This window comes from Juglans microcarpa x Juglans regia, chromosome 1S (assembly GCF_004785595.1).
Source record: "Juglans microcarpa x Juglans regia isolate MS1-56 chromosome 1S, Jm3101_v1.0, whole genome shotgun sequence".
Lineage (NCBI taxonomy): Eukaryota > Viridiplantae > Streptophyta > Magnoliopsida > Fagales > Juglandaceae > Juglans > Juglans microcarpa x Juglans regia.
Window position 1 is genome coordinate 9,066,529 of NC_054595.1, and position 144,179 is coordinate 9,210,707.

The 144,179-nt window shown below is 37.2% G+C and overlaps 2 protein-coding genes, 1 long non-coding RNA gene, 1 other non-coding gene and 1 pseudogene across 7 annotated transcripts; 3 read left to right on the top strand and 2 right to left on the bottom strand.

The window, feature by feature from the left end:
* Positions 1-36,930: 36,930 nt before the first annotated feature.
* On the top strand, positions 36,931-37,037 carry LOC121247950. The gene has a single exon (XR_005937351.1). It is a non-coding gene; the product is annotated as a small nucleolar RNA R71 (small nucleolar RNA).
* A 16,395-nt stretch (positions 37,038-53,432) lies between these two features.
* Positions 53,433-73,259, top strand: LOC121246571 (chromo domain protein LHP1). Of its 3 annotated transcripts, none has more exons than XM_041144744.1 (7): positions 53,433-53,600; positions 53,690-54,046; positions 56,492-56,517; positions 56,637-56,723; positions 57,015-57,779; positions 72,725-72,785; positions 72,916-73,259. In XM_041144744.1, exons 2-7 carry the CDS (start codon positions 53,693-53,695, stop codon positions 72,982-72,984), a joined length of 1,362 nt encoding a protein of 453 aa, XP_041000678.1. In that variant the 5' UTR covers positions 53,433-53,600; positions 53,690-53,692; the 3' UTR covers positions 72,985-73,259. The 3 variants fall into 3 exon arrangements, with proteins under 3 accessions (XP_041000678.1, XP_041000679.1, XP_041000680.1); XM_041144745.1 differs by having other exon boundaries at positions 53,453-53,600; positions 56,498-56,517; XM_041144746.1 differs by having other exon boundaries at positions 53,453-53,600; positions 53,706-54,046.
* Positions 69,564-70,565, top strand: LOC121246572. The gene is made up of 2 exons (XR_005937137.1): positions 69,564-69,980; positions 70,071-70,565. It is a non-coding gene; the product is annotated as an uncharacterized LOC121246572 (long non-coding RNA).
* Positions 73,260-83,714: 10,455 nt separating the features above from the next.
* Positions 83,715-109,945, bottom strand: LOC121246152 (MLO-like protein 1). 2 transcript variants are annotated; one of them, XM_041144173.1, is made up of 14 exons: positions 109,631-109,942; positions 109,242-109,495; positions 106,150-106,266; positions 105,996-106,056; positions 105,657-105,754; positions 104,697-104,771; positions 104,505-104,593; positions 102,937-102,986; positions 101,137-101,177; positions 94,569-94,778; positions 94,454-94,464; positions 84,473-84,529; positions 84,298-84,358; positions 83,715-84,209 (listed from the first exon to the last, which is right to left on the bottom strand). In XM_041144173.1, exons 1-14 carry the CDS (start codon positions 109,812-109,814, stop codon positions 83,979-83,981), a joined length of 1,539 nt encoding a protein of 512 aa, XP_041000107.1. In that variant the 5' UTR covers positions 109,815-109,942; the 3' UTR covers positions 83,715-83,978. The 2 variants fall into 2 exon arrangements, with proteins under 2 accessions (XP_041000107.1, XP_041000108.1); XM_041144174.1 differs by lacking the exon at positions 106,150-106,266 and having other exon boundaries at positions 109,631-109,945.
* A 10,500-nt stretch (positions 109,946-120,445) lies between these two features.
* LOC121247284 lies at positions 120,446-124,948 on the bottom strand (annotated as a pseudogene).
* Between the last annotated feature and the right edge of the window lie 19,231 nt (positions 124,949-144,179).

Here is a 144,179-nt window from a genome sequence, read left to right on the forward strand (position 1 = left end):
ATATATGTGAGATATACTCTCCTGGCGTATTGTGGATTGGGAAGAGTACACGTAAAGTGTACTCTGTATGGTGTGGTGTGTGAATGAGTACACGTGGAGTGTACTCCATATGGTGGAGTAATGCACCATGTGGCGGATATGCCATAATGGTGATGTGGCGTGATGGGTATGAAGGGAGTACTTGTGGAATGTACTCAATATGGTGGATTGATGCATCGTATGGCGGATATGCCATAATGGTGTTGTGGCGTAATGTGTGTAAATGGAGTACATGTGGAATGTACTCTATATGGTAGAGTGATGCATCGTATGGCGGGTATGCCATATTGATAATAGGTTGTAACGTGTGGAAAGGGAGTATACGTGGAGTGTACTCCACAAGGCAGCAACACTCCATGTGACGTGTCGCAGAGATAAGGATGGTTGTGCAGTTGATGGGTGTAGAACGTGGTGAATAGTGTCAGGAATTGTGGAACAATGTCCAGACGTAGTTATGGAGTAGCCTGTAGCTTGAGGTGACAAGTGTCACTGTCATGGACTTATGGCTAGGAATATGCGTGAAGTAGCAGAACAAGTATAAGAGTGCGCAGCGGAAGCATCACTGGGCAACGTCACGAAGTGACGTGGTTACTGACAGTCGTGCTTACAATGGATAAGGAGTTAGCTTTGGAATGGCGTAACGGGATCGTGACGAGATGTCACGAAGTGACAGGAGTACATGAGAAACCGTACTCGTGATGAGTGAGAAGTTGGCGTAGAAGTGACGTAACAGGATGTCAGGTGACGTGACAAGGTCACGGTGTAGCTCGAGAGTAGTCTCGAGCTATGTGACGTGACGCAAGGCGTAGTTGTGAACGGAGTCTTATCGCATTAAGTGTTGAGATGAACTGTAAGAAGGGACGGCTAGCTTGAAGAGTCATGCTGGCCAGGTCAAGAGAATGTTGGTATCGGAGTATGGTGCTTGTTTACACAAGCAGATGATCATCGTGTTATATGTTGATCTTAGGCGATAAGGGGTAAAGTACATGTGTAATCTGGTGAGACACGTGTACCAGACGGATTCGCCATACGTAATGGGTAATTTGTCCACAGTAGAGTTGCGCGGTGATTAAGCCTTAGAGTTGGCTTAGAGCCGTGTGGCATGTATGGATGGGAATGAGGATTTAGTATGGGCTAAGATGCATAGAGATAGTGACGAGTGTACTGTCTAAGGAAGGGATGCGTGACTTAGTTGGTTTGAGTCATGCGTCGGAACGTGGTTAATGAGAAGAATGAGACAGAGGTCTTAGTGTCTTAATCCTAAGGTGAATCATGGGTTCACTTTAGTGAATGAGCACTCGAGGCAAGACCTGAGTTGGAATATGCGGTGACCGCAATGGGTCCCCGAAGGTTTTAACGTAGTAAAGGGTATGTAAGTGCACGGAATAGAAGGAAAGTGTTTCAAGTATAGCGTAGTCCTATTTTTCATTTAAGTTGCTTATGCATTAGATAGAGAATGACGTTAAGGTTATGTATGCATGTAGGTTGCCAGCTGACACGCCCATGAATGGACTGCATGGTATGAAAGTAGCATGGAGTCCAAGTAAGTATTACGTTCATGCCCTTCTGGAGTTTTCTAGAAATTACGAAATGAAAATGAAACGCTTTTCTCTTTAAGAAGATGCTATGCTTTCAAATGTATATGTACGTACGGCACCTCCATGAAAGCCCCTTTTTACGCACCCAAAGTTATTAATTGTACGCATGCGAATGGATGACTATAAGATGTATCTATTGTATGTATTTTCAAAGAAAACGAACTGATGTAAATGCACGAAAGACGAGCTTGAGCCGACGCCTTCGTGGATCCTATGGACCGACGCTGTAGCGAGCGCCGCGAGGTGATGCTCGTGGATGTTGCGAAGGTCGACATTCAAGGTGATGCTTATGGATGCCGCGAAAGGCGAAGTTTGAGCCTGTACTTTATGTTTTATGGACGGTACGAACTGATACTTTTATGAATGCCACGAGGTGATGCTCGTGGATGTCATGAAAGAGGACGTTCAAGCCCATGCTCACGAAATGATGTTTTCTCATGAAAAGAAATGTTTTCTCATGTTAAATGAAAGAAAGAAGTGAATGAAAACTCCAGCTCTTTTAGAGCTGACATGAATGAACGAAAGAATGAAAGGAAAGCATGAAATGTATGAAAATACGTAACGGCCACATAAATGAATGAAAAGGGGTACCCAATGAATGAATGGGTAGATTACAATGCCGGGCAGTAGTACTGGTAGTGCACCCAGTGCTGCACTCTAACGGAATGGGATTCCAACCCGTGGCCACGGGCGAATCCATTGGCCATAGGGCCGCTAACCCTAACACACAGGGCGTAACAGTGTGTACTGGCTTATGAAAGTGAAAAGAAAGAATGTATGTATGTATGTACGCATGAGTGCAAGAATGCACTTTAAGAAACGAAGGCACTGACGGGGGACACATTTTACGAAAAGAAAGGAAAATCCCGTCCAGTGACATTTTCAAATGAACGCACGTATGCACGCATGCATGTAAGTATAGTATGTACGAATGATGAATGCATGAATGAAAACCTACGTTCTTATATTTTAACTACATGAAGTAATGCTTACGAGTCTTCGACTCATTTTAGTTTTTATGCATGTCTCTCCCCCCCACAGGGAAGGAAATGAAGCACACGTCGGGACGGATACGGCCCATGGGGAAGAGCACGGAAGTCTAGGCAAGAGCATTTAAATGTAAGAAAGGCCTTTTTATTATAAAAAATGATGTTTTCCGCTGTAAACCTCTTTTATTGTAAAATCACATTTTTATTTTATAAACATAGAGTCTTGCATCCTGGGAAGAAGTAAAAAGTTTTAAATCGGATGGTCATTCGCGTTGTCCTTTCTCAAAATATTTTATAAAAAGACCCACCACAAAGACGGGCGTTACATATGATAACATATATACATACACTACAGTTCCTTTACTTATCACTCATACACATTAAGCTGCTAGTAAGTTAAAAGCTAACTTACCTCGATTTTCACGTTTCTAGACAAAACTCAAGTGTGATCAAGAGAAACTGAAAGTAGTGATTTCTAAAATGTAGAACTTAATTACTAACAATTATAAATATAGAAAAATATCAACTTAGAGTAACATTACCATTTTACTCTCTACGTGTGGAAAAATGACCATTTTACCCCTAACTTAACGATTTTGCATTCCAACTCCAAAAATCACCAAAATTTACATATCTCATATAAATTTTGTCCTAAGCTCAAATATTAATTCAAACAAATTTTAAACTAAACACAACCATTAAAACTCTACAGGGGTTGAAACTTACATAAGCTATTTCCCTTGATTTTTGTTGCAATTCTTTCAAATTTCAAAACTCATGATTATATCAAAAAATTTCTTCTAATATACTCAAAACATATTCCTAAGAATAATCATGTTTTGAATCACGAACAAAAGTCATCAAAATCACTAAAACCATACTTGAACTTTTCGGTTTTTCTTCTAACTTCGAAATAGATTTTTGTTTCTAACTTGTTTTGATCAACCTCTTGATTCAAGACTTTAAAAGTTGTGATCTTCAAACCAAAACATCACATGGTTTTAAAAGGTGTCCTAAAACAGATCTAAGCTTTAAACTCAAAATCACATGGTTAAAAATCAACCAAAACATGAATTTAGCCAAGAATACCATCACTTTGGCCTAACCGTATATCTCCTTGCATAAAATTTCATATCTTTGAAAGTAACATCAAATATCTTTAAAAAAAACATTCTAAGATGTATATAAGAGGCTTAGAATCCTGAAATAAAAATATCAAAGCCATTGAAATAAGATTAAACCATAAAAGAATTAAACTTTCTCAAAACAGAAACTGTTTTTCTTCTTCCAGTTTCTAAGTTTCTAGATATAAAATCATCTTTCATAAAAACCTTTAATCATGCAAAAAATCCTCAGCCAATAATCATATACACAAGTTAAAAGTACTCCATAAAACTTTCGGACCATGATCTATCCATTAACGTGGTCAAAAACTCCAAAATATAATACACTCTCCAGTTTATCGCCCAAAATGACCTTTCTAGGGTTCAAACTATATTTGACCAATCAAACGATCTTAAAATGGAACAAATGAGATATCTACGTAAACTAAACTAAAAAAGGAACAACTTTCATGAAGTAAACCTTGTGCGAAAACACTTAAAAAAGCTTAGAATCAGGAGTGAAATGTAGTTTAGAAAAGCTGTCCGAGAGTGTCTTTTATGTTCTATCAAAGAAAAGTGTAAAGGAGGGTTGCTTTTCTTGGAAAGTGGATTGGGGAGCCTCTTAAACAAGTTATGGAAAGTGATAGGACTGAAATAAAGCTTGAGTGTTGGTCTTTTCTTCCCATTACATTATACAAAAATCAGCCCAAGATATTTCTCTTAGTGGAGTGTAGAAGTAAAAGAGTGAGGTGACCCTTTAGCTTTTTACTTCAAGAACCTTCTAGGCCCTCTTGAAAAAATCTGGTTAGGCATGTGGGGGTACAAAAACTTAGCCTAGAAGCAATACTAATGTGGCCAAATTCGTGGACTTTAATGGGCCTCAACCGAATGGGCCTCAATTTTGAATTTTAAGAGGGTTTGGGTTGATATTAAGCCCAAATCCAATTTCTCTTGATCCAATCAATTATCCAAGGATAACAAGGTTGGATAATAATGTTCTAACATAAATTTGAAGGATTAATAGTATGTGGAAGTAATTTATGGTTTGGAGGTCAACTTTATGGTTTGGATAAAACTGTTTAGGATTTCGGTTTTCACCATGCTTTTGGGTTCTTGGTTGGATTCCAACCATATAGGATTTTACTAGGGTGGAAATCATCTTTGGTTTGGCACAATTTGATTGGTCGAATGGAATAGGATTTTTGCTTAGGTGGCATTATCTCACACCTTGATTCTTTCAAATCCATCAAACATTCCTCATGGTGCCAAGTGTCTAATAATATTCATTATTAGTAGCTAAGATCTTGCAAAGTATCCAAATAAAACTTCTCTAATCTAATTTGGACGTTTCACATTGTGATTTTGAAAACACTTCACTTGGTGCGCTTACTGAGGTTACTATTCACTATATAAAAGTGAATAATAAACTTAGCACTAAAAAATTCTAAATATTAATATTAACCTATCATGAAAATTGTTTATCAAAATTCAACCCTGAAGTACCCTTAAAAGTAATTTCATAGTTTCGAACAAGCGTTTCGTTTGAAAATATGAAAATTGACTTATTGTGCCATAAAATCCTAAATAATCAACTGACTCTAATGGCGCAGACCATAATGCATTCTAACACTTATAATTACCTCAAATAATTAGAATCGCACTTCTAGCACCATAATGAGTGACAACACTGACTATGTTGATAGACTAAAACCTATGCGATTGATCGATTCGTGAAAACTTATGGGGATTTCACGAGGTTCCTAAAGCCAATAGAAATTCCACCACTGAAATTCTAGTGGGTTGTTATAGATGGTATGCACTACTAAACCTTAACTTGGTGCCCATCGCCACGTGCACACTTTTCTAGAAATGAGAAGTAAATTGTGGGTCCTAATCTGACACTATGGTTTTAGGCACACCGTGAAGCCTAACTATTCCTTAGCATACAATTGGGTCAACTTTCCTAGAGTGTCTATGGTAGTGACCAGAAGAAAATGGGCACTTTTGGTTAGTCTATCTATGATCACTCAAATCGCATTCTTATTGCTAGGAGTAGTAACCTGACCACAAAATCCATGGCTATATCATCCAGGGCTGTAAGAGGACCAAACCGGAAAAAATCGACCAAACCGGACCGGACTGAAAAAACCAACCGGACACAATCTTCTTGGTCAGTCTCAGGGTGTGGTAGTGTTCATTGACAACATCTTGATTTATTCCCGAAGCAATGAAGAGCATAAGGAGCACTTGAGGATAGTATTGAAGACCCTACAAGAACACCAGCTTTACGCTAAACTCAGTAAGTGTGAGTTTTGGCTTAAAGAGGTGAAATTTTTGGGACATGACCCTACAAAGATAGAAGCAGTGATGGAGTGATAGAAACCGACCAATACCCACGAGATACGGAGTTTTCTGGGTTTGGCAAGATATTATAGAAGAATCATAGAAGGAATTTCTAAATTGTCTGGTCCTTTAACGACATTGACAAAGAAGAATGCCAAGTTCATCTGGAGCAACAATTGTGAAAGGAGTTTCCATGAATTCAAGAGAAGATTAACCACGGCACTTGTGTTGGCTTTGCCTGAGCCTCATAAGCCGTATGTGGTTTATAGTGACGCCTCTAAGATGGGATTAGGGTGCATTCTGATGAAAGAAGAGCGAGTCATTACTTATGGTTCGCTACAACTTAAGGACCATGAGCGAAATTATCCTACTCATGATTTGGATCTTGTTGCGGTAGTTTTTGCGTTGAAGATATGGAGACATTATCTTTATGGAGAAAAGTGTAAGGTATACACTGACCATAAAAGTCTCAAGTATATGTTTAGTCAGAAGAACCTAAACATGAGACAAAGGAGATGGGTAGAAATGATCAGCGATTATCAATGTGAGATCAAGTATCACCCCAAAAAGGCTAACGTGGTAGCAGATGCCCTTAGTCGCAAGACCCAGGTCGACATGCAATCACTTCTGGCGGAAATGAGGGAACTACTAATAGGAAAGCCGCCAAGAGATGTCAGGTTAACAGTGGTGCAGGAGATCATGCTATTGACTTATGAGGAAATCATCGAAGGACAAAGTAAGGATGATAAGCTGGAGAAACTTCGGCAGAAAATTATGAAATCCGAAGGACTGCAATACTTTTTGATTGGCAAGGATGGGATGTTACGTTATAAGGAGAGGAAAGTGATTCCTAATGTTCCTGAATTAAAGGAAAGGATTCTAAAGGAAGCCCATTGTACACCATATACTGCTCATCCTGGTAGCACCAAAATGTACCAAGACTTGAAGGGACAATTTTGGTGGGATGGAATAAAAAGAGATGTGGCTAACTTTGTTACGAAATGTTCAATTTGCCAGTTGGTAAAGGTTGAGCATCAGATGCCAGCTGGAGAGTTACAACCATTACCGATCCCAAAATGGAAATGGGAGGATGTGTCTATGGATTTCATGGTAGGTTTGCCAGGGACATCGTCAAGAAAGAATTCAATTTGGGTCATAATGGATCGATTGACCAAAAGTGCACATTTCCTACCAATTGCTAACACCGATTCATTGGACAAGCTTTCGCGAGTCTATGTTAAGGAAATAGTCAGACTTCAGGGAGTGCCTAAGTCTATAGTATCTGATAGAGACAGATGGTTCACTTCTCGTTTTTGGCAAAGTTTACAGAAAATGTTGGGCACAAATCTAAAGTTTAGTAGTACCTATCATCTGTAGACAAACGGACAGATGGAGCGAACTATTCAGACATTGGAAGATATGCTACGTGCTTGCGTAATGGAGTTGAGTGGTGACTAGGAAAGCCATTTGCCATTGATAGAATTTGCGTACAATAATGGCTTTCAGGCTACAATACAAATGGCACCTTACGAAGCATTATATGGGAGAAAGTGCAGATCTCTATTGTATTGGATGAAGTAGGTGAAAGAAAGTTGCTTGGACCAGAATACTTGTAGGATGTATGGAAGCAAGTAGAATTGATTCGGGAAAGGATGAAAGCAGCTCAAAGTCGTGAAAAGAGTTATGCCGACAAGAGATGAAGAAACTTAGAGTTTGATGTGGGAGACTGGGTGTACATCAAGGTATCACCTATGAAAGGAGTCGTACGGTTCTGAAAGAAAGGAAAATTGAGTCCCAGGTATGTAGGACCATTCGAAGTTATGGAAAGAGTTGGTGCAGTTGCATATCGTTTGGATCGACCAGTTGAGAGCTTTGAACATCAATGTCTTTCATGTATCATCCTTAAAGAAGAGCTTTGGTGAAAGACAGCCTGTAGTGATGGAAGCCAATAGCATACGACTTCAGCAGAATTTGTCTTATGAGGAATGGCCCGTTCAGATCGTGGATAGCAAAGAACAAGAATTAAGAAACCGAAAGGTGTCATTAGTAAAAGTTCTTTGGAATAATCTAGTTTTTCAGGAAGCAACGTGGGAAAGAGAGGATTCGATGCGGACTAAATATCCTCATTTGTTTGTAACTTAGAACTTGTGTATTCATGAATCTTATGTATGAACAAGTGAATGATTGTATCTTATTTTCTTGTGTGACTATCTCTATATTATTTGTGAATTTTTGTAATGATATGTGTACCTACCATACCCGTGCACAGGGCATGGCTCGTAATAGGAATACCCCTTGCATGTCTATATCTTCGGTAGCACAGATTAGAACAAGATGTGAACGTAGTCATTGGAATTGACAAATAAGGAGAGATCAAATGATGAGAGCTCATTGGCAACAAATGGAAAGATTTGAACATCATCGCACTCATGTATTGGACGCAGACTTTCAAAACAATATCATTCTAAGGAAAGCTCTATCACATGAAGAGCGTCAACCCCCACATGATCCGTTGGTATGAAGAGATGCTAATAGGTTATGCCTTCTCAGACTTAACCCTGAAGCAGAATCCAGTCGTGATGCAGAAGCTCACGCTTTGAGATATGAGCCTTTTGAAACCTCATATACGTTGGTTGACCGTATCCGTTATCGTGAAGAGGGACAACCTATTGAAGACACTGAGCTTGAGATTGAGCATAGGTTGAATGAAATGTGAGTGAATATGTACTATGATTATGACTTGGACATGATATTCTATTTCTCAGAAGATTCGGTGACAATCAAAGAAGGCAAAGTGCCACAACCATCTTCATCTGAAGAATCTACAGCCGCCAGTGCAAGAGGTAATAAGGAAGATTGATTAATTTCCCCTAGCAAATTTTAGTGAGACTATGGTGCCGATTTAGAGGGCGAAATCTTTTTCTAAAGGGGGAGGATGTGACGACCAAGATTTTCTAGGATTTTGTGTAATTTTTTTATCATAAGCCAATGAGAGTTTCGTCCTTTATAAGAAATTAGGATTTTTAAGCCCAACGGAACTAGGGCTCACGCCCAACCTAAGATCGTGTATGCCACTTGTCATCCAATGGAGCTATGTATAGGACTTGATGAAACTAGATGTAAATAAGGGAAGGGAGGTGAGAAGGATCTAAGGTTTGGCTTACACGCCTACCATAGGAGATCAATCATTTTTCTTGCATTGTGTCATGCATGCATGCATGGAGGTTTTGCTTGTAGGAAGAAGCTTTGTGACACTTGTTACTATGGGAAAGAGATTCTAGAAGGAAATGATCAGGTTATGGAAAAGTGGAGTTTAGGGAAGGCCAAGAGGCCATGCATGACAACCATGGAGAAAAGAGGTCTTGGTTTTTGCCATGTGTCATACATGCAAAAAGATAGGTAAAAAGTTGTCTTGGGAAAAGACAAAATCAAGATTGGGAAGAAAGGCCTTACATGCCGAGGGTTTCTATAAGAACACCTTGAGGTGGACAGCTAGGGCAAGGTTTTTTGTGCAAAATTGGACCAATCATATGCTTGTCCAAAAGTATGGTGAAAGAAGATTTTCTTGGGAGAACAAAGGGGATTTCGGCAACCCATGCACACACACATACTCCTCACATGCCACTTGGCACTCATGCACACATGTGGGAGATTGAGGAAGATCTCTAGCTTGACAAAGACCATATAGCCACAATATACATTGAACCAAGACATGAAATGAAGGGCAAAAGAGGAAGGAGGTTTCGGTATTTTAGGATGGAGGCGCCACTTGTCCATAAGAAATTCCTTGTGTTTCCAACACAATCAAATGATGAGATAGGAAGAAGCCATAGGGTGAGACGCCACTTGGCAACCATGCAAGAAGCTTTTGTGTGTCTATAAAAAGGGAAGGAGCCAAAAACCCTAGGACCTTTAGTCACTTTGTGCATTGCTCTTGAGGTATTCGACCATCACCATTCTCTCCAACTTTCTATCACTTTCTCTCTATCCAAACACTCTCCACAATACTTTATTCTCACCCAAACATCATTTTGAGAAAAAGCAAAGTGAGAAGATACTTCCAAAAGGAGAGTCTAGAAGGTATGAAGCCAACTTTTCTTTTGTTATACAGAGACACACACACACGGCTTCAAGGGAGTGGAGTTTCGGTTTCTAACAAAGTTCATCAAGAACTCATTGCTCACACACACACATTTGAGCTAGAAAGAGTTAGCTCATGTTTTGAAGGGTTTTTCAAATGAACCTACATTTTCACACACACTGCTAGATTAGGGTTTTCTTCAAGAGAGGTGGATTTAATCCTACTTGCTTTAAAGGTCATAAGCATGATGTTTTGAGGGAAAAGGGCCATGACTCTAGTGTTTCCATGAGCTAGGGTTTTTGTTGAAGTTAAGTTTCGAACTCAAGGGAGGAGGGTCCGAATGTTTGGAGTCTTTTCTTGGGAAAAAGATGTCAAGAGCACAACATTTAATCACACGGGTTAGGTTTTTTCTTGAATGATGAACCTAACAAGTATTATATGTAATTTTTCAGCTTGTTTGCTATATATATTCGGATCTTTGTAAGTACACTTCTAACTTGTACTTGGATATTCTATGTATATGTCTTGTGAACTTGTTGGTTGCTTAGTTTATGTGGTTGTTCATGATATTGATGTTTCTTTCGTATGATATTATCTCTTGTTGGCATGATGATCTAATGTATAAATAGAATGGCCTATGGAATATGCATTCATGTTATGAAAATGGATTAGGAAGCTATCTAGGGTTTGGATTGCATAATGTGTATTAGTATGTGGATGATTGATGCTTGACCAAATCTTGTATAGGACTAAGCTCAAGAAAATGTTTATCTATAACCACTAGTATGTTTCGTCCACCCATGAATATTCTTGTTAAAGTTTGTATAATACATTAGAAGATTCTAAGTTCATGAAATTTTGATTGGAATGATTGTTTCAAGCTTAAAGGTCTCGGCTATTGCCATATATGAAGTATGATCTTTTTGTGGTGGAAGTTTAATGAGCTAAGAATGATTTTTAGATGTTCTAGGGTTTGTATGTTTCGGCCCTTATATGGAAAGTATTGAATGTTTGTCTTTTGGTTAATGTTCAATGCCTTCGATTTGTTATAAAATAACATGTTCGCATGTTCTAATATTTTCAAGTCGTAACACAAAATGTATTGGAATTGCATGTTTGAATGTCATATGATCATGATGGAGTATTCGGCATTGCATGTCTCTCATCAAAGTCTAAGTTTGCATTGTCATGTCACATGCATTGGGATTGTGAAAATCTTTTGAAAAGGAAAATAGTCTTTTTGTTAAAAGGTTTTTATCACAACCCCAAATGCTGGGAAGGGGGAATGTCCTAATGGAACTCCTCTATCCTCTCAGGAGTGTTGAAAATGGAGGGATAACCCTTGAGTCGACGATGTACAGTCGACGGATCTCAAATCATTCCTAAAAGAAAAGGATACTGGAGCGGAATCGCACCTAAAGCTAGTGGGTGCACTACGGTGAAGCCGAAGCGAGCTGCCGTGACATGAAAGTTATAAGTAAGACGAAGTCACCTTGGTCAAAGTGGCCAACAGTTGATGCGGTAACTAGTAGGGAACACACAGTACATAGGAGGGCTGTGAGGTATCCAATTATATGTTATAAGACAAGAAAGGCCTCAAGTTCAAAGTTATGCTATGAGCTCACAAGTATTAAAGAACGAGAATGAAATGAAGAAAGAATGTTTTATGAATGAAAAGGTTATGAAAGTCATGTTTTATACGATGTCTTTTTGAAAATTCAAATGCAAAAGTAAAGTCTCATGTCCATGCATTCATTGTTAAGTTTGCTTTTATATGCTTACGAAATCTGTTACATGTTATTTGTTTACTTACTGAGATTTTTCGAAATCTCACTGTTGTATTTTTCCCACTATCATTCTTCTACTTGGAATGATAGAAGTCATGACATGAACCCAAGAGGGCACTAATGAAAAAGCGCAAGAGAACTGCACCTCCTCCGGAAAGGATCATGCCTAAAATGGTCATAGGCCCGACTGAGCCTTCTATTTTGGACCATCTTGAGTCTATTGATTGAGCAATTACTGAAATACTCCAGGACGTTGAGAAGTTTAAAAGAAACCATAATCGGGACAAAGATCGGGCTTTAGAGAAATGAGTGAAGCCTGATTCTCACTCAGGATAAGGATCTATATTAGGGGACCACTTTTGGGAAATGACTCTTGATTTAACTTGGATGTTTTAGTCCCAAGTTTTGGGAGTCTCTTTTGGAAACTTAAATACTTTTGATGACTCTTATGAAACATGAAATTGGGATTTTTATGTTCTTCGATACCATGACTATTGTTCCATTAATTGACTTAAGTTGACTTTCCTCTATGATATACTGCATATTGCTAGTTATCATTAGGTGCATTACATCTTATCTGTCATAAACGAGGGGTAGGTAACCTTATGTTGCATATTCCGGCATTTCAGTTTCCGTCAAATCCCAAGTGGGGGTTGGGGCGCCATAGCGCTAGACCATACATCTTAGATCATACGATATGGCATGCAGGTCTATAGTCTATCTTCTCTAGGCTTACTCCATATATGACATCTCTGGTGGAATTTGGGCCTCTAAGTACTACACAGATCTCCCTCTGATCACCTCCGTGTTATTTCATATATGGAAATAAGCCTATATATGGAATTGAGCTAGTCCCCACCTTTATACAGTCAACACATCATTTGCTCGCCCGGTGTCAGGCGAACTATCCTTCGTCACCTTGTGTTGTCCCCCATCTGCCATGCTCTCTACAACATGCTGCTCACCTTACTCCTTGACCTGTTGCATGTTGTCCGCCCAACTACCTTCTTATTGCCAATATTTTTCCCCGCGAGAGGGGATGGATCTCTTCCCTTGGTTCAGCACGATCTTCACATTTGTGCCAACAAGAAAGGATGTTTCATGACTCAATATAGTGACCTTCATTAAATAATGTTGAACAAAAGGAAATATTTCATTAGCTAGGTAATCGTTAAGTAGATATCCTAAAATGTTCTTGCAATAGATGGTGAGCTATTAGCTTACATGAGGCAAATTATATGATGATGATTGAAAGGTAACTCTACCAAATCCCAATAGACAGGCTCATGTTTCTAAAACCATTGAGGCTGGCCTAAGTGAAATGGAGTTTAAAGGTTTAGAAAATGCCTTCTTAGGAAATAAGATGAGAAAATAGAGTTTTGTTACTTACAAGACGGTGGGTATATACATCATTTATTATAAGACCTATTATAGTTAGAAAAATACAAGTTCTTTTTTATGCTCACTTATATATCAAACTTGTACATCAATAGTGTATTGAGTTTGTTGATAAACAAGTTTATAATAGATTTTTCAAGGGAAGAATTGGCTGACTAGCCTTGGGAAGAATAGTGGTAATTTGTAATAGAACGTTATTTGGCAATATTCCAATTGAGGCAGAGGAAGCGAGTCATAATCTACCTCCGCAACAACAATAAGACCACTCATGACATGAATAAGATTGCTATGGGCTCTTGTAAGAAAATGCCTACCAAATTGTCTTCTTGCAACGCAGGGGGATTTCTTTATCATCTAGTTGTGATTGTTGCAAGAGAAAACAATGTGAAACTTTAGACCATGTGCTTTGTTCTAGGGATCTAGCCAAACAAGTTTGGGAGTTTGCTAGTGTGGCTTTCGGCGTTTCTTACATGCAAACTTTCACTTGGTGGGCTCGTGTTTCATCTTGGTTTGCTTGTCGTGGTAATCCGGGGAGTAGTGGTGGAGGTGGTGTGATTCGGGATGAGAAGGGGAGACTTAAGGGGGCTTTTTGGGTGTATTTTGGGCTTGGTACCAATAATGAAGCTGAAATTGGGCAGTTAGAGAAGGTATTGCTCTTTGTAAAAAGCTAAACTTTGTAAACATTATTATCGAGAGTGATTCCAAGTTGGCCTGGATTGGCTCCGCAGTGGTAAGTGTATTGTTTGGTATTTATGGGATTTTTGGAAGGATATGCTAAAAGATCTTGAGGGGCTTAATGTTTTTGTTTTATATCAATTTTGTGAGGGTAATCAAGTTGCAGATTTTTTGGCCCTTCAAGGTGAAAATGGGAATAATATTTGTTATGAGGAAGATCGGGATTTACCACGTCTATTGCAGGATATTATTCGGCTCAACAAATTGGGTTTACCACGTATTCGTTTTTAGCTTTTTACATTTTTGCTTCACTTTTGGTTTCAATTGTTTGTTTGTGTGTACTAACTTTGTTTTGTAGGTTGTTTATGTTTTTATTTCTTTGCAATGTTTTTTCTAGACTAGATTGTATTGAGGTTTAAAGATGTTTAGTTTTTTTACGCTTGGGTTTGGGTTTTCTTGTTATATTTGTAACCCCCAGGAGTTAGGTTTTGTAACCACGGTTTTCCTCCGCCACAAGTGAGGGCAATCAATAAACTTAGGGTAACGTCCTCTTCTTAAAAATAAAAAGAAATGATAGACATTAAAAGCCTTAGGCCCAACTTGGAAGATATAAGACTCTAGGCCTTACATGATGGACATAAGACTTTAGGCCCAACTTAGTGGATATTAGACTATTGGGCCCAACTTAATAAGATTCAAGGCTATTGGCCCAATTTAGAAAAGACCCAAAGCTAGGACCCAACCAAATGGGCTATTGAGGCCAAGGATAGGCCCATTAAATGTGGACGTAAGACCCATGGATAAGCCCACAACCAAGGCTTGTTCATATAACCCAATAAAAAGCCCAACGCAAGAAGCCCAAGTTTTTTATTTTATTTCACTCTTCCAAATGGGACCCACATACACCATACTATTCATTTCCATCTTACCCAAGCCCCAACCACACGCCCCTAGGGTTCCCAATTCAACATTGGTTAAGTTATTAGGTTGAGTTAAGATCACTATTCATGTAACACCCCACCTAAAAAACTCCTTAGGCCTTGACCTTAGTAGCCTTAATCCTAATTAATTAGGAGTTGAGCTATTTGAGAATAAGAACATTTTTTGATATTTGAGTTGGCAAGAGGACCGTTGTGACCAACCGCTCATTTTTCTCTTGATTGGTCACAAGTCTTGCCATTGCGTTTTAAATCCCGAATCATTGTTTTACATATTGCAGATGATTTTTAAATGGAGCCCAGTATTTTAAAGTCTTCGAAATATTTTAAATGTCCAAAATTATTTTAAATGGGGTATTTTTAGTGTTATTGGACCAAGCCTAATTTTCCAGTAAGCCTTTTTATATTGTGAAGCTGTGAGATCCCAATTTTTTTATGGGTTTTTAATTATTTATTTAAATATGTTAATGTGTTATTTTATTTATGTTATTTTTAAGTGTATTATTTTATTGTTAATTATTTTGGTATGTTGGATTTTTAATTTCCTTATTATTATTTTATATATATATATGTGTGTTAGTATTTTCTATGTAATTTTATTGTAGTGATTATTTATTGTGGGCTGTGTGTGAGTGTTTGTTTTTGGGCTTAGTGTTGTGTGAAGCCCGAAGCCCAACTCAGCCTTGTGTGTGTGTGTGATTGAGCCGAAGTCCAGCCCAGTAGGGCCCAGCCCGTGCGGCCCGTGAGAACCCAGCTCCCACTTATCAATACGGCGCCGTTTTGGTCATGAGCTAGGGCTCCATCTCTTTCCCCCTTGCGCCGTGCTCCTTCTTCTTCCTTTCTTCTAGTTTCTTCTGCAATCTTCTTCTTCTTCCTTCTTCCACACAACTGCTGTCGATGCCATTCGGGCCTTTATCACGCAATTCAGCCGCAAGCCGCCACCTCCATCTTGCCTCTTCCTCTCCGTGTCGTTCGATGGAGGCTCCGAAGCCTTGCTGTCAAGCCATGGCTTCACACGACCACCACCACCTTCCACCTCGAGCTTCTATGGTTTCTCCGTGTCCATCTTTCGTCTGCTGTCAACCCGCACTGCCACGCACGGCTTTCTGCCGTTTTTGTTCTTCTTCCACCCGTGCGACACGCTGCTCCTCCCACCGCCATACTTGGCCTATAAATAGGCCACGGGTTCTTCGATTAAAACCTTCCGAGTTCATCATCTTCCTCTCTTGTCTTAGCCATCTTCTATTCTTGTTGATTTGTGTCTTGTTCTATATTTTTTGGTGAAACCGTGAGCTTGTGAAGCATTGCCGAGCTCTGTTTTGTTCTAAAATTGTGTAATTTCAAACGGTTTTTGGTGAATTGTTGGTAATTGCCGTGTGCCGCCGTTGAGCCGCCACCTTGAGCAACGCCCTTTCGAGTGATCTTTCATAAATACCCATCTTCGTGTGTATGTAATTTTCCATCGTGAATCAAGTTATTTAAATTGGCATTATCACTGTTGTTCATTTGTAAATTGTTGATCTGTTAGTTTTGTTGGAATTGGGCCTTGGGCCGGATTGGAGGTTGGGATTACGCGTGTATTTGTGAAATTGTATAATTGTAAATGGAGGATTATTTTATTGTAAATGAGATATTTAATATTTATTCCAATAAACTGTTGTAATGCATATTTATCGTTTATAATAAATTGTGCTGTGATGTCACGTTATCTGTTGGAATTGAGACTGTTGTAATTAATGGTGTGGGTGCGTGTGTATCACGACCCCAAGCCGAGATGGGGCATTATCTCGGTGGAGCTCTTCTGGTCACTCAGGAGTGTAACAGACTGATGTGACGTCCCCTGAGTTGTGGCAGGGTGACGACGGGAACGGACGAGACGATAATGCTCTCGTACCGATTCCGTGACCTTTTGGCTGGCGAGGTTAGGGGATGCTTGGCCATGTACGCGCTGGGCACGGAACTGGGCATCGCTCGTTACAAAGTCTCATGCACGGACGTTACCCGTGATGTGACGAAAAGAGCCAAGGTGTGCGGACGGTCCATAGGGGAGACCGTGGTGCATGCGTAATTTCATAATAAATATGATTGGGACCAAAAAAGGGATTTTTGGTGTAAGTATAAAAATTGTATTTTTGGAAAATTGAATGTGGGTTGTTATTCTGTCCGTATGTAGACGCATGTTTATATAAATGTGTTTTAAATCTCTTGGATGTTGTTTTGGTTAATTACTTGCTGAGATGTCATAATCTCATAGTGGTGTTTTACCATACGGTTCCGTTTTATGGTGCCGTAGAGTTTGACGTAGTGCCCGAGTATGAACCTGAAGGACCGACTCCGCCAGAAGCTTAAGTTGCTAATATGTTGTTCAGCATTTTGGGATTTGTTTCCCTTATGTTATTTGTTTTCTTTAAATTATCTGTTGGAAGACTGTAAAATTCTTGTAAAGTTATTTTACTACTTTTTGTACAATTCTAGTACTTAATAAAGAAAGGCCTTTTATTTTCTCCCCTGCGAATATTATGTTGTACATTTATTGTATGTTGTACACACTTTGAGCACTGGTCGTTGGGGTGCCTGATCCATGTAGTCATCATCCCGGTGTCACGAACTCCACACAAATAACACGTGGGGGTCGAGGGCGCCACAGAAGCTCTGAAAATGATATAGTTTTAGAAAATCGTTTTATTTAATTGATTTTAGTTCTTTAGGAGTATTATGTAATATTCATTATTTTAGTTTATGTTAAAAATTATACTTATTTAGATGGTGTTATTTTCTTAAAACTATTTAGCAAACTTCATCATTTTATTTTATGATGAAAGATTATATTTTTAGAAATTAAGTTGGGTTTTAAATTATCCTATTGTATTTCTATTTTAATTCCTCTTATCTTTATCAGTTTATTTCAGTGTTTTATTTCTCGCCGTTGGATCTAGGTTAGGTACCCTAGATGAAGGGTTGGAATTAAATCCCAAAAAGCCCTAACTTTTTCCCCCATTTCCTTTTCTCCCTCTCTCTCCTCCCCCTCCTGCCGTAGCACCCCCTCCCCCGATTTCCTCTTCCTCTCGGCTTCCCAGCCACCGCCGCCGCCGTCGTCGCAGCCTATTATGATCCCAATTAAACAATTCTGGAAGCAAGTTATGTTAGAGGACTCTTGTGCATATGAGTGAGGTAGATGGTTAAGGGAGCTGAACAACTTGTCATCTACAGCTGGCCGTTTAGATCAATAATTGCGTCTTATGTTGCAATCTGTTATGACCATTCTGTTTTTACTTTCCTTATGTTGCATTTTCATTGGTTATGTGAGCCATGGGCTACGTCCATATGTAAGCCAGAAATTGCACAAGGGAGGGATTTGGAAAATTATTGCTGAAACTTGTATTCTCATTTGGGAGGAATTGGGGACCTCGAATACTCCAAAGTGTAGCCATTATCTTTATCTTTTTCGTTCTTGATCCTCTTTTATTGTCAATATTACTGTTTTTACCATTGGGTCCATCACAATTGGTATCTAGAGCCGACGATCCATGGAGGACGAACTATTTTTCGAGCAGCAACAAAAGGCCTTACAACGGTGGGTAGACGCTAATGAAAATGTCTTCAGGGGTTTAATAACAGCTTTAACAACTGGATAGATATGATGCTTCATTGGGTGTAAGGCAGAACAATATTACTAATCAGTACGATGTTATGAAAAAATTAGTGAGATTAAAGGTTAGGAAACGAAGGTCAATAGTTGTTGAATACCATGTGGACAAAGAAGAATCTAAGTCTATTGTTGAGTGTCTTGGAGGAAATGTCGCAAATAGTGAAGACTTTGACTCAAAAAAAATTAGTGGAAGAGAAGGAAGCAGTTACGGCTTCAATCGACGATTCACAACCATTGATAGTGCTGGAAGAAAATGGAATATCTTATTCTAGCCATCTCAGATGGATGGATGACGAAAAGGGCACAAAGGATGAAGAGCCCATCAATGATTCGGGAGATTCTATGGAGTTGTACCCAAAGAAGGAAACCCACCCATCCACCAAAACAACGCCCTCAAATCCGGCTTAGTCGAAGACCAATCCTCTTCAGCGACACCTTCCCTGGGTCCGAGATGTGGGCCAAGCTCACCGCTGACCTGCAACAGCCTGAAAATCTGAGGGGTAAGAATTTTTTGGCTCATTTTTTGCTTGATGTATTGCTGCTGAGGGGTGTGTTAGATCCTTTTCATAGAGGAAGGGACACATTTGATGTATCTCTTACTTTTACTTGTTCAAAGACTCGAAGTGGGTGTAGAACTGTGTTGGAGAAAATGGCCCATAGGTATGTGAAATCTTGGGGTGCTCTTCATGGTCTGATTAAACCAAAGGGTAGTGGTACTGGTGATACAAACCATAGGGGAGTGGGGCCATGGGCTCTCCGATTTTATGGATTGCTTGGATTCAACAGGGTTGAAGTTTTGGCTCAACGGGATGGTGGAATACATGTTAAAATTCATGTTAAAATTGTTGGTTGGCAAGATTTTTCCAAAGTCTTGTTGGAGCTGATGTGAGTAGGATGGGAATTTTGTATCAACCAAATATGCACTTATCATCAGTGGAAAGTCCTCTTTGAATTCGTGAAAATGAAGAAAGAGATTGACCTATCTTTCCAGATTCACCGTAATTGTGGAGGCATGCTTGAAGGCGAGGCTAGTGAGTCTGAAGATGATAATGAAACATTGGAGACTGCAGAGGAAGAAATAGATGAAGAAGACAATACATTTTTTTACACTCGAGACTTTCACCATATCACAGTGGAACCCTTGTTCCCTCTCTTCTCTTTTATAATCGTTGGTGGGAACGTGCACCTCATCACCATCAAAGAATCTTGGGTTCCAAAGTGGGCAGCGGCTTTGATGGCAGAAAAGTTAACTATAAGGGATGTGGCACATAAGGTGTTTGCGTGTGAGATGACAGTACAACCACAACAACCCAACAAACTCATTTCCCATGTTTTGGTTATATCTGCCGACTACAAGCCCTTGAAGGTCCATGACAACAGCGCAATTGATGAGAGCACTTTCCAATTTTCTAGGATCACTGATTCTTTTACCCTCCAGAAAGAACAACTCACTAAGTTAAGCGCCCTCTCCTCTCTAATATTCCGTTTTCCCTTTTGTGATTACCCTTTACTAGCATATGAGTCCATAACCAAGGTTGTGCACTTCCTACAAGTTGGGGTTATTCATGGTTCCTTGGACAACAGATTGAAGACAAATAATATTCTATTGAGTGTTGGGTGGCAAGGTGAGTGAATATGGGACGTCCATTATCTTGGAAGAAACTGACAAATTTGAGGCAATAGGAAAAGGTTATAAATCATGGCAAATAAAAAAATTAAAGGCTGATGTTTATATTTTCGAACTCAACTTATTGGAGGCAGTTGTTCGATCTTCAGTATGGGCTAGAAAAGTCATTTTTGCTAAATGAGATGGCATCTTTGAATATCCAGGGTGTCCAGAAACATATAATTGACCCAATTGTGCAAGCCACTTGCTCACAAGAATCTTTATCAGTGGTCATTTCCATAATGAACAGATGCGGTAAGCACAATTCCCTTGTCTACATTTTAATTCTCCATCAAGATTCAAGTGCGAAGTATATAATAGAAGGAATTTTTGAGGTAGTTGAAGCCCATGAGATTTTTCTTGGGATATGTGGTAGAGGGCAATGTAGAAATCTAATGATTTTGCAAGTTGTAGGAGATAAGAACTGTGCTCCTCAATTGCTTGATATATTGCCACTTAGGGGTATTTTTGGTTGGTACGGGATAAATTTGCTAAAACTTTGGGAGCTAATCTTGTGGCCTTTTGATAGAGGAAAGGAAAAAGAAATTGTGAAAATGTGGAATGGCATGTCCACCTTCGTCCTACTCAATAATGGAGACAAAAGGTTTGTTGCTCTTGTGGAGCCCACTACTGAAAATATGGAATGTCATGTTCATCTTCATCCTACTCAACAATGGAGACAAAAGTTTGTTGCTCTTGTGGAGCCCACTGCCGCATTCTTATTGTGTCAAGTTACCAAAGCAATGGGATTCACCTTCAACAAAAGGGCATTGCAGGCTTTCTCCTAAATTATTTTTTTGTCCAACACGCCTAGGGTTGTGACAAGAAGATCATCACCAACTGCACTTGTTCGCCAATAATATGGAATTGCATCAATACTGCAACCTTGAGGACAAGGTAGTTTAAAGGGAGGGAATTTGTTATGATCCCAATTAAACAACTCTGGAAGCAAGTTGTGTTAGAGGACTCTTGTGCATATGAGTGAGGTAGATGGTTAAGGGAGCTAAATGACTTGTCGTCTACAGCTGGCTGTTTAGATCAATAATTGTGTCCTATGTTGCAATCTGTTATGACCATTTTGTTTTTACTTTTCTCATGTTGCATTTTCATTAGTTATGTTAGTCATGGGCTACATCCATATGTAAGCTAGAAATGGCACAGGGGAGGGATCTGGAAAATTATTGTTGAAACTTGTATTTTCATTTGGGAGGAATTGGGGACCTCAAATACTCCAAGGTGTAGCCATTATCTTTATCTTCTTCATTATTGATTCTCTTTTATTGTCGATATTATTGTTTTTACCATTGGGTCCATTACACAACCCCTCGCCTGCCTCGACCCCCTTTTCTCTCCGGCCACCTCTTCCTCCAATCCCTCCCCCCCACCACTGATCTATCTCTCTCTCGTTCTCCTTTGTCACACCTAGCGCTACCGTCGTGCCTTCCCTGCACCAACACAGGCCACCATGGGCATCTTCCCAGGTCAAGCCACCTCCATCCACCAGACCACAGCCCCACGCCTCTCTCTCCCTCACGAATCTCACGCAATCTAGTGCGCTGCCTCCATGCGCCAACTCCACCCACGACCCTTAGTCCTACCCCCAGTCACCACCATCGTCCACCACTGCTCCACCCCAGCCCCATGTCTCTCCCTCTCCTTCTCTGTTTCTCAACCCACGGCTTCAGCTCGTTCGCCACCCATAGCCGCTTGTGGCACCTCCAACCACCTTAGACCACCGTGGAGCCCCCAGTCGTGAGCCTAGCCGCCTCCATTTCTCCCTCTGATTCACCCATCTCATGACCAACCACCAAATCGACAGCCATGGAACTACCAAGTGCCACCATAGCCCTCAACCCCAGTGCCACTGTCCATGGCCAGCCTCCATCGTAGACCTTCACTGCCCCTACACCGAAAACAGAACACCAAACCTTAGCTCAGCCCTCCTGTGGTTTCACCACCATGCACAACAAACCCCAGCCCAAAGCAGCAGCTTTTGACACCATGAGACCATGCCAGGCAGCAAGCGATGCGAGCTTTTAGCCTCTCGCTATGGTATAATTCATATTCCTTTCCCTCGATAGTTATTTAGTTGTGAAGTTTGATTGGTGTTGTGAATTGTGTTCTTTGTTGTGTTGTGATGTGTTGTGTGATAGGTTATGAAGTGTGAGATGGTTGCATAGTTGTGGAGTGTTTTGTGGATGGTGATGTGAAGTGTTGGGAACTGTGAACGATGCTCTGTGGATTAGTTGTATTGTGGCTATGCTAGTGTGAAGTGACGGGTGTTATTGTGTAATCGTGTTATGGCTGTAAGTAGTGTGAAGTGACGGAGTTGTGCAATTGTGACATAATGGAGGTATGGCGTGATGTTGTGAAGTGTTGGGATTAAACGTAGAGTTGTGCTATGAGAAGAATGTGGTGATTGGGTACTTGTGTAGTGGTCGGATGCCATGTGAAGTGATGGGATCGTTGTGCAGTTTGGTAGTGGTTGTGAATTGTGTAAAGTATTGGGATAACTACGTAATTTGTGAAGTGGCATGATGTCAAGTGAAGTGTTGGGATTGTGAAGGTTGGGGAAAACTGTGAAGTGTGATGATGGTATGTGTTTGAGTTGGACGTTAGTGTCGGGTGTATGAAGCTTGTTTACACAAGCAGACGTCCAGTACATTATATGGTGATTTTAGGTGATAAAAAGGATGAGATACATGTGTAAATTGGTTAGACGCATGTGCCGAATAGATTTACCATATGTAATGGATAGTCTGTCCTAAGCATGAGTACATGATGTTTAAGCCTCCAGGTTGCCTTAAAGTTGTATATTATGCATGGTTTATGATGAAGTGTTGGCTAAGGTTAGGTTGTATAACTTGGTCAGTCCAAGTTATGCATCAAAGTGGATGGTTTGGTAGGAAGAGTGTGATGAAGATGATAGTGTGTCTTAACTTTAAAGTAAATCATGGAGGCTCACTTTAAAGGATAAGAACATAGAGTAGAATGCTATGTTTGGAAAAGTGATCTCAAGTGGGTCCCAAACTATGGGTTGAGAATTTAGGAAACGTGATAAAGGAAAGCATATAAGATGAACTTGGATGATAGAATCTCTAGTAGGTATGTATATATAGTATATGTATGTTGCATGCTTTATTCATCCATATCCATACCCCGATTTCGAGAACAAAATCTTCTTTTAAGGGAGGAGGATGAAACACCCCGCCTAAAAAGTTCCTTAGGCCTTGACCTTAGTAGCCTTAATCTAAGTTAATTAAGAGTTGAGCTACTTGAGAATAAGAACATTTTTTAACATTTGAGTTGGCAAGAGGACCGTATACTTTGGGTTTAGTAGAATTTTTAGAAGATTCTAGTGCAATATTTATTTTGAGGAAAATGAAAATTTTTGGATCTTGCTAGGCTTAGTAGTATTATTTTGAAAAAATTTTAGTGCTTAATTAATTATGAGGAAAGGTGCTAAGAGGCCAATGTTAGAATTACAAGTCGCATATTGGAGATTTTGCCACCTTATTGGGTTAAGTAATTTGGGTTAAATTTTTTATAGACTTAGGAAGGCCCAAGATATTGGTTTATTAATGGCCCAAGCTTTTTGGGTATAAAGGCTTAGGAGAGACACTAATGTCTTAGGCCCAATTTGATGAACATAAGACTTTAGCCCCTACTTGATGGACATAAGACTTTAGGCCTCTTATTCACTAAGGATATGATAGGCTAAGAATAGGTACCATAAGCCCTAGACCAATTTGGGAGTTATAAGAATATAGGCCTTTTCTTGTAGAACCTTAGAAGTTAAGCCCAATGTGTAGAAGGCTTGAAGCCTTTGGGCCTAACTTGGTGAGAGTGAAGGCCTTTGGCCCAACCTTAGAAAGACTTGTCTTTTGGACCGCGAACTTGGTAGGCCTTTGAGGCCTTAGATGATCCCTCAGATCTGGACATAAGGTCCATTCAACCACCTCTAAACAATGTTTTAAGCATAATTTTTCTTCAAATTATTTCTCACATTTTTTTATTTGGAATTTATTGATTTTAACTATTCTTAGACTAATTTAGAAGTTTAATCTTGACCCAACACGTTAATAGAAGCAAAGCCATGTCAATGCCTAAATCACCACCAATCGGCACCTAGGTGCACCCTCATGTGCATTGCACCAAATCAGCCCCTAGCCCATGCCTTTTACACAATTTTCTCAAGGGAAATTTCATCATTTACACTCCACATTAACCCTCCTAGTTTAGTTCTAGCATTGGACAAATTGGCTCCAAGAAACCTAACTAGTTCCATTACAAGCCTAGTTGAAACCAAACCAAGTGGCCTTGGGTTTCAATTGAATTTTCTGCACCTATTTTGGTCACTACCCCATGCCACCTCCCTTGTCCTTTTGTCCATTGGAAGTGCTTCAAAGCACTCAAAAGAAAGCTTACCCAATTACCTCCCTAAGATTGCCCAATTGATTGGATCAAAGAGAGGCACTCACTTGAAATCACTTGATTGAACCATCACCCATTTCGCCCCTTTCTTTTTCTACCCAAGCATGATCACTTAGAAGCCGCTCATGCCTCTCTTCCTCACCTGAAAAATCCTTCAAATGATGGTCATAATTCCCCCAATATAGACCAAGAGGATGGGACAAAAGAGGGATCAAAATCTGGACAGCTTTGAAGGAAACCCAAAACCGTTGGCTATGGCTTGCTTGTCTTGTGGATATTTGTTTCAAAAATCTGAATCATGCAGCCCCTGCACCTATTCACGTCTTCTAGCTCTCTTCCATGATGAAATTATGACACTTTATACCACTATTGAACCAAACCAAGTGATGTCACCCTTGGCATTGTGCACTCAAGCACTCCACCTCCCACCTTCACCACTCACATTCACTTCCTTGGAGCCAAAACCAATGCCCCCCTTGCCTCTCACCCTCCATTGAGTCCTATAAATACCTCCCCTCATCCCTCACTTCTTCGCACAACTCTCTCTAGCTTTCCTTTGGTTTTCTTGAGAGCAAAGCATTCCATGTGTGAGAAAGGGTTGAAACCGAGTAGCTTGAGTGAGGTCTTGAAGTGAGTTAAGTTTTGAGAGCTCAAGGGCCACGACTTTTTAAGTAATCTTGCCCTATCTTTTTTTAAGTATTAAAATGAAATGTTAGACTTTAATTTATGACATGGGAATAAGGTTTTGATCGATTTTAATTAAAGTTTAGCATTCTAAACCTTAGGTTATAATGAATTTGAGTACACATGCATCCATAGAGGTTAAATAGAATAAAATCACACATAGGCCTTAAAGTGATGGATGCCACGGATTGCATGTAATTGGCATAGTTGTACTTTGATTCTTAAATTTCTAAGGTCATATATGGATTTAGAACATAGGAAATATGAGGTTTGCGAAATTTGGTGAATTCTAGGTTCAAAAATGCAAATAGTGAAAATTTAGAGCCTTATATAGGGGCAGTTTTGTAAATACTAAATTTTTGCACCCTCTTATTATGAACATATTTCTTAGAGGTTCAAATCCTAACTTAGCATAACTTTGATTGCAGACACTTCGATTCTCTAAACTTGGGAAGTTTGTAAGTTAGCTTCTAAATTACTCTTAGATAATTTATTTATGATTCTTGTATAAGCATCACATTCATATTGTAAATGTCATTTTGAGCATGAAATATCATATGATACATTATTGAGCGTTTGATTACTTGCATACCTGACATGTGAAATTTTTACCATTTTAGCATATTGTACATATAAATGTCATTTTCACATAAAGTTTACTACATATGCTCATGTCATGAAATACATTTTTCAAGCATATCAAAAAGATAAATTTTGTCGCCACTCCAAAGGCTAGGATGTGGAATTATCCTAGTGGAACTCTTCTATCCACTCTGAAGTGAGTACAAATTGAGTGGTAACCCCTAGGTTCACAAAGAACCGTCAAGGGATTTCGAATAGATTCTTTTTAAAGAATGTCAGAGCGAAGTCGTATATAGCACCTAATGCTGGTGGGTGCGTACATTATGATGAAATATTATGATACAAATGCATTGAGAATGACGTCTGCAGATAAAGATATAGTATCAACATAAGTTGTACTACGGTCACCAGTTGGTGCTCATGGTGCATATGGGAAACCGTGTTGCTACCATACGTTATGTTAATGATGGCTTTAATAAATATGAAATGTTATGTTTTTTAAAGCAATGAGGTATGAAATGTTCTCTTTCGAAATATCATATTTTTGAAATGAGAAAGTGAAAAATATTCTCTAAAACAAAATGTGCATCAAAGTTTTTCTGAAAAATGTTAAAGAATCTGGATGAGAGACAAAATATAGATTTTTTTGCATATCATTGCATGCATTTCATGTTTATCATTAATCATGCATATCTTATCTTTGTGCAAGTTGTTTGTTTAACTTACTGAAATTTTAAGAAATCTCACCCTGGTAGTCACACTACCATTCCCTCTGGAATGGTAAGAAGTTATGTCAGGATCGGCATACGATGAGCATGATGAACCACTGGCTTCAAATGGTTGAGGAAGAGCTCGATCTAGAAAGGAGGCTGGACTTGATTTGAACTTACGTAGCAATGGCTCTATATACTATAGAGTAGATGCGAGAGTTCGTCTGGCTATGTAGATTCAGTTTTATGGAGATTCTATCTCCCACATTATGTTGAACTCAAGTGGACCTCCTAAGTGAGGAAGTATCTATTTATGGTTTATAAATCATTGGGATGTTTAGTTCATTTTGGCATCAATTATTTTTATCACCCTTATTTTCGATGTAATTATTGCATATTGCTAGTTGCATATTAGGATGCATTGCATATTAACTGTAATGAATTTGGGTATGTAACCTTGTGTTTCATTTCTCAACATTCTAAGTCTTCGTTCCATCCCAAGCAAAGGTTGGGGGCATCACAATTCATCTCACTCATGAATAGTAACTCAAGCATCATGAATTTGCATAGTTTTCTTGAAACCTTATCTTCAAATTTTTAAATCCCAAATTCTTGTCTTTTGCACTTGTTTTGCATCACCCTTACACAACTCTTGAAGGTTAGGATTAATCCAACCCATGTCACATGAGCCAAAGGCATGTCAAATCCAACTAAACCACCAATCAGCACCCGTGATGCATCACCATGCAACACTTCAACAAACCAGCCCCAAACCCACGCCTCTTCTACAATTTCTCAAAGGGTTTTCTATACCTCTCAGCCATCATTACATCCTAAAAAATCAGACCTAAAAAGGAGCCAAAAACAATCCGAAAGATCAAGCCAAAAACCTAACAATTCACCTAGGAACTTGTGGAATGGACTCAACCCGATTGCACCTTCATCTTCAAGAAACTTTCTACACCAAAACAGCCACCTTTCCCATGCCACCACCTTTGTTATTTTTTCCCTAGGAAATGCTTCAAAGCACTCAAGTGCTTTCTTGTCAAATTACCTCTCTATGGCAGCAAAACCGATGGGCAAATGAAGAGGCATACACTTGAATAGCTCGACTAAACCACGACCCAAACCACCCTCTTTCATTTTCTACTCAAGTATGATCACTTGGCAGCCACTCATGCCTCTTTCCCTTACCTAAAAAGGCCATCAAATAGCAGTAATAATGCCCTCAAAATAGACCAAGAAAAAGGGACAAGAAAGGAAGCAAATTCTGGACAGTTTTGAAAATAAAAAATGTCAGCTTCCATTGTGTTGTTTCATTTGTATTTTTGTTTTATTTTTATGCACCAATGCAGCCCATTGCACCTAAAGTCTTCTTCTAACTCTCTTTCATGGGTTAATAGTGAAATATAGGGCACTATTTATCTTAACCATAGCATGAAAAATCTGGAAATTAACTCAACACCTCGACCGCCCACCTCCACCAATTGACTCCCTCCTTCCTCAAGCCATTGTCATGTACCCCTCACCCCTCACCCTCCATGGAGTCCTATAAACACCCCCCCCCCCCTTCACTCCTCACTTCTTCACACAACTCTCTCTAGCTTTCCTTTAGTGTTCTTGAGAGCAAAGCATTCAAAGAGTGAGGAAGGGGGTGAAACCGAGTAGCTTGAGTGAGGTTCTTGGAGTAAGTTGAGAAAGCTCAAGGGCCATGATTTTTGTAAGTGTTCTTGCCTTATCTCTTGTTGGATGTTAGATTAACATGTTAGGTTTTGATTTATGGCATGAGAATGAAGATTTGAAAAGGTTTTACTCAAGTGATGCAATTCGGCCAGATTTGAAGCTTTGCATGTATATATTATTTTGGTATGAAATTTTAGTCATGAAATGAGATGCCTCCAACCTCCGCTTAGGATGTAACAAAGACTTGGAGTGTCGGGACATGCAACATATGGTTACATGCCCCCATTCACGATAGTTAATATGCAATGCATCCTAGTATATAATTAGCAATATGCAATAATCGCAGTGGAATAAGGGTGACTAAATAAAAATCATGCCAGAATGAACTAAAACATTACAATAGCATTAATAATCATCATAAGTTCAACTTTAAAGGTAGCTTGTCCTCAATACAAAATACTTAATATAACAAGTCTCCATAGTTAGATCAACTCTTTCGTATGCTCTAAAGCATGAAGAGTTAGGACTATGAACATCAAAATCAAGTCTAATCTTCGCTCCAGGTCGGGCTCCTCCTCAATCAATCATATCCAACCATCCTGATTGGTCTCCTCCAATTCTAATACAACTTCTATCACTCCATGGGGAATGGTAGTGGGACTACCAGAGTGAGATTTGTTGAAATCTCAGCAAGTTAACAACCAACGTGCACATAGATAAATTATGCATGATAATGATAAACATGAGATGCATGTTATGCTGAAAAATCAATATTTATCGTCCATCCAAATTCCTCAACATTTTCAGAAAAACTTTTATGCACATTTTCTTACAGAGATAAAGCCATGTTGTCAATGATAAAAAAGTTACGTTTTTGAAAAGGTTTTATCATTGATAAAGCCATCATTAATATTAACATTAACATTAACATCAGAACATATGGTATCATCATTGTTCGTCATATGCACTATGAGTACTTACTGGTAACCGTAGTACGACTTATGTTGAAACTATGTTGTCTACAGACTCATTCTCAATGCATTCGTAACATAATATAACATTTCATCATATCATAGCATTCATCATAATGTATGCACCCACCAGCATTAAGTGCCATAAATGATTTCACTCCGGTATTCTTTAAAAAGAATCCATTCAAAACCCGTTGATGGTTCTTTGTCAATCCAGGAGTTTCCACTCCATTCTTATTCACTTTAGAGTAGATAGAGGAGTTACACTAGGATAATTCTTCATCCTAGCCTTTGCAGTCGAGACCAAAATTTCTTTTCATGCAATGCTTGGAAATATTTTTCCTAACATGTGCTCATAAAATATGCTTCATGTGAAAATGACACTTTCATATAGTATGCTAAAATGGTGAAAATTACACATGTCATGTACTCAAGTAATCAAGTACTTTAACTTGATTATCAACCTGTTTACCCGACTAGAGGGTGGTAATGGATTGAACATGCTCCTATCTCTGAGTAGAACTGGATGCATCATTGACGGCATACTGTCCTTTTGGATTGGGTATAGGTTGACTCGAGAATTTTTCTCTCTCCCTCTCACCAACATGGGTTTCTAACTAGCCAACTTGACTCTCTAAGTTTGATATTGCTTGAGTATTCAATTGAGTGGAATTCTTCATCTTCTGAATGGTCTAGTTAGTGGATTGCATGAATGCCTTAGGAGACTCCTCTAAGGATAATTGTTGTCGTGGTAGTGTCCCGAATGGAGGAGTACATTGAGGAAAATGAGGATAAATTGGGTTAGGTGGACCGAATTGACTTTGTTGTTGCATATGTAGTCTGCCTAAATTAATGGGAGGTTTGTTCGGCCTCCAGGAAAATTTAGGATGATTTCGCCAATTAGGATTGAATATCTCTAAAAAAACTTACTAGAAAACAGCTTCCCAAAATTATTTAGTGCATTTGCTTGCTCAGCATAGCACTCTAAATAAGCCTGTGTGGAAGGACATGTTTGTGTCATATGCATGGGATTAGCACAGAGAGAACATACTTCATCTTGAACTTGATTGATAGAATTGATGGTTCTATTTAGAATCAAAACTTCTACCTTACTAGTGAGATTGTCTAATCTGACCTTAATATCATGATTTTCACTCAATTCATACAAACCTTCTTTCTTGATTGTCTAGATGATCTCTCTCTACGATTAGAAAAGTCCCATTGCTGGGAGCTTTCGCAATGGGACTTTTCTGATAAATTTTCAAAAACCTTTTTGTGCCTTACAATCCATTAAACTCATAAATCCACCATCGTTCATTGACTCAATCATGTTACGATTTGTCTGAGTTAAACCGTTATAAAAATATTATACTCGTCTTGCAGCACCCCATTCCCGTAGGCTAGGAGTGTCACGTGTTTTTCATAAAATAAACCCGGCAAGATATCTCATATTTAATAAATGAACTTAGGATTTATTTTGTAGAAAAAAATGTCTTTAAAAAATATTAAATGAATAAATTGAATAAAATTTATGTCATAAAAGCAATTTTATTCTAGAAGGTCTGAAACTAAATCAACAGCTTCTTCTAATCCTGGCTTGCCTGCTCGTGTTCATCATCCTCACCTAGGTAGTTAAAAACATGAAATAAACTAAAATGAGTCGAAAACTCAGCAAGAAATCCATCAAACGTAAACATAATAAACATAAGGTTTTCATAAAAAAATTTCATGCTGAGAGCTTAAAATTATGATTGTTCATATTTATGCTTATGCTATGCATGACTTGCTTTATCTGAATTAACTGACTAATCTTACTTAACTGACTGATTTGACTGGCCAACACACTTAACCCTATGTGCGAGGTTGTTGTAACACCCCGTTTCTTTTTTACGTAAGCAAATTTGACTGCGAGTCTCATTATGCATGTCTAACCTTGATGGCGTGTTTTTAAAGATATTATGTGATTTCTCAAGTAAGCCCAGTGTTTTAAAGCCCTTGAATATTTTAAATGCCTTAGAAATATTTATATGAGGTATTTCTAGTGTTATTGAACCAAGCCTATTTTAAATAAGACAATTATAATATTTTTGAAGAACTCCAAAAATATTATAATTGTAGGAAATCATTTCAGTTATTTAAAATATTATTGGATTTAAATTATGTTGAAAACTCTAATTAATTAAATGATTTTATTCTCTTAAAGATATTAAATAAGATTTCATCATTTTATTAATGGTGAAGGAATATTATTTTATAAACTAAAGATTAGTTTAAATAATATTCTATCTTGATTCCTCTTAGTGCTTTTAAATTAAATCGGTGTTTAATCTATTACCGTTAGATCGTTTAGAAGATCCCAAGATGAAGGTCCGGAATTAAATATCCAACCCCTCTCTCTTTCTCCCTCACTTTCCATTTTCCCTCTCTCTCTTCCCTCTCCCTCAGCTCATGGGTACGCTGCAAGCTCTTCTCCCTCTCACTTGATTCTCCCTCTCTCAGCCCGACGCTGCCGTGCGCCGCTTAGTCTCACTGCCACCACCGGTGACTTCCCCTCACACTGATGACTTCTCTCCCCGTGCGCCACCATACGTGGCTACCCATGCCACCGCACTGCCACCGACGGCCTCACCTCTCACCGGTGACGCTTTCTTCCTCCAAGCCTCACCTCTCTCTCCCTCTCCATCACGCACACGCACACTACCCATAAACGGTTTCACTACCACCGACAGCCCTAGTGCCGTCGTGCATCAGTTCTAGCCCCACCAAGCACCTCTCCTAACCACCACGACTCCTCCTTGAGCTCCTTCATGCCAGCCAAGCTCTCCACCTCTCTCGAGCCCTCGCTCTCTCACACAGACTCTCTCTCATGCATGGCCCAGATCCACCGCCTCCAGCCACCATAGGGCCACCCCAATGTCTCCACAATCTCCACCGCACCTCCCTAAGCTTCTCCATGGCCAGCCAACGACCAACCAAGCTCTCCCTCTGATTTCCCATGTTGAAACCCACGGCCTAAACTCCTCCATGAGCCATCGTGTCTCCGACGTGTGCCACCTCAACACCACCACGAGACCACGACCCCAGGACCACGACCTAACCCTCCTATGCATAGATTCGCACCCATAGCCATCTTCAAGGACCCAAACAGCCACTGTACGTGGGTTAGCCGCCACGTACGACCCTTTCGACGTCATCAACCATAACAGTCAGCGAACAACGCATGGGTCAACCTCAACGATAGTATAACCCTCTATCCCTCGTTATTTATGTTAAATGTTAGTTGGTTGGTTAGGTTGTGGACTGTGCTGTCAGTAATTGTGGAGTTCGCTGTGTAGTGAAGTGTCGGGAGTATCTGTGTAGTGTGCTGTAAGTGTTGTGGACTATGCTATAAAGTGTGGGTGTGAAGTGTGTGCTGTAGTAGTGATGTGGCGTAGCGTGTGTGAAGGGAGTACACGTGGAGTGTACTCCATGAGGTGTGAAGTAATACACCGTGTGGCGTGTCGCAAAGATAAGGATGGTTGCATAGTTGATGAGCGTAGAGCGTGATGAGTAGTGTCAAAAACTATGGAACAGTGTTCCAAAGTAGTTGCGATGTGGCCTATAGTCTAAGATGACATGTGTCACCATGTAGTTGACTTATGGCTGGGAGTATGTGCGAAGTGACAGAACAAGTGTAAGAGTGCGCAACAGAAGCATGACGGGGCCATGTCACTTTGACTATAGGTGATGTGACATGTAGTCAACTGATGTTTTATGAAATGATGCTTTAAATGATGTCATGGAAGATTATATTTAAGCTCATGCTTTTAAATGACATTTTTCTTTGAATGAATTAATAAATGAAAAGGACTGAAAAGGAAAGAACTGAATTAAAAGAAAGGACTGAACGTTTAATGTATGAAAATACGTAACGGCCACATCAATGAATGAAAAGGGTACCAAAGGAATGGGAAAATTGCAATGCCAGGTAAGTAGTACTGGTAGTGCACCCAGTGCTACCCCTGACTGAAAGGGATTCCCAACCTGTGCCACTAGTGGAGTCCGGGTCCAAAGGAAGACCACTAACCCCAACACACGGGGCGTAACAGTGTGTATTGGCCAAAGAAAGTGATCAAAAAAATGTATGAATGCACAAACTCTTGAAGAAATGAAGGTACTGACGGGAGATACGTTTTACGAAAACAAAACTATTTTCAAAGAAAAATCCCGCCTAGTGATGTTTTCAAAAGAATGCATGTACGCATGTACGTATAATATGTATGGAATGATGAATGCATGAATGAAAACCTATGTTATTTTATTTTAATTGTATGAAATAATGCTTCCTGAGTATTCGACTCATTTTAGTTTTTATGTGTGCCCCTCCCCCACAGGAACTAAATGAGCAGTACGCGTCAGGACGAACACGGCCTAAGGGGAAGAGTACGGAAGTCTAGGCATGAGAGTTTTAATTGTATGATAGGCCTTTTTATCTTCAGATTAATGTTTTCCGTTGTAAACCTCTTTTATTCCCAAAACACATTTTATTTTATAATGTAATGTCTTGCACCCTGGGTATGGAAGTAAAAAGTTTTAAATCAAACGGTAATTTTCGTTGTCTTTTCTAAAATCATTCTATAAAAAGTCCCACCACAATAACAGGCGTTACATAGTGGTGGACCACGCTTGAGTCCATGGCTTGCACATCCACCTTGAAACTGAATTGCATTGGTACCATGCATCTGAATGGTCATCTGATTAACTGATCTGATCTTATATTGCACTTCAACTTAAGATAGCTTACGTATCTTATGCATATGAGACGCATGACATAATACATACATAATTATAGTTTCTGAATTTGAACATAATGCGGAATGACATGATCGTATGCTATGTTAGATGACATGTTTGCATATGACATGAGTGGTACTAAAAATGGCTGTCAAAGCACTATCACTAATAATAATCTATATAAGCTAAACTGTAATGATCCTAATTTGTGATCAAATTACTTACCTCGTTGTGCTTCTTCTTAAATCTCACTTTGTAGCTCGCCACCTATACGTAGTATTAACTATTACTGAATCTGTCTGGGAACAACATATACTAATATCCCACTTAATTAAATTCATATCATAGAAAATATTCTTTTTATCACCAAAATCAATGAATATTGATGTCTTTAGATTATTTAAAATATTAATAGCATATTTTTACTTCCAATATATAACTTAGTATAATACTTGGGATATAAGTCATAAAAACCTCAATTCTTAAAATAGGTTTCATTTCTTAACATAATTATTCAATCTTATAAGAAATCTAATAAATATTAATATCATTTAAATATTCTTAACATATTTCTTTATTTTCAATCTACAACTTCAATAGCATAATTATATCAAATCTATTATAATAAACAATAGAAATTCTTTTCATATGATAGGCATTGAATTTAAAAGCTTTTAAAATAAAGATTAAACACTTACTATTTACTATTGAACTTTAAATACTAATATGATATCTAATCTTTCAAATATAATTTAAATATATATATCTAAGTTTATCAAAATAATTGCTGAAACATTCGAGTAATAAAATAGGCTTAATCATATTTAATTACACTTAGATTAATACATAATAATATTATTCAAAACTCATAACATATTCTTTAATTTCTATTTAAAATCTAACTTAATAATTTTATTAAAATCTAGTTAAATAGTCAATTAGAATATTAATAAAAATAATAGGCTCAATAAAAAATATACTTCAATTCCTTTAAATGCTTTCTACAATAATTTAAGTCTAATTGCTCATATTTATTTAAGTGAAACTTTAGCTTGATTACAATCCCAGACCAATAAAAATCACTAAAACAGTTACTTAAATGTGATAAAATCAAGCCCAAATTAAAATACAAGTCCATTCCTTATAAATGAGACAACTTAACATATACTTCAGTGCAAGGTTATAAAAGTAATTATCTTTAAAACAAACCTCCAAGATATTACGGGAAGGGATTAAAGGGCATATATGTAATATTATTAACATCTATTCATAGTAAACCAACAACCTAAAAACATAACTTATAACATGAAGAGAACAGAGGCTCGGGAGAGAGGCGTGTAGTACAAGGCCGAAACTCACCAAGGGAGGGAGACTAAGGTGATGGCAGCTCCATGGTAGGGGTGTCAAATCGTATTAACGGGTCGTGTTCATATTGTCAAGACATGTATATTATACTATATAAGTCAACCCTAACCCAACCCGTTAAGCTTCTCGTGTCAAAATCTCAAACCCTAACACGACTTATTAACATAACGGGTCGTGTCGTGTCAACCCGTTTTGACCCGTTTATGTAAATGGATTGAAACATACCCAAAATTAACTCATTTTATCTAGTTAAGTTTAGTATAATTTTATATAAATATTAAAATCACAATATCTATAAAAAATATAAAACTAAGTACGAGTCCAAAATTACAATCCAAAAAATAAAAATATCGAAATTAAAATTCCAACATTTTTATTTTTTAGGTATAAGGGAATAATTATAATTTTAACTTTCTTAACGGGACATAACGGGTTATAACGGGTCATAACGGGTTGACCCGTTATCAACCCGTTAAGCTATCATGTCTTAATGGGTCAACCCGTTTTGACCCAAACCCGTTAAGGGTAAATCCTAACCCGCTTTTATCGTGTCGTATTCTTGTTGGGTTAACGGGTCGTGTCACATATTGTCACCCCTACTCCATGGTGGCTGGAAGTGGCCGGTGACACGACTGGGTTCCTAGGAAGGGTGGTGTGACGTCGAGAGAGAGAGAGAGAACTGTAAAATCGAAAAGTCTTAAGAAGAGAAAATGGTGACCGACACGATGGGCTTACCGGGAAGATGTGGGTTTGACGGGAAACAACTAGTCGGCGATTTTTGTGTTGTCCGAGAGGTGCTCTGACGTCCTCAAGGTGGCTAGCTGTGTCGAGGTGCTCGTCTACGGGTGCAAGAGGCCGCAGTGTGGTGTACGCATGACAGTGCATGGAGCTCTTCACGGTCATGCGTGGTCTAGGCAGTGGAGTCGTCGCGGTCGTTATGTTTCCGTCATTGAGTCATGGCCCTTTTGGTTGCTGCTGTCAGTGCTCTATTGAGGAGTGTAAAATAGGACTGAGATGTGGGGGAAGGTTTGTTGTGAGTGAGTTTTCCTCTTCTCTATGTTGTGTTATGTTGAATAGCGACTTCGTGGGATTTAAAAAGAGGAAAAATGGAGGATTGAGGATAGGATTTCTGAGTTGGTTGAGATAAGTATTGGATTATACAATCAGGAGATAAGGATGAGACTTACGGGTGGAGATAGAAGGAAACAAGGCTTAAAAACAAAAGAACTATTGGCAATTGCAAAATCTGAAGGTTCATACAAATAAAATACCAATAGTAACAATAACAATATCATACTTATCATATTAAATTTAACAATGTAAAATCTGATAAAATAATAATAATAATAATAATAATAATAATAATAATAATAGTAGAATATTTATAGTTATATGAAAAATATATAGAACTTATCTTATGGCCTAATCTTAGGATCGGGTTGTTACACGCCTCCATGTCTCAAAATCATGGTGGGGACACTTAAGAATCAAGTCCTTAAATCTCTCCCAACTCTCATAAAAACTTTCATTATCTTCTTGATAAAAATCAGCAATCTCTCTCCTCAAAGCATTGGTTTTTAACATTGGCAAAAAAATTATAGAGAAATTTTGTAACAAGAATATTCCAAGAAGTGATAGATCTAGAACATAGAGAATTAAGTCACGCATTTGCCTTATCCTTTTAAAAATGGAAACAAGCATAGGCAAACTAACTCATCAGTGAAATTTTGAAACTTAAAGTTAGTGCAAATTTCAAGAAAATCTTTTACATGCATGTAAGGATTTTCTCTCACAAAATCCTGAAAAGTGGGCAGCAATTAAATTATCTGTGACTTCAACTCAAAGTTTGCTACAGTAGTTGCAAACAACACTATACATGATGGAGGGTTGGTGGTAATAGGTGAAAACAACTTCCTAAGAGTTTTTGAATCTTCAAGATTTTACCCCACTACAGACAAAGAATCAGAATCTAGACTAGTAAGACAATGTGTATGATCATGTATCCACGTTTTCATACACAACACAATATTACAAAAAAAAAAATTGAATTTTTGAATTTCTTTTATATAAAAAAACTAACTACAACTAGTAGAAGAATAAATTTAGTCAATATTCAATGTATTTTCCTAAACAAGTCTCCGACAACAATGCCAAAACCTCTTGTAAAATTTTAATTATACTCACAACTGTACGAAAATATAGTTTAGCAAGAACGAGATCAAGCCCACAGGGACTTGTAAAAGTGTAGGAAACCAATCAAATACAAACTAAATAAATTCTAATCTAATTCAGCAAAATGAGTTCTAAAATAAAATAAGAAACTAGGAACTAAACAATCAATGAAGCAAAGAAAGAAATAATCAACTTAAAAAGCTAACAAAATAACTAAAATAAATTTTAAAGATGCAATTAATCTAAACACCAAATAAACTATTAATGGAGAATGAACTAAGGTCTTGGAATCCACCTCATTAATTCATAGTAATATATTTATAATAATTTATTCTTCCTGGACATCTATATGATAATCTAGAAATCAATCGTGTTATCATGGAAAATATTATTTTTTTTTTAAGAAAATATCTAAAGTATGTTATTCTACACTAAAAAATATAAAATCAAATCATCATTTGTACCTGTTAAAACAAATCACAAAAGATATTAGATTTTATTTTTACCAAAATTATGAATTAGGCTATCAACTTATTAGGATTATTTTATATCATGAGAAAAATATGATTGAACTCGTACCAAGAATTTTCTCTCTCAATTGATATGAAGCAAGAACAACATATTGTTGAACACAAAAATAATTGAGAAAAATCAATCTCATGAATAATATATATAGTAAACTGATAGTAAGTTAAGAACTAACTTACCTCGATCGTCGCGTTCTACGAGAATAAAGTACGAAACACGAGAAACTAAAAATAGTGATTCTAAAAGTTAGAAATTTAATCACTAACAATTAGAAGCATGAAAATAAGCTAACTTAGAGTAAAATTACCATTTAACCCTCTACATGTGAAAAAATTACCATTTTACCCCGAACTTAAAGATTTCACATCCTAACTCTAAAAATTTTCAAAATTTACATTCTTCATATAAATTTTGTCCTAAACTCAAATATTAACTCAAAAAAACTTAAAACAAATCACAACTATAGAAAACACACTATGGCCGAAACATCCATAGAATTTTCCCCTTGATTTTTGTCGCACTTCTTCTAATTTCAAAACTCATGATCAAATCAAATTTTTGCAACAAAGATCTTCCTATCCTAAGTTTAAAAACATACTTAAAACATCCAACAAGAACTTACTAATCATCAACCCAAAACTTTTTAGTAAAAAGATCCAAATTTTTTAACTAAAAACAAACATTTGAATCACAAGCTTTGATATAATTCAAAACATCTCCAAGAATTCCAAAAAATCAAATCTTACTTCTAACATATTCGTAACATCATCCTAAGATCAACCATATTTTAAATAATCAAACAAAAGTCACCAAAATCACGAAATAACACTTGGAGTTTTTGGTTTTACACATAGTCTAAAAACAGAAACTTTGCTCTCAACTAACTTTGATCAACCTCTTGATCCATGGCTTAAAGAAATGTGATCTTCAAACTAAAACATCACATGATTTAAAGATGTGTTCTAAAGAAGAACCAACCATCAAACTTATAATCACATGGCTAAAACTCAATAAAACATGGATCTAACCCAAAACATCAAATCTTAGGCCTAACCAAAATCCTCTTGCATAGAAAAATCACATATTTAAAAGTAATACTAAATATCTTCAAAATAACATCCTAACATGTATATAAGAGGCTTAGGATCATCACATAAAAATATCAAACCCTTTAAAGTAAGATTAAACCACGAATATTCAAACTTTCTCAAATCAAAAACTGTTTTTCCACTTTCAGTTTCAAGTTTCTAGATCTAGGGAAATCTATCATCAAAATTTTTAGTCATGCAATAAAACCTCAATAAACATTCATAATCACATGCTAACAACACTCCATTAAATTTTCAGACCAAGATATGTCCATTAGCTTGGTCAAAATGTCCAAAACATGACATACTATCCAGTTTCACGCCCAGAATGACCTTCACTCAAAGACTTTTGATCGATCAAATGAGTATGGAATGAGACTAATAAGATATCCTCGGAAATTTCACTCAAAGAAGAACAGCTTTTATGCAGGAGTCATCGTGCGAAAATACTTACAAAGGGTCAAAAATCTCCATGCACAAAGACCCATAATCTGCCCGAGAGAGCTCTTTTGAGTTTCTCTATAAGAACGGGGTGAAGAAGTGATTAAAGGGAGTGAAATGTGTCTTGCATGAATTTAGACTTCTGGAGGGGAAAGTTATGGGCTTGAATGACCCTTGATTGGAGGTAGCTATGTGACATAAAGGTATCGTTTGGATTCGAAGATGAGTTGAGATGAGTTAAGATGGGTTGTGAATAGTATTGAGATGAGTTGTGAATAGTAGTGAGATTTGTGAGTTAAAGTTGATGAATAATAATGAATAGTAGTGAGATGAGTTGAGATGAGTTGAAATGAGTTGAGATGACTTACGAATACAAACTGGGCCAAAGTGAAGAATAGTGAGGAGCAAAGACTGCCTGCAGCAACTGTGAGGTATGGACGTTGATGAGGTAAATTTCTCCTTCACATCAAGGCACTATTGGCTGCAGTCAAGGGCAGTGGATGGTCTGCCATGTGGGAAAGGAAACTTCTTCAAGAAACTTTGCCAAGGTGGCCAAATTTGTGGGTCTTGGTGGGCCCTCAACCAAGTGGGCTTCAATTTGGGGTTTAAATGGGGTTTGGTTAGGGTTTGGGATGCTATCAAGCCCAAATCCAATTTTTCTTGGCTCAATCAAAATTCCAAGGTTTAAAAGGTTGAATAATGATGTCATGACAAGGATTGGATTAATTAATAGCATGTGGAAGTGATTTAATCAAGTGATTAAACACAATACTGGAAATACAATTAAAAATGGTTTTGAGGCCAACTTTTAGGGTTTAGGAAACTGTTTAGAGTTTCAATTTCAACCTTGTTTTTGGGGTTTCAATTGAATTCCGACCATTTATGGTTTCGCTAGAATTGAAACCCTCTCTAGTCTGGCACAATTTGGTTAATCAGATGAAATAAAGTTTTGCTTAGATGACATAATCTCACACCTTGATTTCCTGCACAAATCCATCTAATGGCTCCTTATGGTGCCAAGTGTCTAATACTATTAACTATGTGCGGCTAAGATCTTGCCAAGTGTCAAAATGAAACTTCTCTAACCTAATTTGGACATTCCACACTGTGATTTTGAAAACACTATATTGGGTGTGCTTATCGAGATTACTATTTACTCCAAAAAAATGTATAATAAACTTAGTACTTAAAAATCTTAAATATTCATATTAACCTATAGTGAAAATCGTTTACCGAAATTCAACCCCGAAGTGCCCCTAAAATTAATTTCACAATTTCGAACAAGCGTTACGTCCAAAATTATGAAAATTGATTATTGCGTCATAATATCCTAAATAATCAACTGAGTCTAATGGCATAAACCATAACGCATTTTGACACTTCTAACTATCTCAAATAATTAAACTCATATTTCTAGCACCATAGTGAGTAATAACACTGACTATGTTAACAGACTAAAACTTGTACGATTAGTCGATTCATAAAAACTTATGGAGTTTTCACGAGATTCCTAAAATCAATAGAAATTCCACTAGGAAATTTCTAGCAAACTATTACAATATTACTAATCTTAAATAGGGTTTCATCCTCAACCTTAGTTGAATACTTAGCCAGACATGTTCATGAAAATAAACTTCAAAATCTGAACATAAATACACATCAAGACAATATTTAAAAGAAATTAAAGAGAAATAAAAATTACAGTACTTTGAAACTTAAACATAACTCTAAAAATAGAGGTACAACTCCAATTTATTTTTCTCTTCTTCTTCTTGCTGCTATTGCAGCTCTGGTTTCTTTTTCTTTTTCTTCTTTGATTTTGTTCATTCGTCCAGAATGAGCCCTTGTCTCTTGTGTCGTGTGTGTGTATAAATATATATATATATATATATATATGTTGTTGCATATGTATGCGGTCTATTTATAGACCTTAGACTTAAGGGATGTTTGGAAATATTTTTCATCCCATTTGATAAGTATGAATTTTATATGATTTTTATTACTCTTTTATTTATGAAAAGTGTAAGTTTTTCTTCAATTCTATTGATTTTATTTTTTTCTATACGTTTCTCTTTATTCTCTTGGATTTGAAGGAATGAGAAGATTTAGTATGAAGGGAGAGCATTTTGGTACAAAAGAGGAAACTACAGATCCAAATTGACGAGAGGTGATGAGATCTTAAGAGAGCCGAGGAGATTTAGGCGAAAAGACTTGGCGATAAGGCTCTAGGCGGATAGATTGGGCAACTAGTCTAAACAACCAACTTAAAAGACCAACCTAAACGACATCGTGGGCAACAACTAGCACCTATCATTATTCGATCTTGAAATTCAAAAGAAATTCATTTCAGCACCTATCATTGTATCACTGAATTGGAATTTACCTTTTGAATTAATGTGTGATGCTAGCGATTATGCTATAAGGGTTGTTTTGGGGTAGAGAAAAGATAAAAATTTTCATGTTATTTATTATGCAAGTCGAACCTTAACAGAAGCTTAACTTAATTATGGTACTACTGAAAAAGAATTGTTATCGGTTGTGTTTGCTTTTGACAAATTTCGTTCTTCTTTGATAGGTTCAAAGGTGGTCATCTACACTGATCACTCCGCTCTTAAATACTTGTTGTCAAAGAGGGTTGTCAAACAGAGACTATTAAGATGGATTTTGCTCTTACAAGAGTTCGATTTGGAAATAAAAGATAATAAAGATTATGTCTCTAAATTGGTGGAAGCGGTCGCCTTGCTAACCAATGATGCGAGGGTCATAGTGAATTTCCTGCGGTAGAACATCTTTTCATGATTTGGAACTCCGACAACCATAATCAGTGATGGTGAGAAGCATTTTTGCAATCGCCATTTTGAAGCACTACTGACTAAGTATGGAGTTACCCATCACGTGGCAACACCATACCATCCTCAAATGAGCAGCTAGGTCGAGGTGTCTAATCGGGAGCTGAAGCGCATACTAGAGAAGAATGTGAGTATCTCTCGGATAGACTGGGAGAGAAGCTTAGATGATGCATTATGGGCTTATAGGACAGTATTTAAATCACCGATTGGAATGTCACCTCATCAGCTCGTTTATGGAAAAGAATGTCATCTACCCGTGGAGCTAGAACACAGAACCTATTGGGCAATGAGAACACTAAACTTTGATTTACAAGCAGCTGGCAAGAAGAGAATATTGCAAATCAACGAGATTGATGAGTTTCGTAATGATACTTATGAGAATACTCGGATTTACAAAGATAAAACTAAAGATGGCATGATAAGAATATTTTGAGAAGTGAGTTCAAAGTGCAGCAGAAAGTTTTATTATTCAATTCAAGACTTCGATTTTTTCCAAGAAAGTTGCGATCTAGGTGGTTGGGACCATTTGTTGTGACTCGTATTTTTCTATATGGAGCGGTTGAAGTCCATTACGAGACAAAATGGACATTTAAAGTAAATGGATAGAGATTAAAACCCTATGTGGATGGACACTTTAACTCAAAAAAGTGTTATATCAATCTCACCAATGATAAATGATGAGAGGATAATGTCTAGCTATAGACTTTAAGTAAAGCGTTTTTTTTAGGCAACCCAAGTTTTTTTGTTTTTCTCTTTAATTTTTATTTTTGTTTAATCTTTTTATTTTATTTTTTTCATCTTGTAGGTTTGCATAAGTTTGGGGACTCTCCAATGTGTTACACGGTTGCACTTTCAAGGACAACATTCAATTGGAAATCGAAGGAGCACTTCTTACTTTTTCTCATTCTTTTTCATTTTTCTTCTTATTTCTCATTGAGGACAATGTGTTATTTAAGTTGGGGGAAGGGAGTTTATGTTTAAAACAAATTAATAATAATAAAAATAATAAAAATAGTATGGTTTGATGAATAAAAAGCCTATGATAAGAATATGGTTGAAATCTATTATAATTTTTAGGAAAACATCTTATTTCTTGAGTTTATTTGTTAATCCTTGACTTGATTTTGCTTAATTTGAGATTTTCTATATTCAATGAATGCTTATCATAATCATTAATTAGAGAAATGTATTATGAATTTTGTGAATTTGTAAGGTCTTAACTTACTCTAGAACTTGTTTGATTACCTTATTTGAGCTTAAACACTGATTTCCTTACATTTCAAGAGAACTAAGCTTACACAAAATCACAGACTCACAAGAGCATGAAATGAAAAAGAGGTAGAAAGATTACAAGTAAAGTTAATCATAAGTTTGGGGTTGTGAAAAGTCAACTCATCTGTTGTGTGGCCGACAAGATAAGGCCTACGAGAGTCATCCACAAAGGCAGTCGAAAAGATATGGTTTATTTCAAAATAAAAAAGAAAAAAAAAGGAAGAAGAAGTCTGACCTGTCGAATAGAGGGGTAAAGAGAGAGATCTTTGAAAGTACAATAAAGAGATGTATGTTGAGAAATTCACAAGATTGAGAGAAGATGTTGGTGTTAGAAGTAAGAATATTTTTTTGTTAAGTGTTCAAACTTAAGTTCTCTTGTTTTGTTTGAATCCTATCTTTTCTTTGTAGCCCTCAACCTAGCCTTACATTACAAGTTTAATGAAGACCTATTGATTCCTGGTGATAGTTTTTGTTATACATTAGTGGAGAATGATTTGAAAAGCAAGCCTATGGAGTTTTTAGAGATCTATTATTTATTTACTTGTTTGCATAAAACTATTTGGAGAGCTAATGATGAAGTGAGAATGATAGGTATGCATGAATGTGAGGATGGATAATGCAGTAGAATTGAGTTGTGAATTAACTTTTGGACTTGATTGATCTTAAATGATTTATTGGAATTATAAACTTTAGGCAATCTTTGCGGCATTAAATTTTATGAATCAAACCAATGCTTGTTTTAATTGTTTTTCTCTTTTTCTTTGCTTGAGAGCGAGCAAAGCTTAAGTCTAGAGTATTTGATAAGTATGATTTTTATTACTCTTTTATTTATGAAAAATGTCAGTTTTCCTTCAATTGTATTGATTTTATTTTATTTCTATCTATTTTTATTTATTTTCTTGGATTTGAAGGAATGAGAATATTTAGTGCGAATGGAGAGCATTTTAGTACAAAAGAGGAGACTATAGATCCAGACCGACGAGAGACGACGAAATCTAAAGAGAGCCGAGGAGATTTAGACAAGGAGATCCAATGGCAACCAAAATTGACGACAAAAGTTAGGCGATAAGCGAGATGTTTTACCTCCTGGGCAAGAAGACTTGGCGACAAGACTCCGGGCAGTTAGATTGGGCGACCAGTCTAAACGATCAACTTAAAAGACCAACCTAATCGACATCGTGGGCAACAACTAATCAAGGCGAGCAGGTTTACCACTCGGTAGGTTGGCGAGAGAAGTTTTTCATCATGGTCAGGAACCTTACATCTTGGCCATTGGGCGAGGAGACCAATTATATTCAGCGCAAATGACATCTACCCAGTGGGACCCTTCCGAGTTTCGCAATCAATCTGCTGACCACCAAATCCTCCCAAACTCCGCAAATCAAGCTGCTTATTACTAAATCTTCCATTTTAGATAATTTCGTTAGTCTTGGAATAATTTTCTTTTATCTTAACATTTATCTTGATAAACTATTTTCCAAATCTTTAGGCTAGATTGTAGCCGCATTTTTCTTGTTATCGAATTTGAATTTTGACATCTATTTAGTTCCGGCTTATGGGATGAATAGGGAGATTTTGAATTTTAGAATTCAATAGTCCATAATCCAGTTTCTTAGTTTTAGTTTTTATTCTTTAAGTTTCTTTCAAGAAGACGGATCTAAAGAGCAGAGGCAAGAGCCGCATGCTTCATCAACCGATTCCAACGAAAAACACTAGTTTTATTCTTTTAGTTTCATTATGAACTAGTTTTATTTTCTAGATTTTTGATGTAGTCTAGCCTTGAACGCACAATTTATATTCTAAGTTATTTTATTTTCAATATTTTCATGATTGAGTGTTTATTCCTTGTTTTTAATGCTTGCAATTTTCTAACTAATTATTGTTTGATCTATTGAATCCCAATGAGACCGAGAGTTGATTTGTGATTAAGAGTTTTAGGATTAAGCACCATTAGTTGAGTGAAAGTATAGATACTTTATTGCGATTAATGTGATTTTCAATAAAAATCCAAAGAACTTAATAAGTCTCCAATTAATTAAATTCACATAGAGATACGATGGATTATTAGTCAGAGATATTTTTAATATTATTCGAGGGAAGATATTAAATAGTTAAAGGATTTTTATCATCAACTTGGTATAATTGGAATTCTATAACAAAGAATAATACATTGTGTGAGATTTGCTAGGTGAAATCAAACACTCTAAATCTATTCTTATTATATTTACAATCTTAGATTTTATGCTCTTTTATTCTTAAATGTATTTTTATTAAGTATTTCAATTTAATTTAGATAGTAGAATCTTTCCATTGTTTCGGTTTTTCAACTAGTAATTAATTTAGTAAATTTCAATACTCAATAACAAAATTAATCTATGTGGGTTCGACATCCGTTTTCTTTAAAACATTTTACTTCTTGTTACGATTTTGTACACTTGCAAATATTTTCAGCATAACATCATCTCATCTCATCTAATCTCATCTCATCTTATTTCCTTCTCAAATATCATTCAAATACAAACACTTTCAAACTAATCATTACAATTTTCCCAACTTTTGAAATAAAAAATAAAAAACAATTCAAATTTTTCAAATCTCAAAACAAAAATTATATTAAAAAATTATATTCTAACAATATTTTAACTTTGTAATATTTTTTATTAAATTTTTTCTCTCTCCTTTCCCAAAACCCAATAAATATTTATCTCAAACTATCTCACTACTATTTACAACCTATCTTATTACTATTCGTAAAATTCTCATCTCATTTAATTTCCCGAATCCAATCTCCATTTCTAATTCTTTTTGTTTCGTACGCATCCTGCTTTTTTTTTTTTTTTTTTATTACTTTAGTCTTCACACATGAATGATTATCTCTCCATCTATCTTTTCTTTTTCGGTTTCTTTTTTCTTTTCTCTTCTTTACGTTTCTTGTTTTGTGAGTGTCCAACATTAGCCGTTGCATCTCTTCTGTTTTCTTTTTATCTCTTCCATTTATGTTGATGTCCAAGCTTATTTTTTTGCTATTCCTGTAAAAATAAATAAATATGTCAAAGACTAATAAAAATATAAGAATTCACACTATTTTTAAAATTATGCATAGTTCGGCTATTATCACACGACTCCAATGCTAGAATGAGAGATTATCTTAGTGAAACTCCTATATGCTCTCCGGTGTGATTAAAAATAGAGTGGTATTCCCTGAATTGATAAAGAACAATCAACAACTTCGAATGGGATAGTAATGATCCCAAAGAGAAGCTAAGAGCATTCTAGCTGATGGATGCGCTAGACTATTCATGATGAAGGTCATTCCGTGTTGCCTGAGTATTCTTAAGACGAAGCCACATACGATGTTACCCTTCATGTGGTGAAGATACCTAGTAGGTGCATACGGTTTATAGGGAACCGTGAGGTATCCATACGTATGAACAAGAAAAGATCCAAGATGTTTTATGTTTGTTATGAAGCTACAAGTTCTTAAGTTTTTGGAAACAAATTTAGATGGGAGAAAAATACAGTCTCATGAAATGCAAGTTCATATTCATGCCTACATGTTCATGTTTACTCTAATCATGTTTATGTTATCTCTTTGCAAGTTCTTGGCATAACTAACTGAGATTTTAAGGAATCTCACTATGGTAATCCCATTAACATTCCTATCTCATAATGGTAAAAGTTGTAATAGGTCTAGAAGAGGATGAGCATTATGAGGAAGCTTAAGCCCTTTTGGTCGAAGGTCATTGAAGATGATCTCACTTTTGACCACAAACTAAAACTGATCGTCTTCTACATAGAACTTGTTTAGCACCTGATTGCGAACGTTAAGAAATTGTTAGATGAGGATGACTGAAGTTGTAATTTCAAAGCATGATATTTTGCGATTTGAATGATGGGTCAAGTTTGGAACCCAAGCCAAACGTATGGTATTCTAAAGACATGATATTTTTGGGATGAAGTAGAGTTTTATTTAGAGCTTTTTTCACTCTGAATTATTCATATTGTTAGAAACATACTAGGTGTATTGCATATTAACTGTTATGAATATGAACAATGGGTATGTAACTCACTGTTGCATGTCCCAACTCTTCAATCACCACCAAATTCCAAGCGGGAGTTGGAGGAGTCACACAGATTGAGAAAAAAAAACTTTACAAATGGGTCATGTTTCAGCCACTCTTGACTTAGGGTCTAGGATTGATTTTCTTTCACATTCAAGAGGATTAATTCTATGTTTAAGACTAGAGAGAACCTCCAAACCAGATGCAATGACAAGGCCCTATTTACACCCCCAATGGCATCTCGACACGTCAGCATTCTGTAATTTTTAAATCTTGCACCCGTAGCACGAGAGAAAATCGAAGAATTTGAAATAACTATACCCTATTATGGTATTCCCGATGCTTCTCCTCTCTTATGTGAGGTGCTGGAGTTGATGGAAGGTTTTTTAAAAAGAAAAAGAAAAAATGCATCCAATATTATTTCTTTCCTAAATGCACTCGTTGTGGCATAAAGATTAATTTTTTCCATTTCATTTATGGAAAGAGAAGACAAATCCAATAAAAATTTATTTTTCTCTCCATTTTTGGAAAGAAAATGACAAATTTAAGAAACTTCGAGCATAGTATATACCCCACTTACAAGCAAACAACACAACATAAATGGTAGTAGACAGTGAGAGTTTGTGGTGCAGACGAGTAGGACTAAGGCTAGGATTGGGTCACCCGCAATTGCTAGGAAATGGACTGGAAATCCACCTGCTTTTACGAGTGGACAGACGAATAGGCTGAATTCTTATTACTAGCGGGCGGGAAATATGTGGGTCACCTGCTTGCTTAATAGGCAAGGGTGTGTGTGCAATCCCCCTTTACCCAGGTAAAGGTGGCACGTGACCACCCGTTATCCTAAGGTTGGCTAGCCAGCCATCCACTAAACGAAAAAAGGAGAGGAGTGTGGCCACTCCCAAATCTCTTAAGCCAAGTAAGGGTGGTGTACGACCACCCTATTCTAGGATGGTCATTCGTTGAGCTAGGTGGGAGGTGGCGTGTGACCAACCCTTAAACGAAGGTGGTCGCTGGCCACTTGCTTAACCACCGTAAGTTTTGTTTAGTATTTTTTAGATCAAATTTTAGACACATATCTCTTAGTAGTGCTATATAATGACAAACTAACTAATAGTGCTATATAATGATAAACTAACTTTCTATATCAATTTATTTAACTAAGGAAATTGGTCACATTATACCAATAAATATGGAACCAATCTACCTTTGTTACTATTAGAATGGGGTTATGATTGAAAATTCTAATACTATGAAATTTGTTAATTGCAACAAGAGAAATGCTTTAATTAGAATGATATCTTATAAAAGTAAACCTACAAAAATAAACTGACATGACTTAATATGGTAAGTGATTGTAAAGTTACTTTTATTATAAAATAAATCTAACGTATCATATAAAATCAATTTTATTTGTAGGTTTATTTTTGTAGAATTCTTTTATTACTGTAACACTTCTTTTACATCAAAGCATTACGCGGTGCATCAATTTATAAGAATAATTATGTTCATTGGTATGACGCTCCTCACAACCACTATATTTCAATATTTGATGCAAGGCGTTATGAGCTAGAAGAGTCATAAGCTCATTTTCCGCAATGTGATACAACTTTTGCAAACAGTGCCAAGATGGAGGATAAATCGGCCCCTGAAAAAAACACACTAAACTCTGGTGTAGATAGTGAGTTGAGATGATTTATGAATAGTAGTGAGATATTTGAGTTGAGATGAAATGAGATGGAAATTATTTGAGTTAAAATATTTTAGGGAGTTTTGGGAAAGGAGAGAAGAAAAATTGAATAAAAATATTATAAAATTAAAATATTGTTAAAATATTATTTTTGCTTTGAAATTTGAAAAAGTTGAATTATTTTTTGTGTTTTGTTTGAAAATTTTGGAAAGTTGTAATAATTATATAATGATTAGATGAAAAATTTAAAAATTTGAAATTGAAAAATGTGTATGCTTATGGTGTTTGGATATTGAGATGAGATGAGATAAGATGGAAGTAACTTTCTATCCAAACCAGGCATAAGAAACTCTTCAACAAAGACAAATCCATCATTTTTTAAAATTGATAAATTACAATGAAGATGCTCAACCAAATAAAATGAAAACAAAAAGGGTAGGATGTCATGGGAGAGTGTATGAGAGCATGTTTGGACATTTGAATTATCTCATGATTTTGTGCATAGTAGTGAAATAGTTTGAGTAAAAATATTTTATTGGATTTTGAGAAAGGAGAGAAAAAAATTTGTCAAGAGATAATTCTTCAGGAGATTCCACTTCAAGGGATTCTATTCTGGAAAAATTTTATACAGAAAGTTTGGATGGATCTATAACTCTTGTTGCCTGTTTTATTGGTACGATCTTTTTAGGAGCACCCACTTCTTTTATTTGTACTTTTCTCTTCCGGAAAGTCTTATCCTTTGCACCAATAGGTTTCCACGCTTTAGGTATATTTTAGACTCATTAACTGTTGTATTATTTGATCGTCCTACGGGGACATCGATCTTGGCTGGAATATTGGCAGCCAGAATGTGAGACTTCACTATTTTCTTATTATAAGTAGAGGCATCTGGTAATTGATTTGTAATAGTTTGCAAATGAATGATCTTTTGAACTTTCAGTTCACATTGATTTATTCAAGATTAAGATGAGTTAGCGTCAAAGTGTCCCATATTATTTGTTTTTGTGCTTTTGGCAACTTGTTTCCTCCTAATGATGGGAAGACTATTTTATCTAAATGACAATCTTCAAAATGAGCCTAAAAAACATTTTCAGTTAAAAGTTCGAGGTATCTAATAATAGAGGGAGAATCAAAACTAATATAAATTCCAAGTCTACATTGAGGACCCATTTTAGTGCTTTGGAGAGGTGCAATTGGAACATACAAAACACAACAAAAAGTATGAAGATAAAAAATATTTGGTAGTTGATCGATTACAAATTGTAATAGAGAATATTTAAGATAGACAATTGGTTTTATTCGAACCAATAATGCAGCATGCAAAATCGCACGTCCCTAAATAGAGAGAGGTAGTTTTATTTTCAAAAGTAATGGTCGAGTAATTAATCACAGACGTTTAATAAATGACTCAACTAAACCATTCTAAGTATGTGTATGGGCATGGGCAATAGGATGTTCAACATTAATCTCAACTGACATGCAATAATCATAAAAAAAAATTAGATGTAAATTCTCCTGCATTATCCAATCATATAGATTGAATTGGATAATCAAGAAATTGAGTCCATAATCTAATAATTTGTGTAAGAAATCTAGCAAATGCAACATTTCGAGTAGAGTAGACAAACATGTGACCATCTAGTTGATGCATCTATTAATATCATAAAATATCTAAATGGCAGACATAGTGGATGTATAGGTCCACATATATCTTTGTGAATTCTTTGTAGAAATGATGGAGATTCAATAATTACCTTAGAAGAGAAAAGTTTGATAATTAACTTTCCTTTAGAACATGTTACAAGTGGATAATCACTTGGTAAAAGAATCTTCTAGTTCTTTAAGGGATGCTTACATGAATTCTCAATTATTCGACGCATCATGATTGATTCCGGATGACCAAGATGATCATGTCAAAGCATAAAGATTTTTGAATCAGAGCACTTCTGGTACATTATAACATATAATTTAATTGTTTTCAATGCTGTATAATATAACCCAGAAGATAAAGCTGGCAATTTTTCTAATATGTGTTTCTGGCCCAAATTCATTGTTGTAATGTAAAGATATTCACCACTGCATTCATTGGTGATTTCAACATGATAACCATTGCGATGAATATCTTTAAAACTCAATAAATTTCTTCTAGACCTCAAAGAATACAAAGTATCGTTAATACAAAATTTTGTTCCTTTTGGCAACATGATGCTGACTCTTCCGTAGCCTCCAATTAGGTTCGTTGACCTAGATATTGTATTGACATCGGCTCTCTATAATGTTAAATATTGAAAATATTTCTTATCATTAAAAATTATGTGTGTTGTACAATTGTCTGTCAGACACATATCTTCATTAATTATCTTGAAATTGGTCAATACATCAATAGAATTCATGTATCTTTATAAACAAAAATATATAAAAAAATTTATTAATGCAAAATAAAGTTTAACACGATGTATTAAAAGATAACGACTCAAACATAATATATTATAAAGAAATAAATTTATTTGTTATGATCATATGCATCACTAATTAAAATACTATTATCTCTATTTGTATCTATAAAGAAATCAGAAATATTGAGATGAGTTAGGACCATCATATTTGGATCATTAAAATAAGTTAGATGATCTTCTGTTTCCTTGTGGTCAGTAAAATTCATTTCGACCAATTATTCTTTTTCCTTCATAAATGCTTGATATAAGTCCACTAAATGTTTGGACGTACGACATGTACGTGACCAATGCCCTTTCATACCACATCTGTGACATTTGTACGCTCCTCTTGATTCTGTTATATTTTTTCTATCACATCCACGTCCGCAACCACGGTTTTCTTTATTATGATGAAGTGAGATTCATTCACTTCAGAGAATGCAGTTGAGTCGGTTGGATGATATTGGTGATTTTTCATTAACAGTTCGTTGTTTTATTCAGCCACTAGTAAACACGATATTAGTTCAGAATATTTAGTGAACTTTCGCACTCGATATAGCTGTTGCAGGAGCACATTCGAAGCATAAATTTCAAACATATCATCATTAGTGATTTTTTCTCTACACAATTTCAATTGTGCAATTTTAGGTGCATTAAACCATAACAAGCTTTTGGGAGGATCATGGTTTTTTGGTACACGTATTACTCCCTCAAACTATCTCATAGAATTAATGGATATTTTATTGCGAGATACTCAATCTTCAATAAAATTCTTGTTTTATTGTGATCCTTCAAGGATGCTTCATTTCTTTCCTTAATAATATTGAATGAGAAAAGATATTTAAAATTGAACTAACATATAGAAGATAATAATATTCATGGTATTAATATGATAATATTATACTCTATATAATATCACATAGATCATATCAATATTTTACAAAATGATGTATATTGCAATAAGCATATATCAATATTTATAAAAGAGAAACTTGTAGTGATTCGAGAAATGTTAAGCAAATATCTTGTCAAAAATTAAAAGAACACAACAGTTGGCTAGAGTCTTGTGCTAATAACTTGTTGTAAAACTAAAAAGAAGTAGCAAGAGAATTGAAAAATAGCAATATAAATTTAGCTTTTCAGGAGCTCAATATCATTCTCTTTGAATTTCTTGTATTATACAAATAATTTTGAAGACACTCTTTTATAAGTAGAGAATAATGAGGAATTTGAAGAGATGATAGATGAATTAATAGGATATATTGATAAATTTAAAAGTTCTAAGAGTTGGTTATTGAATGAATAAGAATTCTAAGAGCCGGTACGTGAAAACGAAATTTCACTAAATTCATGTACGTATTTATATCGAAATAATGAAAATAAATATGTTTTTTTTTTTCTAAAATAAAAAATAAAAAATAAAAAGGTACAAAATGGGTAACCGAAGGCTGAAAAGGAGTGTGAGTTGGCAATTGGCGTGAGGGCTTTGGGGGGCTGGGAACTAGCTCGGACACGCACAGAGACTCCAAGGCAAAAGGAGGACGAGGGGGAGGGCAGGAAAAGCAAATCCCTGCAAATACCCATAAAACATTACATGTAACTGCTTCTGCTACTCTCTGTCTGTCTGTCTCTCATGCACACCTATATTTTGTTTTTCTTTAAATTTATTTCTGTCGGAAATCAAGAAAATGAAAGCAGGAGGAGGAGGAGGAAAGAAGAGGAACACTGACCCCGAGGCATTGGCTGCTCCAAGTGAAGCTGCTGCTTCTGGTGGTGGTGACTCAATGGCGGTGCCTTCGGGTGAAAAGGATCAGACCCGGGAGGAGAAAGTGCAAAGGGACGAGCTTCAGGACCAAGAGGAAAGAGAGCCTTCTGTTGCTGCCGTCGCTTCTGCTGAAGAGGCAGAAGAATACGCCGAGGAGGAAGAAGATAAGATTGATGAGGATGAAGCCCCTGTTGACGAAGACGCTGCGGCTGAGCGTCCCAAGCTCGACGACGGATTCTACGAAATTGAGTCCATTCGCCGCAAAAGGGTTCGCAAGGTAACGCTTTAAGGACCCCCCCCCCCCCCCCCCTTTTTTTGGTTCTTAAAAATGTGTCAGGTAAACCCAAATGCTTCTTCAAAATATATCTCTTTCACTAGCGGAGGCAGGAATTTACATCAGTGGGGGGCAGGATTTCCTAAAAGAAATCACTTTCAGAATGAAAAAAAAGGGTGTTTGGCAACTCAAAAGGCTAGATTAGCTTAGTTTTCCATTATCTAAAAAATATGTTCAATTTTATATTTTCTGAATTTTGTGTTTAGCTTATATTAAATAAAGTACAATATGAGCTTCTAAAACATGTACACAGTTATGCAGACAAACATGTAAGCTGCTTTATTAAAAAAAAAAACAAATAGTTGCGTGTGAGATAATAAAAGCTATTCGAACTTAATTTAAATGTGTAGGGGAGGTTGCTCAAGAAAAGTTGTTTCAAGAAAAGTTTGTGATATGTGTGGTGTTATCGTACCTATCAAAAGAAGAATGTGTGGTGTTATCGTCAAGTGGGGGAGGGAAGGTGCCAATAGATTCCAAATATGGTGGTACTTGTTGGGGGGGGGGGGGGGGGTGTCGCTCTTTGGAGGCACAAGTTATTTATTGTGTGAGCTTGTGGAAAAACATTAGAAGGGGTTGTAGGGTATTTTCTCAACACATTAGATTAATAGATTCGTGGTGGGGGTGGTTCTAGGATCAGTTTCTTGCATGATATTGTTGTGGTGATAGGACACTCAAGAACACTTTACCCATGGTATATAGGATTTTGTGCAGACATGAGGCATCGGTGGTGGAGTTATTGGAGATTTTGGGCAGTTTTGCTCAGTAGAATATTCAATTCCTCTGGGCAGCCCCTGATTGAGAGTTGGTTCTTATAGAATCATTTAGCTTATTGTACTCTACCGGATTAAGGATTAAGAAGTAGATAAGTTGTTGTGGAGTGCCTCTAGGAAAGGGAATGTGATATCCCATATGATATGGATAAGGGTAGGTAGTGTATAGGATCCCCACATTGCTTGGGAATGAGAAGTTCTTACTCTTTATAAGGTTCCAATGGGGCTCCAATTGTATCATTGACTAGTCCTTTTGGAGTATAAGCCATATGATTTGGGCTTTTCATTGGGGCGTTACAAATGGTATCAGAGACTATCCCAACCAGAAATGTGGGATTTGAGCCATGCCACCTACAATGGACAGGCCCGACGAGGAAGTTGGGAATTTAAGGGGGGTAGATTGTGATACTCCATATGATATGGATAAGGGTAGGTGGTGTATGAGATCCCACATTGCTTGGGAAGGAGAAGTTCTTACTCTTTATAAGGTTCCAATGGGGCTCTAATTGTATCATTAACTAGTCCTTTTGGAGTATAACTCATGTGGTTTGGGCCTTCTATTGGAGCATTACGGGGAAATTCTCCATCCTTTTCATTTTATAAGGTCACCTATAATTAGGATAATAACCACTTCCCTTGGAGGAATGTTTGGAAGAGTAGGTGCCTTCAAAAGCTGCCTTCTTCGTATGGACATCAACATTAGGGAAGATCTTGACTATGGACAGCCTACGGAAATACCAAATTATTGGGATTGACTATTGTTCATATGTGTAGGAAAAGTGGTGAAATTGTGGACTTGCTACTTCATTGTAAGGTTGCCAAGACCCTATGAGATGATTTTTTTGGCTGAGTTGGGTTAGCATGGGTTATGCCTGAGAGTGCAGTCGATCTCCTTGCTAGTGGAGAAGTCTTCATGGTATCCTGCCAATCGCAACAATATGGAAGATGGTTCTCATATTCCTTTTGTGGTACATCTGGCGAGAAAAAATGATCTGAACTTCGAAGATAAGGAATGTTCGCTAGAGGAACTTAGAAGATCCTTTTTTCAACACATTTCTTTTTTTTCTTCTTGGCAGTAGCTTTAGAGTATAATGGGCTAGCTTTAGAGTATAAGTTTTTTTTTTCTTTTTCCTAGCTGGGTGTTCTCACTAATATTAATAAATTTTTACTTATAAAGAAAACTTTTAGAGACTTTTGTATTAGGTTCTGTTGAAGTTAGGGGTATAATGAAGAGTTGTTTGGGAAAAAAAAAAATTAGATGTGTTTTGTATTGGATTTTGTGTTTCTGTTTTGTCATAAAAATGGACACAAATGATTGGATGAAATTGTTTTTGAGAAATGATATTTTTTGGAGTTCAGATGATGTTTGGGTTGAAAGGGCAAAATATTTTTGAATGACTTTGAACCCAAACATATTCTAAAACTTTTTAGGGTGTTGGAAGGCATTTGATTTTACCCCCACCTTCCCTCCACCATTGACTACTTTTATTTAGCATATTTTGTTTGGATTGCATTATTGGAATTAAATAAATGATGGACATTGTATATTTTGTTGTTGTTGTTGTTTGTTTGTTGCTGGTGATCTGTGTGGATGGATGATGGTGGGCATTGAAAATAGGGTCAGCCTCAGTATCTAATCAAATGGTGAGTCTCCTTCTTGCCTCTTTTGGAATCAATTGATCCCTCCCTCCCCTGTTTAGTGTTGCTGTTGCTTGTCAAATCAGTTAATTATTACTAAATTATAGTTGGAATGTATATTAAAGGCGTGGATGGCCGGAGGCAGCAAACACCTGGGAGCCTTTGGAGAATCTCCAGTCATGCTCCGATGTTATTTATTCATTTGAAGAAAGGTACTCTATTCCCTTTTCTTTCTATAATATGAAGCATCTTCATTGGTTACTAAAAAGAATTTTTCTGGTGGGTTGAGTTGACAAAGTTAAAATTAGCCAGCTCGTTTCCTTCTAGATTGTTGTTTAACTGAGCTTAGTTGGTTTTATTTGTTTCTCACCACAAACAGCAGAAATGTGAATGTTTTTTTCCTTTTCCTCAGTTCCTTATCAATTAAACAAAGACATGCAGAGTCTGTCCATTGGAGTTTTTCTATTTGTGAATCTAAAATTGTTTTCCACCTGGTTTTGAAGTTTTCGTTCAGGAAAGCATCGGAAACGCAAGCGCAAGCATGGGACTCCTTTTACTCAACCTAAGAAGAAGCAGCAGCGTTCTTCCGTTGCTGCGTATGATTTAAGAGGTGTTGAAATAAACGTTATGACTGAAACTGGGAAATCTGCCCCTCCCACCAAATCAGGCCTTACCAATCTTCATCCTGTCCCTCAATCTGCTCATGAAGAAGATAATAATGAGGAAATTGAAACTGCCATGCAAACAGTTGTTGAGAATGGTTGTGGGAATATTTGTCAGCAAATTGATGACAGAAATAATGGAAAGGAATATGATCCCAAGCTTAGTGAGCTTAAAACAACAGTGTTTACCAATGAGGCCAACCTGGAAAAACTTGCAATACATTTCGAAGAAGGCAAAGCTTCAGAGGGTGATGGCCCTGTAGACGGGGTACCCAATGTTGGTTGCATCGAACCATTTCAGAGCAATCGCCGTACTGGTGCTAAGAGAAGGAAGTCTGGTTCTGTGAAGAGGTTTAAACAAGAGTCATGCTTGTGTGAACCCATTGTTGCGCATAATGCAAGAACTAGAAGTGGTGGCTCTGGCAGTAGATTTCAGCCACCAGGGACTGAAAATCCTGGTTTCATTGGGGAGAATCCAAGTAGCAGGAATGGGGTTAATGGTTTCAAAAATGCATCTAATATCACCAGGATTATCAAGGCCATAGGGTATTCAGCTTCTGTATCAAACAATATCCAGGATGTGTCAGTAACCTTTACGGCTATAAGGTTTGTATCCTGGCTCCAAATCTTAGCCTTCTGTACTGCTAAGAATATGCTTATCATTTAATTTTCCTTCTCTACTCTAGCTTATGTGTGAAATATACTGGTTTATGCGGTATATGGCATATATTTTGGATGTTTAACAGTTTAATTGTGTGATTAAGGTTTTCTTTTGAACCTAATTCTACATGATGCTTCAAGTCCAATACTTTTGAACCTAGTTTTAGTTACTCATATAATTTAGAAACTGTACTCATAAAAAGTATTGGACTGTAAATTCTGGGTTTCAATTATGTCTAGTCTGCGAAGTTTCATGTTTGGTCAATTAGTTATTCTTTTAAAACAATTTTATATTATTTGGAACAGAAAATTGTTTGGAACATTGTGCTGTCAATATTTAGAATTAGAAAATTGTTGCCAAGAGTAATAGATAACACGGTTATGAATTATAATGGGAAGGGGGAATTTCTTTGTGGATTCCTTTGAGAAACTGAAAGTTTGAATATCTTGTCAAACTTCAGGTCTAGTCAAGGTTTTGGGATTTTCCGATATGGTTGTGCTTATTTGACTCTGGATTTTTCACTCCCACATTTGTGTCCTCAAGGCATAGGTCTACTTTCCCACATTTGTGTACTCAAGGCGTAGGTCTACTTTTGGTGGGCATGCAGACAGTGGAACATTTTCTATCAGAGGCATTTTGGTGATTTTATAGATACTGGTATATGATCTTGAAGTTCATTGATTGTGCTTTGTCTATTTCATTCTTGTTTGGGTTGAGCTGAGTTTGGGTCTTAATTTATTTTGTGGTGGTTTGCTTGTAAAAGCTAAGCCCTTGTAGAACAGGTTGACAGATGCTAAATGATAATAATATCTGTAAATTCCTGCATTTTTAACTTGATTTATTTTGATTTCCTTCTTCATGTTCATTTGGTTGTAGAATCTTAGTGTGCTAAAGTTTAGGGCAGGAATAGCTACAGGCAGATATTCCTTTTAGATCAGCTGCCGATGTTTTGCATTTACAAAGAAAGATTTCTTCTATTCCCTGAATGGCATTCCAAGACCTGGCTCTAGACTATGAATTGTCACCTGAAACCTTTGTTATGATATCCTGGATCGTGTGGATTGTGAAACTGTTGCACATACATGTGTTATATTCGATATCTGCTAGACTTAAAACAACATTGATGTCTAAAGGTTTGCAATTGTTTATTTTTAACTAATTTTATTAACTTCATCCCAAAAGACCATTTAGTTATCTGTAGTGACGGTAAAAGCGCACTGAAAGTACGCTTAAGTGCAAAGAGCCAAGACTGAATTGCTTTGCTTACTAAAAGCAAAGTACATTTATGAAAAGAGCACCTTTTGTGTGAGTTAAAAGTGTAGAAAAGTGTGTTTTGTAGTTTTTCTTTTAAATATATCTATACATCTATATATATAATGTTAGTTCAAGACCCAGAAAATGACTTAAGAAAATATTCTTAAATATTTATTTGATATTGGAGATTATTTACATACCATGGCACTGCATATTATCATACTCATGTATATGCTTTGGGAAAAATCTTATTCACTATAATATTTTCCCTATAAAAAAATGCTATTCGTCATCCTTTTAACTATCATCATTTTATCATCCCCTGATGTGTCAACAAATGATTGATAGATAAGTGAAAATAACAAATAATTTTCCATGGAAGTCAATTGACTCCTTGACAAAAGTCAAGTTGGGTTTCTACTTGGATTGATATTTTGAACACTTATGTACTTATCAAAAAAAAAAAAAAAAAAAAATTGATCACTTATGTTAGCATAGAAGTCAATACCTACTAGTATATTTTGCTTTAACTGTGTTTTAATTTGATTATGGCTAGCAAATATCCTACATTCATATATTTAGTGAAGTACAAGAGAATTATATAATATGCTATGTTTAAATTTTATGCAATTAGATGATTACTTGATTGTCATGTCGCATAATATCTAATAAATTAAATTTATAGGCAAATATATTACCATCTTGTTTTTTAACCCTTTTTTTACTATGTTTTATGGATTTATTGTTTTTATTGATCATTTTTTAAAATGCGCATTTTACTTCAACCTAGCAAATATTTCAAGTAAGCTCTTGACGGCGTTTGCACTTAAATGTTCTTCGTGCTTTCACCAACATTAGTTCTGTTGGTCCTATGTCCAATCCAAAGAAAAACTTTAGTTCTTATTCTAAAGGGAGCTTAATTTTGTTTAGCCACATCATTTGCTACTATAAATTTTTTTTTAAAGGAAGATTAAATAATATATGTAATGAAAGCTAAAGTTATTTAGGAAAATTTAGTCAAACACCCGCTGTGCTCTAGGATACTTAAATTTAGGACCGTATGCCATTTTTTGAAATAACCCCATGTGGAATGGGTTTACTAGAAAGAAAAATCTCCCTTTATTTTTTCATCCACCAACGTTAAGCAAAAACACATGGCAATTTCACTTATTGCCATGTACAATCTTTAATTTTTTTTTTTTGAAAAAAATTAAAACAAATTTTAAAAATAATAAAGGGTATTTTAATTAATGAAAGACATATTTGAAATTTTTAATAAAATATATAAATAATGGCACCGCCACCCCATGGTGGCCAGCCCCCATCGGGTTGGTTAGAAATGGACCAACCACATGGTGGTGTCCAAAGCTCAGCCACCCTATGGTGGTTGTGCCTTTTTTTTTTTTGTCTTTTAAAATTTAAAAGCTTTTGTTATAAAAATTTATTTATCATTTTTAAATATTTTTTTATTTATCTTCTAGAAAAAATGAAAATATGAAGCATGATAATTTGTGAAGCTGTCACGGGTTTTTGATTAACATTAACATTGTGGATGGAAAAATTTATTGTGTCCTCTTTCTTATTAACCAATACCATAGAGGGTTATTTCTCAAAAAAATTATACAAGGTCCTAAACTTAAGTACACCATGGCATGATGTGTGAGGGGGATTCTCCCGGTGCCAATAAAAAAGGAAGAGAATATTCTATGAGTTTTTCAAGAATTTCATGAAAGTTGCAAATTCTTTGCTCTTATACCAAAGAAATTTGGGGATGTGGATATAAAAGATTACAGGCCTAAAAGCTTGGTGAGAGGAATGTACAAGATATCTCAAAAGTTATGTCCGGCTATGGTAGTTTTTTCTGATTTTATTTTTGATCTGGAGTTTTTGGACTTGCCTCTGGTGGGGGTGCTTTCACATAGTCTAACGATCGAGTTTGGTTAAGGTTGGACTGGTTTCTTGTTTCCCCTTCTTGGGAGGCTCATTTTTTAGAGTGCTGCCAGAAAAGAATGTCTCGGGTATGTTCGGATCATTTTCCTATTATATTGGATTGTGGGGTATTCGTGGGGGTCGTAGGTATTTTAAGTTTGAAAATATGTGGTTAAAAGCTGAAGGTTTTGTGGATATGGTGAGACATTGGTCTTCTTACCAATTTATTGGTACTCCGAGTTTTATATTGGCAAATAAGCTCAAAGCTTAATGAATGACTTGAAGAAGTGGATGTGGAAGTTTTTTGGAATGCCGATAGTCAAATGAAGTTCCTCTTTGAGGAGTTGCATAGGTTGGAGGGGAGGGCTGATATAGGGGTTTTATTGGAGGAGTTGAGTAGGAACAGTTCAGTGACTGCTCAACTTGGAAAGCTGATTTTGAAGGAGATTTCGTGGTGGTAGAAATCTTGCTCTTTGGTTGGAAGCAGATTGTTGTGCAAAGTTTTTTCATCGGGTAACCAATCTCATCACAATCTCATCATAGGAACAATGCTATTGAAATGCTGCATTCTGAAGGTCGTGTTATTGTTGATCATTCTGATATCAAGAACCACGTGGTTCATTATTTTTTTTTTATAAGTAACCATGTGGTTCATTATTATGAGACACTTCTCTCGGAACAGCATTTGTGGAGGCCAAAACTTGATGGGCTAGTTTTTTAGACTATTGATATTGCAAGTGCAAATTGGTTGGAGAGACTATTTGAGGAGGGTGAGGTGCACCGTGTGGTTAGAGGGATGGCTAGAGACAAAGCTCTTGGGCCGAATGGTTTCTCTATGGCATTTTTTCAAGAGTGTTGGGATATCGTGAAGGGAGATATTATGAGTGTTTTTCATGAATTCTTTTCTTGTAATTTGAGAAATGCCCCAATACGATATTCTGAGCACTCATTCTTAAAAGGGCGGGGGTGACGGATGTCAAGGATTTTCATCCCATTAGTCTTTTAAATGGGGTTTACAAGATTATTTCTAAGGAATTGGCTAATCGTTTGAGTATGGTTGTGGAGAAGATAATTTTGAAACCTTAAAATGCTTTTGTTAAGGGCAAACAAATTCTTGATTCGGTTCTTATTGCAAATGAATGTTTGGAGAGTAAATTGAGAATGGGAGTGCCAGGTATTTTATGTAAGTTGTATATTGAGAAGGCTTATGACAATGTGAATTGGGATTTTCTTTTACTTGAGAGATGTTGTATGTGGATTAAACATTGTGTAACCGCGATTTGGTTTTTTATTTTGGTTAATGGTACTCCTGTTGTTTCTTTTAAAGCAAACGTGGTTTGAGACAAGGGGACCCGGTGTCCCCTTTTCTCTTTGTGATCATTATGGATTCGCTTAGTCAAGTCTTGGGAGGCTGCTGTTGGTGCGAGATTTCTATCTAGCTTTTCAGTGGGAAGCACTAACAATGGGTTTATTAATGTCTCCCATCTTCTTTATGCAGATGACACATTACTATTTTGTGATACGGATCCGGGTCACATTCAAGCAATGAAAGCTCTATTGATTTGTTTTGCAGTTGTTTCTGGTCTTAAGGTAAACCTTGGGAAGTCCGAGATGGTGCTGGTGGGCAAAGTAAGGAACATTAGAAGGTCTGCCAGGCCAATGAAATACTTGGGACTTCCACTTGGGGCCTCTTTCAAGGCTAAGGCTATTTGGGATGGGGTCATGGAGAAAATTGAGAGGAGATTGACTGGATGGAAAAGGTTGCACTTGCCAAAAGGGGGAGAACCACTCTTATTAAGAGTACACTATCTAATATTCCCACTTATTTTTATCTCTTTCATTGCCACAAGTGTGGCTAATCGAATTGAGCATATTTTCCGAGCTTTTTTTGTGGGGAGGATCTGGAGAGGAGATTAAGTTACAGGTCAAGTGGAATAAGGTATGTACACCGATTTCTAGTGGAGGGTTTCGAATTTGAAATATGAGGATTTTTTGATAAGCCACTCATTGGGAAATGGTTATGGAGGTACCAACATGAAGGGAAGTCAAGTGAGAAGTGTGCATGGTATAGGTTTGTGGAAGAACATTAGAAATGGATGGGAGGCTTTTGCTCGTTTTATTACTTTTGCGATTGGTGATGGATCCAGGGTCAGATTTTGGCCTGACTTTTGGTGTGGTGATTCAGCTCTTAAGACCATGTTTCCCTCCCTTTTTCGGTTGGCTCTTAATCAGGAGGCTTCGGTGTCTGAATTGTTGGATTGTTCTAGTGGTTCCCACAGTGGAATGTTCGATTTAGTAGAGCTGCTCATGATTGGGAAGTTGGAGTTATTTCTGATTTTGTCAGTTTATTGCATACTTTGAATTTTGATATTAATGCGGTGGACAAGATGCTTTGGATGAAGACGAGGAGTAGGAAGTCAAAATTATATTTCGTTCCCTTGGAAGTGTATTTGGAAAATTAAGGTGCCGCCGCATATTGCTTTCTTTGGTTGAACAGCATCTCTTGGGAAAATTTTGACTCTGAATAATTTGAGAAAGCGGGGTCTCGTCGTAATGGGTTGGTGTTATATGTGTAAGAAGAGTGGGGACTCGGTGGATCGCCTTTTACTTCACTGCTAGGTGCCAATGATGTTATGGGTGGAGATCTTTAACAGAATGGGTATTGCTTGGGTGATGCTCAAGAGGGTGGTTGATTTGTTTGCTTGTTGGCAAAGGTGTAAGGCCAATTCACATATTACAGATGCACGGAGAATGATACCTCTATGCATCATGTGGTGTCTATGGATTGAAAGGAATGGTCGAAGCTTTGAAGATAAGGAGCTTTCTTCAGATGAGCTTTGAAGTTTCTTTTTCCATTCTTTATTTCTTTGGGCCTCATCTTATGTTCTTAATGGAGCTTGCTTAAATGATTTTCTTGTATTACTTTCTAGCTCCTTATGTTGTAACTAGTTGGATGCTCTTTGTATATCTCAAAAATGCTTGCCATCATATTGTAGTTGGTGGGTGAAAAGACTATTTCAAAACCACAAAATGCCTTACTAGAAGTAGACAAATTTTAGATTTAGCTCATATTTTTATTTAGTGCCTAGATAATGGAATTAAAACTGGAGTTCCCAAGGTGTTTTGCAAAGTGGATATTGAGAATCCATATGATCATGTCAATTGGGAGTTCCTTTTATTTTTTATGCAAAGGTGCAGATTTGGGAAAAAAATAGTGATCCTGAATTGCACATTGCATCTCTATTTTGGGTCTCTGTTTCAGTAAACAGCACTCCCTTTGAGTTATTTGGCAGGTCTAGAATCTTGCGACAGGGTGATCCCTTGTCACCATTGCTCTTTGTTATTTTCAAGTAGGTGTTCAGTGAAATGCTGACAATGTTGATTGAAGGGAGTTTTATCACAGGTTTCTCTGTGGGGGCTAGAAACACTGAAGCAATTAATCTATCTTATCTTTTGTATGCAGATGATAATGATCCGAATCACCTTTAGTGTTTGCAAATGCTGTTCTTATTTTTCGAAGCGGTATCTGGACTAAAGCTGAATTTAGCTAAGTCTGAATTGTTTCAAGTGAGGTGGCTAATGTGGATAGCTCGACAGGTATTCTGAATTGCAAGGTATCTTACTTACAAATGAAGTATCTAGGTCTTCCACTGGGGGCCACTTTTAAGACAAAGAACATACAGAATGAGATTATTGAGAACATAGAATGTCACTTAGCCAGTTGGAAGAAGATGAATTTATCCAAAGGTGGTAAGATCACTTTGATCAAGAGCACTCTTTCTAGCATGTCCACGTATTTTTTCTCTTTTTCCACTTCCTTCTAGTGTTGCTATGTGCATTGAGAAAATGCAGTGAGACTTCCAATGGGTGGACTAGGAAAAATCCATTTAGTTTGTTGGGCCAAGATTTGCGCTCCAATTTTGGAGAGTGGGTTTTGGGTTCATCATCTGCTTCTGTTCAATCGTTCTCTTTTGGGGAAGTGGTAGTAGCGAATACCAAAATGAGAGATGCTTTTTGGAGAAAGATGGTGGATTCCAAGTATGAATGCTTGTGGGGTGGATGGAGTACAAATGAGGTACAAGGGCCTTATGGGATAGGTCTATGGAAGAATATAAGGAGAGGTAGGGGCAATATTTTTTTTTTGTTTTTGCTCATATCAGATTTTAGGTGAGAGATGGATCTAGGATTAGATTTTAGCATGATGTGTGCTGTGGGGTTGGGTCCTCAAGGAAACGTTTCCAAAAGTGTCTAGCGTTGCTCATGCTAAGTGGGCTTCTATGGCCAACAATTTGGAGATGTCGAGTAATGCTACTCGATGGAATGTTAGTGTCATAAGAGTGGGCCAAGATTGGGAGATGAATGCTTTTAGTGAGTTTTATAATCTGTAATAATCCACTAGATTTAGAAGAGTGAGGATAAGATTTGTTGGGCTCTGTCAAAGAGGGGTTGTTCAAAGTTCGTTCTTTTATAATATCCTTTGTCTTCATGATGACAGCCCATTCTCGTAGAAGAGTACTTGGTGGACAAAGGCACCCATGAGAGTATCATTTTGAACTTGGACAGCTTCCCTTGGGAAGATTCCCACAATGGACAATTGGAGGAAGAGCTGCATGTGTACGAGAAGTGGGGGATTTCTATCATCTCTTAGTTAACTATGAATAGGGCTTAAAATAAATAATACTACTTGACAAGCCGCTTGAGATCGGCTGAGTTAAACTCGAGTTCAGCTCGATTCGTTTATTAAATGAGCTGTTCACGAAATGCAAAATTCTGATCATTTATGAAATGCTGCAACTTGTACAAAGCTCGGCTCGACTCGTTTAAGCTAGTATAAGCTTGAATAATTTCGTATTTATTTTTTGTATACTATTATCTCTATATTTCTAATGGGAATATAAAAGATTATTTTGAAGACAAGAGCGTTCATTAGAAGAACTTAGATTATTTTTTGTCAGCACTCTTTTTCTTTGGGCCACTGCTGTAGATTTTCGTGGCCTCGATTTTCATGAATTTCTTGTTTCCATTTCCTTTCCCTAAATAGGTGTTACCTTTTGTATACCATCTTGTGTACTTGGGCTATGCCTATTCATATCAATATAATTGTTTACTTATAAAAAAAAAAAAATTATAATGGGAATATTTACAATATTTGAAGAGATTAGACCAAATCATATTCCTAATACTAAACATGTCACTTGAGTCCTTATGAGTCTAATTGTTGATAGATGTATATACAAACTTTATAAATATATTAGCAAAAAGCCTAAGTTTGTTTATCAAAATTTTTATATAAAGTTATAAAATACAATATGAATAATCTATTTTATCCAAATGAAGTAGCTGGTGAACAAGCTCGAATTCGCTCAAATATCAAGCGAGCTGTTCTTGAACATAAAATTCAACTCAATGAAAAGATCAAGCTCGACTTTTGTTCGAATAAAAATTAAACAAACGAGGCTTAACCACCAACTACTCGCTTGAGCTCGGCTCGTTTATGCCCTTAAATGTGAGGTTGCAAGTGCAATGTGGAGTGACTTTCTATAATCAGATTGGAATGGCTTGGATTATGCCTAAAAGAGTTGTGGAACTTTACTATGCTTGTAGAAAGCTAGGTGGAAGTTTGCAAATCACAGCAGTGTGGAAAATAGTTGTAACACCCCGCCTAATTACCTATTAGGGTTAACCCTTAATCTCCCTTAGAACGAGCTTATAATACTATATTATAGTTTTGGGCTTTATATTTTTTTAGCATAAGATTTATTATTATTTTTTTTCCCTTAAGGGAGTTAGTTAGATTTGTTTTACCCATTAAACTATGACACTTGCGTCATTAGTGGTTAAAGCCTAAGGGTTAAGTATGGGTGGTTTAGTAAGCAAGCCCATTAGTGCTACACTTAAGGCCCTTAAACCCTTAGAATGTTATGGGCTAAGACTTAGAAGCCTTGAACCAAGCCTTATAAGAGTTTAAGTCTTTGGGGATAGCCTTAGAAAGATTTGACCCAAGTGTAAGGTATAAGGCCTTTTGGGCCTAACTTGGTGTTAGTTTTGACCCATGGCCCATTTATTATAAGGCAAGTCTTTCAAGCCTCATCTTTGTGGATCTTGAGGCCTCTCATGACCTCTTAAAATCTAGAACCAAGGCCTCCCATCAACCCACACCCAAAGCCCATAAATGCAACTCCCACTCGTGGCCTTTTTAAGCCCAACAAGACCCAAAGCCTTTGTCTTGCATTTTCACACTTCAATTTTTGTTTTTTTTTTTATAAGTAACATTTTCACACTTCTATTTGAACCCCACATGCACCATACCATTGGTTTCCCTCAAGCCCAAGTAGTACCCCACGCCCCTTAGGACTCCCAAGTGTCCATAATTAAGCTTCTAACTTGAGTTAAGGACATTAATCAACTTACCCATGATTAGTGATCTTTAAACCATGTTTTGAGCTTAATTTTCTTCTTAATCTTTTTAGCCATTTTGATCTGAAATTTACTTGTTTTATTATTCAGTTGCATCATTCTTAGATCATATTAGAACCCTAGATAAATCTCCACACGTGTCATTAAGGGTAATGACATGTCAAAACCCTCAACCCACACTAATCGGCACACATGTACTCTTGTGTGCATTGGACTGAACAGCCCCTAGCCCAAGCTTTTTGTGCCTTTTTCTCAAGGTCATTATTGTCTTTTAGCACCTCAAAATACTCGTTTCAATGCAGACTTGGTGGACAAAATTGGTTCCAAGAACCAAACCAAAAACCCAAAACCAACTACGCCTAAACAAACCAAATGCCTTGCAATTGGTTTGATTTTCTGCTCTCAAATGACCCACTCCCTCATGCCACCTCCATACCATCCAATCCCCAAAGACCCTCAGATTCATTATGGGAAATTGACCAAAAATTTTTCCCACGAAAAATAACACAAAACCGATGGCATCAAACCACCACCACTCGGCAACACCCTTCCATTCACCTCTTCCCTTTGAGCTGCCACTTCATCATCACTTGGCAGCCAATCCCCCACCTTCCACCACCTGGAAAAGCCTTCCAAGATTGACTCATGACCTGCATAAATCAGCCATGAAGAGAGGACAAGAGGGTGAGTCAAGAAATGATCAAAACTGTCCAGAATTTCAGCCTTGAACCTGACAGTTACTATGCTTCATGTCATAAACTATTTTCATTTTTTTTTTCCTTCTAATGATGCCCCATGGCAGCACCTGCACCCTCTCCTTGCATGGCAGCACCTGAAAGTGAAGAAAATCATTTGATTTGGGTCACTATTCACCTGCACAAGGTGATGCAACCAAGCTGGAATTCAAACCTCCTTCTCCACTGCCCACTTCACCCAATCACCATGGAGCAAGGCCAACGTCCCTTCCCCCATAGCCTCCTATAAATACCTCCCTCACCCCCACATTTCCTTCACACCACTTCTCCAAGCCGCCTCTTGGGCATTGAGATCCTTCTTCCTTTAGAAAGTCTAGAGTGAGTCTAAAAGGTGTGTTCTTGAGTATTCTTGTGTTGGGAGCTTTAGAGGGCCACGGAAATTGTAATTTTTCTTGCCCTAGATCTTAGTTTGCATGTTATGTTTTGCTTTTAAGTGTTGAAGTGATTTTTGGTTGAGTTTAGAAAAGGTTACCATGCTTAAATCAAAACAAGGTTGGCTTAAGTGTTGAAATTGTTTTAAGTGGGAATTTTAGCTATGACATGTCTTAGCATATTTTGATATGATTTATTAATATTTTAGAATGATCATTGAAGGTTTGATTTTGAGATTAGAAGCATGCCATGATAGGTTTTAACTCTATTTTGAATTGATCATCAAAGCATGCATGGGTTTTGAATTTTGATTAAGTTTGTGATTAAGGCATGAAGTCTTGATTTTATCACCTAGGCTGGAATAAAATGCATTTAGAAAAACCTTGTGATTGGGATAAGATTGAAAATACATGATTTGGGTGAATTTTGAAGCATGCCTTTGTGATTTAGGCTAGAAGCATCATGCTTGATTAATTGATGACTAATGAAGATTAAGGTTTTTAGCCATGATTAAGTTTTGGGATAAACTTGTTCACATAAGATTAAGCTTTTAACATGTCATTAAGGATTATAGTAATTATTTGCAGCTAAAGAAATTGAATATGCATGCATTCATAAGGGTCAATAGTTGAAAGTACACTTAGGCACCAACTAGAGTGCATGCCATAAGTGTATTTGGACTAGTTCCACTTTAATTTTTGAAATTCTAAGAGCATAGATGATTTTAGAGCATAGAATATATGAAGTTTGTGAATTTTGGTGGAATTTGGAGTTCATTTGCAAATAGTGAAAAATTAGGACCTTAGTTGCAATTTTGGAAAGTTTAGGGGTTTTTAGTAAATACCCATTTTTGAAACCCTTTGATTATGAGCATCTTTCTTGAGTAGTTAAGACCCTAACTCAGCATAACTTTGATTACAACCGCTACAATTAACGCACACGGGAAGTTTGTAAGTTGGCCTCTAACCTACACCTTGATAAGTTACTTATGATTTATTGATGTCACTTTCATGTTATATGATACATTGAGTACATGACCACTTGCCTACATGGCGTGAAATTTTCACCATTCTAGCATATTGCATATAAATATCATTTGCACATGAAAGCTTCCTACATATGCACATGTCATGAACTACAATTTTTCAAGCATAGCATGAAAATAATTTTTTTTACTACCCCAAAGGTTGGGATGGAGAATTATCTTAATGGAACTCCTCTATTCACTTTGGAGTGAGTAAAAATGGAGTGGGTTCTACGTTGGGTATCGGCATAGAGACATCTGCAATGGAATGTCATTCGCCTCAAGTGACTTTTGTACTCGAAGAGAATTTGGCTCCCTCATCGGAGTTGAAGGAAAATGGTGTCAAACCATTGGTGATGGGACCCGCTGAAGTTGCGTATAAAGGGTCACCAGAGGTAAAGGGACTTGATGTCATACCATTGGAGAGAACCAATGGAATTGCTGAGGAGGTACCGGATTTGAATATGGATTTGACGTTGGTGCAGGTGGATACTGTGTCTGGGGATATTGTGGCTCCCCTAGTCTCTCTTCCTCCAATAGCTGATTGCATTCTACCTAAAGTTAACTAGATTCAGCAGTTCGTGAGAATTTCACATGAAGGATGTGAAGACCAATTTAAAGAACTAATTACTTTGATCGAGGCAAGCCACGCGCTTGAAACCAAATCAAGTTTCAAGAAAAGTAGGGAGTTACAACGTCTTTTTTCGGGAATCAACTACGATGCTAAGGGTGGTAGCTCATCTAGAGGGAAGTCTAAAGGCAGGGCATTGTGAAGACGGGAAAACAAGGGGTTGGAGTGGGGTTTTTGGGTAGAGTTTTAGTTCTACGGGAAGCAAGGGGTTGGGGTCGGGCTTGGTGTATTTTGGGGTGTTTTTCACTGGCTGTTTGAGTTATTAGGGGTTTTCTATTATGGGCAAGGTGTTCTCTTGTATACATTCAATATACTTGGTTATTCCTTTTGATATATATATATATATAATATTTTTACTTATAAAAAAAAAATGGAGTGGTAACTCCTAGGTTGACAAAGAATAGTCAACAGGCTTTGAATGGGTTCTTTTTAAAGACGCCAGAGCAAAATCAAATGTTATGACACCTAAGGTTGGTGGGTGTACATGTTATAATGTTATGATGATGTTATGTTATGTTATGTTATGTTATTAGTGCATTGAGAATGAGTCTGCAGGCAACGTAGTTTCAACATAAGTTGCGATACCATACGTTATGATGTTAACGAGATGATTAAATGTGACTTGCAATAAATGATGAAACGTTATGATGAAATGTTATATTTTTGGCAATAAAAGTGAAACTATTCTCTATAAGAAAATATGTCTTAGTTTTTCTAAAAATGTCGAGGAATCTGGATGGGAGACATACTAATTTTTCTGCATCGGGCGCATTTCATATTTATCATTCATCATGCATAATTTATCTTTGTGCACGTTGGTTGTCTAACTTACTGAGATTTCAAGTAAATCTCACCCCTTATGGACCCATTATCATTCCACTCGGAATTATATAAGTTGTGTTAGGACCCGACAAGGACGGACCAGATGGACCAGTGGAGCCGATTGATTAAAGAGGAGCCAGGTCTCAACAAAAGATTAGACCTCATCTTGATGTTTATAGCTCTTAACCCTTCGTGCAGTAGAACACATGAAGTAGTTGATTTAGCCATGGAGACTTATTATCAAGAATAATTGTTCTAAGATTATGCTACCTTATGATTTGAACTTATGATGGTTATGAATGACATTGGGATGCTTTAATTTATTCTGGCATAAGTACTTCTTAGTCACCCATTTTCCGTTGTGGCTATTGCATATTAACTGTCATGAATGGGGATATATAACCTTGTGTTACATGTCTCGATGCTCTAAGTCTCCGTTCCATCCCAAGCGGAGGTTGGGGGCGTCACAATAGCCCTAATGCCTTATTTTGGTTTTTATGGAATAAAGAAATGATAAGAGTTATTTCAATTGTGAACACGGTGGAGCTCAAGAATTTCTTTATCTATAGTTTTCTCCTGTGGACTGCATCTGTAAACTTTAATGGACTTTGTTTAGATGATTTTTTAGTATCCTTTTCTTCTAATAGTTAGGTGTCTCTCTTGTATGCTCTACCTCTATGTACTTGGGCTTCAGCTTTGCGCTTATTAATAAAGATCTTACAATAATAAAAAAATGGCTTGAAGTATGCTAAACTTAGTTACATAATAATATTTTTTGTGTACTAAAATTTAGCTATTCTTACACATCACATACACTGTTTATTCAACGCCCAAAAGCTTCTTCACTAGTTCCCATCAGATCCTTGGGCAGCACAAACTTCTCACAGTTTTTATACCATGATTTATTTAGTTGCAAAGCTTCTTTCCTAAATCATCAATGTCTATCTCCATCTCTGTTTCTCCTCCCTTTATCAAGTATGAGTTGTTCTAATGTTTGAATGAATACCAATATCTGAAAAGGGTAGCTTATAGGGCTCATGTCCAGGTATGTCTTGCATGTTTTGTTCAAATATCACTGTATATACATCATATTTTTGCTTAATCTTCATCAATTTTATGACAGCAATACATTACTGCATTTTTAATATGAGAAGATTTGAAATTTTCATGTCATAAAAATTTTTGCTGTGATATTGCTCAGAGATGAATGATAACCGATGCGTTTTACCAGTACAGCTATATGTTATATATGCTACCATTCGTATGGCATGTACATTTGGCGATGTGCATTTTTAGTGTTTGTGATTCCACTTGTGATGTTTGCTCACGTTGGAAAACTAGTACGGTTATGTTGGCAGTTTTATTTAGAAAGCCTGCATTTGGACATGGCTTAATATATTATTATGATCTATCTGAACAGCACGACCTGCTTGATTAGTCAAGTTCTAATCTTGACAGAACTAATAGGATCCATTATTCTCTGTGGGCATCTGGCATAAGAAACGAAGTTAATTCCATTGAGAAGGGAACTGGGAACTGGGAACTGTGCAAGTTCATGTTTAATAAAAGAGCTGACATGCTGCTAGATTTCTTTTAAAGATAATTGCCCAATTTTGTTGATATGTGTACCGTGTCTCTCTTTTAATCACTCTAAAGCCTGATTCTCATGTGGTTGCCTTTGTAAAGGTCTGATGGAACAGAAGTGACAGTGGACAACAAGTTTCTCAAGGCTAACGATCCACTTCTGGTAATTGATGCACTGCCTTATGATTACAATGTTCCTTACCAATTCTGCACTTAGTATCAATGTTAACGAATATCATTAATATTTCCTTGTGCCTGCTATTATGCTTACCTATATTATTTTTTTGTTCTAGTTGATCAACTTTTATGAGCAACATCTGCGGTACACTCCATCGGTGGACAGATGTATAGAAGGAGAGTGAGTGAAGCCATTTCTGCATCATCTTTTCAGCTAGTTTTATACAGTGATGTACTTTTGTAGTCGCAGGATAGTGCAGGATAACAAATGCAATCCTTCTTGGTAATTAACTGTGTAACCACCTTTAATTTACATAGCAGCAGCCCATCTGTCTCATTCTCTGTATCTCTCCATATGACTGCATATGCCTATTCTCTAGATAGTTACCATGATGATTAGGAGCTCGAGTTTAAATTTAACTCTGTATTTTGTGATAAATGTCATTTTTATTCAGTGATGCATCCTCATCTTCATTTTCTCTCTAGAATTGGTACAAAAAATATGCAGGAAATCAAGCTGTGTTCTAAGAACAGTTCTGACATTAAAGGAAAAAAAAATAGAAAAAAAGAAAAAAACCGTGTTCCACATCCACGATGTTTTGTTGAGTACTAGTTTTTCCTGTCATCTCACTGCTAGAATGAATACAAACTTCTTGAAGGCGTCGAACAAGAAAGATTCAAAGATGTCATTTTCAGCAGTGGCATTGGTCTGTGTCATCAACATCTATGAAAACTCGAGACTTGGAAAGGAAATCAACTTAATCAATGGTTTCCAATATTCTATCCTTCGTCGGAGATGACTCTTGGGTTCCGTTTGAATACAGAAACATTTTTAAATCATCTCATTTTATCATTATAATTTTTTTAAATTCTTATACAAAATATAATAAACAATTCAATTTTTTTAAATTTTTAAATAATAATAATATTAAAAAATAATATTATAATAATATTTTATTCAATTCATCTAAAACTATTTCATCTCATTTCATCTTTACAATAATAATCAATGTTTACAATCATGTTTTAAAATAAAAAGCATTTATGTAAACTGTAAAGTGATATTATATTGGTAAGTTATTTTATAAGAATATTTCTCATTTAAAAAATAGTTGTATAAATGATTGTAAAAAAAAGTTGTCTATCATTTTTTTCATTTTCTTATTATTGAATTGGTCTCTTTCTTGATTTTATTATTTTTAAACAAAGCCCATTCTTGTTGGCACAGGATCTTCTCAATTTGAAGTGTAATGGATGGTATCCATTTAGTTTAAAATATCAAATATATGTTGATAAATGAAATGACAAAATTATCCCATATTCTAAAGTAAATAAATATTATCATTTCACATTTCTAGATTGTTTAGAGAATCCGTATCCATTCTTGGGTTGGCCTTCAAGCCATGGGGGTAAAAATAAAATATTAAAAATTTTTGTTTATAAACAGATCTTAGAAAAATAAAATTTACCAACTGACTATATGTAATACGTTAGATCCATTTTTGTAAAAAATTACAATTTAATGTATAATTTTATTTGTTAACGATATTTTATGAAGATGAATTTTATGTATCAGTCACTATTCACTTTCACACCCTGCACTTATAGTTTTTTTTTTTCATAGGGTATGGGGTGGGTGAGTAATTCTATATACAATCGTAAAGTGCGTAAACGCCGTGTAATCGCTTTGAAAAAGAGTAGAGATCACTATTAAAAAATTAATTTTTTATGTGGATTCTATATTTTATTCGTTTTTTTCAAAACAATGACACGACGATTGCACAATTTACGGTTGACAATATCTTTTATAGGGGTGTGAGGTAATAACGGGTGACTGATAAGGAATTTTTTTTGAGTCCAACGTTAGTCTCGAAGATAAAGTTGGGGTCGCTCATCAAACCATAGATACAAGCCAACCGAAAGAATCAAAAGTGCGTTAGAAGTCCTATCCACCTACAACTACCAAAAAGCCGTCTTTATCCTATTTATCTGTGTCAACTCATTGCACAATCCGAGAGAGAGAGAGAGAGAGAGAGAGAGATGGTGGTAGCCTTGGGATGGAGATGAGAGGACCATCACCAGTGGTACCTTGTATAGCGGTGGTAACCTTGGGATGGTTTATCTGTGGGCCAACACTGCTATCCATTCTGGAAAGTGCTGTGGCTGTTGGTCAGATTGGAGCAGACATGGAAGGCATTGCCGCCTTCTCTATTCTGATTCTGCTGCTGCTCTTCCTTTTACTGCTTATACACTTGTTCTCTTTATTTTTTCCCACTCCTGGCATCTCTTCTTTTGGTGTCATGCAGCAGCAGCCACCCAATCACTCTGCAGATGTTGCTGCTGATGGCTTTGGTTTTGGGTTTGGAACGTTACTATTAGTGTTGCTCTTCGTGGTTTTGTGTCATCTTTTCTGAGCTCGTATCATCTGCAGCTCTCTATATATAGGCCTGTCACATGCTCTGTTGTTACGGCTCTCACCCAAGCAACAAAAAGAAGGGGAAAAAAAAAAATAGAGTTATGGGTTGGTTGTTTTCACCAATGTGCATGCATGCTAAATTATGTCCTCCCTCTGTTTTTTTTTTTTTTTTTCTCAGGTTGATGGAATGATATTAGCAATTCTCTGCATGGAAAGTGACTGTTTTCACTTGATCTTTTATCTTATGAAAAGCTCAAAATTTACGAATAATCATTCTAATGCCAATCATAAAGAATTACAAAATCTTTAGGAACTGGCTTAAGAGGAAACAACCTCGATTGTGGTGGTATATTCCTTCTAGGTCTAAGGTTTGAACTTTTGGATGCAAATAATTTCTAAAAATCATCGAACTGGGGGGAAATACCCAGGTGTAAATGCAAAAAATTCCTTACCGATGACCTGTGCACCTCAAAAATCAGTTGAAACTGATTTCCATACACTTGATGCCCACAAAAAAAATTAAGAAATCTAAGTTTCCATTGTAGCAGAAAAAATTCAAGGACCTTTTTCCCTTTTGGAACCAAGTACGTTTTAGTAGGTGAAACTGGCCTGTACTCTCTTATAGTCTATATTGCAAGTTGCAACAACCTTACTAACATAGCATTAGAGATTCTCCACCCACGATTCAATGAGTGCTCACATGAGTCAATAGAGTGGAAATAAAAGAAATAATGTAATTTTAGTTTTCAGGTGGTTGGTGAGGTGGTTATCGGATAACTCCCTCACTGATTTGAAACATCTATCGCCCCTCGATCCATAAAGACTATAATTCTATATGGAGACTTTTCATGAAGTCTAAGGATGTGTGAAAGAAAAATAGGTGAAGAAAAATGATGAAAAGGGATGCATTTTATGCCTCATGTTTTTCCCCTGAATTTTTCTTATGTAAGATATTGAAGTCCCTTGAATATTAAATGGTTACATGCATGCATATTTTGGTCTTAATAGTAGAATGAGTGTAAAATATGAAGAACAATGCTACTTTACCCTCTCATTTTGACCGTTCATGTATTTAATTTTTTTTCTTAATTTTTTTTTTACTTATTGATTAAAGAAGTGACTATTAGTGTATTGATATTTTTTATTTTTTAAAAATGTTTAAAGATGTTAAAAGAATGTGAAAATAAAAAATGAAAAAAAAAAAAATATATGTGTTTTGCCTAGGCGGCAAGCTCAGCGATCGCTGCTAGGCGGCAGCCTAACATTACTCAAATATGAAATGTGTTTTAAGAGTTTGGATACTTGCATATATTTATGGTTCAGCCAAGACTATGCCTTTAGGGTTTGAAGTGTTGAATGTGACAAATTAACCTTAAAAATCAAATCTCATAACATTAAGAGCATATCTTTGAAGAATAAGTAAAACTATGATGAATTATCCAACTTAAGGTTTTCGGCCTAAGCTTGATATTGACATTCCTACGCATAAAAAAAGAGACTTGTAGAGGGAAGGCTTGAATAGTATAGGCTCAACCAAATGCATACTTGGTAGAAATGCTACGAAATGTGGAAAAGCTATTTCTTTAATCATACATGTGTTTAAGCTTGAGAGGAAGAAACACATTTAAGGTTTTAGTGAGAGTAAGATTAGTATTCATGCATATTCATGTGAAAAATAATGTGAAGTTTCAATCTTGATAAAAAAAGAGTGAGTTGGGAATGTAGATAAAAAGCTTAAGTAATTCGGCAATGACTGAAAGAATAAAATTCATACGAACAATTGAACTTTTTGGGTTAAAATTATTTGGAAGTGATTGGGCTAAAATACAAAAACCAGAAACTTAAGAGACCAATTATAAAATGTAAGAAAATTAGGGGCAGCCTTGCAAAATTAAATAAATCTAGGGTTAGTTTTTAGGTGCCAAAATACGCAACTTCATTTCTTTCACTAATCTTAAATTCGAAAATTAGCGGATGATCACTCACTTGAGACTACCTGTGCTACCGAGGCTATCTGTAAGTTATCTCTTAAACGTAGTATTTTCCACACCTTTGGGCCAGACTCTGACAACTTAGGTCTTTAGAACTTAGGCCTGCAAAAGATAGGAATGGAGGCAACTAGGAGAGGGTGGCCTTGGGGCCAAGGAGTCTCCGATGCTAAAGTTAGTAAATTCTCTTGAAAGTTTGTAAATAAGTGAGAGAGTCTAAGGATAAAAGAGACTTTTTCGTACCTAGGGCTTGCTATTTATACCATGAGTCTGCGAAGGAACAGATCGTGTCCATCTCTACAAAATTCATGCCTCTCATACTGTTCTTGTTGTCAGAGTCCTTTAATACGGCGTGATTTTGCGACGACACCATCAATGTGGCATGTAGCTCGGTAGTAATGCCATTAATGCATCGTGGTTCCTTGGCCTTGCTTTTATTTTTTGTGGGCCGTAGATGTTCCTATGTCTGTGGATCGAGGGTTCTCCGTATTTCTTGCTACGTTTCATACAAGTTCTCAGGTCCAGAACATGGCTAAGCGATGTCAGGCTGATCTGTCCTATTAGTCACTTGATCTATTTCCCTAGTCGGCACCATGTTTCAAGTGTGGTCCTGGTGACCCTAAGGCCGGATATTGGGTCAAGACCCAGTGGGCTTTGTGAAGTGGGGAAAATCCCCTTACAGTTACCCCATCAATTCCTCTCGAGGGGAATTCTTCCTTTATTCCCTTAGTCCTTGTACTGCAAGACTACTCAGCCTCTTTTATTCTAAGCCGAGCGATGGTTGGCTTCCAGCTTTTATGTCTGCATTGTGACGGTTCTATTTAGCATTGAATGGCACCCCTTTGGTCCTTTCATCATAACCTCGTGTTAGGCAGTTATTTATTTCTCACGCATATCAGCAGATACGCTCTGTTGAAGTCACTGCAATCGAGGGATTCTAGTGCTTTGGGGGGACACATGGAGTTATATTGCCTCGGGAGGTCAACCATCGATCTTGCTTATATAAAGCGCTTTCCTCCCTTATGGTAGTTCACTTCACTTGTTTCTTCTTCTAATTTATTCTCTGCATTCCTTTCCCGTTTTTAGACTCCTTCCTTCACATCGTTCTCTTCTAGTTTCCCTCCTAAATTCTCTTATTTTTCCTCTGGTTACTCATGGCCCCAAAGAAATCTCTGCATTCTTTTAGATCAATTGGGCCCTCCAATGATGCACAAGCTGCTGGCGGCCAGGGTGGCATCGCTTCGAAGAGTTGGCCGATTTTTCGTGGCAATCTGTAGTGACTCCTGCTGAACTGGAGTCGTTGAAAGAGACCTACAGGGTTCCTTCGAAGGTGGAGTTCATGGTGTCCTCTACTACCGAAGGGGCAGTAGACTCTGAGGGCTTCATCACCAAGGTCGCAGTATACCCCGTCATGTTCCCCTACGGCCTTAGGCTGCCCTTCTGTCGGCCAGTGCGAGAAGTATTGGCCTTATTTGAGTTGGTGCCCACCCAGCTTCCTCCCAGTGCGTGGAAGATTCTTTTTTCGTGCTGTGCTATTTGGCGTCATGCGTTAGAGGAGGCAAGGTCAGACAACCCGGACCTCACAACGCGCGAGTTCTTCCTCACCCACAATATTTTGAGGAAGGGTCAGCACATCTATGGCTTCCAACCAGTCTAGGAGTTGGTTTGGCTGGAGGCGCAACATATTGTTGTGAAGGGGTATGGATGGGAGTTTCCTGCCGAGAAAACCACTAAGCGCCCGTTTCATGTTTTTGCCATATGGGGTGTCGTGGATGGGGATAAGGGTCGTCACCCTAGCCCGACCCCAGAGGAGGCACTCAGGCTCAAGGTCATTCGAGCTTGGGTGGAGGCACATCCGAATGATGTTTCTTCGAAAGATCTCTACTAACTAAGGACAGCCTTCGTTGGTATCTGGCCCCCCAGGCCAATTTGTGCTTCGACGTTGGCTTCCCAATAAGGCCAGTCACATCGTGTGCCCGTAGTCGCTCCCCCAGTCTGCTGGTGGAGTGGAAGGGAAAGAGGCCTAGAGGATTTCCCTCGTCAGATCCGATTCTGAAAATGTTCCCATTCCTCCCGAGGGTCCTTCCTTTTGCAATGGCGCTTGTTATTCGGCCTGAACCGTCGGCGCCCCCAAGGTATTGTTGCCGAAACCGCTCATGTGGTCGAAGTCGTCTCCTTCGGTGATGTCGAAGTGGCAGGATCTGCGACTTTGGCTGAGCAGGTGACAGCGCCTGTGGCTTCTGATGAGGGGGATGGCGAGGAGGTTGTTGACGAGGTTCCGACGGACTTACAATCGACGCTTTCGGCAGGCTGTGCTGACCGCATCCGCAAGATGGATGGTCGACTCAAGAGGCTATTTGCTGGGGTAAGATCTTTACTTACAAACTCACCAGACTTTTTGTTTGTTTCCTTTCTTGATCTTGATTCGGACTTATGTGGCAGGGACTGGAGTGTCTGGAGGCTTTCATTGTGGATGGCTGAGAAGAGGTGGTGAGCAAGAATCAGGCAATTCGTTCGCTTGCGTAGTTAGCCTTAGACTATGCGGCGAAGGAGCAGAAGAAGAAAGAAGAGGCTGAGGAGGCCCTTGCCTACTTGTTGAGATCCTAGGGTGAAGTCGGCGCTCTTCGCATTGAGGCCGCGCTTGCTTCCGAGGTGAGGGAGGTGTTGCAACAGTCTTTTGACAACTGTCAGCTAGAGCTTGAGCGGCTGCATGCCGAAAATCGAGAATTGCACCAACAGTAGGAATCTAAAGACCGGATGAACAAGTGGCTGACGAAGAGGTTCGAGGATGCTTCCAAGTCTCTGATGGACAAGAGAAAAGCCTTAGAGGAGGAAAGGAAGCGGAAGAGGGCTTAGAGGCCGACCAGGGTGAGGCCAAGCGGGTTTTAGAGGCTCGTGAAGCTACCATCCGTAGTCAGCGGGAGTAGTTGTCATATGTCCGTGGTGTTCGCGACGACGAGTGGTGCCTCGATTATTCCGACGACTTAGAGCGGATGAAGACTCACATTCTTCAGAATCCTTGATGCGACCTGAGGGTCTTGTGTGTGGGGGATCTTCCTCCGCACAAGGAGTCCTTAGATCGGGGTGCTCTTCTCGGGAAGAGCCTACTTTTGAGAGCCCTCAGTGGTAGCCCCACTGGGAACGATCCTACCCACTGAAGGTGGACTCTCCTCGGTCGCAAGTGCACGGCTCTTTCCGAGCAGATCTTCTTGCTCTTCTTTGGTGTTGTGGCCCCAAACCTCCTCTTTAGCTTCTCATTCTCACTCTTTTGCTTATTAAGTTTGTCTTCGAGGCCAATCATGTCTACTGTATTCACCTCCTCCAACAGTTTCTCATACCTCTCCTTAGTTGGCGGACGGTCTCTGGTGGCTTCTTGGCGGTTGCTATCACCTTATGACTCAACTAGTTGCCTCATTACATCCCTGTTGATTTTTTTAGAGGTAATCTCAGGTATTATTGACACGTCGTAGTGATGGAGATCTATGTCTTTTGCTTCCACTGGAATATGATCTGATCAGGCTTCAGTTTGCTACACCCGCACCCCGTTATCCAGGACGGGATGGGGGCTACCCTGCCCCGTAAAGGGTGGGTAGCACCCCTGCCTTATAGCCCTATCTCTCTCCTTCACTTTGTAGCCTGTTTTAGCCTCAGCCCTGAGCCACGCCCCGTATTGATCCTTCCCTTCATCTTTCCCTTCACAACCCTTCAACCCATGAGTCAAACAGACACAAATGAAACAAAGTCTAGGCAACTTCTCATACCTTAGAGGAATCCACAGCTTTTCTCCTTTCACAGTGATGAATCTTCCTCTAGCCAGTGGTTTATGAAGATCTATATTGATTTGAACTCTTAGATATTTACCCCATCCGTTTCCATCTTCCTTCACATCTACCTCATCTACCTTGTCTATAGTCTTCCCTATCTACTTCCCATGATCTTCATTCATGCAAACAAGTGGCATGTTGTGCAACTGGACCCAGAACCTCTCCTGCCCAAACTTCAAACTCCGAGGTGGTGTAAATTCCTCAAACAGATTCAAGGCAAGCAAGTGTGAATCAAAAAGCCATGGTCTCCTACTCCATACCCATTTCTTTTCTACTTGACTAGCAAACGTTAGTGTAAACACGTTTCTCCCGAGGTCAACAAACTTTGTCGACTCATTGACCCCTCTAAACTTGCATCATCGTTGTCTCTAAAACTTCCTTGCTAATGCTCCTCTCCATACAGACCTTTCCTACCAAACTACACCCCCCTTTGTATTGAATTTCTTATGTAACTATTTCATTAATATCTATGGCTTCCCCTTCCTCCTCCGTCAAGAAGAACCTCTCCTGAATTGAGATGATTTTAGATGAGTTGAATAAAATATTGTTAGAATAATATTATTGTTTTAGAATTTGAAAAAGCTGAATTGTTTATTATATTTTGTGTGGAAATTTGAAAAAGTTGTGATGATGAGATAAAATGAGTTAAGGTGAGTTTATAATCCAAACTAGGGCTTAGTCTCCATTTCCCTTTCCCTCCTTCTTCACAAATCCCACCACCTTCTCTGTTTGCAACTCTACCCTCAGAATCTTCTTCCTCTGTATCCCACCTTGCTCTTCTAACGCTCTAACGCTAGCTTTTTTGGTGGCAGCACCGTCTGCAGAACCTTCCTCCTTTGTATACCATCGCAACCTTCCTCCTTCATATACCATCACAACCCATCTTATACCTGCCTCTCTCCTCAATTCCATTAGAATCTCCTTTGTTCCCCCACTAAAACTTCACCTCAACCTCCCATTATGAGAGCAGAGAAAAGGCTCGCATTTTAAAGTTTTCTTGAACTATATACTGCAATAGGCCATATTGGATCATCAAGAATTCTTGGGGCAAGAAAATGGGGCGTACCTACTGTAAGGAAAATATAGGGTTCCATGTATTTGCATAAATATGACGCAGCTACTGCAAGGAAAAAATAGGTCACCAAATCTTGTCTATATATTACTAAAGTTGTGTTTATTTTTGTCTATAAATTATTATTTTTCCAAAAAAAAAAATCAGTGTTTTGTTGGGATCTTGATACACAACGGTTTAAAGTGTGCAAATTTTGCATTCTCATCCTGAGTAACATAAACAAAAAATCAACCAAAAATTACCATAATTCATCAAAAAATCAGCAACCAAAATCCACAACCAACCACAGATCCTCCAAACAGAAAAATCAGCAACTAAAATCAGCAACCAAAATCCACAAAATTCATCAACCAAAAACACCAACCAAGATCCACGAAAAACAGCAAAAGAAAAATTAGAAACAAAAATACATGAAATTTACATGTGAAATGGAAAACAACACCAACCACAACACAAAGCAACTTTCGTGTCAACTTTCCTCGGCATTAGGGGAATGAAGCTGTGGAGGGAGTGGGGATGAGTGGAAGGGGAGTGTTCTTTCCTCGGCGGCCCCAGACGGCAGATGACACCACATACACAAGAGAGATGGAGGGGAGAACGGATTTGGCACATGGAGAACAAAATTTCGAAAACCTTGAATTCGGGAGGAACTAAACGTGGGTTTACGTTAGCAAGAGGGAAAAAATTACACGTTAGCAGGTGTGGTGTAAAATTTAGGTGAGTGAGCAATGCTACTCAGAAGCCAATTAACCCGTAATACACTGCACACTCGGTTAGGGTGCGCCACTTCACGGTTCAACTGGGCTAAAGCCCCTTCCTCGTTGCATCTCTCTCTCCTATGTTTCTCATCTCTTTTACAGTAAGAAACCACCTTCCCCTCACCCTTATGGTTCTCTCTCCCTATGATTCTCTTGTCCTTTTTATTGTCAGAAACCCCCTCACCTTTTCTTCCGCCCCCCCCAATTTCTGACTATAGCATACAATTTTCTTCTTGGTTGTTCTTCAACTGGGTAGCACTCTGGTCATTGGCAGAGGAAGGTAATCTCTCTCTCTCTCTCTCTCTCTCCGATCTTTATAGCTCTAGTTGCATACAACGAATTTTCGACTGTGGTATTCGGCTTATTAGCTTCACAAACGTATACCTTAGCAGAGCTGGTTGCCATACCTGAGACTTCGCCATCCTCATTTTTCCTTTTTGTTTTTCGAAAACTAAAATTCAAGCGTAAACCAAAGGGCCCTAAAAATCCCTCTTAATATACCTTATGAAAATCAGCCGGGCATATTACGATTGTGAGATTAACTTGCTCCATTAAGGCTTATTGTACCAAAAGGTCCTCCATGACCTAGGTGTACTGGGAATGTGAAGGGCGAATGGTTTTGTGCATGAGAGAGAGAGAGAGGATGGAGTATACCCACTCGACCCCCTATAGGCAAGAATCTTCAGTAAAATCAAAATGTCGGGGCATGGAGGAGCTCAGACTTCAACACCAAGTACAACTCCAAGACTCTGGAGATGGGAGAAGGACATGCTGGAGGAGGAGAAGAAAGTGTTCGGCATGGAGTTGCCATTTGTAATCTTGAGGGCAAAAATGACTTATAAATAAAAAAAAACATATGCTGCATAATAGGCTGGTGGCATAAAAATTACAAACAAAAATTACAAAAATGACGACATGCTGTAATCTTCAGTTTTGAGAGCAACACTCTAAACCTTTTTCCTGAAAAGAAAAATATAAATACATTCACAGATAGGCTGACATAAAAAAAAAAAAAGTCTATTGTTTAATCCTTCGTTTTAAGCCAGAAAGATAATACTAATGATTATGTTTCGCCTGACCTTTTCCAGTGACGTACCAGGGTCCTAGATGAATGGTACTGCTCATTTTGACCCTTCAGGACCAGGCGCAGGCTGGATCTCCTCTGGTGTAGACGCCTTACGAAAGACGGCCCCCATCTGAATTCCCACAGTAGTACTTTCATGTGAACTTCCTTGGCCAGAGTCATTGTTAGCCGCTTTTAATCCCTTTTTCTTCTTCACCTTCTGAGCCCAACCAACAAGACCGGCTTGCACATGCTCATCAAAGATAGACTTCTTGAAATTACTCCCCATCTTCATTTAAATGCAGAAATCAGGTTAGTTACACTGTTCGAGGGAGAAAAAGAAAATGAATTCTTGTTTTAACAGAAACTCAAAGCACCTGTGTGACAATGGCATAAAGTGGAAGGGTGCTGTAACTACAGAACACTTGAATGAAGACCCTAGATTAAAACAGCAAAAAGTTTAAAAAGACACATTTTAGCACTCGGGCACAGAAGATCCTACACAGTAATCTCACACTGAAGAAAAAGTAGAAGAGGGTCTTTCATTTATACCCAATGATGAGCCTTGGGACAATATAACGAACTTGTCCCATTATGCAAGAGTCAAAGTGTGACATACCAGTTTTGATTTTAGGTTATATAAGTAAATTTTTCTAGTAAACTTTTATTTTAGAATTTATATTTTTATGATTTTAGTTTTATCAGAATTTATATTTACTTTATCTTTATATTTTCTATTATAGTTGCTATTTATGATTTGTTAGAGTTTTGTTTTAATAAGGATTTCTAAAGAGTATCAGATTTTGTTACTACGGTTTTGTTTTGAAATTTAAAGTTTAAATTTTTGTTCTAGTCACCGAACCTCATCACTTTGTTAGCCTCTGTTTGAAAGCTTCAAACCACCCAACCCGTGTGTTTCTCTCGGTGATTTTGTTTGTTTTGCTAGCGTCCTAGTGGAACACCAACTCTAGTGCCGTGTATTTCCTCTACTCATGCACGTCTATGCTCTTCTAGGGTTTCTCTAATTCTCTATCACCTACCATTATAAATATCGCTTACCTCGTACGAGAGGAGTATCTCGTGAGCCACTCCTTAGCATCTATTTCTGAAACACCCAGAGTACCAAAACACTGTCGTTTAAGCCTTAGATTCTTCCAACCGCCGCCGACCACCATAGGACATCAAAGCACCACCCGTGGAACCAGAAATTGCCGACCAGCTCAGCCCCAGCTCACCCACTCCCTTCCGGTAAGGCCTCGGCCGCCACAGCTCTCTCTCTCTCTCTCTCTTGGTTTCGGTTTAGTAGTTCCTCTCTCTAAACTCTCTCTCTCTTTCTCTCTCTCGGCGCCGACCACCTTAGGAGCCCTCAGTCGCGCCGCCTGTCACTCCCAGCCACCAGCGCCGCCATCGCCTCAGCTCCTCTCCCTCGGTGAGCCACCATCGCAGATCCTCTCTCTCTCTCTCTCTCGAACTCTCTGTTTCTTGTGTTAAGCTGTGGGTTTCGGGTTTTTGTTGAACCCGTGGGTTTCTTTTGATGGGCTTTGGGCCCTAGGCCTTGTGCGAGTGTTGAGCTCATTTTTTGTTGGGCTCTTGTATTATAGTTTTATGTTATGGGCCAGAGTTTTGACTTTTTGCAGATTATAATAATGTTTGATTGAACTTATATTTTAAGTTAGACTTGATCTTATTTTATTTCAATAATTATTTTAGTGAATTTTATTGAGTTTAATATTACTAGTTGAGTTATTAAATAAATATAGTTAATTAAAGGTTCATTTTTTAATAAAAATGTTTAAAGAATTAGAAATATGTTTTTAAAGAATAATGTTAAGTCTAATATTTGAGTTAAATTTCCTTTGTCAATTTAGTAAGATTTTAATAAAATTTCTATGTTAAGAATTTAGTGGAATTTGTTAAGTTTCTTATAAGATTTAATAATTATGTTGAGAAATGAAACTTAGTTTAAGAATTTAAGTTTTTTTTTGTGAATTATTTTAAAATAGCTCGAGTATTTCTACTAAATTATAAATTAGTATTTTAAGTAATTTAAATACTATGAATTATTGATTTTAGTGTTAAACAAATATTGGTTGACTATATTTTAGAATTTCGAAATTAGTTAAGTAAGATATTAGCATTTATTTATTTCCAAACAATTTAGTGATAGTTATTTATTGAATATAGGTCTCAAGTTACGAAGTATTATTCAAGAAGACACGCAGCGAGGTAAGTAAATTTTGATCATAAATTAGGATCATCACAGTTAGCTTATATGTATGTATTATCCAAGCCAGTTCATTGATAGCCACTATTTATGAACCGCTCATGTCATATGCAAGCATGTCATCTAGCATAACATACGACCATGTCATTCCGCATCATGTTTAAATTCAGAATTTATGATTATGTATGTAATATGTCATGCATCTCATGTGTATAAGACACGTAAGCCATCTTAATTTCAAGTGTAAGATAAGTTCAGATCAGTTAATAAGATGGCCATTCAGATGCATGGTACCAATGCAGTTCAGTTTCAGGGTGGTGTGCAAGCCATGAACTCAGTCGTGGTCCACCATAGTATGCTAGAATACTATCAGCAGTTCCCCTTGCTGCAGCGGGATGTGGGGCTGGTGCACAACCTTGCACACAGGGTTAAGTGTGTTGGCCGGTCAGATAAGTCAGATAAATCAGTTAAATCAGTCAGATCAGTCAGTTAATTCAGTTAAAACAGTCATACATAGCATAAGCATCAGTATGAACAGTCATGAATTTTTTTTTAAGCTCAGCATGAAAGTTCTTATGAAAATCTTATGTTTATTACGTTTACGTTGTGATAGATTTCTTACTGAGTCATCGACTCATTTTAGTTTGTTTTCATGTTTTTAACCACCCAGGTGAAGATGATGATTACGAGCAGGCAGGCCAGGAGTAGAAGGAGCATTTATTTTTAGTACAGACTTTCTAAAATAAACATGTTTTTATGACATGGATTTATTTCAGTTTATTTTATTTAATGTTTTGGAAGACAGTTTTATTAGACATTTTTCCGCATAATAAAAGTTCAGTTTTTTTTTATTATGAAATTATGGGATCTATTACCGGGTTTATTTTTTGAAAAACACGTGACACACCTAATCTACGGGAAGGGGGTGTTACAATTTGGTATCAGAGCCAGGTTGATTCTGTAGACTTTTCAAAAAAAAAAAAAAAAAAAAAAAAAAAAAAAAAAAAAAAAAAAATTTTGAAAATTTTTAGTTAAAGTTCCTAGGATGCTCCTAGCCTGCTCGCGAGTAATCCAGGTTTGTTTACGGTTGAATATTTTATAGTTTTTACTAGTTAGAACCATCAGTGTAGTTTGTTTCATTGTCATTATTTTGTTTACGTTCTTATCAAATAGTAGATAATTGTTATTATGACATCTTAACGTAGATCATGGCCCCCGGCACTAGAAATCACCCAAACCGGGAGGGATCCTCTGGATCTAATCAGAATGATACTCCGGACCCTCTCGTAGCTGCTGCTACCCAGTTCTTCCAGTCAATGGTTAGCGGCCAATTTATGGCGCCTAGAGCTCCACAGGCCGGTTGTACCTTGGAGCAATTTTCCCGCCAGCATCCCCCTACTTTCGATGGCAGACTGAATTCCTTGGATGCGGAAAGCTGGATTGAGCGTATGGAGCAGATTTTCGAAGCGCTCTACTGCACGGATGATCAGAAGGTGAAATATGCCACTTACCATTTGACTGACATGGCAAACAAGTGGTGGAAGTCGACTCGAGCTTTGGTGCAGCTGGAATTAGGGGAAGCAGTCCCCATTACTTGGGATCATTTCAAGAGGATCTTTCTAGATCACTTTTTCCCACGGACCCTTCGGGAGTCGAGAGCTCGCGAATTTATGGACCTTACTCAAGGAACGATGACGGTAGCACAGTATGCTACGAAATTCATGGAGCTTTCCCGTTTCGCCAGTTACTTAATTCCAGATGAGGAAAAGAAAGCTGAGAAATTCGAGCGCGGGCTGGATCGTAGGATTCGAGAACGTGTGCGTACTCTCAGGATTCGGAGTTTCACGGAGCTAGTCACCCGAGCTACCATTGCTGAAGAAGACCTCCAAGAAAGCTTTGAGTACAACAATCAAAGGAAGCGCCAGCAACAACAACAACTCCAGACAGTGTCGCATAAGGACAAGAGGCCTCACATCGAGAATCGTCAAAGGCCACCACCAGCAGGGCAGACTTACCCCACGTGTGCAACATGTGGAAAGCGACATTTGGGAAAGTGTATGTATGGCCAGAACGTGTGCTTCAAGTGCGGAAAGCCAAACCATCTAGCTCGGGACTGCCCAATTAAGAAACCTGGGGAACCAGGTAGGAATGGAGGACAGAGGATGCAAGCTACGGCAAGAGTTTATACCCTCACCCCTGTTGATGCTGAGGCATCAAATGATGTAGTCACAGGTACCTTTCGTTTTTCCTAAATTTAGATATCTTTTTAGAATGATGAAAAAAATTGCATGATCCTGATAGCTCTAAGTTGTTATGACATTCATCTAGGCACATTATCATTGTTTTCACGACATGCCTCCATTTTATTCGACTCTGGTGCTACTCATTCTTTCATATCAAATCATTATGCACCTTTGACTGAGAAGTTACCGGAACCACTAGAACCTAGCATGACTGTTGCTACGCCCTCGGGAGAGTACATTATTTGTGATTCCGTGCTAATTGGATGTCCGATAGAGATTCAAGGGAGAATTCTACCTGCGGACTTGATCGTTTTTGATATGTCCGGATTTGACGTGATTCTGGGAATGGACTGGCTATCTCGGAACCATGCCTGTGTGGATTGCTTTAATAAGAGAGTAGTATTTAAATCCACAGATGGGGAGGAGTTTAGTTTTCAGTCAGTACGAGGAAGTTCCCCTCCTCGTGTAATCTCAGCTTTGCAGGCCACCCGACTTTTGAGACAAGGGTGCACGGGATTTCTAGCAAGTTTGATCTTACCACCCGAAGATGGACTCAAGATTGAAGACATAAGCGTGGTTAGAGATTTTAAAGATGTATTTCCTGAAGATCTTCCAGGGTTACCACAGGATAGAGAAGTGGAGTTCGCGATTGATCTCACTCCAGGAACAGTGCCTATATCTAAAGCACCCTACCGTATGGCTCCAGTTGAGTTAAGGGAACTCAAGGATCAATTGCAAGAGTTACTAGAGAAAGGTTTCATACGCCCCAGTGTTTCTCCATGGGGTGCTCCAGTACTTTTCGTGAAGAAGAAGGATGGGTCTATGCGTTTATGTATTGACTACAGGGAGTTGAATAAAGTAACTATCAAGAACAGATACCCTCTACCCCGGATTGATGACTTATTTGATCAACTTCAGGGAGCCCAAGTCTTTTCTAAAATAGATTTGCGATCCGGTTATCACCAGTTGAAAGTTAAGGAGACAGATGTGCAGAAGACAGCCTTCCGGACACGGTATGGACACTATGAATTCCTTGTTATGCCGTTTGGTCTAACTAATGCCCCCGCAGCCTTCATGGATCTTATGAATAGGGTATTTAAGGATTATCTGGACCAGTTTGTGATAGTTTTTATCGATGATATTCTTATTTATTCTCGGAGTAGCGCTGAGCATGAGGAACATTTGAGGATTGCCCTTCAAACACTAAGAGAAAAGAAGTTGTATGCAAAATTTAAGAAATGTGAGTTTTGGTTACAAGAGATTTCCTTTTTGGGACACGTGGTATCAGCAAAAGGAATTTCAGTGGACCCAGCAAAGGTTGAGGCAGTGGTAAAGTGGGCAAAGCCTAGTAATGTCAGTGAGGTACGAAGTTTCTTAGGCCTCGCTGGTTACTATAGAAGATTTATAGAAGGCTTTTCAAGTATTGCAGCTCCGATGACAAAGTTGACAAGAAAGGATGAGAAGTTCCTATGGACAGGTGAGTGTGAGGACAGCTTCCAAGAATTGAAGAAAAGATTAGTGTCAGCACCAGTTCTTACAGTTCCTTCGGGAGATGGAGGATTTGTTATATACAGTGATGCTTCACTAAAGGGTTTGGGTTGTGTTTTAATGCAGAATGGGAAGGTTATTTCATACGCTTCCCGACAACTAAAGAGTTATGAGCAGAATTACCCAACCCATGATCTGGAGCTTGCAGCAGTGGTTTTTGCCTTGAAGATATGGAGACATTATCTTTATGGTGAAAAGTGCGAGATTTATACCGATCATAAGAGTCTGAAATATTTCTTCACACAGAAAGAATTGAATATGAGACAACGGAGGTGGTTGGAACTTCTGAAGGACTATGACTGCAATATTAACTACCATCCTGGTAAAGCAAACGTCGTAGCAGATGCTCTTAGTCGGAAGTCATCCTCTGGCACCCTGGCTACGATGTTCACTCCTCAGAGGCATATTCTACTAGACATGGAGCGAGCTGGCATTGAGGTAATTCAGGACACTCAAGCTAGGATGAATAGCTTGACACTAGGTTCAACATTGATAGATCAAATTAAGGACGCCCAAGCAAGTGATACAGAATTGATGAAGATTAAAGAAGAGATAGCAGAGGGTAAGAGACCTGATTTTCTAGTGTCAGATGATGGCACTTTGAGATTTAGAGGAAGATTATGTGTACCCAAAGATAGAGTAATCAAAGATTTGATCTTGAGAGAAGCTCATCGTTCACTCTACACAGTTCATCCGGGGAGCACCAAGATGTATCGGGATCTGAAACAACACTTTTGGTGGTGTGGGATGAAGCGAGAGATAGTGGCATATGTAGCACAGTGTCTGACATGTCAACAAGTCAAGGCAGAGCATCAGAGACCCTCGGGTACACTGCAGCCACTCCCTATACCAGTGTGGACCTGGGATGAGATTGGGATGGACTTTGTTTCAGGGTTTCCAAAAGCGTTAGGAGGTCAAGATGCAGCATGGGTGATTGTTGATCGACTATCAAAATCAGCCCATTTTATTCCCATTCAGATGACGTACTCTATGGATAGACTGGCAGAATTGTACGTTAGAGAGATTGTCAGATTACATGGGATACCATCTAAGATCATCTCTGACAGAGATACCCGCTTCACTTCGGTTTTCTGGAGGAAGGTACAGAAGGAGTTGGGAACTCATTTGACCTACAGCACGGCTTTTCATCCTCAGACAGATGGTCAATCAGAGAGGACGATTCAGATCCTAGAAGACATGCTTAGAGCGTGTGTGATGGAATTTAAGGGTAGTTGGATTAAGTATCTACCCCTTATTGAGTTCGCTTATAACAACAGTTATCAGGAAAGTATTCAGGCAGCACCGTATGAAGTTCTCTATGGGCGTAAGTGTAGGTCACCACTCTACTGGGATGAAGTAGGAGAAAGGAGGATTTTGGGACAAGAAATTATACAAGACATGTGTGAGAAAATATCAGTTATCAGAAAGAAGCTCGCCATAGCACAAGAGCGACAGAAGAAGTATGCCAACCAGAGACGACGAGAACTAGAGTTTGATACAGAAGATAAAGTATTCTTGAAAGTTGCACCGATGAAAGGGGTAATGCGTTTTGGTAAAAAGGGGAAGCTAAGCCCGAGGTACATAGGCCCCTTTGAGATCTTAGAAAGAATAGGTGCTGCAGCCTACAGACTGGCACTTCCACCTCACTTATCGACAGTGCATAACGTGTTTCATGTCTCTATGCTACGGAAGTATGTCCTCGATCCTGCGCATGTTTTGGAGTATGAGCCACTTCAGATTCGTGACGACCTCAGCTATGAAGAAGTTCCAGTGAGAATATTAGCACAGAAGGCCCAAGTGCTGCGACGCAGAACCATTCCAATGGTTAAAGTACTTTGGAGTCACCACAGTGAGAAAGAAGCTACTTGGGAAAACGAAGAAGACATGAGAGAGAAGTACCCCGACTTATTTAAATCAAGGTACGTTCCATCTCGAGGACGAGATTTCCTTTTAGGGGGGGGGATTTGTGACATACCAGTTTTGATTTTAGGTTATATAAGTAAATTTTTCTAGTAAACTTTTATTTTAGAATTTATATTTTTATGATTTTAGTTTTATCAGAATTTATATTTACTTTATCTTTATATTTTCTATTATAGTTGCTATTTATGATTTGTTAGAGTTTTGTTTTAATAAGGATTTCTAAAGAGTATCAGATTTTGTTACTACGGTTTTGTTTTGAAATTTAAAGTTTAAATTTTTGTTCTAGTCACCGAACCTCATCACTTTGTTAGCCTCTGTTTGAAAGCTTCAAACCACCCAACCCGTGTGTTTCTCTCGGTGATTTTGTTTGTTTTGCTAGCGTCCTAGTGGAACACCAACTCTAGTGCCGTGTATTTCCTCTACTCATGCACGTCTATGCTCTTCTAGGGTTTCTCTAATTCTCTATCACCTACCATTATAAATATCGCTTACCTCGTACGAGAGGAGTATCTCGTGAGCCACTCCTTAGCATCTATTTCTGAAACACCCAGAGTACCAAAACACTGTCGTTTAAGCCTTAGATTCTTCCAACCGCCGCCGACCACCATAGGACATCAAAGCACCACCCGTGGAACCAGAAATTGCCGACCAGCTCAGCCCCAGCTCACCCACTCCCTTCCGGTAAGGCCTCGGCCGCCACAGCTCTCTCTCTCTCTCTCTCTTGGTTTCGGTTTAGTAGTTCCTCTCTCTAAACTCTCTCTCTCTTTCTCTCTCTCGGCGCCGACCACCTTAGGAGCCCTCAGTCGCGCCGCCTGTCACTCCCAGCCACCAGCGCCGCCATCGCCTCAGCTCCTCTCCCTCGGTGAGCCACCATCGCAGATCCTCTCTCTCTCTCTCTCTCGAACTCTCTGTTTCTTGTGTTAAGCTGTGGGTTTCGGGTTTTTGTTGAACCCGTGGGTTTCTTTTGATGGGCTTTGGGCCCTAGGCCTTGTGCGAGTGTTGAGCTCATTTTTTGTTGGGCTCTTGTATTATAGTTTTATGTTATGGGCCAGAGTTTTGACTTTTTGCAGATTATAATAATGTTTGATTGAACTTATATTTTAAGTTAGACTTGATCTTATTTTATTTCAATAATTATTTTAGTGAATTTTATTGAGTTTAATATTACTAGTTGAGTTATTAAATAAATATAGTTAATTAAAGGTTCATTTTTTAATAAAAATGTTTAAAGAATTAGAAATATGTTTTTAAAGAATAATGTTAAGTCTAATATTTGAGTTAAATTTCCTTTGTCAATTTAGTAAGATTTTAATAAAATTTCTATGTTAAGAATTTAGTGGAATTTGTTAAGTTTCTTATAAGATTTAATAATTATGTTGAGAAATGAAACTTAGTTTAAGAATTTAAGTTTTTTTTTGTGAATTATTTTAAAATAGCTCGAGTATTTCTACTAAATTATAAATTAGTATTTTAAGTAATTTAAATACTATGAATTATTGATTTTAGTGTTAAACAAATATTGGTTGACTATATTTTAGAATTTCGAAATTAGTTAAGTAAGATATTAGCATTTATTTATTTCCAAACAATTTAGTGATAGTTATTTATTGAATATAGGTCTCAAGTTACGAAGTATTATTCAAGAAGACACGCAGCGAGGTAAGTAAATTTTGATCATAAATTAGGATCATCACAGTTAGCTTATATGTATGTATTATCCAAGCCAGTTCATTGATAGCCACTATTTATGAACCGCTCATGTCATATGCAAGCATGTCATCTAGCATAACATACGACCATGTCATTCCGCATCATGTTTAAATTCAGAATTTATGATTATGTATGTAATATGTCATGCATCTCATGTGTATAAGACACGTAAGCCATCTTAATTTCAAGTGTAAGATAAGTTCAGATCAGTTAATAAGATGGCCATTCAGATGCATGGTACCAATGCAGTTCAGTTTCAGGGTGGTGTGCAAGCCATGAACTCAGTCGTGGTCCACCATAGTATGCTAGAATACTATCAGCAGTTCCCCTTGCTGCAGCGGGATGTGGGGCTGGTGCACAACCTTGCACACAGGGTTAAGTGTGTTGGCCGGTCAGATAAGTCAGATAAATCAGTTAAATCAGTCAGATCAGTCAGTTAATTCAGTTAAAACAGTCATACATAGCATAAGCATCAGTATGAACAGTCATGAATTTTTTTTTAAGCTCAGCATGAAAGTTCTTATGAAAATCTTATGTTTATTACGTTTACGTTGTGATAGATTTCTTACTGAGTCATCGACTCATTTTAGTTTGTTTTCATGTTTTTAACCACCCAGGTGAAGATGATGATTACGAGCAGGCAGGCCAGGAGTAGAAGGAGCATTTATTTTTAGTACAGACTTTCTAAAATAAACATGTTTTTATGACATGGATTTATTTCAGTTTATTTTATTTAATGTTTTGGAAGACAGTTTTATTAGACATTTTTCCGCATAATAAAAGTTCAGTTTTTTTTTATTATGAAATTATGGGATCTATTACCGGGTTTATTTTTTGAAAAACACGTGACACACCTAATCTACGGGAAGGGGGTGTTACACAAAGCCATATTGCACCTACATGTGTTGAAAATTTCAACAGGTTAACTACGTTCCATCTCAATTACTGACATTTTTTAATATTGAAAGATATGGTACATGGTGCTTGAAGAACTTCTTACCCATATCCAGAAAAAAAATGCAATCTCAAAAGAATTTTGGAAAAGGATAAAATGGATCAGAAAGAGGACAACGCGTGGCCGTCCAAACCAAAAGTGCTCATCTGATGGCTGAACTACCAATTCACCTTCTATGGCCACATGTTTCTCGGCAACCTCCTGAGCCAACTGGGTTATTACATGCTCCAGCTTAGTCCCCACAGCAAGTAGAAGCTGAGATATAAATGAATTAGCAGCATAGGAGTGGATAAAAAGAAAAGGACAAAAGCAATGAAAGTCCAATATACATGCACAAACACGTTCTTTATATGCTATTTAAAACGAACTACTGGGTTTGAGGGGTCGGATTCAACACAGATCAGGCCAGCGAAGGTGGTAGCACCGTCAACGGGGGCCAGCTTACCAGATATGGCGCGCACACAGAAGTTTTCAAGAATCAATGGGTCAGCAAGTTGTCTCAAGGCTCCTGCAATCAGTACTCTCAAGCCGATGGTTCCATCCAAGGCTCAGCAAGTCCCGATTGTCTCTGAGGAAGCCTCGGGAGGGCTAGTGGTGGGGCCCTATGCGCAGGATTTTGAGGAAGGGGAATTGGTGGAAAGATCACTGGAAAAGACAGCCCAGGTGGCTTCTGCGGGAAAGGAGAGAAGGCTAGGGGATGAGGGTACTAGCCTGTTGAAACACTTGTTGAATTTTGAGGGTAGCAGACAGTCTTGGGAGGTGTCTGCAGATTTTCATACAGAATCTGTAAAAGAGGTGGTAGATTCTGATCTACAGATGGAGGTATTTGCAGTAGACAGTGATGAGGAGGAGATGGGTAGTCCGTCACCGTTACAGATGCTTCCCACCCAGATTGCAACTAGAGCATCAGATTGGGTGTTAAAAAAAGTGGAGGAGCTTCAAGGTTGGGTGGGACTATCATGTGATGGCTATGAAGAACAATTCATGGCTCTTTTAGTAGCTATAGAAGCTGGTCGATCCACGGCCATGAAGTCAACAGTTCAAAAGGAGAGAGAGTTGAGACGACTGCATTGCTCTATTAACTATGACAATAAGGAGGGAACTTCGGGGAGAGATGGAGCCAAAGGGAGGGAGTTTACTATTGATAATAAAGTCTAAAATAATGTCTTGAAATGTAAGAGGGATCAATGACGTGAATAAACGTCTTCGCATTAGATCTCTTCTTCGTAGCTGGAAAATTAACATTGTTTGCTTGCAAGAGACCAAGTTGAGAGGTATTGATAGAAACATTATTCACAGTTTCTGGGGGTGTTCATTTGTGGGATGGTGCACTTAGCTTCGCCAGGGGCTTCGGGAGGTGTGTTGATGATGTGGGATAAGAGAGTGGTGGAGATGGTAGAGGAATGTACCGGGTATTATTCAATGGCTGTAATTTTTAGGAATATTGAGGATGGGTGGAAGAGGGCTTTTGCGGGGGTGTATGGGCCTAATGTGGATAGTGATATAAGCTCTCTGTGGAAGGAGTTGGCGGGTCTATATTCTTTATGGGATTTACCTTGGATTTTTTGTGGGGATTTCAATATTGTTAGGCACCCTAGTGAGAGGGCGGGGGCATCTACGACGACAAGAGCAATGGAAGACTTCTCAGAGATGATTTTTTATCTAAATCTTGTGGATCTTCCTTTGGTTGGGAGGGACTATACTTGGTCCAACAGTAGAGGGTGGTCAATGTTGGATAGATTTTGAGTCTCTTCTTTGTGGGAGTCACATTTTCCAGACCTATGCCAAAAAAGGTTGCCACGGGTATGTTCCGATCATTTTTCAATGTTTCTTGATTGCGGAGGAATTCATGGGGGTAGGTGTCCTTTCAAATTTGAGAATATGTGGTTGGAAGTTGAAGGCTTTGTGGAGAAGGGCTTGGGCTTGGTGGGAAGCTTTTTCTTTTGAGGGTACCCCTAACTTCATAGTGGCAGGTAAACTAAAAACTCTAAAGGCCGACCTAAAGAAGTGGAATGAGGAAGTCTTTCAACACACGGAAGTGCAGAAAGATATTCACTGGGATGAGTTGCAAGCATTGGAGGAAGGGGATGTTAATGAAGATTCTTTGTTAAGGAATAATGTGGTGGTGACCGAAATTGAGAAAGTCTTGTTGATGGAAGAAATATCTTGGAGGCAAAAATCAAGGGTGCTTTGGTTGAAGGAGGGAGATAAATGCACTAAGTTTTTTCACAAAGTGGCCAATTCTCATAGGCGCAACAACGCTATTGAAGTACTTCACTTAGGTTCAAATGTGTTACATTCCCCCGAAGAGATGCAAGATCATATAGTGCAGTATGATGAGGATCTCTTAGCTGAAAAAGTAGAGTGGCGTCCCAAACTTGACGGCTTAAGTTTTGACCAACTGGATCCAGATGTTGCAAGTTGGATGGAGAGACCGTTTGATGAAGAGGAGGTGCATCAAGTGGTGAGAGGTATATGCAAAGATAAAATCCCGGGTCTGGATGGTTTTTCTATGGCTTTCTTTCAAAAGTGTTGGGATATAGTGAAGGAGGAAGCGATGCAGATTTTCCATGCCTTTCATTCTAATCTTAGCTTTGAGAAGTCATTAAATGCTACGTTCATTGCACTCATCCCAGAGATAGCCAGCGCCCATGACTTGAAATACTTCCGGCCTATTAGCTTAGTAGGTGGGATCTACAAAATCATTTCAAAGGTATTAGCTAATCGTACGAGTTTGGTGATGGACACACTCATTTCCAAATCTCAAAATGCTTTCGTTTGAGGTTGGCAAATTTTGGACTTAGTTTTGATAGCTAATGAGTGTTTGGACAGCCGGTTAAGAGAAGGCCTTCCACGGTTCCTTTGCAAGCTAGACATGGAAAAGGCTTATGACCATGTGTGTTGGGACTTTCTTTTCTATATGCTTAGAAGATGTGGCCTTGGAGATAGGTGGTGTGAATGGGTTAAACATTGTGTTTCGACCGCTCAGTTCTCGGTATTAGTCAACGGAAAATCTTGTGGCTTTATTCATACTTCGAGGGGTTTGCGTCAAGGGGATCCACTATTACCTTTCCTTTTTGTTATAGTGATGGAGGCTTTTAGCCGCATGGTGGAGGCTGCAGTAAGGGGGGGATTTCTTGCAAGTTTTTCGGTGGGAAACAATAGTAATGGTGTCAGCTCCATCTCCCACTTGCTTTTTTTGCAGATGATACACTCATCTTTTGTGATGTCGTTAGTGAACAGATTTAAGCTCTAAGGGCGGTTCTGTTGTGCTTTGAAGCGGTTTTGGGACTCAAGGTGAACTTGGGGAAGTCGGAGTTGGTACTGATGGGGGATGTGAGTAATATTGCTACTCTAGCAGAGTTGTTGGGTTGTAAAATTGCCTCTCTTCCTATGAAATATCTTGGACTTCCCTTTGGGGGCGTCATTTAGGGGGGGGGGGGGGGGGGGGGGGGGGGGGGGGGGGGGGGGGGGGGGGGGGGGGGGGGGAGGGGGGGGAGGGGGGGGGGGGCGGGGGGGGGGGAGGGGGGGGGGGAGATTAACTCTTATCAAAAGTACCCTCTCCAATCTCCCTACATACTATCTTTCTTTATTCCCATTACCGGTGTGTGGCAAACCGGATTGAAAAGTTGTTTAGAGCATTCTTGTGGGGTGGCATGGGGGAGAAAACTAAATTTCACCTTGTAAGTTGGCCAAGGGTGAACTGTCCAATTGTGAATGGTGGGCTAGGGGTGCGAAATTTGAGTACTTTTAATAAGGCACTCCTAGGGAAGTGCTTGTGGAGGTATCAAATGGAAGAGAACTCGTTGTGGAGAGCGGTTATTGATCACAAGTATGGTAGTGTGTGGGGGAGATGATGCTCTAAGGAGGGTAGGGGGTCTTATGGAGTAAGTTTATGGAAGTTTATTAGAAAGGGGTGGAACACTTTTGAGAAACATATTAAGTTTGAGGTGGGTGATGGAGTAAGAACCCGCTTTTGATTCGATGCTTGGAGTGGGGAGAGCCCTCTTTACACTGTTTTTCCAGTTGTTTTTAATTTGGCAGAAAATCAGCAAGCTGCAGTTTCAGATTTGTTGTGTAGTGCAAATGGGATGGTAACTTGGAATGTCATTTTTACTAGAAATGCTCAAGATTGGGAACTTGAAGAAATGGCAGATTTTTTTAGCTACCTGTATTCAGCAAAGTTAGGAGGTAATGGAGGTGATTGTATGTTGTGGATACACACGGGGTGAAAAAAGTTTACTGTCAAATCTTTTTATAAGGCTTTGACAGTTCAACAACCCACATTCTTTCCGTGGAAGAGCATTTGGAAGGCTTTAGTGCCGTCTAAAGTTGCGTTTTTTACTTGGACAGCTGCACTTGGGAAGATATTGACGGTTGATAATCTAAGGAAGCAGGGTATGGTGGTCATGAAATGGTGCTACATGTGTAAAAGGAATGGGGAATCGATAGATCACTTGCTTCTACATTGTGAGGTGGCTGGGGAGTTATAGGCTGGTATTCTCAATAGAGCTGGGTTGAGCTGGGTAATGCCTAAGAGTGTGGTGGAACTACTAGTGTGCTGGAACAGAAGGCACAATAGCAGTCAACTGGCAGCAGTGTGGCGAATGATACCTTTGTGCTTAATGTGATGTTTATGGTCCGAAAGGAATGATAGGTGTTTCAACAAGAAGGAGCGTGCAGTGGGGGAAATCTGGAATTTATTTGTATTCTCTCTTTTACAGTGGTTTTCTGCTATTGTACTGAACGGTGGGAATGTCCATGAGTTTCTATCTTCTTTTCAGCTCACTAGAATGTAATTAGGTGTCTCACTTTGTATACTTCCTGTGTACTTGGGCATTGCCTAGTTTCATTCTTTTCAATAAAGATTCTTACTTATAAAAAAAAAAAAAAAAAACTACTACTAATTAACAGGCCAAAATGTGCATGCATACACCTTATACTATAACAAGCCTATCGAATAGCACATGCATTAAGAATAAACCTGATAATTATAATAGGAAGAGGGAGAGCTAAAAAAAGGATAATAGCCCATGTGATGTCACTGATTGCCAGAAATCATAACCATTGAATGTGAGGAACAAGGTTAAAACTCTCAACGAAGTGATGCTTATGAAGATAGAAAGGTCTCCACAACCTAAATGCAGATACCTAATAAAAGCAATATCAGTCATTTAAGGAATGGCTAAATGCAAGCAGTAAATGTTTGTATCATTCATTTAAAGAATTTCAACCAAATAAGCTGCTGATTATACCATAATATCATTGCTTGATAAGAAACGGATACTCTGAAAAGGTCTTTGGTACTTTCTTAAGTCATAGCTTCAAAGGATGATAGCACTTTTTTTTTTTTCCCTTATCTTTTATTTTTATTTTTTCTCTCTTTTTGACACATAAGAAACAAATTTCAATAAAGGGTGGGAAGAGGGATGGCACCCACGTAAATAAGACCATGCATAAAAAGCCAATATCATAAAGCAGATTCGAAATTCATAAATATGGCAGACATCAGGAAGTATCTCATCTACTGTGTAACCTTCAAATTTTCATCTAACAGAAAAATGAACCCAAATGGAGAATTGCATTCTGATGGTAATTTATGAGCAAGACACAAGATTTATCCCCCTCCCCCCCAAAAGATAGTGCAGTATCAAAAGTGAAACTTAATTGATGGTTGACAATGAGAAGAAAAACCAATAGTTAGATCCTAAACATAAAATGTATTAGGGAGGAGAAAATCAGTTTGAACTTTGAACATCTGTATTTCATTATTAATATAACTTAGAGTTTTGCTACATACAGTCACTTTTGCATACTCTTTGTGCACTCCACTAATGTGATTGGCCAAAACAGTTATTTTATATTAAAAAAAAGTGATGTAACCAATCACATTAGTGAAGTGTGCAAGGAGTACGCAAAAATGATTGCACATAGAGTTTTTGTATAGCTTAATGGATCATCGTAGGAAAGATAAAAATAGTAGGGAGACCAACAAATCAAAATAGAAATTGTAGTCAATAGTATCAAAGTAACCAATTTCATTACAACTTACATCCAGTATAATCAGATGTTATTGGCTTCAAAATATCCAATAGGTTACTTATCAAAACAAATGTCCAGTAGATAAAAGAAAAAAAAAAACTTTTGCTATCTTATCTTGTTTCTCCCTCTACCCAGCTTTTAAAGGGCAAGGTGTTATTCAAGCTAGAGCTCATTAACTTCCCCATCACGTCTTATTTTATTGTCACCGTCTTTAGTTAAACTTTTTTAGCATAATTTGTATTGAACAATTGCCCTTCTGATAAATTACTTGAACTGCCTGGAAGATGGCCTGGTCACACGAATGGAAAACAAGAATTTATTATATCACACAGGGTAAGTTGACTAGGAAACATACTATATATATATATATACTGGGATTATTTCATTTATTGGTTGAACAAGTTTTTTTAAGTCATTTTGCGTCACTTCAAAGACCTGCCTTTTTAATCTCCATAATATACTGCTTGTATTTATAGTATGAGGGGTTCAAACTAAATAATGGCAAACAGTTAAGAAAATAATCAAATTTGCATGAGATGCAAAACTTGAGGGACATATCAAGACTACTCACAATGAAAGGAATGAACGCTATCCAGAAATACGTATGCCAACCTGCAAAAGTGAAACCAGAATGGATAGTTGGTTGCAAGTAATTCTCCTCATATAGCTCGTTATGACATAAAAGCAAGAGAAGATGGTAGATACCATTAACAACATAAGCGTTAATTTTTCCTCAGCATCATAAGAAAGTCTAATTTTTTTTATATATAAGAAAAATTTACTAATCCACATAATTAGGCATAGCCTGAGTACATAGAAAGTATACAAGAGAAGAACACCTAATTACAAGCTAAGAGCTGTGAAAAACAGCATGAAAGTCATTAAATTTAGTCCCATCCAATACAATAGCCGAAGCCCAAAATAACAACGTATGGAAGAAAAAAATCTCTAAACCCTCCCATCAATCATTTTCTATTGTCAAAACAGCGACCATTCCTCTCATTCCAAGTACACCACATAAGACATAATGACCAAAGATTTAAATTTCGTACCGTACCGGCCGGTATGGCCGAAATTTTTCGTTTCGGCCGTCCGGCCGGTACAGGTACTATACCTGTTCCGTACCGGCCAAAATACCGGCCGTACCGGCCGGTACCGGTCATACCGGCCTCAATTTCGGCCTGTACCGGCCTATATTTCGGCCGGTACCGGCCGATATTTCGGCCTGTGTTTTTTTTTTTTTTTTTTTTTTCGTTTTTTCAAATTACAAACTTATTTTTTAACCCTCAATTCAGACTAGACTATTTATAATTTATATATATATATGTATTTGTATATAATTTATTTATATATAGACTATTATTTTAGAATATAATTTTTATATATATTGATATATATAATTTATTTATAGATCGACTATCCCGAAACGTTATCCCGAAACGCTATCCCGAAACGGTACCGGTACCGAAATATTTCGTTCCAGTGCCTTGACCGGTACGCTGTCCGGTACGGTATTCAAAACATTGATAATGACACCATCTTCCAAACAGCCGCAATTTGACGATTGCCCTGAATCCCTCTCCAACAACCCAAAAGATTCACCACTCTCCTATGCATCACCCAAGCAATGTCAAGCCTAGCAAAAATCTCATCCCACAAAACCTTAACCACATCACAGTGAAGAAGAAGATTGTCCACTGACTCTCCATTTCTTTCGCACATAAAGCACCAATCTATTATAATAATACCATGCTTTCTCAACTGATATATGAGACCTTCTTTCTTCCATCAACTGATTACTGGACAATCATACTTCTTTTATTACTAAAAGGGGGAAAAACAGCAGCATAGGATATTATTCAGACAAGAAAATGAAACAAAGACAAAAACTTGGCGATGATGACTCCAAGTTCATTGTGGTAATGAATTGACATAATTACCAATGACATTACTAATTAGGAAAAGTACTGTAAAGATGAAGACATGAGAAAGCAATGTACCAAGGTATTAAGAAATGGCTGGAGTTGGTAGCATATCCTTAAGAAGAAAATGAACCAATGCAGAGGAATTGTTATAGCATGATCAATATAGCTGAACCAAACGGTCAAAACAAGTCTTAGTTGAGCTCTTTTGCTTGAATGTGGCATTTGATTATCAGTTTTTTTTCCAGTTGTATCTTAAGCCTTTAACACTGCGACTTTTCTATCCCTCAAGTTAACAAAGTAAGTTGAAACTTCTTTCAGAAAACAACCTAAAATAATTAAAACAAATTCTCTGTTGTCAATATAAGTAGATACAGGATAACAAAGCATGCAACATCATTGCTCATTGAGATTTCAAGTATCCAAGTTACAGGAAAGCAGTAGCATACCGTTGATATTCATCAACAGAAAGATGACCACAAATACCCAAAGATACCAACTGCAAGAAAAAAAGACAAGCCAGAAAATTAACACTTAGATAAGGATCATCTACATTATCTCTACAGCGAAGTTTCTAAAATCCTAAACATTATTTTTAATAATATTTTATCAATAACCCCCTATGCTTAGGCCTATTTGAGCTTAGCCCCTTGTGCATTTTGTTTTAGGAATAACACGGAGAGTGTTATCACAAGTCTTGAATAAGGCCCCTCCATTAGCATTTCCGTTCATCCCAATTAACAAAAAACACATGTCAGCTGTGGGACTGCCACATGGAAAATTAGTTTTCTTATGGCCACCACCTCAGCCAACCCGAGCTGGCAAAAGCCATGGCTACCAAGTGGCTGGTGGTCCAGCTGCCTAGCGTTGTTCCTTTCGTTCCTGTTATTTTTATTTTAAAAGTATAAATTTAATATTGAAAATTTGATCAGTAACTCCATGTGCTTTGCCCTGATTGAGATTCGTCCCTTGCCAATTTGTTTTAACAATAACCGCCGCTATGACAAACTCGAGAATTGGCCCCTCCGTTACTAATTCCATCCATTTCACTTAACAGAAAACACATGAAAATCTTACATAATGCCACTTGGAAATTCATATTCCAAAATATACCAAAGTTTTTCTTTTAAAAAAAGAATTTCAGTATGCACCCCATGACCAAGACCTGGGCCACCACAGGGGGCCAAATCCAGCCACCCCATGTTGGTCCCCAGGCATGGGCCACCATGGAATAGCCCAGGTACAGCCCCCTTGTGGCCTGGCAGGGAGGGGATGCCCATCCTTTTATTTTAAATTTTTTTCTTTGTACTTTTATGTATTTAGAATAATTTTTTTTTTAAATCTCAGTTTCCACATGGCTGTCAATAAGACTGCCATGTGTTTTCTATTAAGCCAGATCGACGGAATTAGTAACGGAGGGGGCAAATCTCAAGTTTTTCATAGCACAGGGGTTATTCATCAAACAAAAGATGTATGGGGGTAAAATCCCAATCGGAGAGAAGTATAGGGAGTTACTGACCAATTTTTCCTTTTTTTATTTTGATTTATTTTTTAAATAAGAAAAACTAATTTTCCACATAACAGTCTATGGGACTGCCACATGTTTTCCATTAACTAGAGTGAACGGAAATCATAACAGAGGGCTTGATTCAAAACTTGGGATCACAAAGTGTTATTCCTGAACAAAATTGCACAAGGGGGTTATCGACCAAATATTCCTTATTTTCATATCAAATGGTCCAGGTTTTACCACCAGTATTTACTACTATAAAAAGCAATTTACAAAAAAAAAAAAATTAAATGCTTCAAAGATTGTTGACATCAATAGATACAACAATAGAGACTTACTCGCAAATAAATTAAAATTTTTTTAAGTGTGATAAATGCGAAGGCAGTAAAATCTGAACCATTTGTTTTAAAAATAACGGTTAAGAATAAGAATCCCATTGTAGAATGAAAATAAATTACTAGCCGTAACATGCTTTGAAATCACAAGGTATTCTACGGCATTACTTGCCTTATCCCAACAACTTGCTTAAAATCATCTTCAAGTGCACGCATCATGTATTTGTGAAAATTAAACTTGGGGTTTCCTCTGCAATGGGTCTACACAGAAATATTAAATATACAAAAGAATTCCTGTTAGAGAAAATGGAAAACTATAATGGAAATCGACAAGTCAACTGCCACCTCATATTGGATATCTTACCATGATAAAACCTAGCCGTAGTGTCTTGTAGTCTGATTTTGTCACAGATGCATAAAATTGCTTGACAAAAGAATGCTGAAGAGGAGAGAAAAAGATTGGAAGAATGGTCAACGGGTCAATTTCACTTAACAAACTGATAATCAGCATGCTCATCATAAATATTTTGTGGTTCAAACCCAAGGATCATGACTTGAAAGGTCCTATATCAGTTCTCTATGTAGCTTTTAAAAAATCAGCATAGGGGATGATATGCCTGATAGTCTTGACAGACTTTATTATGAGTTGCTACCTATCCCTCCTGAGAAAAACATAAAAGCAAGCCCTACCATTTTATTCTTTATCTCATAACTTATAATTCCTATGACATACTTTTTCCTCTGCATCACTGTTGTTCCTTCTTTCCAGACAATCTGTATTAAGGTGCCTTTTCTTTCAATAAGGCTCGCGCCATGCAGCTCACGTTTTTTGGCCCTCTTCACTCCACTAGCCTTGATTGGCAGCTGGAAATACCAAGGTGTGTCTGGTGTCATCATATATAAGATTAATGCTGCATTAAGGAGTGATCTTTCCCTCTTCTTAAAGCCAGTGGTAATCTCACTTTCAAAACAAGTAGGACAAACCCCCAAACAGGGTTCCTCTCCTAGCGAGGCTTGGTAATATATGCCAGCCGAAAGAGGACCAATATAAAAAATTACTGGTTGCCCCAGGAACAAAATCCAATAATTCTAAGCTAAAACATAAAATGCTATCTCAAATGCACACAAGTCCCATTCATGTAGGCAAGCAAAATTTTATGTTAATTCTCACATGTTGCATGAACAAGGAAAATCTTTGAACATGATCTTATTTTCCAAGCTTATAGCATTCACAGAGCATATGGCAGGTAGATTCTATTACCTAACCCAATCCAACAGAAGATACAGCAGACAGATCAATTATATAAATAAGACAGTAACTTACCAACCAACCCAGCAGAGCTGTGTTTTTACCAATACCCAGAAAATGATCCTTTATGAAAGCATGTTGGTGGACATGGGTAACTGTTTTTGTTTTCATAACTGCACCATCACAAGCAGAAATTATAAGCAATGGGCATATAACAACAACAACAACATTAATAATTATAGCAGCCAGATAATCTTACTGAGACTGAAATGAGAAAGTTCAGTCAGACAGCTCTCTTTACTATTTTAATTAGTCAATCAAGAGGAAGGTAATCCCATATAGGGCTTCATGGGGTTGACTGACTTGAACCTTTTTCTTTCGAAAGTTTACAGAACCATAGCACATGATAATTACCTTGATTTGGGTCATAATTCTCTTTAGCAATTTCATCCTCACAGTTTTTCCATTGGCGAATCTATTTGTGAAACATTTAGAGGAAAGAGAAAAACATTAAAAAACCAGTTATTGTATAAGAGAAAGCAGTAGAAGAAGCATACCAGATGCTCACCCTTGCACCTCCAAAAACCATAGTGAGAGCACAGAAGGTCACATGGACAATGGCTAGGACGAAGATAAAGATATGCAGATGGTGCAGAGCTTCTACAGATAACAGTGGTACCTTTTTCTAGAAGGGGAAAAACAATTAGATCCCATAATTCTGCCCCATTTGAGCAGCTATAATCACAATAAACCACCAAGAAAGTACACACCAATATATTATTAAGCCCCTAAAAATAAACAATAAAATGTAAAGCATGAAGTACTCCATGCAGTAGTTTGATTTCATAGTCAAAATTAGAAATCGATTGGCTAGGATAGGAGGTGGCTAGGACCAGAATATACATGACATTAAAAAAGAAGAGGAAGAAGAACAAGTAGAACAAGAAGAGGAAGAAATAAGGGAAAAGGAAAATTGCAAATCTGACTATTGAGCAGAATGCCTGTGATTTCAACTCCAAACTTATGATTACATCTTTAAACAGGGAAAAAAACAATAAGATATCTGTCAACAGTGTAAGCAAATAAAAAATATTTAAAAAAAAATATCCTACAGTTCTGTTTACCCTTAGCAGATCTCACTTAATCGGGAAAGAGCGCACAACCATGAAATCAACCACTTCATACATTTTCATGCATAAGTAGAAAGAAAAGGAAAAGACAGCCGCAGCTTGAATAAACAAAGGACAAAAACTCCTTTGTCTTTCATGTACTTTCTTTGACGTGTGAGACTTAAATTGTACCACTTGTGATGGAATGGCCAGAAGTGGACATTAGAGGTTTAAAAGCATTTATAACGACCTAAAGAAAGCCCAAGCCATATCTAGGCTTACACTCCTAAATGACTAGCCAAGATTACATCTAAAGCCCTTTGGAATCATAATAAACGGCATGAGCTTCTCCCTCCCAAGTAATGTGGGATCTCCTTCACCACCTTCCTATATTCGAACCAAGATATTACATGCTTTTCATTAGCCATTCTGATTCAGTTAATAAAGCAACTAATCTAAGAACAACCACACACAAAATCTTAAGAGGGAATAGAAGATACCTACTCCTGTTCTTCTTAATGCCTACGAACCAAATTATAAAAATAAATAAACAACCCCCTTTTTACAAGTCAATTTAGTGGAAGCGCAAAGGAGCGCAACCTGAATATACATGAAGTATACAAGAGAAAGACCCACTTAGAGGAAAGATAAAGAACAATGGGTCATAAATTCAAAGAACGTAGAAATACAAAAGCTGTTATGATCTTCTATCCAGGTGTAGAGGGTTTTGAACATATTGGCTAGCATTTATACCACCTTTCTCTTAGAGCTCGTTTGGACACTTGGAAGATCTCAGAATATCTGCAAATAGTAGTGAAATGGTTTGTGAATAGTAGTGAACTTGTTTGAGTTAAGATGCTTTATTGAGTTTTGGAAAATAAGAGAGAAAAAGTTAAATAAAAATATTATAAAGTTAAATGAGGACAATGGGTCATAAATTCAAATGTATTGTTTTTTGTGTTTGGTTTAAAATTTTGGGTAATTTGTAATGATTAGGTAATAATTGGATGCAAAAGTTGAAGATTTGAAATTGAAAAGTGTTTTTATGTTTGAATGATATCTGGGAAGGAAATATCTAAGAATACCTGAGAATACTTGCAAACACAAACAAGGCCTTCAAACTACAGGTGCTGAATTCCTTCTAGATAGACCACATTACAAATGGGGAAGCAATCCTCAATACTTATGTTTTATTATGATTTCCATACTGCTCCCAATGATTAAAAGCATTCCGGGTTTTGGATATAACCTTCTCCAACACTCTCTTCATCTTGTTAGCTAGGACTTCGGAAATAATTTTATAAATGCCTCCCACTGAGTTTGTAGGAAGAAAGTCCTTAATCTCCCCCAATTTCTTCAGGATGAGGGCAACAAAGGTAGCATTGCGACTCATGAAAGATGTTTGTAACTAAGGTGGAATGATCAAAAAGGGAAAAATAATAATTTATCTGGAAACCCACCCACAATAAAGTGAGTGCTGATCATTTTTATGAATGTGTTCACACACCAAACATAAAATCCTAAATAATTGCACGCCGAAAATATGTACTCCAACCCAACCCTTTTCAACCTAAATTGTACAGTCTAACTAAAACATTGTTTCACTTAGTGTTATTGGAGGTTTTTGGTTTCTCAAACTTTACAAAAAATAATCTAGTGTAAGACAAGGCAATCATATGGATGCAAAAAACTTTGTGAAGGTTATCCATGCATAAGATTTTTTAAAAGAAGTAATTAATGCCAAGCCACACAATATGAAACCAAGACTCCAAAACAAGTGAAAGTGTTTAGTTAGTTCCTGCTCAGGATTATCCTCCTGCTTTCTCTAATTCTTCCCTCCCTTTCCATTCTCAACCAAGATTAATAACAGACTCGCAGCCTAGGAACTCTTACTTCAGTGGAAAGTTAAACCAGATTTGGAAACAGATAAAACAAAGACAAGGTCTACAAGAAGCGCAATAATATGGAACATATGGTTCACGTTCTACATAAAGACACTTAGTTCTGATTCTTTAAACTGTCTATACTTTCTCCTATACTTTCACTGCATCATCTATTTATCTATAAGAAATTCAGAGCTGAAACATGAGAAAGTGGCTTCGAAGTGACTAGATGCCGTGTTAACTTTTAGCAGTTGCTACCTCATAGATGATACCACTGATAAGTACCAAACTACATACAGAAAATGACGACGTTTCAAAATATTACAAGATTGTCCTCAACTGTTTCTAATTCAATCGCACGGCATGTTCCAGTCCACCATGCTACGGTTTAATATTATAGAGCGGATTCCAGTGTCCCATATGTGAGAGATATAGTTAAAAAATGGGTATGACTAAATATTTAACAAGAATCATATGCTCTTCTTAGAATCCCTATAAACGAATGGTTCGTTACGATAGCCACCATTTGTTCTTTTGTGAAACCAGTGCATTACTTTTATCAAATCAAAACAAATACCGGGACACGAATATTGTTAATTTTATACATAAAAAAATTCGATTTTAAGCATCACGTAAGAAAATCATAATCACTGAACTCTTAACGTTACCTTTCGGCTGCAGTAACTGGTCTTGGAAGACGAAACTTCCTCAGAGAGAAGCCTCCTGGCTTTGCCCGAAATGGTGGACACAAAGAAGCTCCCGAAATGGGCAGTGGTGGCATTAGTAATGGATTCTTCCTGCCCTCCTTCCTCGAGTTTACACGGAAGCATGTGACGGGTCAAGTCCTCCGGGACGCAGATTTTGGAGATCGTGTTCTGAAACACCGTCAGAAGCAGCGATATGAACCCCAATATCATCAATTCTGCTCTCAAGTAACACCACAGATATTTATTTCAGTGTACCAAACTCGCAAAAAAAAAAAAAAAAAAAAAAGGAGAGACCGAGAGAGAGAGAGAGAGAAGAAGAAGAAGAAGAAGAAAATGCAGAAGTGGGAGACCTTCTTTAACTTTTTGTAAGGCTTCGAAGAGGGGTTTCTGGTTCTTCTGCTGCAATTTTTTTCCGGTGAAGTGGATAAGGCGCTCCACAGCAAGAGAAATGGCGACGATTACCGTGCAAACAGCGGCCACCACCCATGTTGGTGTGTACTCTAACGTAGCCTCTTCTCCTTCACCTCCGCTCATCCTTTCCAATTTCCTCTTCTGAGTCCTCTCCCCACCGCTCTCTCTCTCTCTCTCTCTCTCTCTGTCACTCTCTCTGTCCGTGTCTCCCCCAGTCCCCACTGCGTTACCCCTACTATATTCCCCGGAAGTGCAACCACACTTATTGTATTTAGCATGAATCTTGCTTTGTCTATCATTTTCTTTTTTCTACAATATCTATTCTAAATTATCAAAATTCTTTCCTGAATTTCTAATAAAAAAAGAAAATTTTCCTTTTATATTTCTAAGTATAAATTGAATGATAACTTTTATATAAATGTTTTATTTCAAATCAGTTTTTATTAGATATGGACACCTGAAATATAACAGTTTGCAAGAGATACAAGGAGTTTAGATTCTAGAGTGAGAGAGAGAAGTAACATGCAAAGTCATGACTATTTAAATAAGAGGAATGTTATTTATCATCTCAATTCATATCATTCTTTCATTATTTTATAATGTGTCATTAAATGATTTGAGACTATTTATTATATTTTATTTGTAGACTTATTATCTAATACTACATTATGAGATGATGAGAAAATAGATAATAAATAGATTTTTTTTAATAAATTTATTGATTGATATTAACTATTCAATAAATATTATGGAACTCATTTTATTGTGAGTCTCTCTTAATCTAGATCTCATAGTTCTTACAATAATTCTGGAGAATTTAAGTTTGATAAGGTTATAATCTTAGATTCATAATTATTTAATAAATTTGATAAGGTATATATTTATTTGAAAAACAAAAAGAATGGTAATTAGAAAATAAATGCAATACGAAATATTTATTATGTAGTTTTAAAGGTACAAAAAGGTTGCACTGATACACCCGTGACGACAAGGACAGTTTATTGGATATTAAGATGAGTATATGAATAATAATATTTTGTGAATTTTATTGAGATATATTTAATATTTTTAGAATGAGATGGATTTAATTTTTTTAATTTGGAATATATGAAGTAAGTAAAGATGAATTTAATTTTTTATGAAAAATTAAAAAATAATAGATTTTATTAATAATTAATTTACGATGATTTGAAATGATTCGAATTTGGTTCGACCAAAGACAAAGACAGTTATAACACTCATGAATCCATGATGGTGCTTTGCCTAAAAGTAAACAGCAAAAGAATAGAAAAAAGAACGTAAATCAGAGAAGAAAAGAAGCCTCAAACGCACGCATCACACGATTGCTACCAACTTTTCGCTTTCCTCTCCAGCTTGGCTAACCACCAACTCTTTCGCTTTCACCTCTCTGGGATCGAATCCTCTTCAACACCCTTCAAATCTTCACCGCTGGTTTAAAATAAAAGGGCAGGATTCTGCCATGTGTATCTCCTTAAACACAGGTAACATTGACAGCATATCATCAGTTACTATTCACCACTCTACACCATATATCATATAAAACATACTCTCATATCTTACGAAAAATGCCTCCATATCTTATGAAAAAATTATAGGTGTAGGATGTGAGAGTGAATAGTAGTTGATATATAGTAAATCTCTTTAATGATAAAATTGAATTTCATTTCTAATCAAGTGACATGTTAAAATTGGTTGATTATGAAATAAATTGTAAAATAATTATAGGAGCGTTATCATCCAAAATTAATACAAAATAGTGGTGTATTTGTAATTTTTTTAACCTCATTATCTCGAGCAGCTTGCATATTAATCCTTGATCTTTTCTCACACGGCAGCAATACTCGAAGAAGTCTTGATACTATTTAATTAAAGAACAGTATCGAGAGTAATGATAGATTTGTTTTTGTGTAAAAAGAGGACGGAGAATCCCTTCCTCCTAGGATAACAATCCTTGAATACAACCTCTAATTTTTCTATAGAAAAAATTATTAATGAGTGGTTCATAGAGTTAAACACGTTGATTAGATTAAAATAATATAAATGATATTTACAGTCATAAAATATATAAATACCGTGCATCCCTTTTAAAAAAATGAATAAATATGAGATTCACATAAAAAATTAATTTTTTAATATTAGATCTTATTCTTTTTCAAAACGAGTGCGTAGAACTTACACAATATATGACTGTATCTAGTATTACTCTTATATTAATGGTGTAAATTTAAGGAGTGACAAATCCAACTTTAGAATTCAGGGACCAATTATCTACCATACCAATCGTATAGGTTAAGTTTGGATAGAAAAAAACTGGATTTTAATTTTAAGATATCAAATCCAGAATTTTTAAAAAAACGTAATTATAAAAAAAATCAAATCTAAATCTTCCTTCTCAAAATTCAAATCCTGTCATCCAAATATATTAATAAATTATTTTAGTATTTAATTCAAACAAAAATTGATAACGGTACAATAATAATGCTGCAGGGAAAGTAAACAGACTAAATCTAAGTGACAAATACATTTATGCATGATATTTATATCATACCTTAAATTCAAATGTGAGAATAAGGGCATGTTTGGCATTGGTTAAGAATTTTAGAAAGTGTTTAAATCATTTTAAAAAAAATTAATGAAAACATTAAATTGTTTGGATGTTACATATCAAAATATTTTTAATCTAAAATAAATTAAAAAGTACGTTTGAGAAAAGATATTTTCTTCAAATGTACTTTTTAGGATAATCTATAATGTAGTTCAAATTTTAAAAATACTATCAATGGACGAAAATACTCATACAACTTTCAAACTTTTTAGGATATGGTCATAGTTTTTAAAAAAATCAAATGATCTTCATTTCTACTTCAGAAAGTAATTTTTTAATTTATTTCTACATAAATATAACATGTTTGAAAGTGTTTTAAACATATAGTTACCAAATAGTAAATTCTAATATATAATCCAAATAAGGGATTAAAATTATAAAAAATAAAATCCAAATCTTCCTTCTCAAAATTCAAATCCTGTCATCAAAATATATTAATAAATTATTTTAATATTTAATTCAAAGAAAAATTGATAACGGTACAGTAATAATGATGCAGGAAAAGTATACAGAATAAGTTTAAGTGACAGATACATTTATGCATCAAATTTATATCATACGTTAAATTCAAATGCGAGAAAATATGACAACACAACTGTAGATTTGACAGAGGGTATAGCTCTCTAGAGAGCCATGGTTTTCTGAATGAAGACTAGCACAATATATGTGATTTTTGAAGGGGATGCAAAGGAGTTGATTGAGGCTTTAATGTCAGATGAGGAGGAGGACTCTTCACGGTGTCAGATTGTTGAAGATATTATGCAACTAAGGTGTCAACACAACAATTGGAAGGTAGTTTTCGGCTATAGGGAAAGTAATGAAATGACTCATAATTGGGCAAAAATAACTCTTTTGAATGAAGAGGAGTAGTTCTGGATGGAAGATGTACCAAACTCTGTATGATAGTATATTGTAAATGACAAACTTTATAACAATTTACAGTGAATGAAAGCCGACGAATGACTTGAAAAAAAAAACGTGCCAGTAAGTATAGTGGTGGAGATTCTCGGGCACTTGGCCCACGAAATGGCCCCAGAATTTGTCCATATTAGGAGGTTGGGATAGTTTCATGGCATCTCATTTTAACATATAAATATTATTTAAATATATATTTTTCAATTTCAGATTTTTAATTTTTTTATCTAATCATTTATAATTTTTTTAAACTTTTAAATAAAAATTAAAAATAATTAAAAATTTTAAAATAAAAATTATATTAAAAAATTAAGGCTGATACTCGCATGGTACAAGGCAGGGTGTACATTTCCCTGCACCATCTCGACCGCCGGGGGGTGGGGGTGGGGGGGTTTCCCCTACCCATCCGCCCTCCTAGGCCAATGCATTGGCTCTAAAAAAAATTGTTTTGGTCTAAAAATATTTTTTAGACCCAAATTATAATATAATTAAAATTATAAATTAAAATTTATAAATACAAAAAGAACTTAAACTTATTAAAGTTAGATTTTAGACTACTAAGGGCAGGTTTGGGGGATGGGATGAGACACAAAATTCTCATCTCATCTCATCTCATCATTACACCTTTTTCAAATCTCCATACAAAATATAATAAACAATTCAACTTTTTTAAATCTCAATTCACCTTTTTCAAATCTCAATACAATAATAATATTAAAACACAATATTTTAAACTCTCAAACAAAACACAAAATTCTCATCTCACCTCCCAAACCTGTCCTTAAGTCTCAAATTGTTTAAGGATGATTATTGTATTGCATTGGCCTCCTATATAAAGGTTGGCCTAAAAGGTCAAGACAATCCAATGACTTGAATACAATTTCAAGTCTTTAATAAATTGTATATATCTATATACAATATATTTATATATATATATATATATATAAATATATAAAAAAAAATTATATTTGTTGAGGGAGCGGGGGGCAAGGCGGGGCCCTGTTGGGGTCATCCTGCCCCCACCCCTTCCCTGCTAGGCCTTCTCCATGCGAGGCAAGGTGGATGAGACCTCGCTACCCACCCCTATAAAAAATTATATTATAATGATATTTTAATATTATAATATTTTTATTCAATTTTTTCTCTCTTATTTTCAACATCACATAAAACATCTTCACTCAATTATTTTATTACTATTCACAAATAATTTTACTATTACGTACAGATTTCACATTTCATTTTAATATCGGAACCTTTTATAAATGATGCTCTTTATTTAGCTTTTTTTTAAATAAATTACAATCGAGAATGAAAAACTCAAGATCATTATTTATGTTTTTTTTTTTTTTTTTTTTTGGCTTTTAACTAGTGCCAGGTTTTGATTTCTTTTTTTATAACTTTTCATGTGCCTTTTTTACCACATATAGGGGTGTAAAAAAACTGGAAAATTGGTTGAACCGAACAAGATTGGACCGAACCTATAACAGTCCGTCCCTTCTCTCTAGTGATTGCGAGCCTCATTATGCATGCCAAACCTCAAAGACATGTTTTTAATGTTAGCAATTGATTTTTAAAGTAAGCACTGTGTTTTAAAGCCCTAAAAAATTTTTAAATGTCCTGAAAATATTTATATGAGATATTTTCAGTATTATTGAACCAAACTTGATTTTAAATAAGATAATTATAATATTTTTGAAGAGCTCCAAAAATATTATAATGTAGAAAATCATTTTATTAAAATGATTTCAGTTATTTAAAATATTATGAGATTTAAATTATGTTGAAAACTCTAATTAATTAGATGGTTTTATTCTCTTAAAGATATTAAATAAGATTTCATCATTTTATTAATGATGAAAGAATATTATTTTATAAACTAAACTTTAGTTTAAATAATATTATATCTTAATTCCTCTCAGTGCTTTTAGTTAAGTTAATGTTTACGCATTTTCAAATCAGTATCTAAAGCCCACTATTAGATCATTTTGAAGACCTCAAGATGAAAGTTTTGGATTAAAACTCTAGCCCCCTCTCTTTCTCCCTTACTTTTCCCTTACCCTCTCTCTCCTCCCTCTTCCTTCAGCTTACGTTGCACGCACCCCCTCCCCCCTAGCTGAATCTCCTTCAGCTCAACCCAACACCTCCGTGCGCCACCCAGCCTCAACGCCACCACCAACGGCCTCCCCTCACGTCGGCAAGCACATCCACCATTGAAGCCCCTCCAGTAGCCCCTCCCTCTCCTGCACGCGAGCAACCCGAAATGGGTTTACCCTCATGGCATCTCCCTCCTAGCGTCGTTGTCGTCAACCATGGCCACCACTGAGCACCACCACGAGTCTTCCCTGGCCACCCTCTACCGAACGCAGCCACCATAGCTCCTCCCTAGACAACGCCCGCAGCTCCCCCTAACACACAGGTTCACCATACCCACGGCCAAGCTCTGCCACCCACGGCCACTGCACCACCACCAGAAGCCTCCTCCCTCACTGGCGACCTCCCCTAGCCACCCCCATGTCCAGTCGAGCCTCCCTCCTCTCGCATGCTCTCTCCCTCTCTCTTGGACTCTCCTTCACGCACAACTTAGATCTGCCGCCGTAGAGCCCTCGCACCACCTTACTGATGCCACCACCACCTCACCAAGGTCCTCCCAAGCCCCTCCATGCTCAGCCCCTTCTCGACCCGCACATCTAGCCACCTCTAGTGGCCAAAACATCCATTGTATGTGGCTAACCGCCACCGTATGCGGTGTTAGCCACCACCCACGGACTCCCTACCATGTCGGCCACCCTGGATGAGAGTTTTGTGTCTCATCTAAAGCCCCAAAACTGCCATTAAAACATGTGATTAGAGAGCTAAAAGCTTGATCATTAGAACCTGTGATCACTGTGTCATCAACATAGACGAGGAAGTAAATTGTGACCGAGGTATCCTTGTATACAAATAAAGATGTGTCACCTTTGGAGTTTGTAAAGCCAAGGGAGAGAAGCTTGTCACTTATGCTTTGTGAAGCTTGCACACATGGTTTGGCTTCTGAGACTGGATGAAACCTAGTGGTTGTTGCATATAAACCTTATCTTGGAGAAAACCATGGAAAAATATATTTTGTACATCTAATTGTCAAATAGACCACTGATAAGAAACTACATGTGCAAGGATGAGTCTAATGGTGCACGGCTTTACAGCTAGATTGAAGTGTCTTGAAAGTTGATTCCTTCTTGTTGATGATCCTTGGCTACTAGTTGGGCTTTATAGCATTCCAATGAGTCATCCAATTGTCACTTGATTTTATAGACCCATCGGCACCCAACAATATTCATGTCAGAGATGGGCACTACAAGAGACCAGGTACCAATATAGAGTAGTCACTACAACAAAATATGCTTTTTGCCACAAAAAGTTTTTCCAAGACAATCCATGGTGGGAAATACTTAGTTTATGCCACAAATTGGGTTCGTGGGAAAAGAATCACTCTGTTGCAGCGACATGCCAACGGATCACTTAAAATTGTTGTAAAAAAGTTATTTTCCCACCAACATATTTCGCCGCAAAAAAAAAAACCCTCATTTTACACGGCTTAACATGTGCAAACCCTACGTACATTTGTCAACTCTTCACATTTGCCATTTTCCATGCATCACCCTACGTACACTTTTACTTGTAGACTTGAGAATTTTAAACTTTGATTCAATGTTGCTGGGGGATATATTCCTTTTTGATAGGTAAGCTAACAAAGTGATCTATTTCTTGGCCAGTAGTGGAAGTTAATATTATATATATATATATATATATACATGTGTGTGTGTGTGTGTGAAAGTTAAAACTGTTGCTAGATCTTTTCTTGGCCTGAATAAATAATACACTTTATTTAGTACCAGAAAGTTTTTTCTGTTTTCTTGTCCAATATTTTCCCATGCAAGTGGAGTTGCCATTGAAAATTGCTTGATATTTTCCTCTTCCAAACAGATTTATGAATCGGCAACTCTATGGTGGCCGAGTCTAGATCGATATTATACTTATTTAAATGTGTATTTGGAGGATTCATAAACTGGTGGGACCACAATATGAACACTTGGGAATAGGTGTATGAAATCAAAGTGGTTGGATATGGGGTTAGTTTTAGCTAGGCAGTAGGTTAATCTCCCAGATATATAGTAGTCACCAACTTGATTTTATTTGCTATAGTAATGTCCTAATAGCTATGAAATAAATGTTTTCTATTGGCTAGCACAATTAAATACATAGTTTTTTCAGGTAACTATGAGACACCATGCTGTGTGGATTAAGATGGGTTGTAGAACTACAACAAAATTGGAGAATACAACTTAAACGACATGTTGCTGTGTGGAGTAATGTGTATATGTGACAAAATTATCATACATGTACTGCCTTTCAAGGATTTGTTATATTCATTACGGAACATGTTTGATAATTCCCTGCTGTACTTGAGTTCTATTTGCATTAATTGATGTATTGTCATGGCCTTAATACCCAATCTACAAGAATTGTAAATTAACGGTTCACATTATGTTATATATAATGTTCGTTATCATTAGACTGGGTTGAAATCATTTGGTTTGAAGTTGGTTTTATTTGTTGATGGTCTGTTGAGTTGCCATGAGGTGCAATAAAATGATGTTTGAGTAGTATTTGATTGTGGGATAATTAATTATCCCACAAACAAATTTCCCACTAGAGGTTTTTTTCCTACAGGCAGATTTTCGTGGCAATTTCTCTTTTTAAGAAGAGTTGATGTGGTCACAAACAGGTTAGTTCCCAGCAATAGTATTTCCCACCACTAATTTTCTTGGCAAAAATTACCTTTCCTTTGTAATATTTCTTGGTTGTTGGTGGGAAATAATTATTTCCACAAAAATTTGTCATGAAAATAACTCTTTTTCGATGAATGCTTTTCATGGGAAATAATGGTTATTATTACTTTTTGCGACGAATGAACTTCATGAAGAAATGCACATTTCTGACCAAACTTAGTTGTGGTAATTAATTTTTCCCCACCAACTGACATTGGTGGCGAAAAATCTACTTCCCACTAAAAATATATCTTTTCCCACGAGTGTCACTCCCGCGATAAAGTAGTATCGTGGTCCATCGAACTTTTTTGCGACGAAGCCACTTCATGAGGAATTAGTACTATCCATGATTGATGTTCATGGAAAATGTACATTTGCGACCAAACGTAGTAGTGATAAGTACTTTTTTCCGACTGGAAAGATTTGGTGGGAAATACAAATTTCCACCAAACTTAATTGTGGCGAAAAATACTATTTCTATGAATATTGTGCATGAGAAAAGACTTTTTTCCATGAATATATGTCATGGGTGCACACTTTTTGCCACGAATCTTCCCATGGAGAATGATGGTATTTCCCACCACGAATATATGAGATCTTATTTGCCACGAAAAAAAAATGTTTTAACCGCCACGGATGTCGTGGGAAAAAGAATGCTTTTCCCACAAACTTGTGGTGTTGGTGGGAAAAGACCCTTTCTTCACCAATTATATGCCATGAGTCTGCCAAGGAACAAATTGGTGGGAAAAAGTTTTTCCCACTAAGGATATGCATTTTCCCACGAGCATCACTCCTGGCAAAAAATGATATTTGTTGTAGTGAGTGCATTGATCTCATATCCATAGCCTGGCGCCACCCTGTAAATTTTATAGCTGAGCTGAAGCAAGTAGGCTTTGTTTTCGGTGGGTAATAGGCAGTAAGTAAAGCCTTGGGTAGTGGATAGCGTATTAAGCCATCAGTGTGAGTTTTTGGCTTAGAGATCGCATTTTGGAGCCTTGTACACATTGGATGAGTTCGCAGGGGCATAGTAGCGTCGACGGGACCAGAGATTGGCAAGGGTGGTCGATGTGGAGGTGAGTGCAAGGCTCGTGATATGGTAGGAGGTGTGGGACTAGATGGGGAAGAGGGAGATGGATACGAGCCAAGTATGGAAGAAGTATTAGAAGATAGGGTGTTTGACACAGGGGGTTGAGACATGTTGAAGAGGGGGTTGGTCCAAGGATAGATTTAATACTGGAGGTAGGCATAATAGGTGTAATGTTGAGGGTTGCAGGAAGTGGATTGTGTCATTTGGTGGAGAAGACGTGGTAAGGTGGAAGTGGGCGAAGGGAAAATTGGACTCATTGAACATTACATGGCGGGAGGTGTAGACAGTGCAATGGAGGGGTCTAAATGAAGATAGCCATGATGTTGAGGACTTAGACCTAGATAGACATTTCTTGGATCGAAAGTGCATTTTATGTGACTGGTATGGCCTCAGGTAAGGCCAACACTCATATCCAAAAACACGCAATAAAGTCTAAGTATGTGCATTTTGGAATAGCTGTTCAAAAGGGGAGATATTTGACAAGCCAAGCATAGGGAGACGATTAATTAAGTAACGGGCGAGTCAAAAAGTAAAGTCCCAATACCGGTATGGGGCAAAAGCTTGGGAGAACATGGCAAGCCAAGTTTCAGGTATATGTTGATGCCGATGTTCGACAAAGTCATTTTGTTGGTGAGTATAGGGACACGTGAGATGATGTTGAATTCCAACCGAGGTGAGAAATTTGCCTAGGATGCGATATTCATCACCCCCATCAGATTGAAGCATTTTAATTTTGCAATTAAAGTGACGTTCAACATGTAAAGAGAATGAGCGAAATGTAGGTAGCACATTAGACTTATTAGAGATGGGATATAACTAAGAAAATTTGCTATAATGATCAACAAAAATCACATAGTATTTATTACCAGTAGTAGAAAGATCGGGGGTAGGGCCCCAAACATCCAAAAATATTAAATCTAAATGACCTTGAGAAGAAAAGACAAACTACTCAAAAGGTAACTGAACAACTAACAATAAGTTCTACTTCAATATATATACAAATGAATGTAAAAGAGTAATTAAATGATGCCGTTCAACCCCATTTGCCTTTCTTCCCTTCTAAGCCAAACGCACCGCTTCACTAATGGGATAAAACGCACCATTCCAGACTCCACTTCGTTAATTTTGTTATTCACACTTTGCACCATTTCATTAAAGCTAAGCGCACCATTTTGTCTTAACCGTGACCCTCACTTCTCTTCCTTCTTCGCATCATGATTCCTCCAGAACTCAACTTCTCCTCCCATACATCCATACACCTTACAATCTCTACCCCTTTAAGGACCTTGTCCACAAGACCCTGACATTTCCCCCCTCCTCAAAGAACCTTTCCTACAAGGTGTAGGTAAAGATTACTCAGCTTCCATAACAGTTCCCACGAGTTGTCCTCGATTGGTGCCCCAAACCATTTAACCAATACTTTTGTTGCTGCCTGATTTCCCACGTTCTTCAATCTTCTTTCCAGTATTGCCTCACACTTAGGTTGACGTCTTCCTTGCGTACCCACTGGAGGTAACACTGATAGTGGAGAAACACATTGGCCCAACTTCTTCTTTAGGCATGATACATGGAAGACAGGATGTATTCTTGAAGATATTGGTAGATTCACCCTATAAGCAACTGATCCATTCTTTTCAATCACCTGGAATGGACCATAAAATCTTGGTGACAGCTTCCAATTATGCCTCATAGCAACTATTTTTTGTCTATAAGGTTGAAGCCTCAAGAAAACCCAATTCCCTATCTCAGAAACTCTCTTAGTTCTCTCCATATTAGCAAAGAACTTCATCATTTGCTGAACCTTCTGTATATTCTCCTTCAACAAGGACAACAACTCATCTCTAGACTTCAATTGGTGATCCACAACTGCATTAGTAGTTGTTCCAAGAACATATGAAAGTAATTTGGTAATGTTTAAATAATTGATTTATATTAATATTGTTTAATATATATGCAAAATTTAGAATATTCTAGGTGATAATATCTTTGTGTAAATATTTTTTGAAGGATGACTTCGAACTAAGTTTTGGTCGGAGAGAGGAGCGTAAGACTGTCGATGAGCTTATGTGTAATGCATTCTACAAATATAAGGCGAGGTGTCATGAGCATTACAATAAGTTCAAGAACAAGGAAGATGCACGTCAACAACCTTTTTAAGATGTCCGACCTTCCAATTGGAAAAAATTTTGTGACATGTTCAAGGATTCATCATATAAGGTAAATTAAATGAATTTTTTTCTAACCATCCTATTTATAATTTTCGCTTCCTAATATTTACAACTTATATGCAGGAGCGAAATACTATAAATAAAATAAATAGATCAAAGTTGAAGATTCGTTATCATGCAAGTTTAAGATCTTTCCATAGCCTCTCTAAAAAATTGGTAATGCTATTTTTTTTTATTGCATATAGTTTGTTATTTGGAGATATTCTAATGACTTTATATCTCAACAAATGTCTATTATAGCAAGAGTCAGATATTAATTATGATCTGACAAAATTATATGCTGCATTACATACTAATCGTAATGGAGATTGCTCTCATCCCGATGCTCATTAAAATTACGTAAGTACTATAATCTATTTTAATTAAACATATTTGAATATTTGTGACGTCATTAATTCTTTCTCTTGTGTATAGGATAAAATAGTTGTCCTACGTGCTGAATCTGAGTCAAATCAGAATTTTTCAACAAGTGATGTTGAAATTCTTACACAAGTTATGGGTCAACATTCAGGGTATCTGAGGGGTTTGGGTCGCTGTGTAAAGTCTTCTAACTCTTCCTTGTCGTCTAGGTTTGCATATAATACCTATATAGCATTAGACAAAGCGAATTTCAAGATTAGAGAATTGACTGCAAGGTAGCATGAGTTAGAGACTTAATTGGTGAAACAAGCAAATATGGAGATGCGCATGAAATAAACAACAAGAAGAGTTTAGGAGAGATGTGCAACTCCAAATGCAGATACTTATACAATAGTTCAGGCCTCCAAGCAACTGATTTACATTATATGTACAGATTTTAGAATCTATTTCTGTACGAAGAACACTAGTACTATTACTATTTTATTTATTTAGTTTGCACTTATTAGACTAGTTTTATGGGTATTAAACTATTTTTTTAAATATTATGTATATCTATTTGGTTTTTAATTATTGGATAAAATAAAATAGTTACCGTTCGAACGGGAAAAAGCCGTTGGAACAAGATGAGTAAAACCATTCGAATATTGATACAAAACATTCGAATGTAATCGAAATTAAACATTCAAATAGTACGTAAAACCGTTCGAACGAATCATCGAAAGTGAACTAAATGTTAGAAATTCTACTGATATGAAATGGATCGATCCTATCATGGTCCGTTCTAACATTTCCTCATACATATTTGGTCGAATGGACTGGTATCGATCGACCACTCACGAAGGACACGTTTGAACATGAAATACGTTCGAACATCAATTTTGTAACATTCGAATGTGATTCTGGTTCGAAATTCAAGTGTCCAAAAAAAATATATTCCATTCAAATCATGTAATCGAATGGTTCTGCTCAATTTCGTTCCAAATGATATTTTTTGGGAAAAAATTGATATTTTCATCCCAAAATACCCTTTGGGACCCTGTTATTGGAACGACCTTGGGACATTTTTTTCATTCCAAGAAGTATTTTGGAACTAAATCCCAGTTTTTTGGGACTCTGGGACGAAATTCAAGAGTCCCAAAAGACAATATTTCGTTCGAACGTGATCGAACAGTTTACTCAATTTCGTCCGATTAGGACGAAATTGATATTTTCGTAACAAAATACCTTTTGGGACATTGTTATTTGAACGATCTTGGGATGCTTTTTTTCGTTCTAAGAAATATTTTAGGACGAAATTCTAACTTTTTAGGACAAAAATTGTCGTAACAAAAAACCTTATATATATATATATATATATATATATATGTTGTAGTGCGTTGGTGATTCTTGTATGTCAGTAAAAAGGCAAACCGTGAGTATTATTAATGTTGTTGTTGGTCGTTATTTTTATTTACGAATTATGAAAATACTCTTTGTTTAAGTTTTTCATTAATTAGCTCCCGAGATCCTAAGATTATTATTCTTTTTTTAATTTATGAAAGAATTGTGTGACTTCGGTACCGGAGCATATTTCATTTCCACGACATCTCATCATGTTGCGCGTTTGTAGATCAGTCATATTTGATCATCTGTAAGTACATTGCTGCATAAGTCGTCGCTTGAGCAAGACATGATGATGCATGAATGGATACTAAGCAATTGATGTTTTTGAAGCTGTCGCGATTGCACATGACACCATCAGTCCATGCGTGGATACAAAAATCTTCATTCACTTGTATTATTTTCAGAGCTAGGTAAAATAAATATTCATATATATATATATATATATCAATTTATATACACACAATCAATGAAATTAATCACCTCCACCCACCTAAAAAACAAAGTATAAGGTCGAGGATTTGAAAAATGAAAGAGGTTTTGCATACTGTATATACAATATATATTTCATGACTGAACTAAGTTTACTGTACTGCTATTATTGCTCTCAGCATTTCTCCACGGAAAGATGATCAAATTCTGGGCACTCATGATTAGCAACTCTCTTGCTCTGTTGAGTATATCTGCGCTATCTCTTTGCATTTGCTGTCGTTTGGGACATTTAAGTAAGCTGATATATGTCTCCAAATCTTGAACACATGAAGGGTTCTGCATGTCGTAGAAGTCAAGGGCAAGTTCCACACCCACGTGAGCATAACACGAGCAGCTCCATGGCAACTCATATCTTCCGGCCAAAACCCTGAAATTTTCGTTAAATAAAACCCCAGGCATCTTTGTGATTGGATCATTTACGTTCACTACTCTCAAGACTTTGACACTCAATTCCTCACAACGTTGCTTGAATCCAGCGTTCCCGACTCTCGGACCTCCAAATGAGAATACTGTGATTGGTGTCTTGTGTCGGCTAGAATTCTCTTTGTGGTTCAGTCCGAGCTCGGCTATGTCGTAAGCAAGAAGAGCAGCCAGAGAGCTCCCCATGCTATGGCCTGCCAAAGTTATGCTAATTTTCTCACCTTTGTACTTGGTAAGCAGCCTGGATACCACGGAAAGAAGCTGTTCGCGGCAACTTCCCAACCCAAATTTGCTGGAGCTCTCGTCCGAAGTGTACAAGCTCAGCCTCTCCCATGACGTCAGGCCGCAAATTGTTGGGGTCGAGGCGTGCCGGTGTCAGCGAGCTCATTAGATTTGTAATCCACTCTGGGTTATATAGTGACTGTTCCCCGGTAAGTAATTAGTATATCTCTCCTCCCGAGCCTACGGACGGAGTCGTCGCCGGAGACCGCAACGTATCCAATCCAACGTCCGCAAGAATCACCACTTTGGATCGGAATACTGATGTCCGGAGTGGCGTAGATGTACTTGGTGACATGGTACCCGCAACTCCCCATCCCGACTTCCCAGAACATGTAGCGTTTGGAGTTTGGGTTGAGATCGAAAGCCTTGTAACACGCGGCGACCAACTCGCCGTACCGGACGATCTCTTGCTGGAGCAGAGGGTGCAATGGGTCGACAAGATCTTCCCAGTCGTTGGAACCTTGAATCTCTCTCCATAGATGGGCCAAACTCGAGCTCGTTTTGAGTGCCCTGCTTGCGACAGCAGACGATGCTACAAGAGAAGCGACAACTGAGTGTCTGGCTGACAAGGTTTCAGCTTTCTTGGGCAAGAAAACCTGCCCAAAAGAATGCGACCGGGGTCTAACATTCTCGGAAAATGTAACATGGTTTGTGTTCATGGGTGGGCCTACCGCTGGGCTCCCCTTAATGCATTTTATGTTTTTTTACTATTTTTTATTTTGTTACATCAATTTTTTAATATTTTTTAAAAATTAAAAAAATTTATAATATTATTAAAAAATATTTACTTAATCAGAAAGTAAAAAAAAATTTATAAAATATTAAAAAATTATCAGCGGGAGCTCCAACGGGAGCTCCCGTTGGAGCATAGCATTTCTCTTGTGCTCATATATGGGTTTGACGTGAAAGCAATGGAAGCCGCCATCGTGGCCTTATGAAAGAGAAAAAGGGAGAGAGAGAGACACTATAGTGGATGATTTACATAGAATCAATCGAGAATATATAGCAGAGAGCAAAGCACAAGATTTCTGAGTAGCAGACTCTCTCGTAGACAAGAAAAGTGAACAGGTTGAAAAACAAAAAGGGGGATGTTGGGCGAAGATTTGACTGAGGGCATCCGGATTCCAAAGATTTTAATTAACGTAAAATATTGGCAGCAGTCACTTTTATACATCAAATCACACATTTCTCAAATTTAAAATTACTATTGTGATGAGAGAGAGAATCGAGATGAGAGAGAGATGAGGAGAGAGAGAGACGATGAGAGAGAGCAAAGATGAGAGAGAGAGCAGGTGAGAGGGAGACGATGAGAGAGAGAGTCGATGAGGGATCAGAAAGAGACCGAGATGAGAGAGAGACCTAGATAAGAGAGAGAGCGGAGATGGGAGAGAGAGAGCATGAGGGATGAGAGAGAGAGTCTAGGAGAGAGAAAGAGCCGACAAGAGAGAGTTGATGAGAGAGACGCTAGAGAGAAAGATGATGAGAGAGAGGGGGGGGTAGAAACCGTCTGTGCATTTTGCACCAAAAAAAAGAAAAAAAATAAATAGACTAGAAGTAGTCACATAATGTGTATAATGTATGCACAACCACCGTGACTATTATGCAACAATACTATTTAATTAATGGTCGGTTGGGGTCTATAAATATACAGTTCTTCTACATACAACCGGCAGTTGCAACCGTAGGGGAATTGGCACTTGCCACGTCAGTAAATATATTAAAAAAGTAAAGAAAAAAAATAGAGGAAAGGGAAAGAAAGAGGTCTCGGTTATGGAAGATAAAGTATTGGTTCTGGAAGATAAACACCCAGCATCATTTTGCTTGTATCTTCCCAACAATGGTTGTCCTTTGGAGCGTTATTTCCAATACTGGCCACACCTACAATATCATTTTGCTTGGAACTTGTAAACAATGGCCGTCCTTTGGAAAGTCATTTCCTTTTCTCTCCCTTCCACCATTTCTTGAATTTTTTTTACAACTCTTACTAGTACGATAACGTGGGCTTTCTTTGTCTTTCTGCTCGATCTCTTTGTCTTTCTGCTCGATCTCTTTCTTTGACCCTATCACTCCCAAGTTGGCTTGGGTTTTCATCAAATATATACTAGTTAATTACAGAGAATAGGGCGTTAGATTTTGGCCATTTCTTGTTGCTCTATTTGAAAGTTCCTTTACTTCCAGAAATCAATCGTGGCCTCGTAAATGACAGGAAATGGGGGGAAATGTCATATTTTTACCGCCCAAACCCATTTTTGCAGAGCATTTCGAGTGAAAAGAAGAAGATCACTGACTGAAAAATGCCCAATCCCATTTCGACTGTAGAGCATTTAGATTGGAAGGAAGAAGCTGACCATTCTACTCCTCCTTCCTCTTCCAATCCCATGTGGTTGCGCTTTGACAAGGATTTTTTATTCCTCTTTTTCATGAATTTTTCTAGATTTTTATTCTTTTTTTTTTATTCCATTTGCTAATTTCTTCTCTAATTTTTGGGTATGAGCTGTTGTCCGCTTTGTGGGTTTTAGAGAACGAAAGAGCTTTGTTGTTTCGTGCTGCTACTCAGATCGGAAGCTCTCTAGCGGATGTTCAGGTTGCCCAGCGACGTAATCGAGGAGTCCCTCTCCGACCTTGTTGCCGCCGTGGACGTCTGTGCCCTTTACGAAAGTCTGGCTGAAGAAGATCTCAGTGAAGAGGAAGAGTGTAGTGGAGAGAAAGAGGGACCAGAAGTAAGCCAAGATGGTGATGAAACTGGGTGCTACGAGGACCATGGAGACGATGGTGAGAGAGAGAGAGTGAGAGCGAAGATGATGGGAAACTTGCAATCGAGAAGTTTTTTCGAGATCTCCATGACTTCTTGGGTTTGGCAAAGAGAGTGAGAGAAAGAGAATGAGAGGTGTGTTGAGTGGAGAAGACAAATGAAAGAAAAGGGGTTGGCTTCGTGGAGAAGGTGAGAGCGTTTTGAGTTATCTAATGTAACGGTACGTTTCATCTCCACATGAGCTACGATTTCTCAAAGATTTTCCAGGACGGTTGTCTATAACATTTTTCATAAATATATTCTCGCATGCACATTTCCTGGCGTTCTCTCAACAAATCTTCTCTATTGCGGCTGGGGTTCAAAATACAAAAGACAAACACAGAAAAAAGAAAAAAAAAAAAAAAGCGCCATTACTATATTAATTAAAGCCAATCTTTACCTTTCTAATCAAATAAGTAGGGGTTGACATTTCAATCTTCTTTTTTATTTAACAGTGGGGAAAGAGCAGTGAGTGAATTGATTGGATTTTTACGCGCTAGTTACGCTTTGAAACGTAACTCTCCCATACATGTACGTACATAGCTTTTGACTGCGCCTCTCTGACGGTATACTTTATAATCCAACCCACGTAAATATGGACCGAATAATTTGCACTGAAATCGAAATTTTCCATTTTTTTATTTGATTCTATTTAATCGATTTTGTAATTTTTTTCACCACGTATCTAATATGATTAAAATTCTATGTTTTATTAATTAGCATATCATGATATTTTTAAATATAATAATATAAAAAATATTTTATATATTATATAAAAATAAAAAAATATATTTCGATTCGATTCGATCCAAATCGGTTTTCCAAACATGATTTTCCTATTTTTTTTTTTTTTACCTTTTTTATATCTTTCAACGAATTCATATCGTCCTTGAGGGCAAGAGTATTTATTGAAAGGGTAATGATAGGTTTACTATCTTCAAACCATCCGTTTACTACTCCCTTTATTTTTTAATTTCTTTTAACTTTTAATGTTTACTTAATAGTTATATCGTCCTTGAGGGCGAGAGAGTTTGTTGACAACCGGTTAACAAACATTGATTTGGAGGGCGAGCGTAAAACTATGGCTTCTCGTCGTAGTAGTAGTGCAAACTGTTCACGATTTTGAATACGAGAGATACCACTTTTGATAAGTACCAAGATGGACCTAATTTTAAAGATTCTTTGTAAGTTCTAGATGGGCCAATTACAAGGTCAAAAGTCAAGAAGATCAAAGAGGCAATGCAAGGATTGGTGCATTTCACTTGGGACGAGTCTAGCAAGAGCCCAACATTCAAGATGGTCTTGAAGGATGAAAATCCAGTTTTGATTCATTTGATACAAGTTATGGAAGAGGGCAACGACATGACTTAAAGACTTTGGGCACTTGAAGGCTTTCAACTTGTTTAATTCACTTAAAGGACTTCTTTTATTAGTTTAGAATAACTGGGTTTATTATAAGGAATTAAAGGGATGCTTATTTAAGGACATGTTGAAAAATTTATTATTTTGTTGAACTAGGGTTTCAAGAAGTACTGTAGCCGAATACTATAGCCTTGCTGTAGACGCGGCAACACTATTTACTCAGGGGCATTTTTGGAAGATGGAGATTTATATTGGCTAGGGTTTTAATTAGGTTTTGCTTTAAATGCTCTTTGTTGCCTCATTTTAATCAATTTATGAAATTTGATGAATTTATTTGTTGTGAGTTGAGTTTATCTCCTCTTATTCTTGAACGAACTTTTGAACTTATCAAAGAAAAATCATAACGTTTGTGGCGTTATTCCTTATAATTTAGATTTTTTAGACAGGTTCTTTAACGGATCTAGATTTTCATATAATCCGGCTCTTGAAACGAGTTCCTCAACGGGTCTAAATTTTTTATTGGCTTGATTTTATTTTTCTTGAGTGAGTTTTTAATTTAATTGTAGGTTCAAGAGATTCCATTCCCATAGGTTCTTATCAACCTTAGAGCTAGCAGGTCATTTCCACGCTCTCCTCGAAAATATGGGTTCGGATTAAAATTTTGGATTCATTCTATTGCTTTATTTTTTATTTTTTATTTTGCTTTATTTTATTTTTAGTTGTATTCATTGTGTGGATTATATATAACAGGTTAGTATTTTGTCCGGCACCTAGTTCACCTCCTCATTTTGTATTTTCTTTTTTAGTGAAACTTTATTCATTAAAAAAAAAAAAAACTCTAGGGATGAACTTTAGTCCCTCCGTTAGAAATTTTAATGAAAAATATGTGCCACTCTGACAGTCACGTAAAGCCATTTTTTCTTATTTGAAAATAAAAACAAAATAAGAATATTTTGAATTTAGTTAAAAATATTAAAATTACTATCCAAGTCCTAGGATTTACACTTTTTTTTTTTTTTAAGGAAAATACTTTAACCACAAATGGATTATACAAAAGTAAACTCATACTATAACAAATTTGACCTTTTGGGACAAAACCAATTTGGAATGAATTTAATATTGTCCCAAAATGTCACTTTTAGAGATGAAATTCTCCATTCGTCCCAAAATGTTCCTACAGTTCAATTATTGTTTGAACAAGAGACATGACTTTCGAACGGAAGGATTTGGGATAAAAATCTATCATCTTCAAACAGATTTACTATTTGAATTGATGGTTGACCGTTTGAACAAATATAAATTTCTATCCGAACGTATAATAGTAGTTTGGACATTTTGGCAGGAGAATTGCTATATATTTTGAGCACGAAGTATTAAACTTTGCTGGAACCGAAATATTTTCATTCGAACGTAAATAATATTGTTCGAACTCACAAATTTTGTTCGAACTTACATCGTTTTAGTTTCATTAAATATAAAAACAGATTATGTATAAACATTTTTACATGATATCCATTGTGTAAAACCATTAGATAAAAAAAACTATATTAAAATATATAACATGTCACAAAACAAAAGTTAATTTCTACTAATGAATTTACTCCATGTCTAGAGTCCTAACAATCAACTCTATCTCTTTCAAACGAACATCCACCCTGTTTATATGTCGATCAATAAGAGGCGTCATGCTCCTCTCAATATTAGTGACATGGCTCATCCACAACTCATGAGGAATTGCCGCACGGATCTCTATAGGCAGAATATCAGCAATGACAACATGTATCTCTCTGCGCACAATATCAGTAAATGCTGCACGGACCTATTTGCACACAATATCAGTGATCTCATATGTACATCTAGTTGTTGCAGTGGCGGTAGTACGTTTTCCTGAGGGTGGAATACTCATGCCACAATGGACTCTGACTGCTGCCTACTACGGAGGTGACTCGCACTTTTACCCAATATGACTATATTTATTAGGCCGATTTGTGGTTGCCGACTTTTAGACAAAGTGACCTCCACTCCTGTAGACAGAAGTAGTCTAGAGATCATCAACACAAATGGCAGACTACTTATGGACAACTACTTATACTCATCTTTGATCTAGGACAGGTAATATAGGGGTAAATAAATCGGATAGCCTCTCGCCAATCATAATATGAATCTATCCTGATCGATGCTGAAATTCGTTGTATACTTCATTGGGTCTATGTTATATGCAACGATCAGTGCCAACATTCGAAAGAATGTTGTGCAGTCAACCTGCCTGATGGCCTTGCCTCATGATAAGGAGGAACTGTATCCTCGACCATCAACTGACTTACCTCCTTGTTGGAAAGCTCATCCTCTGGGACCCATGAGATCTTTAATTCCATCCTCTTGCTGAACCACTTCCAATGTAGGATATGCATCGAGCTCACGAGAGATGTGAAGAATCTCTATTATCTTGTCAGCTGAGAATGTAATACTCACCCCCATATAGTGAAGGTGAATGCCTCATTTGTGGCACCTATGTCATTGGCTCCCTGATAGAACTTATACAGCAGGTCAGGATAGGTAACTCCCGACTAGTCACAATTAGGACCACATCCCCCAACCCCATCCCCTGCCCTCCCAAATGATGTTGTTGAAGTCACTGAGCTTAACAGTCCTCTCGATAAGTATTGGCTAGAGATGCCAATTCAGTGCAGTCAACGACGTTCCCTTTAATGACCTAGAACGTTTCGATCCAGAAGTAGACATGATGTATAAAATCTACATATTAAAAAAAACGATCGTTAAGATCAATAAATAGTTGAAGCATTATGATACACAACTATTTTAAGTAGATTTTGTATTCTAGTTTGTGTTCAAATGGACGGGAACGTCGTTCGAACAAGAAACATAATTCGGGTTGCATTAGAATTGAAACTCGGGTTGGTGTTTGAACTAATATAAACTCCGTTCGGACAAAAAGCAGTATGCGAACAAGATGTAACTTGACTATGCATTTTGATTGTTGTTTGAACGAATGTAAACTTTGTTTGAACAACAAGTAGTATGTGAAAAAGTGCACAATTGGACACATATTCAAGCTGGTGTTCGAACTAACGGAAACTTTGTTTGAACAACAAAGAGTATGTAAACAAAACATAACTTGAACACTTAATTGGGTTTTTGTTCGAATGAATGTAGTCTTCGTTCAAAAAACATGCAGTATGTGAAAAAGGGAAAAGTTGAACATGTATTCAGGTTGGTGTTCGAACAACAAGCAGTATGTAAACAAGACGCAACTTGAACACTTATTCGGGTTGTTGTTCGAACTAATATAGTTTTCACTAGAACAACAAGCAATATGTTAATAGAAGTTCTTTCCAAACATGTATTCGGTTGGTGTTCCAATGAAACCTAACCCCATTCAAACAATATAATTAGTCATAGTGGGAATGATATGGTCCAAAATAACATATATGGTTCGAATGGATAGAGCTTATGTTCGAATGTATATTTGAATGCTAGGTAATAGTTTGAACTCAACTATTTAGTATTTGAACGTTAATTAATAATGTTTGGCAACTTTAAGAGTTCGAACGTTTAGAGGAGATGTTCGAACGTGGAACTCGAGAAGACATCAATGCCTAAGTCAACTTGTTCCTGAAACGAAAACCCATTATGTGAGTTCATTTGAACTCACTCCCTCATTCACATGCCCATCCACCATGTGTGGTGGTTGGAAAATAATGCATTTACTTTGGATCCACAAACGAGATATGAAATCCATTGGAAAACAAGCTATATTAAATACAATAGTGAACAAAATACCTTTTAGTGGCTAGGAAGCTGTGTGATGGTGGTGGTGATGAAGATGGTGGTGAACGGTGGTTGGATATTTGAATGGGCGTGAGAAAGAGGGATTTCAAGTATGGATGATGTGTGGATAAGGAGGGAAGGATTCGATATCTATTCACATTGGTTTTCATTGGAACAAAACGTCATTAAAGGTTGTTTGAACGTTATATATTAGAGTTCAAACATTTTATATTGTGTTCGAACAATATAGTTTATGTTCAAACGGCATAAAATAAATCCCATTTATCTAATTCATGTACACAAATCTATTAATCTATATAAATTAGTTAACTTGTTATAGAAAGTAAAGCTATCTAATATATGTTTTAGTATATTATAAATAAATCTATTCTATATATAGTATGAGAAATCTATCAAACTAACTATTATAAATGTTATTCAACTATTCAAATTTATATGTTTTTAAATTATAATAATATAGTAGATTATAAGAGGTGTATGTTTGTATCCATTCAACTATTTAAATCAATTGACTAAATTATCCATAACAAAATTGTCTAGATTGTTATTATGTGCATCCCAAGTACAACTCTTGTTGTGTCGTCCTCGACAACCTTGTGAAATTATCATTGCTAGCCATACCCTTACTGCTTTTCCCCTCTGTATAGGCATTCCCAAACATCCCCGCATCAATATTACCCAACATGTCATCCATGTCTTCACCGATGTCACCCAAGTCTGATGATTCATTGGCATTCATGTCACTTTCTTCGACCATCACCCTCTCTGTCTCGTAAGTGGGAACAAATACTCTTTCAAACCGTTCACCATGCAGTACCCACTGTTTATAGCCTTGGTCAATTCTATTGACATAGAGATGCTCCTCAACCAACCTTAGATTGTGACTGCATAAGTGTTTTGCATTTTCAACATGGACATCTAATACATCTAGACGAGTTTACATTGCCTCTTGCAAAGTCTATAAATCCCCCTACCCCGGACACATATCTCATTTAGTCTCTACCCAATCTGTCTCCAAGGCAAATCCAACTCTTATCCATTGGTAATGACAACTTACACTATAATTTTTGAGAACTTATCAATCCACATACATTAAAAAAATGCAAAATAATTTCTTCAGTGATCTTCCAACAATGAGGGTAGTTGGTCCTATCCCATTGGAAATTGCATTATCTATATCTCATAGATACTACGTCGTGTATTATCATGGCCAATAAAATTTCAGAAACATTTTCCCACAGTTCTCAAAGTATGCTTGTTGCATGTTGTGCTCACACCAAACTGTTATGTGGCACACCGTCATTGCATACCCAAAGAACAATTAGAGGAATGCTAAGGAAGATCGTACATGGACATGATTATATAGACTAAGTAAAAATGCCATGAGTTAGTAGCACCCATTCTAAAAAAATGTAATGGGTGCAAATAACTCTTGAACAGGTCTAATGGTATATTTAACTACTATCAGTCATGTGAAAGAAATATAAAATTCACTAGTTCAAACATTTTCCTCATAAGCATATGAAACCAAGAGACATATGGTATAATCTATATACTTAACTACTTAAATGTTACCATAATAAAAGCAGAGCATGATATTTCGGTAAATACCATACATACAAACAAGTATCATACAAACATGATACAAATTAACCAAACATTGTAGTTATACTAATTATTCAATCGATACAAACATGCATTAAGCAATAAATACTATATAACAAAATAATATATGTATATTCTAATTAGAAAACACTTACCTCGAAATCTATAGTCTTATATCAATACTCCAAGCAACAATTAAAACCTACAGAAATGAGAAAGATTATAACTTAGTATCATCTATAACAAATAAAAGGTCATAAAGTAGAATATAATTGATCAAAAAATTTTGCGGCCTGGTATTCGAACATCTGTTCGACCAAACATGAGACTGTTCGAATAGTGGTTCAGTTAGATCACTTCAAGTTTGAACGCTTACTAATGCGAACCTTCATTGGATATGACAGTCTTTCTCTCTCTAGTTGAGAAACCACCCAACATTCCCCCTCTATCTCTGACAACAAGCACTCCCACCCTAAACCTTCCCCAACTCAACACTATCTCCTAGTTAACTATCTCTCTCTCTCTCTCTCTCTCTCTCTCTCTCTCTCTCTCTTACTCTCTTTCTCTTGTGTGATCCCTCTCTATCTCACCTAGCTTCCGTGAGAAATACATAAGTATGATTCTGTCTTTCTCACTCTCTTTATGATTGTTTAAATGCTTTGTTAAATGTTCAAACCTTTAAAATGAAATAGAAAAGTTCATATCTAGGTAAATGAAACCGTTCAAACCTCACGTTATGATCGTTCGAACATCAATATCAGAATATTTGGGTGAATATTTCTAAGATATGATGCATTGAGGTGGGAAACCTTCTTGCCTTAACCAATCGAGATGCCTCTCAATGTGGTTTTTGTTCGAATCAAAACAAATACCATTTGAATTTATGTGTGAACGGGTCCAACTTCGAATATTCATATATTTGAGCATAATTACCTTGAATCAATTATTTTATTTTTCTTTGAAAGCACCTTCAATCAATTACTTGAGATTTAATATAGTATTTAAATATAGTATTATACATAATATACTATACAATCTATCTGTATAGTATATAACTATATATACTATATATTGTCTTTCTACGTATTATATATAATTACTAAAATACATAGTGTATATATATATCATATACTATAAATTTTGTAGATATATCATATACTGTATGCATATATAGTCATATATGTAGCATACCTTTTATAACATATCACATTTTCATTAATCATGCGGTGGTATGCTCGAAACAGATATTCGAATGGTACTTTTGTCCATTCGAACGAATTTTCAAAAGAATATATATTTTACGTTGTTTGAACATTAAAAGGGATTGATGCTATTTTATGCTATTTTATTCGAACGTTAGTCACCTCTATTTGAACAGATGTGCCTTGAGCTATAAAGCGTGCATAGAAAGGCGAGATAAAGGAAAATCTTGGTGTTCGAACAATTCAATGAAGTGTTCAGACTATTTAAAATTTATGTTTGAGCGGATTTAGGAGTCTCAGCTACCTGCTCGAATGTAACAACTTGTTGGACAATGTGTTTGATCTTATAACATACGGTTTGAACAGCAAATGCCATGGCATAAAGCGTGGGCAAACTTGCGCACTAAAGCAAATTTTTGAGTTTGAATGGAAAAGTTAGATTTCGAATACATAAATCATATATCTGGAGCTCCCATCCTCCTCGCATAATCCATTTTCAGTCCCTATTTTTTTGGAGAGAGAGAGAGAGAGAGAGAGAGAGAGAGAGAGCCTCCACTAGGATACCTTGAAAATAGTCTGCCAGAGAGAGAGAGAGAGGGCGAGAGAGAAACAACATGAGGGAGAGAGGGAGAGAGAGCTACTATATCTCTTAGAGACAGAGAGACCATGTGAGATAGAGAGACAAACGGGATGATCTGTTAGTGTTTGTTGGGCATTCCCCAAAAAACCGTCGTGCGACAAATCTAGAGAGAGGTAAAAGCTTCTCTCTCTCACTTCTTGTATTTATTGATGGTTTAATATGTAAATTTATGTGATATATGCTTGTAACATCTTGTTATTTTATTTATTTATTCAGAGTGAGAGTGAGTTTTGTTTAGGAATGAGATGGATATGAAGTGAGGGAGAGAGCTGTTCAGTGACATGCTAGAAAGAGGAGAGAGAGAGAGAGAGAGAGAGAGAGATAGTTTATTGACCTGCTAGAGAGCGTAAGTCATGCATGCCGTAGAGGAATTTCACACATGGCTTATTGTTTGAATGGCCGGTGAGGATTCAAACCAATGGTATGTTATGTTATATTTTAGAAACCTTAATTAGTGTTTGTTATGCTGGTGCATGTTTGAACACACCTCCGTGTTAGTGTTCAAATGGCTAGTGTGTGTTCAAACGTCCGTTCGAGGTAGCGTTCGAACACTTGGCAGTAATGCATGTTGTGGAGAAAACGCATGTTGTGGATTGATTGCTTAGGATTAGTGGTCATTCAAACACTTATGTGTTACTTGAGATTTATTATATTATTTGTTAGAATAATTAATTGTGTAAAGAACAAAAATTGTAGTATTATGTTTCCACGTTGCATTAAAGTTAAAAAGAGAACATTAACTATAATTAGGAAAGTGATTAAAATACTAATTATATCTTGCACAATTATAATAAAATTTAAAAAATACAAATGTGGATGCCATGAAGGAAAAACTAAAGGTTAATATGGAAATGATTTTAATCAGAATACTATTTATAATTAATAAGATAAAAAATACTAGTTATAATTAGTAAAGGAAATATAACTGTTATAAAAAATTAAAACTAGACTGTTGTCAACATAGCATAATTGTTACTTCATGATAAAAAGAAACACCATTCCCCTAATTTTATCATAGTTTATAATACTAGCTAGTTATAATTAGTTAATCAAATAAATACTAATTATACTAAGTCAAGGAAGTAACAACTAGTTAAATTTTTTTTTATAGGAAATAGACATCATTTCATTCATTCAAGGGAAGTTACATCTGTGACTCAAGGTACAAGCCAAACTAAACTCCTGTTGTAAGCTTCCCCGTACACAAATATTATGCGACGGACATTGTCTAAATTTCATAAAACTCTCAAAAGAGAGTACCAGTCTCTATATAAAATAGAGGTTAAAAATTCCTGCATCCAAACTCCATCCTCCAAAAGAGGAGAAGTAAACAAAACACCCATCCTCCTAACCAAAGGAGGGAGGAGGAAGTAACAACTAGTTATAAAAATTATAATTAGAATAAAATAAAAAAGATGCGCAATTGTTAGTCCATGATAAAAAATAAATACTATAACATACTATTTTGATAACAACAGTTAGATTACTACTAATTAGTTAATAACATCAAGACACTAGGTTTAATTACTCAAGCAAATAGATTACCAGTGATTAAAATTAAAATTAGACTAAGATAAAAACAATACAAATATTAATCAATGATAAAAAACCATAAAATACAAGTGTTATGTAATATGCGTAAAAGACAAAAGAAGCATGGATGGGGTCACAATCAAATAAACATGAAAGAAATGTGCAAAAGATAAAGGGGCACACGATTCTTATTCTATAGCTCCCAGTTAGAAGATTTGAACTTGCAACTAATCCTAGTCTGAGTCAAGAAGTTTTTGTCTTTTTCAGAACACATAAATTGTCTCAAATGAACAATGGAGGGAACGGTCTGACAAGACAGTTAGATTCATTGCTCTACACGTATAATAATGTCAGATGAAAGTTTAGTGCCATACGATTTTATTTATAACTCTTAAACGACGTTTCTCTTCCCTCCCGATTCACTTAAAGAATCAAACTAAATAATTATATGCCAAAATTGCCCATCACATCCAAAGGTCGGAGGGATTGTGCAATGCAGTAACAATGAAAGTCTCAATTTCTTCAAAATAATTCCCCGTTCATTTTATGCAAGACGGAAAGGTTGTATAGATTTATTATCATCCGTTTTATAAGCTTAAAAGATGGTTGATAATAAGTCTATACAGGCTTATTATTGAAGGAAAACTGACACTTTTCATAAATAAAGGAGTAATAAAAATCACACTTATCAAATACCCCCAATCTTAAGCTTCGCTTGCCTTCGAGCAAAGAAGAAGAAAAAGATAATTAAAACAAGCATTTGGTTGTTTCATTTTTTTTTTTTTCTCATAGATTGCCTAAAGTTTATAATTCAAAGGAATCATTCACATTAAACCAAGTCCAAGAGTTAATTCAAAACTCAAATCTACTACATTATCCAATCTCCTACTCATGCATACCTCTCATTCTTGCTTCACTATTTAGTACTCATTCAAACAAGCAAATAAGTACTAAATCTCCAAACACTCCATAGGCTTGCTTTTCAAATCACTATCCACTAATGTAGAACAGAAACTATCACAGGGATCAATAGGTTTTTATTAAGCTTGTATGTAAGGCTAGGGTAAGGGCTATAAAGAAAGGGTAGGATTCAAACAAAGTAAGGGAACTTAACTTTGAACTCACCAACAGAACAAAAAGAGCATTCTCACTTCTAATACAAACATCTCTTCTCACTCATTGTGACTCTCTCAACATACCTCTCTTTATTGTACTTTCAAGTATCTCTCTCTTCATGTATTTGTAGATCAGGATTTTTTTTAAAGAATATTCCTTCTCGCCTGCCTTTGTGAATGTCTCTCGTCGCCCTTTTCTTGTTGGCCACATAGTTTACTTTTTCACACCCAAACTTATGACTCTCGTTGGCCTTTCACTGTCGGCCACATAGAAGACAATTTTTTTTTTTTTCAAACCCCCAAACTTATGATTTTGATAATCTAGCTATAATAAACTTTACTTGTAGACCCATTACCTCTCTCACCTTTCATGCTCTTGTGAGTTTGTGACTTTGTGTAAACTTAGTTCTCTTGAAAGATAAGGAAATAAGTGTTTAAGCTCAAATAGGGTAGGGAATGTGAGGTTTACAAGAAAGAAATATACAAGGCTAAAATATAATTCAATGAAGCTCAAAGGGTTGACTAGGGATAAAGATAATAAGCAGGTAAGCTTGAAAGGCTCAATCGATCCAAAGAATATCTTAATCATTTTTCCAGTAATATTCTGTCTAGGATTTTGCCTCAAGTGTAATCAAACAATTTTTAATTGTATTTGGTCTCCTATGTGCTCCGTTATGCTAAATGGTTCGACGAAGGGTTTCTTCAAACCTTCTCGAGGCATTAGACAAGGAGATCCTCTTTCGCCATATCTTTTCATTTTATCACAGTAGATTCTTTCTTGGATGATTAAAGATGATTTTCAGAAGGAGAAAGTCAAGCCCTTTAAAGCTAATGGAGGTACTTTAATTTCTCATTTGTTTTATGCTGATGATGTTTTGATTTTTACAAATGGAGGAAAAAGATCTCTAGTGCAGATTATGAAGACATTACATGCATATGAATCAATGTTGGGGCAATTGGTGAGTTTGGTTAAGTCCTCTACTTTTTTCTCCTCAAAGTTTTCGCTCTCTAGAAAATTAGAGGTGTTGAGGATAATGGGGTTTAGGGAAGGTCAATGGCCGTATATTTATCTTGGTGTGCCGTTGCATGTGGGGCGGATTACAATCAAATTATTTGATCCGTTGTTGTTAAAGATTAAAAAAATATTGGCTGGTTGGAAGAGTAAAATTTATCATTTGGGGGTAAAATTACGCTTCTTAAACATGTTTTTATCTAGTATGCCAATTCATGTTTTATCTGTTATGAACTTACCTAAGGGTGTATTCAAAGCTCTCAAGACTATCTTTTCTAATTTTCTTTGGAGCTCGGGCGATCATAAAAAGAAAAGAAAATGGGTATCATGGAAAAAATGGAAAAATATATGCTTGCTGGTAGAGGAAGGGGGTTAATCTTGTGGATGTTCAAATGTCATTATTCATAAAATTTGCTTGGAAATTACTGGATGACAGATCGTGTTGGGCAAAATTCTTTAAGGCTAAATATGTGGGTGAGAAGCATCCAAATGTTCTCTCTAATTCCACATGATCAAGATTTTGGAAAGACATTATGTCAGTGATGCCGATAGTAATAAAAAATTCAAGAATTTTGATCGAAAAAGGATAATGTAATTGTTGGTTTGATAGCTGGCTAGATGACGGAGCAGTTGCGGAATCTCAAGATGTAAGGGGAGATGATGGTTTAATTGTGGCTGAAATCCTAACTAATTCAGGTTGGGATATTCCTAAATTACGTGCTCTTGTGTCAGAAGAGATGGTTGGGAAGATAATTGCCTGGCCGGGTCAGATAAGAAGAGGCACTGATGTTCTCATTTGCAGCCTAATCCGGATGGAATTTTCTCTACTAAATCTGCTTGGCAGCTCATTAGAGCTCAAGGGCCGGTTGTTTTGTGCAGAAAATGGCTCTGGCATAAATATGTTCCCAAGAAAATGTCTTTTGTTTGTTGGCGAGCTTGAAAACAAGTGTTACCTGTGGATGATATTCTTGTTAAGCTGGGCATTTCTCCAGTATCAAAGTGTCATTGTTGTGTGTTACCACAACCAGAATCTAGTGACCATATTTTATGTAGTGGTGATCTGGCTGTTACGGTGGAATTATTTTGCTGGTTTATCGGGTGTTTAGCTTCCTCAGATCTGAAGATGACATGTATTTATGAATGTTTGGTGGCTTCATGCGTCGGCATCTTCTCAAGCAGGATGTTGTCAAGGAATCATACCTATCATTATTACATGGGCATTGTGGAGAGCATGGCGTGATGATAGAATGGAAGGAAAAAAAAAAAAAAAAAACGGATTGGAGAGGTGTGGTGGATAAAGTTGATGTTAATGGATATTTTTTCTCCACATCTAAAGTTCGAAAGATTGCTCAAGTTGCTCAAAAACATCTGAAGGCTATGGCTTGGATAAAACTGAGAAGAGGTATTTGTAAACTTAATGTTGATGGAAGCTCATTAGGAAATCCTGGTTTTGCGGGTGGAGGAGGTATTATTAGAGATCATTGTGGCTGAGTGATTGCAAGTTATGCAACTCATTATGGGATGGTTTCTAATTTTGTGGCCGAAGGTAGAGCTGTTCTTGATGGTTTAAAATTGGCACATCAATTGGGTATTCGAGACTTCATGGTGGAGTCAGATTCTGAAATAATTATGGGTTGGATCAATTTCGGAAAATGCAATTTATGGTATTTGTGGGATTATTGGGATGACATACAAAGATTGTTTTCTGAATTGAATTGCAACATTCGCCATGCATTTAGAGAAGCCAATATGGTTGCGGACTATCTTGCTAAAGAATGTGCTTATAATCGGTGTAAGTATTTTACATATTGTGACATTGGTAGGGGAACTCTTAGAGGCTTATTGAGCAGATTATTGGGGACTTCCATATTTACATTTGTAATTTCATTGAAAGTTTTTTTGTTGATGCAAGGATGGCTTATTTGATATTTTTGTAAATCCTTGGGTCATGTTTGGTTCTACGGTATTCCTCCGCCATAAGTGAGGGTTCTCAAAAAACATGGGAGGGGCCACTCTTGGACATGGAGCCCTAACTCTTTTTTTTTTTTAATAAAAAAATGATTTCAATTATTTAAAATATTATGAGATTTAAATTATGTTGAAAACTCTAATTAATTAGATGGTTTTATTCTCTTAAGGATATTAAATAAGACTTCATTATTTTATTAATGATGAAAGAATATTATTTTATAAATTAAAGTTTAGTTTAAATAATATTCTATTTTAATTCCTCTCAGTGCTTTTAGTTAAATTAATGTTTATGCATTTTCAAATCAGTATTTAAAGCCCACCGTTATATCGTTTTGAAGACCCCAAGATGAAGGGTTTGGATTAAAACTCTAGCCCCTCTCTTTCTCCCTCACTTTTTCCTTTCCCTCTCTCTCCTCCCTCTCCCTTTAGCTTAGGCCGCACGCACCCCCTCCCCCCTAGCTGAATCTCCTTCAGCTCAGCCCAGTGCCGCCGTGTGCCACTCAGCCTCACTGCCACCACCAACGGCCTCCCCTCACGCCGGCGAGCACATCCACCATTGAAGCCCCTCTGGTAGCCCTCTTTCTCTTGCATGCGAGCAACCCAAAATGGGTTTACCCACACGACATCTCCCTCCTAGCATCGCCCTTGTCAGCCATGGCCACCACCGAGCACCACCACGAGTCTTCCCTGGCCACCTTCTACCAAACCCAGCTACCATAGCTCCTCCCTAGACGACGCACGCATCTCCCCCTAACACACAGGTTCACCATACCCACAGCCACTGCACCACCACCAGAAGCCTCATCCCTCATCGGCGACCTCCCCTAGGCACCCCCATGCCCAGCCAAGACTCCCTCCTCTCGCACGCTATCTCCCTCTCTCTCGGACTCTCCCCCACACATGGCTTAGATCTGCTGCTGTAGAGCCGTCGCACCACCTTACTGACACCACCACAACCTCGCTAAGGTCCTCCAATTGGGCCTATTTACAAAGGTCTTTGGCCCGCATCGTCTGAAACACCCGATCCGTCCAACCCAAATAAAGATGGGTTCATCGGGTCAAAGTTTAATATCGGGTTTAGAGATAGGGAACCCTTCGAAACCTCTATGAATCTCTTCTCCCCACTGCGAAACCCTACCCACTGTTGCCCTTTCAGCTTTTCTCCACTTCATTTCAGTCCGTTAGTCTTCATGCTGAGCACCACCAACATCTTGCCATCGGTAATCTCTCTCTCTCTCTCTCTCTCTCTCTCTCTCTCTCTCTCTCTCTCTCTTTGTGTCTAAGATCTAACTTGTCTCCATGTTTCATTCTGAGTCATTGTCTCTCTTGAATGTTTCATTGATGATATTGCCATTTGGGAGAGTTGCTATTTTTCTTTGGGGCCGATTGCAAGCACAAAAATGGGCCGATTGCTATTTTCTCTAGGTGGCTGGGGTGAAATGTCACCTTTAAGCGAAATCATGTGGGATCTCTATGTTTCCTTATCAGATTTTGGCTTACCATATCTGAATTCATGTATATTCTTTTGTTTGGGGATGATCTAAGCTTCTTCAATGTCTTCGATATATGTACAGAGAGACCCAGATTGTATTTTGGCTTAGTAGTTACCTTTTTTTTTTGTACGTTTTTTAGCTTTCTGGGTTATTCTGCTTTGCGGGTACCTTTTGTTTTCTACTGTGACTATGAAGAATCACCGAGCTGGTTCTTTGGGTGGGGCTTGTCCAGAATTTGGAGAATTATGAGCAATCTTTAAGAAGGGGTAGAAGTGGATATGGGTCAATTTATTGTTCTTATTTTCAATAGATTGTTACTCATCACTAAGATTTTTTATTTATTTATTTACTGTATCTTGAGGACAAAACTTAAATAAAAGATGCTGTGAAGCTGGAAAGGTATGATGTATCATTTTGTTGTTGTTATATGTGATATTTTATTAGGTAAATAATACTCAGTTAATCTTCAGATCCTGCTGTCATCTACATGGGTACTTGAAGACTTCAAGTCTGCTATTTCAAAGGATTTTTCTCCACCAATATCAGATGTCAACTTAAAGGTATGAATTTTACTCTCAATTGTTGATTGTTCTTTATATTGTATGGTTGCTTGCTTCCAGCAAAAGAATTTTCTTCTCTAGTAGCCCAGGTCATGTTCCTTTAGTATTCTTAGAATGTTTGGTTGCTCAAAACTCCCATATGGATGCATATGCTGGTTTTTATGTTTTGTGGGTCTTTTGGTGCGAATGCAGGATTGTGTTTTATGGGGGCCAGCACAAGCGCACAGGACCAGGAGCTAGCTTTTGCAGGGAGAGTGTCATGGTCCAGGGAACTTACTGATGAGGAAGCCAAGCCTTTTATTTCACTTGGCTTCATTGATGGGTCTGAATGGATTAAGTTGTAATTAATCCACAATTTTTGTTTTTGTTTTTGCTTTTTTTTTTTTTTGTATTTTTTTGTTTTTTTTTTTTTGTTTTTTTTTGTTTTTTTCTTTGTTTTGTTTTGTTTTTTTTTTTTTTTTTTTTTACGATTATTGATCATCTTTGTAAAAGTCTTGATATTTTATAATTTAAAAGTGGAAGTTATATAGCTTTTTGATAAGTAGTTTTTGTACATATCTATCCCCTATTATGTCGATAAGATCAAAGAATATGGAATTTTGGAATGTAGAAGTAAAACAAAAAAGAGAGAGAGAGAGAGAGAGAGATACAGGGGGTGGAGGGAGGAGCCCGACCCGAATCCTACCCGAATTATTCGGGTTGGGTCGGACCGGTTTGGCGCCTTTTGTGGTTGTGTTGGGTCAGATCGGCCCCAGACCCTGTAATTTCTACATGGGTTGCAGGCCTACCTCCAAGC

Bases quoted from the DNA above. Each gene is read 5' to 3' on its own strand.
- LOC121246571 (XM_041144744.1), top strand. From the start codon at position 53,693: ATGAAAGCAGGAGGAGGAGGAGGAAAGAAGAGGAACACTGACCCCGAG. The intron at 56,724-57,014 runs GTACTCTATTCC...CTGGTTTTGAAG, and splicing joins ATTTATTCATTTGAAGAAAG to TTTTCGTTCAGGAAAGCATC. The intron at 72,786-72,915 runs GTAATTGATGCA...TTTTTGTTCTAG, and splicing joins AGGCTAACGATCCACTTCTG to TTGATCAACTTTTATGAGCA.
- LOC121246152 (XM_041144173.1), bottom strand. From the start codon at position 109,814: ATGAGCGGAGGTGAAGGAGAAGAGGCTACGTTAGAGTACACACCAACA. The intron at 106,267-109,241 runs GTAACGTTAAGA...TTCCCCTTCTAG, and splicing joins CCAGTTACTGCAGCCGAAAG to AAAAAGGTACCACTGTTATC. The intron at 104,594-104,696 runs GTAAGATATCCA...ATTTCTGTGTAG, and splicing joins TACGGCTAGGTTTTATCATG to ACCCATTGCAGAGGAAACCC.